The following is a 144179-nucleotide window of genomic DNA, read 5'->3' on the forward strand; positions in this document are numbered from 1 at the left end:
TTTCTGATTCTGAGATTTGTTTCTTTAGAATTTCCATTCAGAGTTATCTCACATGCTGCATCTAATAATTTGAATATCTGATTTAGGGAGTGGTAGGGGACCTAAATCTGTTCTTTGTTGTTTTTGCTCATCCTAGCTTATTTCTTTCTATATTTGCCAGTCCTTTTTCTGAGCTCACATTTGTTGAATTTAATCTGGGGGAATCCTGAGAGTCAAAATTGGGGATAATTTGCTTCAGAGAGGATTTGTATTTTCATAGACTCCTTCAATTGTTGTTTTAAAGGCCCTAGGCTTCATGCAGGAGGCTTGCTATAAGCTTTCCAACCTTGCCAGAGGTCCAAAAGCTTTGTCTCCAGATGGTGGTTCTGATCCTAGTATTAGCCTTGGGACATACTTATATTTTGAATTTGTTTATTTCTCCCTGATCTGGTTTCAGTTCACCTATTTTCTGTTTCTTCCTCCCTCCCTCCCTCCCTCCCTCTCTTCCTTCCTTTTTCATATCCTCTCTTACTTACTTCCTGTCCTGCTTAGGTTGTGCTAATAAAAGCACAGAATCAAATGTATGGGACACAGTAGCTCCACTGTACTCAGCACTGGTGAGAGTAAAATATTGTGCTCTATTCTGAGAACACTTTTTTAAGGAGATCATGATCAAAGTGATGTACATCCAGAGGTTCAGCCATAATAAAGATGAAGAACCAGGTAAGTTTGTTTACTTTGTTTAGCTGGGAAAAGAGAAGCCATGTTATAACTCTTCAAATCTCTGAAAGGATCATGTGCTTGAGAGAAATAAGGCTTATCTTTTATTTTTAAGAAGCAGAACCAACAGGTGCATCAAACAAGGAGGTTCACATTAGCTCAGCATAAGATGGAACCTATGATTATACTTGTACAGTATTGGAATGGGCCGCCTTTGTGAAGTGTGTGCTCTAGACTCTGAGCTTATGTGGAGGTAAGATAACTATTCTCAGCAGTAGTTTAGAGGCCAGGAGTACATTTCTACTTTGATTAAGATGCTGTACCAAATAACCTTTACTCTCCCTTCCTATGAGCCCAGATTCTAGGCTTGTTTATTCCATGACTCTTATACATTTAGATAAAAAATAAGAAATGATACTCATCTGGAAGAAACATTTATCCCACATTCTGACTATAATGAAAGGAAATTTTGTGTCACAGTATTGAAGAAAACTTTCAAATTGGTAAATAAGAGTAATCGTTAATATATTTTACTTCCAAAATAGTCCTCATAATGTGTCAAGAAAAAAAGGCAGTTAATTTTTACACAAAATATTCTCCTCATGCATATCAACAGTGGGAGAAAATATGACACATTTTTCAAGAATAATGATAAGGTTCACTCAGAAATAGAAATTTAGTTCATCTTAAACTAAATAGAACAGACACTGGTAAATGAGAAGAGATGACACAGCATGAGCTATATGATTACATTTAAAATACTCTGCAGGCCAGAAGGGAGTGGCATGCTTATTTAAAGTGATGAAAGGGAAAAACCTACAACCAACATTACTACCCAGCAAGGCTCTCATTCAGATTTGACAGAGAAATCAAAAGCTTTACAGACAAGCAAACGCTAAGAGAATTCAGCACCACCAGAGCACCTTTGCAAAAAATGCTAAAGGAACTTCTCTAGGCAGGAAACACAAGGGAAGAAAAAGACCCACAAAAACAAAGCTAAAATAATTAAGAAAATGGTAATAGGAACATACATATCAATAATTACCTTAAACGTAAATGGATTAAATGCCCCAACCAAAAGACACAGACTGGCTGAATGGATACAAAAATAAGACCCATATATATGCTGTCTACAAGAGACCCACCTCAGACCGAGGGACGCATACGGACTGAAAGTGAGGGGATGGAAAAAGATATTCCATGCAAATGGAAATCAAAAGAAAGCTGGAATAGCAATATTCATATCAGATAAAATAGACTTTAAAATAAAGACTGTTGCAAGAGATAAGGAAGGACACTACATAATGATCAAGGGATCAGTCCAAGAAGAAGATATAACAATTATAAATATTTATGCACCCAACATAGGAACACCTCAATACATAAGGCAAATGCTAACAACCATAAAAGGGGAAATCAACAGTAATGCAATAATAGTGGGGGACTTTAACACCCACTTACACCAATGGACAGATCATCCAAACAGAAAATAAATAAGGAAACACAAGCTTTACATGACACAATAGACCAGATAGATTCAATTGGTATTTATAGGACATTCCACCCGAAAGTGACAGAATACACTTTCTTCTCAAGTGCACCTGGAACATTCTCCAGGATAGAGCACATCTTGGGTCACAAATCAAGGCTCAGTAAATTTAAGAAAATTGAAATTGTATCAAGCACCTTTTCTGACCACAACACTATGAGATTAGAAATCAACTACAGGAAAAAAAAAAACTGTAAAAAAACCCAGAAATACATGGAGGCTAAACAGTGCACTACTAGATAACCAAGAGATCACTGAAGAAATCAAAGAGGAAATTAAAAAAATACATAGAAACAAATGACAACGAAAACACAACAACCCAAAACCTATGGGATGCAGCAAAAGCAGTTCTAAGAGGGAAGTTTATAGCAATTCAATCTCACCTCAAGAAACAAGAAAAATCACAAATAAACTATCTAACCTTACACCTAAAGCAACTAGAGAAAGAAGAACAAAGAAAACGCAAAGTCAGTAGAAAGAAAGAAAGCATAAAGATCAGAGCAGAAATAAATGAAATAGAAATGAAGAAAACAATATCAAATATCAATAAAATTAAAAGTTGGTTCTTTGAGAAGATAAACAAAATTGATAAACCTTTAGCCAGATACATCAAGAAAAGGAGAGGACTCAAATCAATAAAATTAAAATGAAAAGGAGAAAAAAAAAAAATGAAAAGGAGAAATTACACCTGACACCACAGAAATACAAAGGATTATAAGAGACTACTACAAGCAACTACATGCCAATAAAATAGACAACCTCGAAGAAATGGACAAGTTATTGGAAAGGTACAATTTTCCAAGACTGAACCAGGAAGAATTAGAAAATATAAACAGACCTATCACAAGTAATGAAATTGAAACTGTAATTTAAAATCTTCCAACAAACAAAAGTCCAGGACCAGATGGCTTCACAGGTGAATTCTATCAAACATTTAGAGAAGAGCTAACACCTGTCCTCTCAAACTCTTTCGAAAAATTGCAGAGGGAGGAACAATCCCAAATTTGTCCTACGAGGCCACCATCACCCTGATACCAAAACCAGACAAAGATATCACAAAAAAAGAAAATTACAGGCCAATATCACTGATGAATATAGGTACAAAAATCCTCAACAAAATACTAGCAAACGGAATCCGACAACACATTATAAGGATTATACACCATGATCAAATGGGATTTATCTCATGGATGCAAGGATTCTTCAATATATGCAAATCAATCAATGTGATACGCCACATCAACAAATTAAGGAATAAAAACCATATGTTCATCTCAATAGATGCAGAAAAAGCTTTTGACAAAATTCAACACCCATTTATGACAAAGACTCTCCAGAAAATGGGCATAGAGGGAACGTACCTCAACATAATAAAGGCCATATATGAAAAACCCACAGCCAACATCATTCTCAATGGTGAAAAACTGAAAGCATTTCCACTAAGATCAGGAACAAGACAAGGACGTCCACTCTCACCACTCTTATTCAACATAGTTGAATAAGGAAGTCCTAGCCACGGCAATCAGAGAAGAAAAAGAAATAAAAGGAATCCAAATTGGAAAAGAAGAAGTAAAACTGTCACTGTTTGCAGATGACATGATACTATACATAGAAAATCCTAAAGATGCCACCAGAAAACTACTTTAGCTAGTCAATGAATTTGGTAAAGTAGCAGGATACAAAATTAATGCACAGAAATCTCTTGCATTCCTATACACTAACAACAAAAGATCAGAAAGAGAAATTAAGGAAACAATCACATTTAACATCACAACAAAAAGAATAAAATACCTAGGAATAAAGCTACCTAAGGAGGCAAAAACCTATACTCAGAAAACTATAAGACACTGATGAAAGAAATCAAAGATGACATAAACAGATGGAGAAATATACCATGTTCTTGGATTGGAAGAATCAATATTGTGAAAATGACTATACTACCCAAAGCAATCTACAGATTCAATGCAATCTCTATCAAATTACCAATGGCATTCTTCACAGAATTAGAACAAAAAATTTTACAATTTGTATGGAAACACAAAGGATCCCAAATAGCCAAAGCAATCTTCAGAAAGAAAAATGGAGCTGGAGGAATCAGGCTCCCCAACTTCAAACTATACTACAAATCTACAGTAATCAAGACAGTATGGTACTAGCACAAAAACAGAAATATAGATAAATGGTACAGGATAGAAAGCCCAGAGATAAACCCACACACATATGGTCACCTAATTTATGACAAAGGAGGCAGGAACATACAATGGAGAAAAGACAACCTCTTCAGTAAATGGTGCTGGGAAAACTGGACAGCTACATGTAAAAGAATGAAATTAGAACACTACCTAACACCATACACAAAAACAAACTCAAAATGGATTAAAGACCTAAATGTGAGACCAGACACTATAAAACCCTTAGAGGAAAACGTAGGAAAAACACTCTTTGACATAAACGGCAGCAAGATCTTTTTTGACCAACCTCCTAGAGTAATGAAAATAAAAACAAAAATAAACAAATGGGACCTAATGAAACGTAAAAGCTTTTGCACAGCAAAGGAAACTATAAAAAAGACGAAAAGACAACCCTCAGAATGGCAGAAAATACTTGCAAACGAAGCAACTGACAAAGGATTAATCTCCAAAATATACAAGCAGCTCATGCAGCTCAATATCAAAAAAACAAACAGCCCAATCCAAAAATGGTCAGAAGACCTAAATAGACATTTCTCCAAAGAAGATATACAGATGGCCAACAAACACGTGAAAGGATGCTCAACATCACTAATCATTAGAGAAATGCAAATCAAAACTACAGTGAGGTATCACCTCACACCAGTCAGAATGGTCATCATCAAAAAATCCCTAAAGAATAGATGCTGGAGAGGGTGTGGAGAAAAGGGAATGCTCTTGTACTGTTGGTGGGAACGTAAATTGATACAGCCACTATGGAGAACAGTATGGAGGTTCCTTAGAAAACTAAAAATAGAACTAACATATGACCCAGCAATCCCACTACTGGGCATAGACCCTGAGAAAAGCATAATTCAAAAAGAGACATGTACCACAATGTTCACTGCAGCACTATTTACAATAGCCAGGACATGGAAGCAACCTAAGTGTCCATCAACAGATGAATGGATAAAGAAGATGTGCACATATATACAATGGAATATTACTCAACCATAAAAAGAAACGAAATTGAGTTATTTGTAGGGAGGTAGATGGACCTAGAGTCTATCATACAGAGTGAAGTAAGTCAGAAAGAAAAAAGCAAATACCGTATGCTAACACCTATATATGGAATCTAAAAAAAAAAAAATCGTTCCGATGAACCTAGGAGCAGGACAGGAATAAAGACGCAGACATAGAGAATGGACTTGAGGACACGGGGAGGGGGAAGGGTAAGGTGGGACGAAGTGAGAGAGTGGCATGGACATATATCCACTACCAAATGTAAAATAGATAGCTAGTGGGAAGCAGTTGCATAGCACAGGGAGATCAGCTTGGTGCTTTGTGACCACCTAGAGGGGTGGGATAGGGAGGGTAGGAGGGAGACGCAAGAGGGAGGGGATATGGGGATATATGTATACATATAGCTGATTCACTTTGTTATACAGCAGAAACTAACACAACATTGTAAAGCAATTATACTTCAATAAAGACATTAAAAAAATAAGGGAAATGCTGAGTTATATAATACTATACATTGAGTATTTAATAAATTAATCCCCATGCTGAAAGTTGCAGTTCCAGAAGCAATGCCTGTTGCATAACAGGACTTAATCAATACTAGTTAATAATGGTTTGAGGGCAGGTCAATGCCTAATATGTTTGCAATACAAATTAGAAGCACAGAGGAATCATACTCAAGGTTAAATTCTTCTAGAAAAGACTGTTGGTAGTTACGAATAGTTAAAGGAAAGGAAAGAAGATTGAAGCTTTCATTGGTGTTGATTCCTTTGAGAGTTCCTGGGTCGTTAAACATAAGCTTATTCATATAAACTTTGGCCCTGATTTCTAGGTTTTACTATTTTTCTTTCATATTTTTCATATAACTGAATTGTACCAGATTGTCTTGGGTGCTCAGCAGTAGATTCTGATTCTAAAATCCATACCGCTTCTCACAGAAGGAAGAAGAGGAACAGGAAACAGGGAGAGGGAAGGCAGAAAGAGAGGAGAGGAAAGAAGGAAAGAAGATGAGTAGAGATGGAAGAGGAAGGGATAAGTGGAGGAAAAGTGGGGCAAAGGAAAAGAAGAAGGGAGAGGTGGGAGAGAGGTCAGGAGATAGGGGGACAGAGGGAGCGGGGAGGACCAGACACCTCTCATTCATTTTGACAAACTGGTGGACTCTAACTTTTTTATACAAAATATTTGAAAGTGTGCCCCGAGATGTATGTATGGAGGTCCTTATTTGTGGGGAACTAAAAAATTACTATGCAACCCTTGATTAGGACATAAATACTCAGTTTTAAGCTTCTAAGTTTTATACAATTTAAATACAAGTTTTCAATAGACTTAAACTAGATTCAACATGTAGATAGTACAAATTAATTTTCTTACATAATTAAAATTTTTCTCTCAGATAATTGCATGACATTTGGTAGAAGAATTTTAATGCTGGGAGAGGATACAATGGTGGTGACTTTGGAAGGTCCTGAGCAGGGGCTTTTCCAAGAACTGAGCAGACTATTAAGACAGGAAGGAAAGGAGATGGTAAAGAGGTTAACCTCTGTAGGCATTTACATCTGGCTGGGTTACATCTGTTTTAGGTTTGCTGTTCTCGTCAGGTCTTCTTGGCAACCTCTTTAAGGATCTGATAAAGCTAATAAAGAAACGTACTAGAGTAGGCTCAGATGAAGGGATTCCCACTTCCCGAGTTGGTCTGCCTGCAATTATCTTACAGAGAAGTCCTGTTTCAGCCACCTGAGCTGTGATTTTCTAACCCCAAGGATGTTATGGTGAAAAGAGATGAATATAATAGAAGGCATTGCATTAAGCCCTACACTACATTGGTTTGATGAAGCTTGAGGAAAACAGGAATAACTCAAGTATGTTGAGGATCAGTGATTTTATAAAGAATAAAGCTTATTAATGGTCTTGAAAAGATTCCATATGAATACAAAACCATTATTATCACTGGTAACATATCAAAATATCTTGCCAACATTTTTCTGATTCAGACTATTAAATTTCATATTAAAATATGATAAAAAGATATTCATTAAATAGACCTTGTAGACAGACAAAGCTTGAAGAACAGTGAAGTATAGTTAGGAAACTCTACACAAACAACAAGCACATTTTAGAATACTTTTCCAAAATGGTAAGGACAAAGTTGGGATGTAGTAATAGCATTTGTAATTGAAATTTAATTGAGGGCTGAGCATGTATTAGGAACTGTTCCTTCTGCTTTCAATATATTTATCATCTTATGTAATTCTCACAAAACCCCTCTGCAATAAATACTGTTCTATTACTGGTAAGGATGGAATCAGGAACGAAAAATTCCACAGAATGTACTGGTGTATAGAAAGAGAATAGAATACGTCTGAACTTGAGGGTATCAGAGAGTTAATTTCCTACGTCTCAACTCGAGGATGTTGAAAAGTATTTAGTAGACACAGAAGACAATAAAGTTTATAAAGCTGATATAAAGAGGAAAGAGTAAAGAGGAAAGAGCTGATATAAAGAGGAAAAAAGCATTTTCTTAGACTTCAAAAGGCTGTCAGCTTGGCTTAAGGAACTCTAAAATAACAAATTGTGTTTGTTTTGTTTGTTTTCATACTATATTGCTACTTGGTGTGCTAAAGAGCTTTTAAATCTCAGCAGCACCAGAGAAAGGGCTTGGCTCTGAGTCAGATTGGCTACAGAGACCTGACATCTTGGTTGTACATATATTATGTTGCTATCACTTAAGGCATAAGTAAAATAAATACACTTTAAGCTTAAATAAAATAAAATAAACCGAAAGATAGTATGATGGTAATAATTTTGGAGTGACAGCAATGTGCTATGCTTTGATTGGACAGAATTGAGCTTAACTTGGATCTTGTTTACCCTTTTAATTTCTATTTTTCTTTTCATTCTTTCAAGAAGAAAAGGGCTAAAATAGCTGTCAGCGCTCTACTAGCCCTAAGCTGGTGACAGTGGACTATTTATTTGGTTCTAAAAAACATGGCTTAACTGTAGCTGTCAGTAAAATAGGGGCCTAAGCATACCACAGGTGCCCACACTGGGTACCACAGGTGCCCACACTGGGTACCACAGGCCACAAAAAAGCACTTAGTAGTTCTGTGTAATCAAATTTGTGAAATCTGATCCAGAAGAGCACTTCACTATTTATAGGAGTGCCATAATAAATCTTTTGTGAACTAGAAAATCTATTTGTAATGTGAAATATCTCTTAATTTGTGTTTTTAAGTTTGAATTTTTTGTGTAATGTGGCCTTCTTAAAGTAAGAAACTTCTGTAATTTATGGAAGCCCGGATAAATCTAAGGTAATCAAACATAATATTCATTCATTAGTTCACTGATGGTATGTATATATGGTATGTATATACTAAGCGCTATGCCAGGTCTGAGGGATGGCCATGATTAAGTTCATTAATGCCCTTAAGGTGCTCAGCTGAGGTTGGGGAGGAGAATTCTGATGTGCTAAATATTATTTTCTTGGAATCTCAAAAGTGGAATAAGCACAAGATTTCCTGACGGCAATGCTGTAGATAATCTTTTTGAAATCTCCTTCTTGCATATAACTTACAAAACAATAATGTGATGAGTTTGTATTGTCACAACATATTAAATGTTAAATGTTAAGACGAGAAGAATTTGGCAAATCTTGGGGAGCTGAATGCCCCAGAGCCCTAAACTGTACCTAGAGGTTGAGTCTTTCAGCCATTACAGCCTGAAGGGACCTCTGATTCTTGTGTCCTTCTCAGCCCCCTCCACGATCCCATTCCCGCTCTCGTTTTTCAGAGGAAGAAATTCGTGCTCAGAAAGGTTGAGAGAACAGCTGAAACCGGAACCAGCCAAGCCTTTTTCATCCTCAAACTTTTTAGCTGATTTGCTAAACGATTCTGCTCCTCTTTCTCATTTAGAAAAGCTGTATAGAAAAGACATTTTATGGTTTGAGGGGTGTTCTCTTGCTCCCTTTTAGTCAAATTTACATAACTTGTAAGCAGAAGGTGTGGTGGCAACAGATGATGAATGGTAAAAAGAAACTTCCTCAAGGACAGCCCGAATAGACCAGCTCCGGGCTCAGGTCCACTTAGTCCTCCTTAACTGACCCAGCGCTCCCCCTTAACTCCGCCCACTCTGAGGAGTAGACTGTTAGGAGAGCGAAACTACAGATCCCAGGATGCAGTTGTCCCTCTCAACCTCTATGTAGCCTGCTAGCTCCCCTCATTGCATTCTGGGAAGTGTAGTTTCTAAGCAGTATCTGCGCACACTGTCTAGGAAACCAGGGCTTTTAGGCTTGAGAGAACCGTCTCTCTACTGGCCCCGCCCTTTACATTGACCCCGCCCCAGGTTGCTTAGGAGATGAGAGACGCCGAATCTTGGGCTGTGTGGGCACAGGCAGCAGGATAGGTGCAGAGAGAAATCCTCTGAGATCTGTAACAGGAGGGCAGCCATGGGGAGCTGTGACAGCTCCTGCCAGGGTTGGTGTAGTGGTAGGCAACACTGGTTTGAACTCGGACCCACGGACTTGATGGAGCGCAAGGGCTCCCTAACCCTCCGCTCCCATCACAAGAAATACTCGAAGCCAGTGCTGGTGTATTCCTGGTGAGCGAGCTCTCTTGCAGTTCCTAGGTGCTGGGAGAGGGAGAAGAAGGGAAGGAATGGGGGAGGAGAGGAAAGGAGAGTAAGAGAGAGAGGACAAGGGTGGAGAGGATAAAATAGAAAAGAATGAGAAAAGAGGAAAAGAAAAGCAGAGAAAGAAAGAAAAAGATCATACAAGAGAGAGAACTGGGAGAGAAGAGAGAGAACTGGGAGTGAAGAGAGAGAAAGGAAAGGGAAACATCTTCAAAGGAGAGATGGAGAGGGTCAGAGTGAGAGTAGGGGCAGGGAGGACGAGATAGGAAAGCCCTTCAAGAGCAGCTCCTTAGCACACACGGAGACCTGCTGCATTCAGACCCTGTCTGCCAGAGGTCATAGATCGCCCACACAGAGAGTGTAGGTGGAGGGTGTCTGCAGAGGCCTGGAAATCATGTTCTGAGACAAGTGCTTACTTACAAAAGGCAGGGTCTGTTAGGAGACCAAGGGCACAGGAGGAGGAGATGTCTGTTCAGAGGATGGTCTCTAGGACTGCCGTTTCTTGGGGGCAGTGAGGCACAATGAATGATTTGAAAGAGGTCCTTAAAATATTCCCTAGGCTACTAGGACTATTCTGGCCAGAGACGGCAGACCGGCATCCCTCACTGGGTAAACCAACAGACATAGTTTATTTGACATGCACTGTGTTTACATTTTTCTTTTAAATTAATTGCCTACATTTAAAACCAGGAGATTTCACATGGAAATCTAGGATTGTGTCTTCTCTTGAAAATCTGAAAGGCTTGGCAACAGAGGATTTTATTCTTTCTGACAACTATGAATGTACTGGAGCTGAACACTGGCTGCTCCTTAAGATGAATCTACTCCTTCTTTCTGTGGTAATTTCAGGTTCTTTCCTGGCTTCAGGAAACATTTTATTTACTTCCTCTGCATTAGGCTTTGGGTTTGGAATTCACTTAGAGATTCTCCTGTTTATTAAATATTACAGTGACTGATAGTGAAACCATGAAATTTAATTGGCAGAACAGTGGGGCCTTTTAGGGTATTTAGAATTCTATCCTTTGGGTCAATTTTCCTGGCTGTACTGTTGACAGTAATTGTTTTTGGACTATTTGGAATATTCTGGGGAAGAGGAAGATTTGAAATGAAATCTCAAATCTTGTCTTCTTTATACTTTCACCTTTGAAAGAAGATGAATGATTTTGACTCAAGCCCTAAGGCTAAGTCCTCCTTGATCCCATTCATTCATGTAATGTATAATATGTGAATCCTGTTGTTTCTGTCTTGCAAACTTTCTACAGCCTACTCACTTTCCCATGGGCTCTCTCCCTTTTACTTCTCATCCCTAAAACCAAATCTCTGCCTATATTGAGCTCACTGTGAGAGGTTATATTAATTTAGAATAAAAATATACATTGGGAAGCAGAAAATCCTCCTTTAACCTCATACAGGGCTTACCTCACAGCCCTCAAGCAAAACACTTAGCTCTTTCATGATTTTGTTACTCCATAAGGATTTAGGTCATAATATAAATCACTGCCAGAAATTACTGTTAAAGAGAAAGACCTTTTTCAAGTGGACAGTGCTTCTTCTCCCTTCTGTACTACCTTTGCTTTGAAAAGTTGCCTTGTGGACATCATAGACATCAGTAGCAAAACCACAGAAGAGTATAGATGAGAAGGAGATGAGGAACTTGGTAGGAGAGAAGGGTGCTGTAACACTGAAAGTCGTTCTGGCCACTGCTGGAAATGTAGAGAGTTCTCATGCTGTTGGTTTTAGAAAGGTTTGGGGGCAGGAAGAAATAAATTCAACCCAACAAACATTTTTGTGTCATGCACTTTGCTGTGTGTTGGAGACACAGAGATGGATAAAGTGGATTCAGTGAGATAATTTGTATAAAGCATTTAATACCATGCCTTGCACATAGTAAGCAGGCAATAATACATGATAACTAATATTTATTTAGGATAACATAATGGTTAAAAGCTTGAGCTTTAGGTTTGAATACCATCTCTGCAGCTTGTGATATAACAAGTGACATGACTGTTCTAGGCCTCTGTTTCTGCAACTGTAAAAAGGGGGTGATAGGATTCTTGTAAGACTAAACAAGGTATTGTATGTGAAGTATCTTCTGACATATAGCCTGGCACATAGTAAGCACAGTAAAGGTTATTATATACATGTATTAGGACATGGTCACTGACCTCAACTAATTTCATAGGCCAGTAAAGAAAAATGTCAGTAAATTCAGTATGATCTGATTTGTGCAAAATAGAGATAAGAGGCAAAAGTAACAGGAGGGGGAGGTTAATGTGTATATGGTTTTATGAGCAAGGTTTAGAAGGAAGAATAGGAGTTCCATAAGTATACAAAAGAGAATAGGCAAGTACAACATAATAGTAAGAAGCAGCATCATAGGGAAATAGAAAGAGTTCTCTGTAGTTGGTAAATACAGTTGATCTCATTATCTGTAAATTCTGTATTTGCAAATTCATCTACTTGCAAAAATTTATATGGAACCCCACATCAATACTTGCAGCACTTTCATAGTCATTTATGGACATGTGCAGAGAGGCAAAAAATTTGAATCATCCCACACATATATTCTCATTTGATGTCAGACACTCTGCCTTCTTGTTTCAGCTCCTCTTACTGTAAACAAGTATTCTTTTCATGGTCTATTTAGTGCCATGTTTTTTGCATTTTTGTGCTTTTTGTTGGTGATATCATTGTTCAGATAGCCCCCAAACATAGTGCTGAAGTGCTGTCTAGTGTTCCTAAGTGCAAGATGGCTGTGATGTGCCTTATGGAGAAAATATGTGCATTACATAAGCTTCATTCAGACATGAGTTACAGTGCTGTTGGCTGTGAATTTCATGTTAGTGAGTCAACAAGATATATTAAACAAGATGTCTTTAAACAGAAGCACACATAAAACCGGGTCATGTATTAATTGGTTGTTGAAAGTGTGACCAGAGGCTCACAGGAACCTAATCTTGTATTTCCCCTAGGAGCAATGATTCAGTATTTGCTAATTGTTTGTGACTTTATAGAACATAACAACCTTGAATAATGAGAATCAACTGTAAAATTTGAGAAGCACTTGCATTTCTCTGAGCTGGCTCTGCTACTGGCATCCTTGTTTTCCTTCTGTATTCAACCAGTCACCAAGGTCTGTCCTAGAAAACTGCGTAAAGTTCAAATTGTATAAACTTCCAAATGAATAAATGTCATTGACCATTTTATTTTTATGCATTCTGGTCATAATTGTTTGCTTTCTATTGACTTATTTTATTATATATTAAAAATTTATTGAATTTTAACCTTTTATTAGTGGTTATTTAATCGATGAATGCCTACTACCTAAAATACACCATTTGGGTGGCCTCTCAACTGAGTATTTGATCAACTAAGGGACTGTGCCTATAGGTTTGCAAAATAGAATTTAACTGGGAGAAATTCTGAGGTACCTCTGCTTATACAGTAAACATTTGGATGATTCCTGTGTTACTCTTTATGTGGAATGTAATACCAGTCTGTTTGACTTCACTATACATATTAAAAATAGTTGTGTATGATAGACATGATAAAGTGAAATACCCAGAATGGTTGTTAGAGGTATTTCTGGTCCATTATTGGGTAAGAGGTTGCCTAGGAACCATGTCTTCCTTGTAGCTGGAGTGGTGGATAGAGAGCCATATTACCTGCATCACACCTTGATGCTTCCGAGTGAGGAAGGCCTTTTCTAGAAATTATCTTTCTCTATTCATTCCTACAGCATTTATGGAGCTATATCATCAGATGTTTCCATCGGAAATTATGAGTCGAGGGGAAATTTTCTCTTGGGATATTTTCCCACTCACTGGAATAATGGAATACTAAGAACCAGAAAAACTAGATTTGCCCTTAATAAATTCTCTGGTGTAAGGCTAGTTCTTATTTATTTATTTATTTATTTATTCTCATCTCTTCTTCCTTGGCCAAATTGACGTCTGTTAATAAGTGATGAGCCGAAAAATTCGTTCGAGTTTCCATGAAACAGTTCATGCTCTGGTCTCCATGGTAACACTTAAGAGTTTTAAGGACTCAGCTTAATTTTATATATTTGTAATTTCAATTACTTCTCTCTCCTGCGTAAGCCCAAAATTAAAGAGCCTGGGCATTTTACTGTCCTCCCCCTGCCCCACCCGCATTATAGGAAGAAAACAGAAAGAGAAAGGGAAAAAAGGAAGTAAAATTAAAATCTGGTGATAATTGTGGGGTAGGAAACTTGATAGTTTCAAAGATTTTTACAGAAAATCATTTGGGCTGGAGAAAGAAATTAAAGAGCTTTCGATGATGCTCTTCAGACTTATACCCTATTGTGCTCTTTGAACAGGGAATTCATATGTATTCAAGGTACTCCACATTCAGAGGACAATCCAGTTTCAAGGCACTAGGATATCATTAGTATACTTATTAGAAAACAGAGATGAATTTTCTAATTTGCTGTATGTTCTTCCTATATTTAATCAGCAGTTTTCTCGGGGACTAACCTGGAAGTATTTAGAGTCCTTCACACCACTAAGGCCCAAGCTAGAGTTACATAGATCTTCTGTAGCCAGCAATCCCATCTTCTCACATCTCCAACGCACACTCAGGATAAAAAGGCAAAGAAAATAAGAAAGCCCTTTAGTAACCACATGTTGCAGCCTGCCTCTGTTGAAACCCATAAAAGCTTCCCCTTCCAGCAAGCCTCCATCCTTCTACTTTAACAACTTAAGCCCTCAATCGAAAGCTTTTAACTCTTATTTTGTGCATTTTAAATGTTTGGTTATGTGGAAAGGAGAGAGAAGAGACTTTAAAGAAGCTTTTTTGGTCAGTAATGAGAAGTGAGAAGAGCAAGCCTTGGGGCAAGGGGTAAGAACACCGTGGGTGCTCAAATCATGTTTATCAAAGAAATTAACAAATGAATGGAGAGAAAGGACACACACACAAACACAAAAGGCACTGCAGGCTGGGGGCCTCTATTTTATACTTTAAGAAGACCCTGAGGTAAGGACTACAGGATAACGCAAATCTGTAATAAAGCCAGAGCTGATTTTCACAGCCCTGATCCTTTTTTAAAAAAATTTTGTTGAAGTATAGTTGATTTACAATGTTGTGTTAATTTCTGCTGTACAGCAAAATGACTCAGTTATACATATATATTCTTTTTCAAATTCTTTTCCATTATGATTTATTACAGGATATTGAATATAGTTCCCTGTGCTACACAGTAGGACCTTGTTGTTTATCCATCCTATATATAATAGTTTGCATCTGCTAATCCTGAACTCCCAATCCTTCCTTCTCCCAGTGTCCTCTCCCTTGGCAACCACAAGTCTGTACTCTGTGAGTCCGTTTCTGTTTCGTAGAAATGTTCATTTGCGTCATATTTTAGATTCCACGTATAAGAGATATCATATGGTATTTGTCTTTCTCTTTCTGACTTACTTGGCTTGGTATGATAATCTCTAGGTCCATCCATGTTTCTGCAAATGCACAGCCCTGATCTTGATACAACAGGATGACATTGAAGCATGTTTGGTCACCTCTGTATAGGTGAATTTAGAGGGGTATAAATCATTAGGCTTCCAATTAGAATGGTAAAGAATTTAAAAATGGGAGCTAAACTCATTTTCTTCCTAGATGCAGTACATGACTTACTAGAGACTGATGGGTACTTAGGAAATTTTGAGTTAAATAGGGACAAATGGTATTCACACTTTAAAGAGACATCTTAATTTCTTAACTCATACTTTAAAAAACATTGTAAATTATAATACTGTGTGACCATTTAAGATGATGTAATAGTAGACCAAAGACATGGAAATATATTTACTATATGGTCGGTAGCAGAATTAGAAATTTGCATTCAAGTCAGATGCATATATAAAATTTGTTTTCTAAAACTGATCCTCATGGTTTTTCAACTGTTGGTTACCAGAGAAAAATTCAAACATGCCAATTGAAGGGTTTCTCTGTCTTTTTGAGTTTAAACAGTTTGTTTTGAGTTAAAATAGTCTCTTTCAGAGCTGTGCCCACTCTTCTGAGTCCTACCTCATCCACCCTCTCCTTTTCCTAGTGGTGTGTGTGTGCATAAGGGACTGAAGTTATATGACATTTGGGGGATGGGGGAGTGAGGCTCCCAGATCTGCATGTGGGTCCTTGTTCTTGTTCACCTTATCCTTTATCCAACTTCTGTGCCTGCTGCTGGTGAATTTTTGACTAATCCACTTGGTTTGTTAAAGACCTGAGGTCCTGCTTTCCGACTCATTTCCATTTTGGCTCTCCTTAGGACTATAGGTCCTTAAGTCATGCTCATCCTCTCCCGGCCCCTGACTTAGGCTGGTGGTAGCCACTGTGGTAGGGGCACCTCATCCCTGAACATGGTGGCCCCGTAGCTGGCCCACTGACGCTCAGTTCAGCTTTCATCAAATGCCCTGCAGAGAGGGTGTGTGTATGCTGTGGTTTGCCCAGTAGAGTTTACTACCATTGGCCTGAGATTTATTAAAAGTCCTTCTCTCATTTTTTAAAGTGATCTCCTTTACAAAATAAATGATAGGGTCACCCTACTTATGCCGTGTTTGGGAGCTTCTGGATCTTGTTGTTAATAGAAGTTTGAGAAATTTAGACATTTTACTTCTTAGCAGGTCCTGACTTTCAAGAAAAACATCTCACTCAGGACTAAAAAAATTTTATTGTTAGTCAGAAGTTAATCACCAACACTTTATTTTTCTTCATATTCCTGGCAAAACAGTCCTATATCTTCCCAAGGCAAATGTGGATGCCTCTGATTTATTAGAACAAAGGTTATTTTAAAGAGTTAAGCAAAGAAAAGTGCAAAGATTAATATTTGAAAATATAATCTCACTTTAAGTAAGTAAAAAAAGAAGCAGCATGTTATGAATTCTTTTGATAAAAATATATGTCTGTATGTATTGAAAAGAGACTGAAAGGATATTTACCATGAAACACAAAATATTTATTACTGGATGGTGGATTTATGGACTATTTGTCCTTTTCTTTTTTCCTCTTTGCCACTTTTACATTTTCCATAATGAATGTGTATTATTTTCATAGTAAGACTAAAGTAAAATTACTTGAAAAATTTGATATCACTTTCTACAGCTTTTCCCCTGAAGCAAACATTCTCTAAATGATCAGGATTTAAACAGAATACTTCATCTCTTTCAGAGTCTGAGTCATTCTTCATGGTTTATTATGAGTCTTTTTTAAATATCTTTTTAATTGCTAGTTTATGTTGGGTAAAAACGATGATGCTGTTCACATTCATTTGGTTTAACCACGCTTTCATTCTTGTCTATGTTCTATAATGGTAGATCCTGTGCCATGGTTACTTTTAATCTAGTGCTACGTTATTATTCCTCAACATACACACATATCCACAAATGCTTTTGAATGTAGTAGTTTTGCGGGGGGGAGCACCTTATTTTCTATTTTTCAGGATGATGCAGGACGTTCTACATCCTTTTGTCATGACTATATTTTTCTTTCAATGCTATTCTCTTTAATTAAATCCCAACTAAATTCGTTTTCTGAAAACCAGTGGTTATAAAATTGTGCCTTGACCTTTTCGTGAGGTTTTGCTCAATTTAACTGGTGGCCAAAATAAAACAGCTTTACTTGCAAGATAACCCTTGCTCTGCAAGGCAGAGTATTGTAGGACAGGCATTTCCTCATGTGGGTGCACTTGGATTAGGAAAGATCATTGCTGTATACAAGTACCTCTGCCTGAGCCAACTCCCTACGTGTCCTTGAGACCATCTCTCTCCTGGGCAACAGGAGTCACCAGAGGCTTGTCATAATGCTGCAGTAGTCTTCCTCACAGATAGTCACAAGTGCTTTTTCATCAGCTTTCTTTCTCTTACTGCTGATCCTTTTCTAGGTGAGGATGTAGGGAGTGAAGGAGGAGGTAAGAAGAATGTGGGGCTTAGTGACATTTTGATAGGAGAGTTTCAGTCTATGGACACAGGATACCCAGGCTCAGGGCTCAAGGTTTTCAATAGCACTAGAATTAGCACTGTTAGATAAACTTCTCTTAGTTGACCTTGGAAGCCATCCCATCGGTACTATTTTCTGTGTGTACTGATCAGGCTTCTTTTGATTGCAATTGACAGATACGTGGCTTGCACTAGCCTAAGGAAGCAAGAAAATGAATTAGTTCATGATATTCATGGAATGGTTGATCACTAGATAAGAAGGAGGGCACGGGTGCAGCTCGACCTCAGGAACAACAGGCATAAGGGATGCTAGTGCATCTGGGTCTTGCTTCATTTCTTCTCTCTCTTCCTCATTGTGTTTGCCTCATCTTATCATTGAAGACTATAGGAAACATGGCTGCTGTGGTTCTGGAATTTATAACTTACATCTTCATCCAACAAAAAAAGTTGTTTTTAAGGTATTTTCAGTTCTGAATTTAAAAATTCCAGGTCAGATGTCCATTTCTAGGCCAAGTATTTGTTTGGGGTCATCTGACTGGGCAAGGTTTGGTGGAAAATGACAGCTTTCCAATAGCCATGGGGCAAAATGGACATACCCAGGAGAAAGAAGGAGAGCTAGGCTGATAATCCTATAGATATCTACTATATCCCATCCTATCCTATAGATATCTGCTATATCCTATAAAGAGCTACTACAGTGTAGAATGAATTCCAATTTCCAAACACCCAATTTTATAGCAAAAGTTTAAAATATAACCCTTTAATATATTGATGATTTCCTACATTAGTTGTTATTTTGACTTTAAACTCCCCCACGCACCCACCCAACCAGCACCCACCCATGCAGTTTTAAAAAATTGACCTTAGATGTAACAGGCAGAAAACAGAAATATTGTGTAGAGATTTGGTGAACATATTTTTGTGATGCTTTGAAAAAGTTCTGAATAAATTTGAATATTGTATTACTGTTTTTGATAGACACATCTTTTATTATTGTTTCTAATGTTTAATTTTGAAATACAATTACATTTTAATTGTTATTAGTCACACAGTGTGTTTTCTTTATTTTGACCAAACTAAGTTTTGATGCATTAACAAAGGTAATTAATTGGCAGAAAAATTATAATATGTTTCTTTGTTGAGATGTTAGATCCCCAATCGGATTGTTCCAGGTTCAATCAAATGGAAGAATTAATATAATGTCATTTATTTGTTGCAAAGAATTTAGCCTCCTTTTATAGAAAGTGGTAGGAAGAATATTTTGAAATTAAAATGTATGAATGACTTGTCACAATTTTTTAAACACTTGGGAAAATACTGAGATGCTCAGCCAGGAGCCAGAAGCATTAAATGAGCTTTTGAAAACAAACAAACAAACAAAAACAAACAAAAAAAACCCCAAAAAACAAAAAATGTTCTTCTTTCTAAATAAAGAGTTCTCTTATGAATGGCATCTACTGGGTTTGGGATTTGACAGTGAACAAGACATCTTCCCTGTCCTTAGGAGGTCAAGATTACTGTGAGACGGGAGTTGGGGAGGCTTGCTGGGCAATTACTATGCACTGTGATATGTGCTAGGATTGGGGTAAGCAGAGGGCTCTGGGGACATCCAAGAGGAGCACTTAGACTATTAGAGCAGGAAAAGTTTTCTAGAGGAGGTTGTCCTAGCTCCTAGGATTCACATGGAGAACTAAAGATGGCACATTAGTTAGTTTTCAACTGAGGGCATTACTGTTCCTTCGCCCAGAGTGTTTGAAAATATGTGTGCATTTTTGATTGCACAATGACTGGTAACTAGTGATGTCAAGTGTGTGATTGCAAGAATTGTGACTCCAATCCTCGGGTGGCCACAGCATCTTAATACCATTTATCCATCTATCTATATGATGCCCAAGTTACATATCCATAAACCTACAGTCATATGGGTAGGGACAACAGATATATATTAGCTAGTTTGCATATGGCCATTCATAGCAAGGGTGTGATCAGCAACGTCTCTGAAAGATCTTCACAGAAAAGGAATTCCCTACTTGTATAAGAATCCTGAGCTTTCAGGGCTCATTGGCACCTGCTCTCATTGTAGGGGTGCATGCCAACAAAGCAACCAAATTTTCATTGCAGGCAATCTCCTAGAGGTTAAGATATTGTGGGCTTCTACCTAGACCTTAAAATAATAAGTATGTGTGTTGTATGAATTAGAAGAATTTCATCTAGATAAATTACATTTTACTTACGGGAATTTTTTGGTATTTTAAAACAATCCAGTAATAAATATAAATAGTTGGGAAAGACCACTTCAGGTTGGTTTACACGTATGTCAAAGTGAGTATAGTGAATATAATGTGATTTATTATAGGTGTTATTCACGCCACCAATGCCTGTGTACCTCTGACAAGTGAGCAGCTCAAGGCAGTTCAAATGTCCTGCTAGACATTCAGGCACAGTTAAGAAATTTCCTCCCACAATAAAACCATCTGGGCCTAGTACTGTTTCAGATGGTAGCTCTTTTTTCCTTTGACAGCTTCTCTGTTTCTTCTTTGGAAATTGTGTGTTTAGACTTTTTGTCTCTACTGAGAACAATTGTAAATTGTTTTTTTTAGAAAGTTATGTGTGCCGTCTAGTTTTCCAAATATATTTGCATCGAGTTATGGAAAGTAGTCTTTAATGATTTAAAATGTTTTCTTCTTTTGATGGTTATATCCTATTTTTATTAAGATATAGTTTACATTCTATACTATCACCCTTTTAAAGGGTATAATTCAAAGGCTTTTAGTATATTCATGGAGTTGTACATCCATCAACACAATTGATTTTAGAACAGTTTTATTAACCTTAAAAGAAATCCTCCTCCCTTTGCCCTCGAGCCCTAGACAACCACAAATCTACTTCCTGTCTCTACAGATTGGCCTATTCTGGACATTTCATATGAATGGAGTCATATAATATATGTTCCTATGTATGGAATATTATTCTGTTTGTATCTCCCCCTGCCCTTTTCCTTGATTTTTTAGATAGGAGTTTGTCTATTTTGCTTACTTATTCATTTATTCTGTTTTCTAACTTATTTAATTTTGCTTTTATTTTGAATTATTCTATCATTCTGATTTCTTTTGGCTTACTTGTGCTTTTTAATGTTTTTGAATTAGATGTTTCACTTATTTATTTTCATTGTTTCTTTTCTATTGATATAAGTACTTAAAACTTGAATTTTTCTCTGGGTTCTACTTTAGCTATATCCTATGGATTCTTATAAGTGGTATTTCTATTTATTGGTATTTTTGAGAAATTCAACAATTTGTTTGTATTGATCTTTGATTAAAGAGTTGTTTGATGAAGTGCTTACATATTTCCAGATTGAAGAAGAATCTCTTTTTAAATGTGTTATGAATTTCTAGTTTTATTGTATTGCCATTTATATCTTTCAAACATATTGAAATATTTTTTCTTAATTTTTATGAAAGTTCCATGTGCAATTGAAGTTGTGTTCTTTAGGCAGGTCACCAAATAGTGGTTTTACTCTTTCCACATGCAGACCAATTATGTTTACCCATTTACCCAAGGAAAATGACCCAAATTCTATCTAGTCATAGGTCAGAAGTCCAAGATCTCCATATGTTATGCTATTGTTTTTCTACCAAGTCTAGTGTGGCTCTACTTGGTTCAAAAATCTATAAAGCAGAAAATTTTTCTGCTTGGTCTCCATATAACCAATATAAAGTGGCGGGACAGAGACAAGATAACGTAATAAGCACTCCGATTCAGAAAGAGGAAGGATGGAAAGGGCAGTCATTTGTCTATGGTCCTTCTTAAGTCCTGTCAGACAGACATTGTTAGGGAGTACTACATTGGTGTCAGAAATGTTCTTTGCTTAGACCCTGACTCTGTTTTCTGGCAGCATACTTTTCCCATTGTTCTTTATGGCCCTTGGCTCTGCCCTGTGTATCATCTTTTCTTTTCCAATATTCTCTTTGACCACACCTGCAATGAATGTTGTAGAATATGCCCTTCTATGGGTTGTTTTGCTTTTTCAGTTCACCTTTTCTTCCCAGAAGTTTGGGGGCCAAAAGTTATTTTAAGTATTGAACAGTTAAAGGATTTTTAAATGCACACCCCTGGCTTACTTGGAAGTACAATTCTTAAAAGCTTAGTAAGTTTCTTACATGTTTGAATCCAGTTAGTTCCAGCTGCTGGTAACCTCATTCTCCATTCTTTCTAGACAAAGTCCTCAGACTTGCTATATTTCTTTACTTTTTATCCTTGTAATACCTTGACTGTCACTTTGATACTATTGTAGTTATAGAAATCAGAAACCCTGGGAATTTTTTTTTGGCTCTCTCCTTAAGCATATGCTTGCTCCAGTGCAACTTAACTCACTGGGAGGGTCTAACAATAGGATGAACTTTGCTGCCAGGCTGAGCTTTAATGGAACTTTGTCTTGAAAAAGTCTTTTTCAGTTTTCTCTTACTGTTTGAGATCTAAAAGTTGTTGGCCCTTTTAACATTTCAAGGCTCAAAATTTCTGGAATCTCTCATTTCCTTCTATCTTCTTGTAAACTAGACAATTTCCTGAATTTATCTCTCTCTCTTTTTAAAATACTTTGGCAAAACCAATTATCAATAGCTATTTGCATGTAGAACTAACAACTGTCTTCCAGTCTCTTTCCCAATCTCACTAGGTACCTGGTTTGACTCTTAACCTACTGAGGCTATCAAATGTTTGACCTCTCCAGCCTCTGATACCAGCTTCCTATTGTCTTTGCCTGGTCTTTAGCCAGTGCCATGTATTTTAGATTTTTGCTATGATAGCACCCACCCCACATCTGGTACTTATTTTTGTGTTAGAGTAGGCTAGGCTTAATCTATGATAACAAACAGCTCCAAAAATCTCAGTGGCCTAACACATAAAGATTTACTTCCTGCTCACACAGAGTCTGCTTTAGGTTTTTGGTGGAGGGTAGGCTCTCCTCCACATAGATACTCTGGGACTCAGGTTGATTGAGGCTCCAACATCTAGAAAGTCATCAATTGCTCTGGCAGGGGAAAAAAAGAGTTGAGAATTACATAAGAGCTTTCACTGTCTTAGCCCAGAAATGACATATATCATTTCTGCTCATTTTAATTTTATTGGCCAGAGCTAGTCACATGGCCTCACTAAATGCAAGGGAGCTGGGAATTTAACCTCTTATATTCCCAGTAAAAAGGAGAAATTGTATTGGCGAGCATAATATCTATCACATATGGAAGACTTCCTTGTAAAACTCCCCTCCTAGGTTAGCTCCAGGGCTAGACTTTAGTTCCTCTAGCCCCTGAAGCCATTGCCCCTGTGCAATATTAGCAAATATCCCAAGGGCATCAGCAGATTTGGTGTTTTAAAGTTCTATTTACCCCTTTGGTTACAGGCTTTCATCCAAAAATTGGCCTGGAAATTCCCCACTGGATTTTCAGCTCTTAAATACTTTTAATGTGTCAAAATGTAAATATATATATATTCTAGCATTTTCCATTGTTTTCAGTGAAAGAGTTTATCTGCATAACTATGGGAATGTAGTTTGGCTGATGCTCTGAGAGCTCCTACTTCTGGGCAGTCTCACTACTGAGATTTCTTGCTATAGCCTCTTTCTTGTCTCTGCTTCTTCCACTTGTCTTCAGCTGGATCTTGGCTGCTCAAAGTGGCCCTTGCACATGATGTAATCTAGGGATTATACGATAACTTCGCTAAAAATTAGTTTTCTTTTAATTTTTCCATTTCCTTTGCTGCTTTTGAATGATTTCTAGGAAGAAATGGAAAAAGTGCTCATTTGTGTAGCTATATGCATAATGGAAGACTGTTTTAACTATTGATACTATTTATGAAGAAAGGCTTTTTCATTTGTTTCTAATGTGAATAAAATGAATTGCTTTGAAACCACAGAACCTTGTATTATCTACTCAGTACGCATTGCTCATGGATTCATGGAAGTGTGCATTAAAATGGTCCTTAAGCTCACATAATATAATCATTTGATGTTATTCTAGAGTAATTAATTCAAATTATCTAAGCTGGTAATATTAAGACTATAGGGATAGGAGTTTATGCAGGTAATCAGGCATTTGTTTCTTGTTTTGCAGGGGCCAAATTGGTCTCCATGCCATTCATGCCAATATACTGTCAAGGTGTTCTTTGGATAACAGTAATTACTGTTATATAATACACTTTAAAAACTCGGTCTCTTTTTAGTCCTACTGTTCCACCACCCAGAGTGTCTATGGCCAGCCGATGTAAGCTGTTTCTGGAGGGGAGATCAAAGGAACCATAAGAAGTTTCCTAGGATCTTAAGATAATTGAGATCCAGTAGTCAAAACATAGGGTAACAGAATGTCCCAGTCCTGATTTGACCAGGACAATCCTGGTTTCACCACTCCCAGTGTACCTAGTACCTAATTCCCCACTCACAGTGTCCCAGGTGGGATAATCAATTATAGTGTCACCCCATTTAATACATGTTCCTCCAGCTGTTTTCAAAGTCATGTGTTTGGCAGTTAATCATACTGACAACATTTATTTAACATTTCAACTGTTAAGATAGGCTCCCATGCTGTATTCCTTTTGTTTACTCCCAATATTCTCCATAGGGCTTCCTGTTTTTGAAGAGTTTCTTATGAAAAAAAATTCATAATAATGATGGGTCTTATTTACATGCCACTCAATATATGTTGAGTGAAGAAAATAACTTCACTTACCTGTCTCCGTCAAATATTTTTCTTTTGAGTGCAGTTTAGGTTTCAAATTGTGTGGTTTCATAGTTATAGATGCACAGATTGCATACAGCATGAGACACATTGAAAAACAGTGTCCCTCTTCATAAGTCTGAAATGTCACCATTTTTCCCAAGGACGTAAGATTTTCTTTATGACTCTTGCAAATACATCCAAAAGTCTTCATTTGTCAGTTTGATAAATGTGCTGCCAAATAGCATTATCTTGGCATATAAATCATTTGCCTGTGAAATCTTTAAAGAGGATTGTCAAATATTTCTTTGTAGTCTTTGATTCTATTGGTTTTAATGCTTCTAATGTGTCAGGAGATATAGCTGACTCTCTGGGGTAATTTTCTCTTAAAGTCCTAGATAGCAGACGATTATAAAACCTAATGAAAAAGGTATCTTTCTCTTCTCATTTGGCTTAGATTTACCTCAGAAAATAACAATAGCTGACAGAGTAGTTGTGAACTATATTAATAATTCTAAAACTTAAAATTAATATATTCTGCTATCTGGAGTCTTAACTAAACATAATTTTAACATCTTTGAAATTCACAAAGAAAATGTGTCTCTTGTCAAGTAACCAGAAACCAGAATTCGGCTCGATTTTCATTGTTCACATGTCAGATATTGCTCGGATCCACACCCCCTTTGCAATCAGTGTCATGCATATGTATGCTGAGAGTTTTCCCATTCAGCAAGCAGATTTATAATTCCTCTAGAGACAAGTTTTTGTTGCAAAGAACTAGCATCTCTATATGCATAATCACTCCTTTTTTATGTGTGCTTTTGTAGAGAGAGCTGGGATGCTCTTTATTTTTATGGACACATTTGAAAGCCTTTGCTTTCAGCATTTATATTAAGGTGACAGTAACAAAATGTAAGAAATTCAATCACTCAATCATTTAAGATTTAACGAGCATTTACAACGTGTTAGTCTTTGTTAGGCACTGAGATCACAAAGATGAGTAAAAAATGATCCCTGTGTCTAAACGTTCTTAGTCTAATGAAAAGGAAGATTCATTAATGGACAATTATTTTAAAATGTGAAAGGTGGAGAAGTGATAAAGATAATGGTTTCTTTGCAAACCCCCACTTTGCTTCCCCCACTTAGTCATGGGACCACAGAAACCGTAGAGAGTAACTTGGTCTCCTCTCCTGCAAGGAGAATCCTGTGGTCTAACCCCACCTGTCCTCCTCTGGGAACTGGACCACGATGGCTTGGGGCAGCCTGAGGGGAGCTGCAGATCCCTACCTGAGTATGCTCTGGAGTTGTTTGTTTAGTCCTGCAACTCACTTAAGGACTTATATGTGTTCAATCAAGGGGAACTTACAGATTTGATTTGATGTGAAATCATCCAACCCTTATGGTAGGAAACTCAAGCTCCCAAAGGACCCCAGATACAGATCCAGAAAGTGCTTTTCACAAGGCTTTACTTGGGACTATGTTAGGCTGGAGGAGACAGGAAATACAGGAGCTAGAGTGTTCAGGTGATTGTAGGATTGGTGGTGGGGAGTTGTCTAGAATGGGACCTGCTCGTGCTATCTTTGCCCTACTAGATTCTGTTGACCTTAATCCTCTCTGAATCAGTCCAAGTGGCATTTTTGACAGCAGGGTCATGGTTCCAAGCTCCTTTTTATACAGTTGACAGCTCTGATCCTGTCCTGTCAGCCTTTGCCCTGTTTGTAATTCTATTCATATTCATACTATTTCTCCCACAGTACGGTAGAGAAAGCAAATTTCCTTTCTTGTAATTAAGGATGTCTTATGTAAAGATTTCTCTTATAAAGAAATAGCCACAGTGTTTAGCTTTGGGCTTGATAGAGCAAAGTCCTCATCAGAAGCAAGGCTGATTGTCAAGGAAGATTCTGGCCCTGCTGGCAGGAGGCCCTGGAGGCTCTCCTCCCAGCAAGAATGTCAGCCTGTGTCTGCACACCTGACATCAAAAACACAGCTCTTCCTTCAGTTAGTAGCACAGAATACCTATATTCAAGCTGCTTTAGCCTTGAACTGACTGCTGCTATCAAATTCATATCTGGGGAAAATTAATATCTGCAGATCCAGTCTGTAGACTAGACCAGTGTTGGTCAATAATGACCTTTTTTACTAATCCAAGGTGATGTACAAACTGTAAAGACAACGTAGCAATGTAGCAAGGTTTTCATATAGCTAAATTTATTCAGCTTAAAAGACTCTAAGATCGTTTTTACTTTGGTGTTAAAAGTCTCTGTATTAAAGATGATAGATGGTTATTTTATTTTTAATGTTCCTGTCAAGACAAAATGTTGGCAATTTTAGGTTGGTTTTACAAATTTACAAGTGTAAAGTTTTGCTACTCCATGAAATGCTAAGGTTTGGGGACCACTAATCTAAGAATCTGGTACACAGTCATTCTCTAGAGCTTTCTCAACCTTGGTACTTTTGACATTTCGGATCAGATATTTCTTTGTTGTGGTGGCCGTCCTGTGCACTGTAGGATGTTCAGCAGCATTGCTGGCCTCCACCCACTAGATGCCAGTAACAACCCACCCCACCCAGATGCAACAGCTAAAAATGTCTCCAGACACTGGCAAACGTCTCAGGGTGGATTGTAAGGGTATATAGGTGGGGACTGTGATCAAAAAGTTTGAAAGTTACTGTTCTAGAGACATTGTAAATTTTATATCATTATATTCATTATTTTCCCATAAAGAATTTTTATTGCAGTAAATGAGAAGTCATGGCAACCATAAATAAAGGCAGGTAGCAAGGCAAACAAGGCTATATAAAGTGCATATATATATATATAAATAACACCTTGATTATTTTTATTTTTATGTATATATATATATTTGTCTTACAAAGATGCTATAAAACTTAATGGGTATTGACAAAGTAAGAATACCCAACAAAGCATATTGTAGATAGACACAACATTATTATTATTATTTTAATTAATTAATTAATTTATTTATTTATTTTTGGCTGCGTAGGGTCTTCGTTTCTATGCGAGGGCTTTCTCTAGTTGCGGCAAGCGGGGGCCACTCTTCATCACGGTGCGCGGGCCTCTCACTGTCGTGGCCTCTCTTGTTGCGGAGCACAGGCTCCAGACGCGCAGCCTCAGTAGTTGTGGCTCACGGGCCTAGTTGCTCCGCGGCATGTGGGATCTTCCCAGACCAGGGCTCGAACCCGTGTCCCCTGCATTAGCAGGCAGATTCTCAACCACTGCGCCACCAGGGAAGCCCCTAGACACAACATTGTTACACATAATAATATTTGCATTTTTATGTCACTTTTCATTTGAGACTCTCAATCAATTGATTTGTCCTCAGTGTATGATTCTCAGTTCATCTCCGGGAAGCTGAGGCACAAGCCAATGTTCAACTGACATAATAAAGTCAGGGAATAATTAGGCCTCCCATTTCCTTTATAATACACTAATCATTTTTACTGTTATTATATGTAGCAAATACATATTTAGTATATAGTAAATATATATTTTATATTTAATTTTATATTTTACCATTTTTTATATATTTTATAATTTTTTAAACATGTATATTTATTTTTGCTAGGCTGGCAGCCTCTGGGAAGTAGGGGCAGGTCTTCAGCTGTGTATCTCTTAGAGCCTGCAGACTGTGGGCACATCATTTGTGGGCAGCTAGCAGGCATTAGGGAATGCCAACTGCATTAGCTCAGTCCTCCAAAGTTTATTATAGATTCATGTTTTAGTGCTGGGCTTTTGGCTGTTATCTGAGATTGTGGTAAGAAAAGGAACATGTCTGCATGTTTTGTCATCATCTAGTTATAATACAACTTAAAATACATGATGGGATAATCAGGCTGCATTCTGACTTTCATGGACACTAATTATCTTTGCCTCCATGGGCCTCTTCCTCCATTAAAAAAAAGTTTAAAATGATAGTTTATGACTGCTTTGGTATAAAGATGGATATAATTCAAACTGGATTATATTCTTTTTTTTTCTGATTTGAAAATGATTAAAACACTCTCCTGGGCCCCTAAAAGTATCACAAGCCCTGGGCACTGTGCCTACAGTGCCTAAAAAAGAGGTGGGGGAGTAGCATCGACATATATACACTACCAAACGTAAAATAGATAGCTAGTGGGAAGCAACCGCATAGCACAGGGAGATCAGCTCGGTGCTTTGTGACCACCTAGAGGGGTGGGATAGGGAGGGTGGGAGGGAGACGCAAGAGGGAGGGGATATGGGGATATATGTATATGTACAGCTGATTCACTTTGTTATAAAGCAGAAACTAACACAACATTGTAAAGCAATTATACTCCAATAAAGATGTTCAAAAAAAAAAAGAGGTGGGCCCTGGAGATAATACATTGAAATGTTAACTGGTGCTTTCCCCTTCACTCCAATGCTCCTAGCGAGATATTCTGGATGTATTGCCTCAGGGAAGAATGACCCAGCAGGCAGCAAAAGAGCCAAATTCTTGGCTTTGAGTTCAAAAGCTTAGGTTTTAGGATTACACCATAGATTTGGAAGAACAGATGAAGAGCTGGGCTGCCCTCTCCCACAGTAGATGAAGAGTCCATGGACTGAAGATGGAGGAGGCCAGAGAAGTTGAGAACATGTGGATTTGTCTGGGATCCCCAGTTTGAATTAAGACTTTGGAAATCCTAGAGCAGATGGGACCTATCACTGCCTAACCCTTCATTCCCAGGGTAGTGTTTTCAGGGCTGTTGAAATGTGGGGCTCTTGTGTCCCCCAAGCCTAGTGTGGTGGGGACATGAAACAAGTGCCTTCTTGGTGGTCCAGGCAAACAGCTCAGGGACAGGATCTGCGTTTCCAGGAACCCTGGTTGGAGAGGGGCACAAAAAGGTTTTTGGTGGGGTGGATAGTGGCACCCTTATGGCAAAGTACCAGTCTGTGTAGACTGTGTGGCAGGAATAGGAGGGCATAGCAGAGATCTGCACGGATCCATAACGGAAGACCACAGGAGAATGAGGATGTTTCCACAGATGCCAGCAAGGAGATATGATGACAACAAAGATGGATTCTTGCCATTGTGGTATCACATGAACTCTTTAGAGTTGGAAGGGACCCAGAATTGACCAAGATTAACTTTTTTCCACCTGGAAATATGAGCACTTGGAAAAGAAATTAAGTACAATTATGGAAAAGTTAAGTTGCAATTCTTGTACACCAGAATTTTTTGAAGCTGGATTAGTATTCACTGTACATAAGTTTATATGGTTCTTTACAGTATTTGAAGGACCTTCCGCCTTTAATTTTTTTCCTTTTAACTCTTATAAAAATCTTAAAAGGAATTGGTATAATTTCTGTCCTCATTTTACACATGTGAAAATAAAAGCACAGAAAAATTAAGTGACTTCCCCCAAGGTCACACAGCTAGGACCTGGCTGAGCAATGACTCAAACCCATGGCCCCGTACACTCTATTACTCCTGGTTCTTAATGTTCAATATTTCCCCAAAGAACTTCAGTGAGGGCTTTCTCTCAGGCTCTCAAAAAATGGTATGGTACCAAAATACTCTTAGTGTTTAGCAATTAATGCTCAGGCGTGAGGAGGACAGAAGGCTCACATGCTGGGCTCCCTCTCTGCTGTGTTCTTTGCAGAGCTCTGCTTCCATGCTTGGAGGTGGGGAGGTAAGTGTATAATCTGAATGCAGTGTGGGGGCCCAGCTCCACTGCAGTGGGATTAGGTGGGGGGTCAGATCCTAAAGGGTTTTCTAACTTGGAGGCTGGGTGCCCCATCCAGGTTAGTGCATACTGTTCTGCTTCTATAGTCCTGTGCCCACACTTACCACACTGTAGATTCTTCTTGTTTAATTGCCTGTCTCTCTCCAGACTACGAACAACTGAAGGCAGGGATTACATCACACTTACTCCCCATTGTATCCCTTAGCAAAATGCCTGGCATGTAATAGGTACTTTAAATATTTGCTGAATGAATGAACAGATGGGTGTATGGATGGAAGAATTCTTGGGTACCTCAGTGTCCCTCACATAGTCCTAGCCCTGTATCCCTTGATAGCAAAGCATCTTTTGATGGGTGTTTGGGTTCAGCTTCCTTTATCTCACCCAAGAAAGCTTTGTGAAAATAGCTACTTCGGTTGCGGGCCACCTCACCTCCTTTTTCCTTTCCTATCCCCAAATCCCTCCTTTATTATTATCCAACCACCCTTTCAGTCAAGATGTTCAGAATATTTTTTTCCTCTTTCATCTACATGTTTTAAGAACTGTTTTTCCTTTAGACCCTCTTTAGGAGCAGGAAGCACTGTTATAAATCCATATGAGTAAATATTTTGCTCTCGTTTTGAAAAAAAATTGTAATTAAAATTCATGGTAGAAAAATTTCTGAAGTGGTAAGTTGCCTTTCTAATATACTACATGTCTTATTTTAGAATTTATTTCAGTAACTAATCTACATTATTAAATAAGATTCACTTCATTGGAGTCACTGAATAATTACTGTGTTGGATAAGTATTGTTTTCGTGATACTATTAGTTTTATCACATGTGCTAAATTGTTTTTAGGAAGTAGCCTCAGCATTACTTGAAAAGAGATGGGAAATACATGTCCCAAATCCAGTAAATTTATTATTAGAACAAGGTCACAAATATAGTAAATTTTCATTGCATCATTTTTACAACATTCAAATGCAATACATGATAAATAAGGTTTATCCCTTAACAGATTCTAATTTTTTTCTTAAGGCACCGTGACAGAGAAACTTATCCCAAAGATTATGATATAGAGGGTCCTGAAGAAGTAAAAAAACTGTGTAATTCAACATATTGGCGACTTGGAACCAACGAACCCCCAGTAAGTAGTAGCTACTAATTTAAGTCCGGAATCTTCCTCCTAGTAAAACATGAAAAAGTAGAGGGAGGAGCACTTTGTCAGTACTCCTCTTAGCTGTGTTAGTAATTTAGGCAGGTGACCTAGCCACTGTGTGCTTCAGTGACCTTACCTGTAAAATGGGCGCACTTCATAAGTTTATTGGAAAATTAAATAAAATAAAGCAAATAAAGTGCTTAACTCAATGCCTGGCACATAGAAAGTGCTCAAGAAGTTATCATTATTGTTATGATGCTGTTGCTGCAGCTGCAACATCTTGCTAGATGTCTCCACTAAGCTTCACCATCACCCTGTGAAGTAGGTGTTATTATCTCTATTTTACAAATGGGGAGAATCTCCTAGAGGTTAAGTGATTTACTCAAAGTCACCCAGCCAGGGAGTGGAAGAGTGAGAGTCTGAACCCAGTTCTTTGGGTTTCAGATCTTTTGTACTTGTCTTAAGGGGATAGAATTGTGAGTAATTTAAACATGCTGTTATTATTCTCATAACATTTGTACAACTAAGTTACAAAAGGAGTATCCATTGCATAAGTACTTCCTATTTGAATTGCTGTGGGTGGGTTACTCCTTGGCTATTTAGGTGTCTGCTCAATCAGTGTGCAGGAACTCAACTCCCTAAAGACTCCCAAATTGTGTCCTACAATGTCAAGAGTTTTGGGACTAGTTGAAGACTCAGTTCAACCTCATAGGATGGCCTTGGGGCCTGAAGAGCTGGTAATTTGACAGGGATGGATGTGAATGTGTTGAGAAGACTGGGTTTGTATATCATATTTTGCCCCCAAAAGGCTGGGCTACTTTGAAAAAGGGTGAGCCTAGGAAGATCCATAATTCTACTTTGGGAATGGTTCTAGAAAATTCTCTGTTCTCCAGGGTGATGGGAATGAATGAGCTTAGCAGAGTCCATGCTGTTTCCTCCCTTCCTGTTATAGTTTACCATAGACAGAGAACAATAAGGATAGCCTGAAAAATGGGGATTTATTGTAAAGATACGGCTGCCTGGATATGGAACGAGGACACTTGTAGGAACCAAGATGGCTCTAAAGCAAGACATTCTCTCTCTCTCTCTCTTCTCTCTATCTGACACACACACACAATCTCTCTTGGCATCTCTGTTTCTCTCTGCTCTGTTCTCCTTTTGTCCCACAGCTTAAATCTCAGGGGCATTCTGATGGTTTCCTCAGTTTCCACCCTGCCTTCTTGCCTTTGCACCAGGCTGCCTAATTGGTCATTAGCCAGCACATGGATGGAGCTCTAGAGGCCAATGCCCAACTCAGAAAATAACCACGCTGCCCTGCTCTCCCAAACCCAGCTTACCCTTGCTTTCTTGAGCATGGTGAGGACAAGAACAAGTTGGGCAAGGCAGGCGTTGCCTGGCATGCACTTAGCATCTTTGACCCTTAAAAACATTTATTTTTGATAAGTGAAAATCTTCTTGGTCTCTGGATTGTGGGAGGAAGTGAGATGAAGTGAAATATGAGGTGTAGGAACCTCAAATATTCATTCCTTGTATTCCATGCATTGTAGCAGTTAAGCCTTAGTTTAATAGAGGATGTATAAATAATATTTACCTTCTTTATGACTTTCATTCATAGTCATTGAAACCTTGTCCTTCCTCTACCAGGTTTACGGTGTGTATTAGATAGGAATGTTAATGAACCAAACTTGGATCCGCTTCCCAACATGCAGCAAAGTCAAAATTCAGTTTGAAAATAGAGACAGGATTTTGAAAAAGGTGTGCTGTAAGTCTCATCTGCAAACCCCCTTGGGTTCCTGGTGAAGTTATAGATATGAGGCTCTGGTGATCTGTCTGAAGCAGCAGAGCAGAAAGAGAGGAACTAGCTACATATACATCAGTGGTGGGGCAAGGATAAGTGAGTACTCAGGCCCAGATGTGGCACTGGGGGATCAGATATGGGCCATGTAAAAGAGAAAGATGACAGGGAGCCATTTTAGAGCCTGCCCAAGAGCACCTCATGTAGGGATGGAACAGGGATCGACTGTATTCCTATGGGCTAAGACAGGACATTTAAGTGCAGAAATTGGCATCCTGTACCACAGAACATAGCATTGAATATTCCCAGAAAGACTCTCAGCTTCTATTAGAACACCCTAGGAATGTCAGCTTTGAACGTCCTTCAGTGCCAGACAGGGTCAGACACAGACACGCCCAGAGGAAACCAAAACAAGATTACATATCCACTTTTCCTGCATTTGCTTCTCTCCTTCCTCATGTCCCCTCACCCTCATCTTAAACGCTCAAGGAGCCAGAAGGAGTTGGTGTATAAGGAAGAAGTCCAAGGGGGACAATTGGGAGGAAGCCAACTGAAGCAGGCCAGACTAAAACATGCCCAAGGTGGAGGAATGAGAATCTTTCATTTTAAATGAAGTTTTGGCTAGTACATGGGACTGGGCATTTTACTTACCTCAAAAAGGCTCTTCTTGAGACAGAAGTAACAAGAAGGTTTTTATCAATATATTATCTGAGAGTGACCAGAAAAGTCCTGGAGCCTGTCCTATATTTCATCAAAGAACATAAAAAAGAATAAGACCCTCCAAGTAACTATGAATGGGCAGCGATGGAAGAAGAATAGATTTGTTTTCTAATTGTACCTACTTACAAGTCCCACTTGTTCAATGAGCCAGTTGCCCATTTGTGTGTAAAACAGAAGTCTGTTCACATCTCTCTATCCCTTTCCTTTACTTTAGTTTTCTTCATGGCACTTCAATGACTGGACATACTTAAGACTTTTTAGTTGTTAATTGTCTGTCTCCCCCTACTAGAATACAGGCTTCATGAGAGAAGGGACTTTGGTCTGTTTTGTTCTCTGCTGTATCTCCAGTTCCCAGAATGGTGTCTGACACATAGTTGGCGCTCAGTAAATATTTGTGGAAGGAAGAAAGGAAAGAAGACTGTATTTAACAAACATGTATTAAGGTCCTGTTATTTTGTTAAGTGCTGGGATAAGAAATGTGTGCCAAGTTACCACGCTGAGTGCTGGGGTAAGAAACATAATTCAAAGCAAGGTCACTGTACATCAGGAATTCACAGACTTATGGGGTTAATGGGTGCCTACAACCACAGTGGCAGTGTGCATGATGGATGATATGACACGGAGAAGATCAGGATGCTGTGAGGGGCACTTGAACTGAAATGGATTGATGGGAGGGTCAAGGATGACTTCCTAGGGAATTCCCTGGCGGTCCAGTGGTTAGGACTCTGTGCTTTCACTGCCAAGGACCTGGGTTTACTCCCTGGTTGGGGAACTAAGATCCCACAAGCTGAGTGGTGGTGCAGCCAAAAAAAAAAAAAAGATGGCTTCCTAGTGGAGGTGACCACCGTGAAGCTCCTGAGGTGAATGTTTAAAGGAACCATCTGTTGGTGGAATCTGGAAACATACTACCTAAATTTCAGTAGTGGCATAATCGAATTCCTACCCCAGTGGCCCCTCAGGCTTCAGGAGGCTGAGTGGGACCATGGATTCACAGCAGAGCAGTAATTTAATTCAAGCCACTGGAGTTTCTCTGATTGTCTTATTAGTCCACGTGATTATGGGAAATAGTGTTTTAAATTCCAATATTTTGTTTTGGTATTTTATTTGGACTTTATTGATGTACTACTTAGCTATAACAGAGTGAGTCCCATGCAAAATAAATGATCAAGAGTACTTTTATCATTGTTTCTTCATTTGTAAAGTTCCTCACCCATGGACCCTCACGGCACTACCAAAGGCCCTGTCACAATGGCTTACGTAAGGGCACTTCTGAGGAAGTGCTGCATATTGAATCCCATAAACTCAGAAGGATTAAATACAGAGCAGATTTGATGCTGTGTCATAGAAGGTGAGAAATTTTAGATATAAAGGAACAAAGAGGAACTTGAGAAATTTCATTAAACAGATTTTTCTTATACAGCTTATGGATCAATGCCAAGGCATTTTTGGAACTAACAGGACAACACTGATGAGCAAATTAGGCTAATATAAGTTTTAACAGCATCACAGTCACTTTGGACTTAAAAATGACAAATAAATGAAAAAAGTGTGCTAAAAGTGTACAAATGTGTGCTAACATTCATTTTATGAATAGATGAATACCTAAGTAGGTCTCAAATATGAGCTGTTTTAGTGGATGAAAATACAACATTTAAAAATTAGTGACCCTAGCAGGACAGGAATATAGACACAGACGTAGAAAATGGATGTGAGGACACGGGGAGGGGGAAGGGTAAGCTGGGACGAAGTGAGAGAGTGGCATGGACATACATACACTACCAAATGTAAAACCGATAGCTAGTGGGAAGCAGCTGCATAGCACAGGGAGATCAGCTCGGTGCTTTGTGACCACCTAGAGGGGTGGGATAGGGAGGGTGGGAGGGAGACACAAGAGGGAGGGGATATGGGGATATATGTATATGTATAGCTGATTCACTTTGTTATAAAGCAGAAACTAACACACTATTGTAAAGCAATTATACTCCAATAAAGATGTTAAAAAAATAATAAGAAAAATTTAAAAAAATAAAAATTAGTGACCCTAGAAGGCATATAATTATAATGGACCAGAGAAATTCAATTATCATTTACCTAATTGGTTCAGGTATGTTTTTCTTTGATTAACATAGTAGAATAGTATTTTGAGCACTACAGTCTTACAGATGCTTCTAGCATTCAGATCTAAGTACCTGAAAGAGGCATATGGATCAAATTGTTGTAAATGGAGTAATTTAAAATGTCAGTGGAGGAGAACCACTTACACCAGGGAAAAGGAAGATATTTAGGGAGAGTGGGCTGTTGAGTCAGGGCTCCCTCTTGCTTCCTATCTCCATAATCTCTGAGTTTGGAGTTGATGCCACTGGTTCTAGCATCCTCTCCTGGATCTACTTTGGATTGTCTATTCCAATATCAGCACAATTGCATCTGCCTTTCCTGTTTCGGGAATTCTGTATAAATTTTGGCCAACTTGAGTGTACTTTCTTTGTCTTATGCTGTAACTATGGGCTTATTAATTGTATCAAGTATCTGCCATTTCTAGGGATTTGGAACATGAATGAAATGAGGCATCTGCCATTTTGATCCCATTACCCTCCTTTGCAACTCTTCTTCTATATCAATAATCATGCCCTCATTTAACTTTTAGAGAAACTAGATTTTAATATTTCATATATATCAGTTTGCTTAAGCAGGTATAACTGTTAGGTTGAACAAATGGCACTCAAAAGGTGCAATCACACACACACACACACACCACACACACACACACACACACACTTTCTTTGCCTCTGTTGTCTTTTCACCCTACTTTGTGGAATTAGTTCTTTCTCTACCCCTGGATAAGATCTTGTGCAATTTCCATAATTTTTATGGTCACTCTCAGATAATTAAAAGTCTATTGGTCACATTTCAATAATTAAAATATCTCATCAAAATGATGAATTTTATTTAAGGTTAAAGATTTTCTTCTCCTCCAGCTAGAGTCTGCTCCAGGCCAGGGAAGTCTGCAGCGGAATGTGTGTGTAGAAGGAGGGTTGGCTGATTTTCTATTTCTTTGCTTAGTCTGCTCCGTCCTTCCCTCAGACAACTAGACAAATAAAAGGCCCTCTTGTGATTATTCTACTAATATTAATTACTTAACTGAGACTGCTTTTGTGACAAGCAGTGGTTTTGTTACCTGAAAGTGACCAGAAGAAAATATGGCACTTGTCCATAATTTATCTCTTCTAGGTGCAGGGAAAGAACAATCCCATAAAGGCTAACTTGAACCGGCAGTGAAGAAAAATAATGAAATTATTTTTTGCACCCCGTACGTCTCAGTTGTTCAAAATAATGATGGGAAGGGGGCCTCTCTGCTTCTCTGGGATCCTTTAAATAATCTGTATGTGGTACTACTGTGTTCACTTAGACATGAAAGTCGAGCCACAAAAACAGAAAACAGGACAAAACTACTGCTGAGAAATAAGAATAGCCTTTTGGATGATTTTTAAAGGTAAAGACTTTTAACAAAGTATCTATTACTTTTTTTTTTTTGTAAACAACAGCTGTTTATTTCTTAATTAATTAATTAATTAATTTTTTATTTTATTCATTTATTTATTTAATTTATGGCTGTGTTGGGTCTTCGTTTCTGTGCGAGGGCTTTCTCTAGTTGTGGCAAGTCGGGGCCACTCTTCATCGCGGTGCGCGGGCCTCTCACTATCGCGGCCTCTCTTGTAGCGGAGCACAGGCTCCAGACGCGCAGGCTCAGTAATTGTGGCTCACGGGCCTAGTCGCTCCGCGGCATGTGGGATCTTCCCAGACCAGGGCTCGAACCCGTGTCCCCTGCATCGGCAGGCAGATTCTCAACCACTGCGCCACCAGGGAAGCCCTGTATTACTTTTTGATGATGACTTTTTGGCAGTGGTAGGGGGAGTGCTGTTTAACAGGATAAAATAAGACTCTTCCTCAATTATGACTGAAGATCTAAGATAAAAGATGCCAACTTCTCCATTTCATAATGAGAACATGCAGAACATTTGGGTAGTAACTGGTTTTGAACCTCTTGATCTCTCATCCACGTTGAAGGTTAAAAAAAAAGGAAAAAAGAAAGAAAATGTTGAAACTGAAGAGACCTGGATGAGAGTATTTGGAATTTGGGGGAGTCATTTGGAAGGGTGTACATGCTGAGTCCCATCCCTCTTGTCCCCACTGGGTGGGGAAGCACCCACCAGTGCTGGGTGGAAGCATGTCCTGCTCATCAAGCTGTAGTGTGGGGCCTGAACATTATCAGACCGGCAATTTGATAAATGTTGCCCTGAAGTCGGGGAACTAGGTGGATTGGGATCTGACTCGTTCCTGAAGCAGCCTGTGGCATCAGAGGGGAGACTTGACTTGAGAATTACCTGCACTTCCGTCAGTATGGGTCAGAGGAGCATGCTTTCAGGGAACTCTATAAGGAAGCCAGAAAAGAAATGTCAATTGGGCATCATTTAAAATGAATCTTGCCAAGAGAGATTCTGCCAGGGGGTAAGTCATCCTCAGCACACAGAGGCTGGTTACACTCAAATGTGGAACTTGAGGGGAAGCCCTAAGTGACTTGCTCTTTTCCTGTACCTGTTACCCAGGTTATATGTCTACTGGGTTTTCTTTTTTTTTAAATAAATTTATTTATTTATTTATTTTTGGTTGCGTTGGGTGTTCGTTGCTGCGCGCGGGCTTTCTCTAGTTGCGTTGAGCGGGGGCTACTCTTTGTTGTGGTGCGCGGGCTTCTCATTGTAGTGGCTTCTCTTGTTGTGGAGCACGAGCTCTAGGTGCACGGGCTTCAGTAGTTGTGGTGCACGGGCTCAATAGTTGTGGCTCGCAGGCTCTAGAGCGCAGGCTCAGTAGTTGTGGCGCATGGGCTTAGTTGCTCCGCGGCATGTGGAATCTTCCCAGACCAGGGCTCGCACCCATGTACCCTGCATTGGCAGACGAATTCCTAACCACTGTGTAACCAGGGAAGTCCCTGGGTTTTCTTAAATGTAGCACATATGGGAAGAGTTCATCTTGGAAGATTAGAAATTGGGACTTAAAAAAATTGATACTCAGGAAAACGGGGAATAAGAATGATATCATGAAGTGCACGTCCTGTACACACATTAGATATTTTTTATATTACCATTTGACTCAAGCTAGATTTTATTATGCAAATTAAATGGAAATTTTAGTGATTATCCTGTGAGTTGGTGCTGTGTTAATTTAGCTATCTCACATATCAAATTGCCAATCTCCAGTTTGTGATATATATATAAAGCCCCAAAGACTTTTAAACATATGGAAGTGCTTTTATAAATTATCCACCCTATGTCAGGTTATGAACATTTCTAGACCAAAGTGATTTTTCACATTAAGATGGTGTAGGACTAGGTTTGCCTACGTGCAACAGAAACCAAAAATCAACAGTGGCTGTTCACATAAGGTTTTATTCTTTTATGTAAAAAGTCTAGAGGATAGCAAGCCAGGACTGGTATGGAAGTTCCATAAATTGTCAGAGACCTACTGCTTCTAGCTTCTTGCTCTGCCATCCCTTGTGTAGGGCTCAATATGGCTGCTGGAAACCTGTCATTATGTCCACATTCCATGCAGCAAGAAGAGAAACAGAAGCAGGACCTTTCCTGGAGGTTGTATATATTTATTCCACTTATGCCCTGTTGTCCAGAACCAGTCACTGGTCATATCTATGTATAAGGGAGACTAGAAAATGTAGTCTGAAACCTCATGGGCCCAGCTAAAATTTGGGGGTTCTATTATTGATGAAGATAGGAAGTCTAATATTGGGGGATAACATTTACCTCTGATACAAGGAACACAGAGGTTAAGAGTGGGCTCTGGAGTCAGATGGCTTCTTACTGATTCTTGGCTCCACCACTTACTAGGTTGTAACTTTGGTCAAGAGTTTACAGTTTTCCATGTCTTTATTTCCTTGGGTGTAAAGTGGGAATAGAGTTTTCATGAGCATTTAATGTGAAGACATTTAGAATGGTGTCTGGCCATGTGCTCTTGTTATTACCATTATCCCCATGATTTATTGCAACTCACCTAAGCTACAGCCAGGATAGCCTCTGGGTTTTATTTAATACTCTAGCTCTAGAACTTAGTAGGATGCCTGGCACTTCACAGATATGGATGGATGAATGAATGAATGAGTCAGACTGCATGTTTTGAATTGTGGAACTTCTACTTTTCTCTCTGGTTTAGCTGGGCATTACTTTATCCCTTTCAGCCTCAGTTTTCCCTTCCTTAAAATGAAGATGAACTATGCCAAAGGTCCTTCCTTTCTCCCTCCAGATCCACTCTCCACCCTTCTCAACCCTGCTCTGTGCCAAGCAGGCTGACCTTTATGGATTGCATCAGTGAGCTCTTTTGCCCTCTGGCTTCCTGTGAATTGCCAGGAATTGGCCTTTGGAAGGCACTGACAGGTGATCAGCAGTGGGAGGAGAGTTGGCTTGGACATTTATTCCTGTGCTTTCCTCCCTGCAGGGCCATGGATTGGCAGTGGCTATATGCTATGGGTTGAACGTTTGTATCCCTCCCAAATTCAAATGTTGAAATTCTAACTCCTAGTGTGATAGACTTAGGAGATGGGGCATTTGGGAGGTGATTAATTCATGAGGGTGGAGTCCTTATGAATGAGATTAATGCCCTTATAAAAGAGACACCAGAGAGCTCCTTCCCCACTTCTGCCATTGCGAGGACACTGTGAAAAGATGGCTGTCTATCAGCTAGGAAGTAGGCACTCACCAGTCACTGCTAGTGCCTTGGTCTTGGCTTTCCCAGCCTTCAGAACTGTGAGAAATAAATTTCTGTTGTTTATAAGCCACTCAGTCTGTAATATTTGTAACATAGCCTGAACAGACTAAAACACTGTGTCTGTTCTGAAAGCCACAACTACCAAGTGACCCTCTCTTTACAGCAGTAGATCATTCTGGGTTCCATAACTGCCCTACCCTATGCCTCCCCAATATTGCTGTCTTCAGGGTGCTTCATCATTGTTTGTTTATTTTCTGAATTCTGGCCACACTTTTATAAATAGATTCTTTATTAAACTCTCTTCATTCCCCATTTGATTTTTCTTTTCCTTCCACCACGATGATTGATATACAACACTCAGGGTTGCTTTAAGTATTTAGGGGAATAATGTATATAAAGTGCTTAATATGGTGTCTGATACAGAATAAGCAGTCAATAAACTTAAGAACCAGTAGTGCTATTAATTTCCATTCAATACTCATTATTTCAGTTTGGCAATATCTTTGTTTCATATAATTTTCAATGGTGTTGATTGATTTATTGAAATATTTTACTGTCAAAAATGATGAGATTCACAGAAAGAGAGACAAAATGAAAAGGCAGAGGACTATGTACCAGATGAAGGAACAAGATAAAACCCCAGAAACTCAACTAAATGAAGTGGAGATAGGCAACCTTCCAGAAAAAAGAATTCAGAATAATTATAGTGAAGATGATCCAGGACCTCAGAAAAAGAATGGAGGCAAAGATCGAGAAGATGCAAGAAATGTTTAACAAAGACCTAGAAGAATTAAAGAACAAACGGAGATGAACAATACAATAACTGAAATGAAAAATACACTAGAAACAATCAATAGCAGAATAACTGAGGCAGAAGAACGGATAAGTGACCTGGAAGACAGAATGGTGGAAATCACTGCCAAGGAACAGAATAAAGAAAAAAGAATGGAAAGAAATGAAGACAGCCTAAGAGAACTCTGGGACAACATTAAACACCGCAACATTCACATTATAGGGGTCCCAGAAGGAGAAGAGAGAGAGAAAGGACCCAAAAAAATATTTGAAGAGATTATAGTCAAAAACTTCCCTAACATAGGAAAGGAAAGAGCCACCCAAGTCCAGTAATCACAGAGAGTCCCAAGCAGGATAAACCCAAGGAGAAACATGCCAAGACACGTAGTAATCAAACTGAAAAAAATTAAAGGCAAAGAAAAATTATTAAAAGCAACAAGGGAAAAATGAAAAATAATATACAAGGGAACTCCCATAAGGTTTACAGCTGTTTTCTCAGCAGAAACCCTATAGGCCAGAAGGGAGCAGCATGATATATTTAAAGTGATGAAAGGGAAGAACCTACAACCAAGATTACTCTACCCAGCAAGGATCTCATTCAGATTTGATAGAGAAATCAAAAGCTTTACAGACAAGCAAAAGCTAAGAGAATTCAGCACCACCAAACCAGCTGTACAGCAGATGCTAAAGGAACTACTTTAAGTGGGAAACACAAGAGAAGAAGAGAACCTACAAAAACAAACCCAAAACAATTAAGAAAATAGTAATAGGAACATACATATTGATAATTACCTTAAAAGTGAATGGATTAAATGCTCCTACCAGAAGACACAGGCTGGCTGAAACAAGACCCTTATATATGCTGTCTATAGGAGACCCACTTCAGACAGAGGGACACATACAGACAGAGTGTGAGGAGATGGAAAAAGATATTCCATGCAAATGGAAATCAAAAGAAAGCTGGAGTAGCAATACTCATATCAGATAAAACAGACTTTAAAATAAAGAATGTTACAAGAGACAAGGAAGGACACTACATAATGATCAAGGGATCAATCCAAGAAGAAGATGTAACAATTGTAAATATATATACACCCAACATAGGAGGACCTCAATGCATAAGGCAAATGCTAACAGCTATAAAAGAGGAAATCAACAGTAACACAATAATAGTGGGGGACTTTAACACCTCACTTACACAAATGGACAGATCATCCAGACAGAAAATAAGGAAACAGAAGCTTTAAATGACACAATAGACCAGATAGATTTAATTGATATTTATAGGACATTCCATCCAAAAACAGCAGATTAGTTTCTTCTCAAGTGCACACAGAACATTCTCCAAGATTGATCACATCTTGGGTCACAAATCAAGCCTTGGTAAATATAAGAAAATTGAAATCATATCAAGCATCTTTTCCGACCACAACACTATGAGATTAGAAATCAATTACAGGGAAATAAAACATAAAAAACAGAAACACATGGAGGCTAAACAATACTTTACTAAATAACCAAGAGATCACTGAAGAAATCAAAGAGGAAATCAAAAAATACCTAGAGACAAATGACAATGAAAACATGACAATCCAAAACCTATGGGATGCAGCAAAAGCAGTTCTAAGAGGGAAGTTTATAACAATACAATCTTACCTCAAGAAATAAGAAAAATGTCAAATAAACAATCTAACCTTACACCTAAAGGAAATAGAGAAAGAAGAACAAACAAAACCCAAAGTTAGTAGAAGGAAAGAAATCATAGTGACAGGAGCAGAAATAAATGAAATAGAAAACAATAACAAAGATCAATAAAACTAAAAGCTGGTTCCTTGAGAAGATAAACGAAATTGATAAACCTTTAGCCAGACTCATCAAGAAAAAGAGGGAGAGGACTCAAATCAATAAAATTAGAAATGAAAAAGGAGAAGTTACAATAGACACCACAGAAACACAAAGCATTGTAAGAGACTACTGCAAGAAACTCTATGCCAATAAACTGGACAACCTGGAAGAAATGGACAAATTCTTAGAAAGGTATAACCTTCCAAGACTGAACCAGGAAGAAATAGAAAATATGAGCAGACCAATCACAAGTAATGAAATTGAAACTGTGATTTAAAATCTTTCAACAAACAAAAGTCCAGGACCAGATGGCTTCACAAGTGAATTCTATCAAACATTTAGAGAAGAACTAACACCCATCCTTCTCAATCTCTTCCAAAAAATTGCAGAGGAAGGAAAACTCCCAAACTCATTCTACAAGGCTACCATCACCCTGATACCAAAACCAGACAAAGATACTACAAAAAGAGAAAATTACAGACCAATATCATTAATGAGTATAGATGCAAAAATCCTCAACAAAATACTAGCAAACAGAATCCAACAACACATTAAAAGGATCATACACCATGATCAAGAGGGATTTATCCCAGGGATGCAAGAATTCTTCAATATACACAAATCAATCAATGTGATACAACCACATTAACAAATTGAAGAATAAAAACCATATGATCATCTCAATAGATGCAGAAAAAGCTTTTGACAAAATTCAACACCCATTTATGACAAAAACTCTCCAGAAAATGGGCATAGAGGGAACCTACCTCAACATAATAAAGGCCATATATGACAAACCCACGGCTCACATCATTCTCAATGGTGAAAAACTGAAATCATTTCCTGTAAGATCAGGAACAAGACAAGGATGTCCACTCTCGCCACTCTTATTCAACATAGTTTTGGAAGTCCTAGCCATGGCAATCAGAGAAGAAAAAGAAATAAAAGGAATCCAAATTGGAAAAGAAGAAGTAAAACTGTCACTGTTTGCAGATGACATGATACTATACATAGAAAATCCTAAAGATGCTAACAGAAAACTACTAGAGCTAATCAATGAATTAGGTAAAGTTGCAGGATACAAAATTAATGCACAGAAATCTCTTGTATTCCTATACACTGACAACAAAAGATCAAAAAGAGAAATTAAGGAAACAATCCCATTCACCATTGCAGCAAAAAGAATATAATACCTAGGAATAAAGCTACCTATGGAGGTAAAAGACCTGTACTCAGAAAACTATAAGACACTGATGAAAGAAATCAAAGATGACACAAACAGATGGAGAAATATACCATGTTTTTGGATTGGAAGAATCAATATTGTGAAAATGACTATACTACCCAAAGCAATCTACAGATTCAATGCAATCCCTATCAAATTACCAATGGCATTTTTTACAGAAGTAGAACAAAAAAATCTTAAAATTTGTATGGAGACACAAAAGACCCCGAATAGCCAAAGCAATCTTGAGGGAAGAAAACAGAGCCGGAGGAATCAGGCTCCCTGACTTCAGAGTATACTACAAAGTTACAGTAATCAAGACAATATGGTACTGGCACAAAATCAGAAATGTAGATCAATGGAACAGCATAGAAAGCCCAGAGATAAACCCACACACCTGTGGTCAACTAATTTATGACAAAGGAGGCAAGGATACACAATGGAGAAAAGACAATCTCTTCAATAAGTGGTGCTGGGAAAACCAGACAGCTACATGTAAGTGAATGAAATTAGAACACTCCCTAACACCATACACAAAAATAAACTCCAAATGGATTATAGACCTGAATGTTAGACCAGACACTGTAAAACTCTTAGAGGAAAACATAGGAAGAACACTCTTTGACCTAAACCACAGCAAGATCTTTTTTGACCCACCTCCTAGAGTAATGCAAATAAAAACAAAAATAAACAAGTGGGACCTAATGAAACTTAAAAGCTTTTGCACAGCACAGGAAACTATAAACAAGATGAAAAGACAACCCTCAGAATGGGAGAAAATATTTGCAAATGACTCAATGGACAAAGAATTAATTGCCAAAATATATAAACAGTTCATGCACACCAATATTAAAGAAACAAACAATCCAATCCAAAAATGGGCCAAAGACCTAAATAGACATTTCTCCAAAGAAGACATACAGATGGCCAAGAGGCACATGCAAAGATGCTCAACATCACTAATTATTAGAGAAATGCAAATCAAAACTACAATGAGGTATCTCCTCACACTGGTTAGAATAGGCATTATCAGAAAACCTACAAACAAATGCTGGAGAGGGTGTGGAGAAAAGGGAACCTTCTTGCACTGTTGGTGAGAATGTAAATTGATACAGCCACTATGGAGAACAGTATGGAGATTCCTTAAAAAACTAAAAATAGAATTACCATATGACCCAGCAATCCCACTACTGGGCATATACCCAGAGAAAACCATAGCTCAAAAAGACACATGCTCCCCAATGTTCATTGCAGCACTATATACAATAGCCAGGTCATGGAAGCAAAGTAAATGCCCATCGACTGACGAATGGATAAAGAAGAAGTGGTACATATATACAATGGAATATTACTCAGCCATAAAAAGGAACGGAATTGGGTCATTTGTAGAGACGTGGATGGACCTAGAGACTGTCATACAGAGTGAAGTAAGTCAGAAAGAGGAAAACAAATATTGTATATTTACGCATATATGTGGAATCTAGAAAAATGGTACAGGTGAACCGGTTTGCAAGGCAGAAATAGAGACACAGATGTAGAGAACTAACGGATGGACACCATGGAGGGGAAAGCGGGGGTGGTGGTGGTGGTGGTGGGATGAATTGGGAGATTGGGATTGACATATATACACTAATATGTATAAAATAGATAACTAGTAAGAACCTGCTGTGTAAAAGTAAATAAATCAATAAAATTAAAAAAAATGATGAGAGCATATCTAAGGTTAATTTTGGGGTCAACCTTACCTTAAAACAAGATGATACCTAATAATTTTTTTCCCTAAAAGATAACGTCTTATTTTTCGTTGAAGTATAAAATATGAAGCCCAATACAGTGTCCCCTGCCACTGACTTGTGAACTTTGGAATCTATGAGGAAGAGTAGTTGAGCTAAGAATATAGGAGTCAGAGCTAGGAAATTAGGCTGGGAGGCTGCTGATTCAGAAGGTTGAGGTCTTAGGGGCCAGTGGTCATAGAAGCCTAGGAGTAGACCAGGGAGCCAGGATCAGAGACTACAGTTAAAATTGCTTTGCGTAGGATGGGTTCTTAGTTTTACAGAGCCTTTTTATACTTAACAAAAATGGACCAAAGGAATTTGACTCTAGCTATGATACTCTTGCAGCTGAAGTCTCCAAATTTCTAAACAGTATTTTCTCTTTTCTGAACAAATCTAGTGGAATTAATGTGATCTTGGGCTTCATTGGATATCTTAGGGAAGCTGGTCTTCAGATTTGGGGAAAGTAGTTGGTTTCTCGGTGGCAGTGAGTTCTGAATCTCTGCTGTGAACCTCCTCATTTGTGATCTTCTAGAGTTTTGTATGGGAAGAATATTGAATCCTCAGCATCCATTTTTGTTCTGAGATCCTCTAGATATTACCATGATGCTTCTGCAATTGACTTTAGTACACCCTGTAATTATCAGGTTTTTCTCGTAGTGATAATTGCTTGATAATTCATTGAATTATCCTCTGTGATAGAGAATGGATAATGATGATGATGATGGTATCTGAAGTCCTATGTGATTTACAAAGTGACTGGTACATTTTCTTACTTAGAGAAGTTAAAATATACTAATCTTGAGAAGGAAATAGAAAGCAAATAAGCATTAGTATGTAGTTGAATGCGGTACTTTCCATTTCATGGAAACACCAATTTGATTTTTATTTTCCAACAAAACATAGTAAAGAATTGCCACTTTCACATATTTATGATGTAATCATTGACTGCTATGGGACATTTCTTATTTTTGAATGTTAATGGAGTCAACAATTAAAATCAGAATGTACTTCAGAAATATATTTTAGTAATTGAGCATTTGTGGCAATTCATTTATTTTCCTTGTATGCGGCTTTTATTTTTCCAGATTTGGATATCAGAAACACATGAGAAAATGGCACAAGTTTGTTTAAACACAGAATTGGCTGAAATGAAGAGCAAAGCTTTATTGAATGAGGAAACGATGAGCTCTGGAATTATTGAAAGGTATGCTTCATACTGTCCTTTGCTTAGAACAGGCACATTCAGGAAAGGGTTTATATAAGTAGTGAAGAGGTATAGTGGCCCCAGGTACATATTACAGGACCACATCAAGCACAATCAACACATCCCAAGCTTCCATGCTTTCTGTTCATGCTGTTCCCTCTGTTTGGAATTCCTTTCCCTTGTTTGTTTGCCAATCAGCACTACGCATTCTAGGTCCCTCTAAAATGTCATTTCCCCTTTACACATTTTTTTCTGGTCCTGGTTCTGACGACTTAGGTTTGAACCCCATCTCCACAATTTACTTGTGAAAATTATGTGGTATCTATAATCCTCAGTTCATAAAGTGGGAATTATAAAAGTATCTACTTCATAGGGTTGTTTTAAGTTTAGATGAAAAGAAGTATGAAATGTGCATAAAAATGCTGCCTGACATGCAGTAAGAATTAGGTAAGCTGTCATTAATCAGAATTAATTGCTCTCATATTCTTGCTCTCTGAGCATTTTGTTTATGTTCTACATAGCAGTTGGACTTACATTCAAGTTATTTATATGAAAGTGTTTCCTCTGAGATTGTTCCTTGAGGGTAGGAACTGTTTCTTAGTCACATCTGTAGTTCTGCAGCCTGGCATAGTGCCTTTCCATGGAAATGTGTGACATAGACTTCATCGTGTATTGTAGTTATTGGACAAAATGCTGAAATTTCTTTCCATTTATTTGTTGGGACATTTTATTTTGCAAAGTGTATTAAAGTTGCAAACATGGAAATCCTTTAAAAAAATTATAATAAAAATTCAGCTCCCAAATTAGTTTTGTATAGCTCTGAAAGTTTATAAATATCAACTTGACATGTTTTCTAAAAATTGTTATCTTGTTTCCAGGGACACTGGATTGCCTACCACAGGTTTTGGAGCTCTCTTTCCTAGACACCCATCAGATTGGTACGAAATGTTCGTAGTCCCTAAACTGCTGCAGATTGCACAAAATGTTTCTTAATGGTTCAGGAGGTTTGTTTGCAGGGGTGAAGGAGTGAGGGGTGAACCAAGGTCAACAAAGTGCTCTTTATGTGCCATCTTACAGACTTCTTTCCTTTTTTTAAAAAAATGGTGTTTATTTTTTTCCAACTTATTAATACCAACAAACCTGTTAGAAGAAAAATAGATTATCATTTAAAAACAATTATGAACAGTGATATGTGTGTGTTTGTGTGTGTGTGTGTGTGTGTGTGTGTGTGTGTGTACAAAAAAATCAGCATTAGACTTCTTTAACAAAAGTTTTTTCCCATCAATATGCAAGCAATAATAATAATAATAATAATAATATAGTAGTCAATACTCATTATTTGTAGATTCTATATTTACAAGTTCTCTTACTTGCTAAAATTTATTTGTAACCCCCAAATCAATACTAAGGGTGCTGTTGCAGTCATTAATGGATATGCATAAAGTGGCAAAAAATTTGAGCCACCCAATGCACACATTCCCAGCTGAGGTAGAGCAAGGCAAGACTCTGCCTTCTTGGTCCAACTCTCATACTGTACGCGAGTGTCCTTTTCATGGTCATGTATTTTTTTTGCATTTTTTTGTGGTTTTTGTTGGTGATTTTGCTGTTTGAAATGGCTTCCAAGTGTAGTGTTAAAGTGCTATCTAGTGTTTCTAAGGGCAAGAAGGCTGTGATGTGCCTTATGAAGAAAATAGGTGTGTTAGATAGGCTTCCTTCAGGCATGAGTTACAGTGTGGTTGGCCATATTCAACATTAATGAGGCAACTATATATTGAATAAAATGTCTCAAACAGAAACACACATAAAACCAAGGTATGTATTGATTGGTTGATGAAAATGTTGTGACCAGAGGCTTGAAGGAACCTAGCTCTGTATTTCCTACAGAGCTAGGAAGAGGTTCAGGATTTGCTAATTCAGTGTTCACAGTGCCTTTATAGAATATTACTGTGAATAATGAGAATTGAGTGTATAGCAAGAAACTACTATTTTTTACTGATAAATAAATTTCTTTTGGGGGCAGCATGACTTGTTACTACAGAAAAGAAATTTCTACTCATCTTTCTAAAGAAGACAAACTTTCATAATTTCTGTAATGATAAATAGATAAGTGATGAAATATAGGTACTTACAAGCATGAGAAAATTCTGTGTTGGATTGTGTATTATGAAGATATGAGTATATATCATCACTGGAAATTTAGATGTTTTTGCTTCCTTTGAGAGCTGTCTGGCATTAGAGCTAACCTGTTCTGCAGAGTCTGCCTAGGGTGGGGGTGGAGAGTACCCTAAATGATAATGCCCCACCCCATTCATAGTCATCTGTTATAATTTTGGCCAGGTGTTCTTAAACTGCGGGTTCTAATCTTCATTACTCCTGCAAGGCTGGCCTGGTCTGTGTCCCCTACAGCCTGCTGTAGCATCTCTAAGTAGGCTGGAAGATCCACAGGGAGTATTCCCAGAATGATCGTTGAGGAGGTGGGCTTCTGGCTTCCATCAAGGTGATGAACTAAAAACAACCTGCTGGCTCCCTTTCTTGCACTGAAATCTAGAAATTCCAATAAAGACATGGGTAGACAGAATGAATCCAGAGGCAGACTTTGACAGCTATATCAAAACTCTGAGAAAATCTTTAGAAAATGATGGGCTAGAGCAGAAGATTGCTGAGGGATGGGATGAAGGGAGAAGAGAGAAGGCAGGGTTGAGGTCTCTACATGGAGACTTGGGCCAACCCAGGGTGAGAGCTGTAATCTCAGTGGGCCAGGCTTGGATAGGAGCTGAACAAGGCTTATCTATTGAGTTTGCAAACTTGGATTATATGCTCCAAGTTGGATTTTTCTGCATTGATTTTGACTGCTGTTTTCAGCCCAGGACAGAAAATGAGACACCCAGGGCTTTACATAATAGAAATTTTGATGCCAGCAACCTACCTCCCTGCAGCTCTGATCTCAGCATTGAGATCTATAATGCCAGTACAGATAGCCAGGAGGACCCTGGGTTGTCTCCCCCAACTCCAATTAGGGAAAGCAATCTCAGATATAGAGGAACTAGGCAGTATATCTTGAGGAGAAAGAAATGCCAGGGAAAATAAGTGCAGTTAATCCCAGAGAAGTGCAGTAGAGGCACTCAACTCATATCTCCTACACATACACTGAAGACACCAGCTAAGCCTCCCTTTTCAGTGGACCACTTATGTAGTCATCAAAAGCAGAGGCACACATTAAAAAAAAAAAAAAGAAAAAAAAGCAGAGGCAACTGATCGTCTTAGTAATAATACAGATGAATTCCCGGTCTTAAAAAAATATCATGACACATGTAAAGAACAAAAGCATCATGAAGAATGAAAAGATATAGGCAACCTATACCAGATGAAGTAGACCTGATGGAACAAATGTAACAGGAATTTAAAACCAAAGGAACCAAAATTTAAAGCTTTATTACTTAGAGAAATAAAGACAGTTACAAAATAAGGCAAAATAATAAAAATCAGGTTGACATTAACTTCCCAACAGCAACACTGGATGCAAGAGCATAATATTAAAATATTGAAGGAAAAGAATTTTGAACTCAGAATTATTTAAATTTGAGAGTCAAATAAAGATATCTTCAGGCATATGAGGACTGGTTTCAGACTTACTATCCTGCCACAAATAACTACAGGACTGAGCAAAACATATTAGGCAACTGTTGTCAAGGGTTGGATAGCAGCCAGCGTGGTTCTGTGCTCCTGAAGATGAGATGTGAGCATCACTTATGCACTGAAGTCACTTTTCCTGGCTGCAGCGCAGCGGAGTGAGCCCAAGAGTAGAGCAGTGTTATTGTTGAGCTGGGAGGCGGGAATAGGAATTTAGAGCTTCTGATGTAACTGGAATTTGTAGGATACAGTATTGGACAGAAGGAAGTTGTGTTTGGAGGTGGGAACAGTAGTCTGCATGAGATTTCCCTCAGGTTCTTAGTCAAGGGCTGGGCTCTGCATGCACTATCAAAATAGTACATACTCCTGCTTTTAAAAAATCAAATAGAACTGTCTATAGTGTATTCTAAAATTTCACAATGGTGCTCCCTCCTGCATGGTAGTATTGTGTAGTGGGCTTCAGGGCTCCATTACCTGCTTTCAAATCCTGGCCCTGCCACTTACTAGCTGTGTGAACTTGGGCTAATTGCTTAACCATTTTGTACCTCATTTTTCTTCATCTGTAAAATGGGGATGATAATTATAAAGCCACCATGTTATAGGGTTGTTGTGACAATTAAGCAAGTTAATACATGTAAAACAGTTAAAATAGTAATTTGTGCATACATGGTAAATGCTATGTAGATCAGTTGGGCAAGACACTTGGCAAACCCTTTTCGTCTAGAAACACATATCTATCAGTTCAGGAAAATATTCTTGATTTATTTCATTGATGATTTATACCCTCCATTTTCTCTGTTCTCACTTTTTGGAAATCCTTTATGTGGATGTTGGTTTGCCTGGCCTGGTTCTCTGATTTTCTCATCTTCTCTCTATTTTATATTTATCTTTATTGTCTACTTTACTCTCTGTGTCTTCAACCCTACTATTGAGTTCTCTTTTTGTTTTCTGAATCCTTCTGTTTTTATAGAATCCTTTTTTGTTGTTTGTTTCATGACTGAACTATCTTCTCTTATCTGTGTGGGGATGTTAATAATAGTTTGTTTTCCTTAATTTTTTTCTTCATGCATCGTATCTATTTCCTCCAAGATACTTTTTATTAGTTTGCCTTTTATTTGTTTGCTTGGTGTCTATCTTCCATACTAGAAGCTTTCCTCAGATGTTTGCTAATTAATTCTTGGTTCTCTGTGCATGATTAAGAGATGAAGGTCAGAACCTGTGTGTGAAGCTTGTTGATTTGGAGCTTCACTGGAGGAATCTAGGTGGGCCATTTTTTTTGTAGAAGCCCTGGTATCAGTATTTTTAGTCTTTCCTCATGGGCTGGTCACATTCCCCAGAGGAAGTTCCCCAAATTGCCCATCTAAATGGCGAAGGGCTGGTGCCTGTGTTCTTGAAGTGAGTAGGGCAGTTGGCTGGGACATCAATATTAATCCTTCATCGTGTATGGTCACCGAACTGTGTTGTTGGTCAAGAACTTTCTCTTTTACCCTTCCTAGTGAATAAATTTCTAGTTTCCTGCTGGAGTAGGGGAGGGGCAGTTATCCAGCAGTAGGGTGTAGAGGAGGAGCCTGGAGCTCATGTGCTTCTCAAACAGCTCTCCCCTAATCCTCCTTTGCTGATTTAGGATTTATTCAGCTTTCTGCTAAGTCAGAGACCACTCGTCCATCTCTTGAGTTTCCAAAATTTATTTCTCTTGTCCCTTTTCTGTTCTCCTTGTTCTTGTGGGTTTATTTTTACTTTTTTGAGTATCTTTGACTTTAGTGGAGCTTTTTGAGGAAGCAAGATTTGATGTGTACATTCAATCTTAACCCTGAAGTCATTCAGTCTCATCTGAAATGTCACCTCCTCCAGAGGACGTTCTCCTTGTTCTTGTGGGTTTATTTTTATTTTTTATTTTTTTGAGTATCTTTGATTTTAGTGGAGCTTTTTGAGGAAGCAAGATTCGATGTGTACATTCAATCTTAACCCTGAAGTCATTCAGTCTCATATGAAATGTCACCTCCTCCAGAGGACCTTCCCTTCCTACTGCCACCCCCAGCCTATCTGGTAGGTCCCTTGTGAGTGTTCATAGCACCATGTACTTCTTTTATCCTTACACTATTCATTTAGGTTGCTATTACTTACATTCTTATTTGTCTTTCTTTCTGAATTCAATGCTCTGAAGCACAAGGCTGTCGCAGCTCTCCCCCAGTCCTAACAGAGAGCCTGACCTGCAGCAGATATAATTAATTTCTTGAATGAACAAATTAGTTATTTCTGATGTTGAACAGCAAATTATAATGGAAAAGGGGTATGACTAATTCCTATTTTACTTGATTTAGGACTTTAAGTCCTGAAGAACCAAAGTTGTTCTCAATTCTATTCTGGTAAATACATTAAAAGACATGGTCTTTTAGAAAAGCAGCCCTTATTAGTTTGAATTGCTAGAATTACTTGTTTTTTTTACTTGATTCACAAGTATTAACAAGGAAATAAATACATGAGCACCATCAACCATCCTCCACTAATTCCATATGTAATTCTTTCTTTCAGTTAATGTACACTAATTATAGGATGTTCCATACAATAGAATGCTGTGGTGTTTTAGAATCTGCTGTCTTGAATATTAAATATTCTTTTGCTTCTTGCCAACTGTACAGCTGTAGGAGTTAAATGTCAACTTTAAAAGGCAATGAATAAAAATGAGTTTGCTCAATGGACCAAAATAATGTGCTTCAACTTGTAAAAGAAAAGTTGTAATCATAATGTAAATTTAAACTTCAGGTTACCTCAGTGGAAAAAATCCGAATACAGGTATAGCTTTGTTATTAAGGAGACATTAGTCAGATGCATTTATCTTAATTTTAGATAACATCCATTATGTAGTGATGGCATTTGACAGTCTGTTTCTTTTCTCACAACTCAAGCAATAGCCCACCTACTTTATTTTGAACCAATGTGAAGGAGATGCAACACCGTTCTTCCTTAAATTGGCAGCAAACATCTCAGTGGAACATATTGAAAATCAGAACAACTAGAATGTTTGACACCACTGGACTTATCACTCCTCACCTAAACTAGAGAAAAGGGCTTGGTGGATAATTCCTTCCACATGTGTCACAGATGGAGATAAATTTTAAACAATTCCAATATATGGAACAGTCAGGTTGAGACCAAAAGTGATATTGATGACTTACACTTTAAAAATGAGGTCAGTATGCTTTGAGGCTAGATTGAGCTCATCCAGAACTAGAGTTATTGCTTCTCTTGACAGTCGATCGCATCAGTGAGTTACCAAGAAATTGGCGTTGGCCAGTGATGGAAGGGGTGAAAGTCAAGGAGGCTCAAAGACCTCTCAGACATTAACAGTGCTCTTATGGTCTCAAATGGGTACAGTTGCATGCTTAGGGGTCTCTAACATACATTACTTTTACTACATGGATAGAGACATTAAAGTTGTAGAAAAGTAGTGAGGCACATTGCCTTTAAGGCACATTGTAAAAGTGGATGGGAACACAAAGATGTAAGTTAATTTAAGAGTCTTTCTTTGCCCTCCTACCTTGTTCTCAAGAATCCTCAAGGAACGTTCACTTAATTTGGAAGTACTCTTTATGAGGCATGGAAAACTCACTCACTAATTATCAGAAGGCTTCTCGATGTCTGATTATCTAATACAAAATCATATGATTCGTCTGTAGAACCAGACAGTTGTAGCTGATTTATTCTAAGAAGTAAGATTTTCCACATATAATATCTCGACTGTGTCTGTGACCATTTAACAAACAAAAAACCAGAAAGCAAAACGATAGAACAAAACAACAACAACAAAAACTATATAAAGCAAATCCAATTTTGAAAGAGATATAGTATAAATATAATTTTAAGATCTTATTTCTCAGAAGCCCTTATTTAAATATACATATATAACTGTATGTGGTCCTGGGATAATGGTTCACAGGAGAAGTTTTTTTTTTTTTTTTTACAGGAAAAAGCCAATTCTGGCATAGAATATTTGCTGGGTGAGAAGCAGGTCCATGGGCTCCTGGGTCAGTTTGAGGTCAGCCCAGAAGTACTGACCACCTACTAGAGGATAGAGACGAAGCAAGGTAGACCTCTTACAAGGCCAGCTCTAACTAATGTGTCCTGTCATTTTTGCCAAATTTCATTGCCTTCTGGTGGTAGTGATTAGTGTTTATTGTTGAAATTTTATGATAAATGTGTCTTGTTTCCAGAATCATCCAAACATTTATGTGATCCACATGACGGGAGAAGAAAGAAATTAGTAGTGTTTTAGATCACTGGGTAGCTTTTTGGTCATAATGTGGTTTTTAAGAAAGGGTGTAGGAAAATAGGAGACCTGGATTCTACTTTGGGACCTGTACTAAACCTGCTATGTGACTTTGTGCTGGCTAATAACCCTCTCTGGGCTCCAGTTGTTTCCATCTGGAAAATGAGAGGATTGAACCAATTAATCTGTAAAGTCCTTTCCTGCTCTAAAATTTTATGGTTCTACAGAAAGGCATCTGTAGTCACATAAATGGACAAGTTAAATGAGGCCAAAAAGTAGTTCAGACGGTTAAGTTTTCATTGTTGGCAGAGAGCACTTATCCATATGTGTGTGGAATGATTGCCTCACAGCAGCAGTAGCAAGCTGAGGCCACAGTTTAAACTCTCTCAATTTACTCCTCTCACTGGGGCATTTAACATTTGTAAAACCTTTGGCCCTCTTCAGAGGAAAGGGACTGAATATGAATAGCAGGAGGTTTTTTTTGTTTTTTGTTTTTTCTCAAAGTGCAAGGCATTTACTTTCTTTTCTACTCAAGCGCTTGTGTTGTGGCTTGTCTCTTGGTAAAATACCACCCAGTTGTTGGACATTTGTCCATAAGAAAAAGAGTTTAAAAATTGCCCTGTGGTGATGGTGATGAGGATAACAACAAAGAAAATGTGGAGAGGAGAATGGTGTGGTGAAAAGGCTTTGGAATGAGAATGAGACAGACCTGAATTCAATTCTTTTTTTAAAAAATTTATTTATTTTTGGCTACATTGGGTCTTTGTTGCTGAGCACGGGCTTTCTCTAGTTGGTGGCGAGTGGGGACTACTCTTCGCTGTGGTGCGTGGGCTTCTCATTGCGGTGGCTTCCCTTGTTGCAGAGCATGGGCTCTAGGTGTGCGGGCTCAGTAGTTGTGGCGTGTGAGCGCTAGAGTGCAGGCTCAGTAGTTATGGCACACGGGCTTAGTTGCTCCGTGGCATGTGGGATCTTCCTGGACCAGGGATCGAACCCGTGTCCCCTGCATTAGCAGGGGGATTCTTAACCACTGCACCACCAGGGAAGTCCCTTGAATTCAATTCTTGATACCCTTTCTTTTTAAAAAAAAATTTGTTTTATTGAAGTATAGTTGATTTACAATGTTGTGTTAATTTCTGTTGTACAGCAAAGTGATTCAGATATATATATACACATATGTATATTCTTTTGCATATTCTTTTCCATTATGGTTTATCACAGGATATTGAATATAGTTCCCTGTGCTATACAGTAGGACCTTGTTTTTTAATCCATTCTATATATAATAGTTTGCATCTGCTAATCCCAAACTCCCAATCCATCCGTCCTCCTTGGCAAACCACAAATCTGTTCTCTATGTCTGTGAGTCTGTTTCTATTTTGTAGATTAAGTTCATTTGTGTCATATTTTAGATTTCCCATATAAGTGATATCATATAGTATTTGTCTTTCTCTTTCTGATTTACTTCACTTAGTATGATAATCTCTGTGTCCATCCATGTTGCTGCAAATGGTGTTATTTCATTCATTTTTATGGCTAATATTCCACTGTATATAGGTACCACATCTTTTTTATCCATTCATCTGTTGATGGATATTTAGGTTGTCTCCATGTCTTGGCTATTATGAATAGTGCTGCTATGAACATATGGGTGCATGTATCTTTTTGTTGATTCCCCTTCTTATTTGTTGTAGGACCTTTTATTTCTGTGTGTCCAGCTTTCTTCTTTTGGATAACATTCTGTCTCCCATTCAGTGCAATCCAGTTAGTCTGTATGATAAATGGGCTGATTCTGTTCTCCACTCCCACCTCCCCACAAACCCAAGTGTTGGGCATATGACCCAGGCCAGGCCAATCAGAAAGCACTCTAGGATAGTAATCGGAGTTTTGAGCAAGGTGCCCTCTAGTGCTCCAGGTGACAAGTTACAGAGGGCGTCTTGCTGCTAGTGGAGCATCTATCTGTAAATGAAGCTAAGCAGAGGTGTGGAAAAAGAGTTCTGATTATATTCTTTTTATGTGCGCTGGTATTTTCCCTTTTTTTTCTCTTCATCAAGCTTGAATAACTTATAACTTGAGTAATACTAATAATAGCAAATACTTATATGGTGTTTATTATGTGCCAGGCACCATTATAAGGGTTTTACATGTGCTGACTTATTTACTCCCTATAAAAACTCTGTGAGTTGGTTCCATCATCATCTACATTCTATGGAGGGGGGAAAAAAGGTACAGAGAAGTCAAGTAACATGTTCAAACTCTCACAGCTGGTAAGTAATAATGAGCCAGGATTTTAACTGAGACAGTCATACATCAAAGTTCATGGTCTTAGCTACTCTACTAAACTGCTTCTCTGAATGATAGATCAACTAAGACTCTATCACTTTCCTCTGTAAACCCAGAGATGATAATTGCTACATTTAGCCTTGAGCACCAAGCTCTTGAAGGAAGTACTGGTGAAAGCGTGGTCACTTGTCTCCCGAGGTGGCCGCCAACAGTTCCTTCCCTCTCTGTACATGCATGCTACAGCTCCCATGAAGAGGCAGGGTTATTCTGAGCTGGCCTTAATACTGGCTTTGATCAATAAAATGTAGCAGAACTGACGTCCTCAGACTTCTGAGTGCAGACCTTAAAGGGACTGGTAGTTGTTGCTTTCTGATTCTTGGACTCTAGTTAACATGCTATAAGTAACCCAAGCCACATGGTGGAGAACTAAGACACTGTATTTGACAGCTCCAACTGAGCTCCCAGACAACAGACAAAACCAGCTGCCAGCCATGGGAGTGAGCTATCTTGGATATTCCAGTCTAGTCAAATGCCTGGATGACTGTAGCTCTAACTGACATCACATGGAGCAGAAAAACCACCCAGCTGAGCCCATGATCTTACATAATAATCAGAGATAATAACATCATTGTTATTTTAAGCCAGGAACATTTAAGCCACAGCAACAGGTAATTAAAACAAACTTCATGTCTCTAACTACCATGATTACATGGCTACTTCTACCGTTATTTGGCCTATTGGTATAGTTTTGTCATTGCTAATCCATCAGGCATGCAAGCAGTTCAAACTTTTGAAACTGATGAGCTAATAAAACAAATGAGTGGTAAAGATTTTCAAAATGTCAACGTCGTGTAATTTATATTTAATCCCATTTCCTTTTATCCCATGCCCATTAATGATGAGCCTCTATTACTAGTATTACTCTTTATAATATTGGAAGTTTATGTGGTTGTCATAAATTTATCATTATTTATAATTACTTAAAATAAGTCTTCAGTGGGTCCCAGTGGATAGAACTATGTTATGCATCTTTGAGCCACAGAGGTGGTTTCACAGGAATAAGAACTTTCCAGAATTACAGAAATCTTTGCTGCTATCCATATTTAATTTGGTCCCATATTTGCTACTTACATAGTTAAATTATTACCCTAACATGTAAGAATAATCTATTGTTTTCAAATGGCTTCCAAAAGTTATTAGGCCTGAAGAAATTATATTTGTGCCACATATCTGAGTTTATTCTTTCAACATAAACATTTAATGAGTGCCTGTTATGTATTAGGAATATAGAGACAAAAGACACCCCCATTCCTGAAGTAGCTCATTATCTCATATATGAAATAGAAAAATACCCAGTCAATACTCGTGTATTAGTAAGGAATATACTTGGCTGAAAGTAACAGAAAACCTAACTAGTAGCAATTTGAATAATTAAGGAATTTGGTCATCTAGCATGAAATATAAGGGAGTTCAAGACTGATGTGGCACCCAAACAATGTCATCAAGGATACAGGGTCTTTTTGTCTTTCTTCTCTACCAGCTTTGCTAGGTAGCTTTCATCCCCATACTCTCAAGATGGTTACTATGTCTCCCAACAGCAATCTGTTCTAGAAAGGAAGCCGTGGGAAAACAAAGAGATAAAGGAAACCCTCTTCAGGATCTTCATTTTACATCTATTGGATAGATTGTGACATGGCCACCCTTGGCTGGCCACCCTTGGCTACAAGAGTCTTCTAATTAGAGAAAGACAAGGGAGAAAGGAGGTCGGAATAGGAGTTGAATAAGCCAACCTATACCCTACAACATGCTAGGGTAAACATAGTGATACCTGAGTTGAATCATGGAATAGGAGTTGGAATTAGCCAGACCAACAGGAGAGAAGGGCACCCCAGGCAGAGGATATAGGCCATACAAAGGCAGGGAGGAGTGGGACCAATGATGGGCATACCTGGTTCACAGAGTACATGTTTGCACTGATGACAGCTAAAGTTGGAGAGAGATGCTGGGGACAAAGCAAGCAGGGCCTGAAAGCTATGTTAAGGAATTTGGACTTTATCTTGCAGGCAGGAGTGAAAGGTTTTCAAGCGTGGTGTAGGAATGATCAGATTTGTGTTCATAAAGCAGACAACAGATTGGTAGGCACCTGAGACTATAGTCAGAAGACTGTTGAACTAATCAAGGCAAGACATAATAAGGCCCTGAGCTTTAGTGATGGTGGTGTGGAGGGAAAAAAGGGTTCAGATTTTAGACGTATTAAAAGAGAGGAATAGACATTTACTGGATGATTGGTTAGTTATGAGGGTAAAGAAGACTCAAGGTAGAATACCAGGCTTCTGGCTTAGGCAACTGGGGGTTAATGGGGCCATTCATTGAGGCAGTGAAGATGGGAGGAAGATCAAATGTCAGATAGCAAGTGGATATTTGAGACTGGAGCATAAGAGAGGTCACTGACCCAGACCCAGTTGCTAATATAAATATCTTAACTAGTTCCTCTGCCTCCAGTCTTGTCCCTTTCAAACCGTTCTCCATCCAGCAGCTTGAATAATCCAATTAAAATGCAAAGTAAATCATGTTCTTCTACTGTTTACTTAATATCATTGCAGTATTGTTTTTTTCTTCTAGTGTTAATGAGCACATACTATGTGTCTGGCACTGAGCCAAGGGCTTTCAGTACCTTATTTCATTTAATTCTCATTCTTTGAAATGGAGGCTGCAACTATCTCCATTACAAAGAGGTTCAGAGAGGTAAAGTAACTTTCCAAAAGTTCCTTACCTAGTAAGCACCAGAGCTGGGTTTTAAATTCATGTCTGGTCTGTCTGACTGCAGAGGCTGTGTTGTTCTTAACCACTATAGTACGCTGTCTTTCATGCTTAAGCGAATAGAGTGCTCCGTATCCTTCAAAGTACTTTCACATGCATTATCCACTATCCCTTTCCTCCTAACATTCATTACAAGGTCATTTGGGTAAGTATTTTATTAATTGTATAGATGAGTAAATCAAAGCACAGAGGTAATAAAGGACTCCAACTCCTCATTAATTAATCCATCCCTTCTATAAATATATATGGATTGGATACTCATAAGGGAAATTAAGATGCAGAGAGTTTAAATTACTTGCTCAAGGCCCCATGACCACTTGGTTGTAAAGCAGAGACTAGAATCTCTGGGTTCAGAGTTCTGTGTTCTTGATGGGAGGGGAATACTGCTTCTAAACTGCTAGGGAACTAAGTCAGGGCTTGGCTTGGATCAGGAGTAAAAGCAGATTCAAATTATCCTCCACTTCATCTTTCCTCGCCACCTCTTTCCCACTGGCTTCTTCAAGGTTGGTTTCTGAAGAATAGTCCTGGCATTCAGCAGTTGTGGAAGAACTGTCAGATTTGGTCTTCGTGGCTTCCTCAGTAAATAGAAGGAGGAAATGACAGGGATATCCATTTTAGCTCAATATGAGATTTTTTTTTTTTTTTTAAATGATGGTTGCTTGTCGAGAATGAGACAGAATTTCCCAGAGTGGCTGTACGATCCCCTTTCCCTCATACCACACAGAGTCAAGTAGAATTCGTGGCCCTCTGTGGCTGTACTCATTCTAAATAATGGATGCTGCTTCTACTGCTGCCAGCGATCGGATTAATTCCAAATTAATTCTCTGCTTCCTTGAGTTACTAACTTAGATTCAGATTCTTAGGTGGGACCATCTGATTTGTTGAATACATGTCACATGCCATTATTCTGGCTGCTGGGAAGCTGGGTAAGAAAATATCTGCCCCGTCTCTTGACAAAACAGAAAAGAAGCAGTTAACCTTTAAAGTTCTTCCAGATTTAAGAAACCGTGATTCCAGGGTACATCATCTTTTCCTAGATTTTGGTACATCATCTTGTCATAGAATCACACATGTTACCACTGGTGTTACTGCAGGTGTAGGTATTTTAAATAATACTATGGCTTTAATGATAACTTCAATATCAGACTCCTTTTCCTTTCTCATCTTACAAAACACCTTTAGTTGTTCTCTACCTTACAACTGTTAAAGGTTGAAGAGGGCATATGTGGCAAACTATGGGTGGTGCTGGGTGAAAGCCAGCTGGCGAACTTCCAAGCGTCCTTTCATGGTGGCATTATCTTGGTGAATTTACCAGCATCTGGTCTTTAGTTTTACATTTCCAGAAAGACAATTTTATCTGTGCTTCAGAATTTATCTGACTCATGGAAACTGACTTGTGCTCATTAAACTCACAAGAAAAGCCAGAATTCTAATTAGTTAATTTATAATGAGAAATAAAATCTTCAAGCACACCAGTCATGTCAGCCTAATAAAAGCATTCTCTCTCAGTAAAAAAAAAAAACTGTATAGAAAGCCAAACTGTAATCAAATTGTTGCCAGTCTGCTTGGAATCAGAGTGAAGGGAGTTAGTTATTTGATTACAGTGATCAATGGCCTCAGACTTTGACTGCCTGATTGTAATAAGACTCTTTTGGTAGTAAGTGAGAGAAGGCACAATTAAAATTATCTTGGACCAAAAAGGGAGTTAATTAAAAACAGTATTGGCGTACCTCATGGAACTCTGGGAAGGTCCATTGAAGAGCTGGGCTTCAGAGACTGCTGGAATCAGGACTAGAAAACCTACAGGATTCTCTTCCTGTTGGCTTCATTTGCTCCCTCTGAGGGTAGGGACAATACATCGCATGGTTCTCATCACAGGAGAGTGACTGACCCTTTCCCATTGGTGTCTATTAAGAAATCCCGTGGGAGAGCTCTGACTGACATGGGCTGGAGGCTGACATTTGGACCTATCAGCTATGGATAGTGATGGAGTGGTAGAGGAGGGCCACATGGCATAGGCTTGCTCTTGTGGCTCCAGATGTGAATTAAAGTCATTGTTGGCTGCCATAAGTTGGATCTGAGCCCTGACATTGATATACTCCAGCTCGCTTCCTATAACCAGAGAGGTCTCTTTATGAGCCAGAACACCTCTTCCCCAGGATATGCCTAGAACCAATGCCTCTCTTATCTTTCTCCCCTTTTGCTCTCCTGAGTTTCTCTGAAGGCCATTTCTCTTCTAATGAACTTGATCTTTCCTTCCTTATATTATTTATTTGGCTACAACTTTAAGCTGATATCTAAGAGGAAGATCCATGTTGGTTTTTCATATTTTTATTCTCAAAAGACAATCAAATTTGATTAAATATATCACTTAAAGATTGTTACCCCCTTCTTCAAATTTATAAAAAAAGAAGGGGGAATCACAAAGAGTTTATAAGTAACTGTAACTGACTGAAATTCATCATTCAGTGCTGTAAAAGTTTCCATTTGGTCAAGCTACATTACCTTTTTAAAAAGATAATTGAATATTTTAATCTTCTGCCTCTATTTACTTTGAATTCTCATTGCGGTAAATCTATATCTCTTTATATTTTAATTTTATTTTTATTGCTTTATTCATTTAGTAAATATTTTTCAGTGCCTACCTTGTATCAGACTCTGTGCTGGGAGGTGAAAATACAGAGAGGGAGAAGAGCCTGAACATGGGGGATGGGTTTCTGCCTGTGAGAAACGCCCGATGAGTGAGTTGAGAGATGCCCGGTGCTGGCTTGCAAGGTCAGCCTGCCTAAAGCAAACTCTGATATTTGACTGATAATTATATCATTTGAGTCATAACTTTAGATGAGAATAGAGCAGGGAAACAAGTTCATTGTCATCTATTCACACTTAAACGTCTTAAGATGGAATATTTCCACATAAAATACTTTCAAACACCCATCTGCTCATTATCCAGTTATAATATAAGTTAATATTTTTACCATATTTACTTCATAATTTTTTGGAGAAATGATTTATCTAGCCATCCAATATATCCACCCTATTGATGGACATTAGTTTCCAAAATTTCACTAGTGCAAATAAGGCTTCATTGAGTATCTGTATACTTGTCTCCTTGAGTATATATGCAAGGGTTTCTTTATACTCAGAAATAGAATTGCTGGGTGTTAAGATATGTGCACCTTCAATTTTGCAAAATATTGCCACCAGTAGTGTATGAATATGTTTATTCTTTCATATCCTTATCAACATTGTAGAAAATTTTTCCTTTTTACCAGTCTAATGGATATGAAATGGTACATCATTGTTGTTTTACTTTGCATTTCACTAATTACTGAATTTAAGACTGAATTTTAAGCCTGAATTTATTTTCAAATAATAATTAGCCGTTCTGATTTCTTCTACTGTGAATTGGCTAGTTATTTAAAAAATCCATTTTTATGGGATTTTGTCTTTTATTGATTTATAAGAATTTTTTATTCTCGGTACTAATCTTGTTTTGGTAAATTTTGTAATATCTTCTTCTAGTCTATACCTTCTCTTGTAACTCTGTTTATACTGTCTTTTGAGCAATAGAACTTTTAAATTATAATTTAATCAAGACCTATATATAAAATGTCAGACAGTAAACCTTTTAGAAATTATATATGTATATACATATACATACACATATGTAACATACGTTGAGTCATCCATCATAAATAAAGGAGTTATTTTATGTCCTTTAAAATTTTTAATAAATTTTCTCCATAAATGTCAATCTTACACTGGTTGTATTCCTATAGGAAGCTTAGAGATTTTATTGCAATTATAAGTGGGATTTTACCACTTTAATTACACTTTCTAATTTCTTGTTGCTGGTGTATTGCTATGACATTTTTGTATATTGATCTTGTATCCAACAACCTTCCTGGAACTTGCCTACTTTTATGATTTGTAGATTCTCATGGGTATTCTAACATACAACCTTATCATCTGTTGGAAAATGAAAATATTGTTCTTCCATTCCAGTTTTCTTCTTTTTCTTATTTAATGGTATTTGCTAGAATCTCTAGTATATCATTGAATAGAAATGCTGATGGACTTCTGTAACTATTTGGGAAAATGTTTCTGGGGAGGATTTTCATCAGCTTAGTTTTGATTTTCATTTACTGTTTTCTTCTCATAGTAATGTTGCCCTTTGCTGTTTAAGTATGTTGAATTTTCTTGGACTAGCAGCAATCAGGTAATTGTACAGAGGGGGAATGAGAAGGTTGGACAGTTTCCTCAATATCTTGGTTCAAGAGTGCCCTCTTCTGTTGAATCAGTGAATTGAACTTTATTTCATTAATGACATCTTTTTTGGAAGAGTGTGGTTCTAGGACCCTTAATTTCTGGGCTTGATTTCTTATTTTTCTTTACCTTGTTAGTTCCCCAGAGCAGTGCCTTCCCAAGACAGCTGTTATGGTCTTGCATACTTTCCAAGTCTTTTTCTTGGAAAGTCAATGTTCAAATCCTCTAGTCTCAGACTTGTTCTCAGTATTTTTCCATTAGGGAAGGATACCCTCTTTTTTTTTTTTTTTCCATTTTATTTTATTTATTTATTTATTTGTTTGTTTTTTAACATCTTTATTGGAGTATAATTACTTTACAATGGTGTGTTAATTTCTGCTTTATAACAAAGTGAATCAGCTATACGTATACATATATCCCCATATATCCTCCCTCCTGTGTCTCCCACCCACCCTCCCTATCCCACCCCTCTAGGTGGTCACAAAGCACCGAGCTAATCTACCTATGCTATGCGGCTGCTTCCCACTAGCTATCTATTTTACATTTGGTAGTATATATAAGTCCATGCCACTCTCTCACTTCGTCCCAGCTTACCCATCCCCTTCCCTGTGTCCTCAAGTCCATTCTCAATGTCTGCGTCTTTTTATTTTTAAACTTTGGGTTTATTTATTTATTTATTTATTTATTTATTTATGGCTGTGTTGGGTCTTAGTTTCTGTGCGAGGGCTTTCTCTGGTTGCGGCAAGTGGGGGCCACTCTTCATCGCGGTGCGCGGGCCTCTCATTATCGCAGCCTCTCTTGTTGCAGAGCACAGGCTCAAGACGCGCAGGCTCAGTAATTGTGGCTCACAGGCCTAGTTGCTCCGCGGCATGTGGGATCCTCCCAGACCAGGGCTCGAACCCATGTCCCCTGCATTGGCAGGCAGATTCTCAACCACTGCGCCACCAGGGAAGCCCCAACGTCTGCATCTTTATTCCTGTCCTGCCCCTAGGTTCTTCAGAACTATGTGTTTTGTGTTTTTTTTTTTAGATTCCATATATATATGTTAGCATACGGTATTTGTTTTTCTCTTTCTGACTTACTTCACACTGTATGACAGGCTCTAGGTCCATCCACCTCACTACAAATAACTCAATTTCGTTTCTTTTTATAGCTGAGTAATATTCCATAGTATATATATGCCACATCTTCTTTATCCATTCATCTGTCGATGGACACTTAGGTTGCTTTCATGTCCTGGCTATTGTAAATAGAGCTGCAATGAACATTATGGTACATGACTCTTTCTTTTTGTTTGTTTGTTTTTGTTTTTTGTCTTTTATTCAAACAGAAAGTCACAAAAATTATAATCATACTCATCAGTTCACTCAGTCCCATGTAATTAATGTTTTATTCATCTTGATCTTTTGTTAGCACTTTTATGAATTTATCAGTTTTCCATTAGAGTTCTGAAAATGCTTATTCATTCAGTTCAGCAGTGTAGTCAGTTACCAGAAACGTGTGCTGGTCAGGGTCTTTTCCATGAATTCCTTGAAGATGAAACCCTTTTATAGGAACATTTTTGCCAAAGCATCAGAGTACACCCAGAACTGTCTATAAATGACAAAAGACTTAAAAATTACCACAGTTAAAGATTTGATGAAAGTTCATAATAATGCAATTGACAAGGAAATTTAGTTATTTCTGAGATATACATTTTAAAATAATAACTAGAATTATGACTTATAACATTATACCAGAACATATAAGATTTTTAGGAATTTCATGTAATGTCTGAAACATTTATATTAACATATTTCCATACAAATAACCCAAAGAAAGTTTAGTATTAGTTGTTTTTTTGTTTTTGTTTCAATTTTTTAATTTTTTAATTTAATTTTATTTATTCTTTTATACAGCAGGTTCTTATTAGTCATCAATTTTATACACATCAGTGTATACATGTCAATCCCAATCGCCTAATTCATCACACCATCATCCCCACCCCCCTGCAGCTTTCCCGCCTTGGTGTCCATACTTTTGTTCTCTACGTCTGTGTCTCAACTTCTGCCCTGCAAACTGGCTCATCTGTACCATTTTTCTAGGTTCCACATACATGCATTAATATACGATATTTGTTTTTCTCTTTCTGACTTACTTCACTCTGTATGACAGTCTCTAGATACATCCACGTCTCAACAAATTACCCAATTTCGTTCCTTTTAATGGCTGAGTAATATTCCATTGTATATATGTACCACATCTTCTTTATCCATTCGTCAGTCGATGGGCATTTAGGTTGCTTCCATGACCTGGCTATTGTAAATAGTGCTGCAGTGAACATTGTGGTACATGTCTCTTTTTGAATTATGCTTTTCTCAGGGTCTATGCCCAGTAGTGGGATTGCTGGGTTGTATGGTAGTTCCATTTTTAGTTTTTAAGGAACCTCCATACTGTTCTCCATAGTGGCTGTATCAATTTACATCCCCACCAACAGTGCAAGAGGGTTCCCTTTTCTCCACACCCTCTCCAGCATTTATTGTTTGTAGATTTTTTGATGATGGCCATTCTGACTGGTGTGAGGTGATACCTCATTGTAGTTTTGATTTGCATTTCTCTAATGATTAGTGATGTTGAGCATTCCTTCATGTGTTTGTTGGCAATCTGTGTATCTTCTTTGGAGAAATGTCTATTTAGGTCTTCAGCCCATTATTGGATTAGGTTGTTTGTTTTTTTGATATTGAGCTGCATGAGCTGCTTGTAAATCTTGGAGATTAATCCTTTGTCAGTTGCTTCGTTTGCAAATATTTTCTCCCATTCTGATGGTTGTCTTTTCGACTTGTTTATGGTTTCCTTTGCTGTGCAAAAGCTTTTAAGTTTCATTAGGTCCCATTTGTTTATTTTTGTTTTTATTTCTATTTCTCTAGGAGGTGGGTCAAAAGGATCTTGCTGTGATTTATGTCATAGAGTGTTCTGCCTATGTTTTCCTCTAAGAGTTTTGTAGTGTCTGGCCTTACATTTAGGTCTTTAATCCATTTTGAGTTTATTTTTGTGTATGGTGTTAGGGAGTGTTCTAATTTCATTCTTTTATATGTGGCTGTCCAGTTTTCTCAGCACCACTTATTGAAGAGGCTGTCTTTTCTCCATTGTATATTCTTGCCTCCTTTATCAAAGATAAGGTGACCATATGTGCATGGGTTTATCTCTGGGCTTTCTATCCTGTTCCATTGATCTATATTTCTGTTTTTGTGCCAGTACCATACTGTCTTGATTACTGTAGCTTTGTAGTATAGTCTGAAGTCCAGGAGACTGATTCCTCCAGCTCTGTTTTTCTTTCTCAAGATTGTTTTGGCTATTCAGGATCTTTTGTGTTTCCATACAAATTGAGAAATTTTTTGTTCTAGCTCTGTGAAAAATGCCACTGGTAGTTTGATAGGGATTGCATGGAACCTGTAGATTGCTTTGGGTAGTATAGTCATTTTCACAATGTTGATTCTTCCAGTCCAAGAACATGGTATATCTCTCCATATGTTTGTATTATCTTTAATTTCTTTCATCAGTGTCTTACAGTTTTCTGCATACAGGTCTTTTGTCTCCTTAGGTAGGTTTATTCCTAGGCATTTTATTCTTTTTGTTGCAATGGTAAATGAGAGTGTTTCCTTAATTTCTCTTTCACATGTTTCATCATTAGTGTATAGGAATGCAAGAGATTTCTGTGCATTAATTTTGTGTCCTGCTGCTTTACCAAATTCATTGATTAGCTCTAGTAGTTTTCTGATAGCATCTTTAGGATTCTCTATGTATAGTATCATGTCATCTGCAAACAGTGACAGCTTTAATTCTTCCGTTCCAATTTGGATTCCTTTTATTTCTTTTTCTTCTCTGATTGCTGCGGCTAAAACTTCCAAAACTATGTTGAATAATAGTGGTGAGAGTGGGCAACCTTGTCTTGTTCCTGATCTTAGTGGAAATGGTTTCAGTTTTTCACCATTGAGAACGATGTTGGCTGTGGGTTTGTCATATATGGCCTTTATTATGTTGAGGTAAGTTCCCTGTATGCCTACTTTCAGGAGAGTTTTTAACATAAATGGGTGTTGAATTTTGGCAAAAACTTTTGCTGCATCTATGGAGATGATCATATGGTTTTTCTCCTTCAATTTGTTAATATGGTGTATCACATTGATTGATTTGTGTATATTGAAGAATCCTTGCATTCCTGGGATAAACCCCACTTGATCATGGTGTATGATCCTTTTAATGTGCTGTTGGATTCTGTTTGCTAGTATTTTGTTGAGGATTTTTGCATCTATGTTCATCAGTGATATTGGTCTGTAGTTTTCTTTTTTTGTGACATCTTTGTCTGGTTTTGGTATCAGGGAAATGGTGGCCTCGTAGAATGAGTTTGGGAGTGTTCCTCCCTCTGCTATATTTTGGAAGAGTTTGAGAAGGATAGGTGTTAGCTCTTCTCTAAATGTTTGATAGAATTCGCCAGTGAATCCATCTGGTCCTGGGCTTTTGTTTTCAATCACAGTTTCAATTTCAGTTCTTCTGATTGGTCTGTTTATATTTTCTATTTCTTCCTGGTTCAGTCTCTGGAGGTTGTGCTTTTCTAAGCATTTGTCCATTTTTCCAGGTTGTGCATTTTATTGGCATAGAGTTGCTTGTAGTAATCTCTCATGATCCTTTGTATTTCTGCACTGTCAGTTGTTACTTCTCCTTTTTCATTTCTAATTCTATTGATTTGAGTCTTCTCTCTTTTTTTCTTGATGAGTCTGACTAGTGGTTTGTCAATTTTGTTTATCTTCTCAAAGTACTAGCTTTTAGTTTTATTGATCTTTGCTATTGTTTCCTTCATTTCTTTTTCATTTATTTCTGATCCGATCTTTATGATTTCTTTCCATCTGCTAACTTTGGGGGGCTTTTCTTCTTCTTTCTCTAATTGCTTTAGATGTAAGGTTAGGTTGTTTATTTGAGGTTTTTTTTGTTTCTTGAGGTAGGATTGTATTGCTATAAACTTCCCTCTTAGAACTGCTTTTGCTGCATCCCGTAGGTTTTGGGCTGTTGTGTTTTCATTGTCGTATGTTTCTAGGTATTTTTTGATTTCCCCTTTGATTTCTTCAGTGATCTCTTGGTTATTTATTAGTGTATTGTTTAGCCTCCATGTGTTTGTATTTTTTACAGTATTTTTTTCCTGTAATTGATATCTAGTCTCATAGCGTTGTGGTTGGAAAAGACACTTGATACGATTTCAATTTTCTTAAATTTACCAAGGCTTGATTTGTGACCCAAGATATGATGTATCCTGGAGAATGTACCATGAGCACTTGAGAAGAAAGTGTATTCTGTTGTTTTTGGATGGAATGTCCTATAAATATCAATTAAGTCCATCTTGTTTAATGTATCATTTAAAGCTTGTGTTTCCTTATATATTTTCATTTTGGATGATCTGTCCATTGGTGAAAGTGGGGTGTTAAAGTCCCCTACTATGATTGTGTTACTGTCGATTTCCCCTTTTATGGCTGTTAGCATTTGCCTTAAGTATTGAGGTGCTCCTATGTTGGGTACTTAAATATTTACAATTGTTATATCTTCTTCTTGGACTGACCCCTTGATCATTATGTAGTGTCCTTCTTTGTCTATTGTAATAGTCTTTATTTTAAAGTCTGTTTTGTCTCATATGAGAATTGCTACTCCACCTTTCTTTTGATTTCCATTTTCATGGAATATCTTTTTCCATCCCCTCACTTTCAGTCTGTATGTGTCCCTAGGTCTGAAGTGGGTCTTTTGTAGGCAACATATATACGGATCTTGTTTTTGTATCCATTAATCCAGTCTATGTCTTTTGATTGGAGCATTAAATCCATTTACATTTAAGGTAGTTATCGATATGTGTGTTCCTATTACCATTTTTTAAACTGTTTTGGGTTTGTTATTGTAGGTCTTTTCCTTCTCTTGTGTTTCCTGCCTAGACAAGTTCCTTTAGCATTTGTTGTAAAGCTGGTTTGGTGGTGCTGAATTCTCTTAGCTTTTGCTTGTCTCTAAAGGTTTTAATTTCTCCGTTGAATCTGAATGAGATCCTTGCTGGGTAGAGTGATCTTAGTTGTAGGTTTTTCTCTTTCATCACTTTAAATATGTCCTGCCACTGCCTTCTGGCTTGCAGAGTTTCTGCTGAATGATCAGCTGTTAACCTTCTGGGGATTCCATTGTATGTTATTTGTTGCTTTTCCCTTGCTGCTTTTAATATTTTTTGTTTGTATTTAATTTTTGATAGTTTGATTAATATGTGTCTTGGCATGTTTCTCCTTCAATTTATCCTGTATGGGACTCTCTGTGCTTCCTGGACTTGATTGACTATTTCCTGTCCCATATTAGGGAAGTTTTCAACTATATTCTCTTCAAATATTTTCTCAGACCCTTTCTTTTTCTCCTCTTCTTCTGGGACCCCTATAATTCGAATGTTGGTGTGTTTAATATTGTCCCAGAGGTCTCTGAGACTGTCCTCAATTCTTTTCATTCTTTTTTCTTTATTCTGCTCTGCAGTAGTTATTTCCACTATTTTATCTTCCAGGTCACTTACCCGTTCTTCTGCCTCAGTTATTCTGCTATTGATTCCTTCTAGAGAATTTTAAATTTCATTTATTGTGTTTTTCATCATTGTTTTTTTCCTCTTTAGTTCTTCTAGGTCGTTGTTAAACGTTTCTTGTATTTTCTCCATTCTATTTCCAAGATTTTGGATCATCTTTACTATCATTACTCTGAATTCTTTTTCAGGTGGACTGCCTATTTTCTCTTCAGTTGTTTGGTCTGGTGGGTTTTTACCTTGCTCCTTCATCTGCTGTATAGTTCTCTGTCTTCTCATTTTGCTTAACTTATTGTTTGGGGTCTCCTTTCTGCAGGCTGTAGGTTCATAGTTCCCATTGTTTTTGGTGTCTGCCCCCACTGGGTAAGGTTGCTTCAGTGGGTTTTGTAGGCTTCCTGGTGGAGGGGCCTGGTGCCTGTGTTCTGGTGGATGAGGCTGAATCTTGTCTTTCTGGTGGGCAGGACCACATCTGGTGGTGTGTTTTGGGGTGTGTGTGAACTTATGATTTTAGGCAGCTTCTCTGCTAATGGGTGGTGTTGTGTTCCTGTCTTGCTAGTTGTTTGTCATAGGGTGTCCAGCACTGTAGCTTGCTGGTCGTTGAGTGGAGCTGGGTCTCAGCATTGAGACAGAGATCTCTGAGAGAGCTTTCGCTGTTTGATATTATGTGGGGCCGGGAGGTCTCTGGTGTATCAATGTCCTGAACTCGGCTCTCCCACCTCAGAGGCTCAGGCCTGACACTCGGCTGGAGCACCAAGACTCCATCAGCCACATGGCTCAGAAGAAAAGGGAGGGAAAAAAAAGAAAAAATAAAATAAAATAAAGTTATTAAATTAAAAAATAGAAGAAATTATTAAAAATTTAAAAAAAGCAAGAAAGAGAGAGCAAACAAACCAAAAAACAGATCCACCAATGATAACAAGCGTTAAAACTATACTAAAAAACAAACAAACAAACAAAAAAAAACGGACAGACAGAACGCTAGGACAAATGGTAAAAACAAAGCTATACAGACAAAATCACACAAAGAAGCATATACATACACACTCACAAAAGGAGAAAAAGGAAAAATATATATGTATATAAAAAAAAAGGAAGAAAGCAACCAAATCAATAAACAAATCTACCAATGATAATAAGCTCTAAATACTAAACTAAGATAAACATAAAACCAGAAAAAAATTAGATGCAGAAAGCAAACCCCAAGTCTACAGTTGCTCCCAAAGTCCACCTCCTCAATTTGGGATGATTCGTTGTCTATTCAGGTATTCCACAGATGCAGGGTACATCAAGTTGATTGTGCAGATTTAATCCGCTGCTCCTGAGGCTGCTGGGAGAAATTTCCCTTTCTCTTCTTTGTTCGCAGAGCTCCCGGGGTTCAGCTTTGGATTTGGCCCAGCCTCTGCGTGTAGGTCGCCTGAGGGCGTCTGTTCCCCGCCCAGACAGGACGGAGTTAAAGGAGCAGCTGCTTCGGGGGCTCTGGCTCACTCAGGCCACGGGGAGGGAGGGGTACGGAATGTGGGGCGAGCCTGGGGCGAGCCTGCGGCGGCAGAGGCCAGCATGACATTGCAATAGCCTGAGGCATGCTGTGTGTTCTCCCAGGGTAGCTGTCTCTGGATCATGGGACACTGGCAGTGGTGGGCTGCGCAGGCTCCCAGGAGGGGAGGTGTGGATAGTGACCTGTGCTTGCGCACAGGCTTCTTGGTGGCGGCAGCAGCAGCCTTAGCGTCTCATGCCCATCTCTGGTGTCCGCGCTGATAGCTGCAGCTTGCGCTTGTCTCTGGAGCTCATTTAGGCAGTGCTCTGAATCCCCTCTCCTCGCGCACCCCAGAACAATGGTCTCTTGCCTCTTCGGCAGCTCCAGACTTTTTCCTGGACTCCCTCCCGGCTAGCTGTGGCGCACTAGCCCCCTTCAGGCTGTGTTCACGCAGCCAACCCCATTCCTCTCCCTGGGATCCGACCTCCGAGGCCCGAGCCTCGGCTCCCAGCCCCCACCCGCCCCGGTGGGTGAGCAGACAAGCCTCTCAGGCTGGTGAGTGCTAGTCAGCACCGATCCTCTGTGCGGGCATCTCTCCGCTTTGCCCTCTGCATCCCTATTGCTGCGCTCTCCTCCGTGGCTCTGCAGCTTCCCTCCCGCCACCCCCGTCTCTGCCAGTGAAGGGGCTTCCTAGTGTGTGGAAGCTTTTCCTCCTTCACAGCTCCCTCCCAGTGGTACAGGTCCCATCCCTATTCTTTTGTCTCTGTTTTTTCTTTTTTCTTTTGCCCTACCCAGGTACATGGCGAGTTTCTTGCCTTTTGGGAAGTCTGAGGTCTTCTGCCAGCATTCAGTAGGTGTTCTGTAGGAGCTGTTCCACATGTAGATGTATTTTTGATGTATTTGTGGGGAGAAAGGTGATCTCCGTGTTTTACTCCTCCACCATCTTGAAACTCTCCCCCTGTAATAACTGTTAATAAAGTATAATCTATAAAAATACTGAATCACTATGCTGTACCTGAAACTAATATATTATAAATCAACTATACTTGAAAAGCAAAAACCAAAAAAAAAAAACAAAACATAGAGTTGGGCTATATAATACAACTTGATGTTCAATTTAAGTTTGAGAAAATTCTTTCACTGATGGGTTTAGTCCCTTTACTTTCATTGTGATTGCCAAGATATTTAATTTTTTTATGATTTTAATTTGTTCTTCTGAGCAGAAAAGATTTTCCTCTTTTTTTCTCCTTTCCTGCTTTCTATTAGATTGTTTTTTAAAAATAATATCCTATTTGCTGGTTTGAAAGTTACGCTTCTAATTTTTGTTCTTTTAATTGCCAATACTCAGACTTTTAGAATCACCTAGAATGCTTGTTAAAACATTGATTGCTGGGCCCACCCCCAGAGTTTCTAATTCAGTAGATCTGGGGTAGCCTCCAAGTATTTGCGTTTCTTACAAGTCCCCAGATAATGCTAATGTTGCCCCTCTGGAAATCACACCTTGAAAGACCAGCAGCAATTGGTGGTTACCAGCAAGTAAATATTAGCACCTGTAGCCAGTAACCATTCCTAGTTGACTTCCTAATTATTTTTGAATTCTTTTACTTGTTGAATTCTCTGCTTTCCCACCAGGTCAGCCATGCGTTAAAATGTTTAAATTTCATTGTACCCTATATTTTTAGGAGTGCAATTCTCAGAGGAGTTTCTTTGACCATTTAATCCCATAATATTGCCAGGAACAGAAGCAGGACTGTAATTTCTCAAAGGAGAATAATTTTTTCCCCCATTCTGAATGCTGAACAGAGAGAAACTTTCTTGCAAGTTTCTGGTCTGATGGCTGGAGTTTCTTTGGTCTCTTTGATATGAGGTACAGCCTTTACAGACTCCTGGCTGTAAGTAGCAGTTTAGCTCTGTGCCTTCTGTGAACCCAAGGCCATGTCTCCTGACCTTGATAGGCAGTTCAAACTCCAGCTTTGAGTCTTGGGACATCAGCTTATGGCCTCCCATTCTAATGAATATCCTCTTCATTTCTAGCACTGCATGGTTTCCCTTGGCTTTGTTTGTAGACTTGGGGGAGGAGGATGTATTTCATTCACCCGTTCTGTGTGTTTCATGGGGTGGAGGTTGGGGAAGCTATGTAATCTCAGTCCACCTGGTTGTCTTCTATTATTTTTCAGTTGTCATCTAGCAGAGAACACGGGGCATAGGGTCAAAAAGGTTTGAGAAGCAGAAAGTGAGTGGAAAAGAGGACCCTTTGTCTGGAATGCACGTGAGCTTAGGGACTTGGAGTTGGTAGCGTATCATTAGTACTGAAGAATAGTAGGTGGTGCTGAATTGGAAGTAATTTAAGAAAGGCACCTTGCTGGTGTTAGTTAACACTATAAATGAGGCCTGGGAATTTTAAAATTTTTAAATTTTTACTAGGGCCAATCTTCCTTGAAATGTTTTTATTTCGTGTAAAACGTATGTTACTAAAATTTTTAAATATTTTTCTTTTGGAGTCTTTCTTAAATATTGACTTACCCTTCTTAGGTGTGCATTGACAACATATGCTGAAGAATATGCTCCACCGTATGAATATCAGCCACTTGTGAGTATAAGAGGGCTGAAAAGCCATATTCTAAATATTTATGTACTTAATATGATTCTTTACATCTAGTGTAAATAGTCATGCTTGAGAAGAAAGGACAAATTGCTGAGATTTATGATGTTTTATATTTATTTAGAGATATTAGCTATTTGTGGGAGTTAATGGAATATTTTATGGTTATGATTTATTTTGGGAATAAGTTTATAGATTTCAGGGAGAAAATATTGCAGTGTCCAAAATATATTATTTACTTTCTTCCTCATCTTATTTTGTTGTCCCCCTCCCTAAATTCAATTTATCTGGAATAAGAACCTACCTTTCTATTAATTTGTATTGTATTAGCATATGAAAATAAGTGGTTTAATTTAGCTCCAGGAAATATGTATGTTGGAAAAATATGTCCAGCTTACAACTTCAATATACTTGTACTTAAAAATTATACAACAATTATACAAAAGCAAAACAAGGCTGCTTCCTATTAGTCTTTTTTAGGAAATCTTAACTGGTGCAATAGGTAAGAGACTTAACTATTGAAAAAGAGGAGAAAAACAATCTTTATTTTCAGATAGTATGATTATCTTCTCAGGAGAACCAAGATGTTAAAATAAGTAACTAGAATGAATAAGACCATTTAGTAAGGTGATTGAATACAAAATAAATGTATCAAAGACAATATCTTTCCTTCATATTAGCAATAACTGCTTAGTAGGCTATAAAAGAAAGAACATACAAATTACTATAACAACACAAATTTTAAATACTTTTATGAAGAAAATTCTAGATCAAATAAAGATCAGTAAAGAATATGTGGGGCTTCCCTGGTGGCGCAGTGGTTGAGAATCTGCCTGCCAATGCAGGGGACACGGGTTCGAGCCCTGGTCTGGGAAGATCCCACATGCCGCGGAGCAACTGGGCCCATGAGCCACAACTACTGAGCCTGAGCATCTGGAGCCTCTGCTCTGCAACAAGAGAGGCCGCGATAGTGAGAGGCCCACGCACCGCGATGAAGAGTGGCCCCCACTCGCCGCAACTGGAGAAAGCCCTCGCACAGAAACGAAGACCCAACACAGCCAAAAATAAAAATAATAAATAAATAATAAATTTAAAAATTAAAAAAAAAAAAAGAATATGTGGTAGTTCGTCTCCAAAGATGGTGGACAGGCCACTTCCCCAGCAAGAGGTAAATGTTCCTCCACCTTTTGAATTTAGGCTGTCACGTGACAGATTTGATCAATAGAACGTGGCAAAAGTAATCCTATGCCAAATCTAGGCTATCTTTTAAATAAATTTATTTATTTATTTTTGGCTGTGCTGGGTCTTCGCCTCTGTGCGAGGGCTTTCTCCAGTTGCGGCAAGCGGGGGCCACTCTTCATCGCGGTGTGCGGGCCTCTCACTCTCGCGGCCTCTCTTGTTGCGGAGCACAGGCTCCAGACGCGCAGGCTCAGTAGTTGTGGCTCACGGGCCTAGTTGCTCCGCGGCATGTGGGATCCTCCCAGACCAGGGCTCGAACCCGTGTCCCCTGCATTGGCAGGCGGACTCTCAACCGCTGCGCCACCAGGGAAGCCCTAGGCTATCTTTAATAAGACTGCTTCCAACTCTTGGAGCCCTGAGCCACCATGTAAGAAATCTAGGCTACTCTGCTGGAGGGAGAGGCCATGAGAAGGAACACTGATGAGCTTGACTTATGAGCGACAAAGCCATCTTGGACATCCACCCTAGTAAGCTTGGACTGCAGCTCCAGCTGCCATCTGACTGCAAACCATGAGGGATTCCAAGAAGATAATCATAAATTGTTATTTGAAGGCATTAAGGTTCTTTTTTTTTTTTTTTTTTAATAAATATACACCAAAGGTAACTGAGACAGAAATCTCAAATACAAGGGAATAACTACCATTTGAGGGGACTGGAAAACTAAATTATAAGTTAAATTTATAAATTTAATATAATTACATTAAAAATTCCAATGGATTTTGTTTTCTGTCGGAACTCTAAGATTCTGAAAATTATTTGAAAGTATAAACAGATGAGAATAATCAAAAGTTTTTTGAAACAGTGGCATAACCAATTTAGGGAAGTAAACTATTCATGATACTACTTTCGTTGTATTTAATCTTATTTATTTTTTCTCATTAAAAAATAGCATTCAAACCATAAGAAAAGCAAATATGATGGCTTATGGATTAATATGCTTAATACATAAAGAACTCAGACCTATTGGCAGGAAAAATGTTAAAACCCTAGGGAAATGAGCAAAGGTCATATAAAGACAATTCACAAAGTAGGAAATTATTATTATTAACTAGCTAATAAATACAGGGAAAATCCCAACCCACAAATAATAGAATATGTGAATTAAAGCAATAAACTTTTTTGCTAATAAAATTGGCAATATTTTTTAAAATAATAATAGTTGAGTAAAGTTGGAGTGAGATGGGTACTTTTTTCTATTGCCAGGAATATTGTAAATTATTTTAATCTTTTTGGCGATATGAATTGAGATACTATTTGATCTAATAATTCTCCTAAGGATTTCCCCAAAGAAAAATAATTCATACCAGGGATAAAATTTATATCCAAAGATACTCATCACTGAATTATTTATTACAGCAAAACTTGGAAATTACCTAATGTTTTAGTATTAGGTGTAGTGCTCTAGGGATTCAGAATGAGCCTCCCCAAAATTTGTCACTCCTGCATGAGGATTTTTTTTGAGTTAAAGATATTGAGACCCTGTGTGTTCAAGATAACCTACTGTTCCTCCCTTAACTACCTAGAAGAATTTAAACTGAGAATTTTTCCCAGAAAAAAAAAAAGTTATTACAGAGATAAATTTTAGCTAAGTAACCCCATCCATATGGTAGGGCAAATGTCTAATTGCCAAACATCTGCTTTTCTTATTGTCTTGTGAACCCTCCTTTTCTTGGAAGCTCCAGGCCCCTATCCCATTCCTTAGCTCAGGATGACATATATACCTTATTTTACCTTTCTGTCTTTGAACCTCTCATGTACATAGGGACTCTGACCTTCTCATGTATGTGGGCTTCCTGTATGTATGAAAATAAATTAGACTTTCTCCTGTTAATCTGTCTCATGTCAGTTTAATTCTTAGACCAGTCAGAAGAACCTAGAAGTGTAAAGGAAAGTTTTTTTCCTCTCTGACAGTACTAATTAAATAGGTTATAATCACATGCTGAGATATTTTATAGCCTTTAGAAAGTCCATGGATAGTTCTTACTGTCTTGATAAATCTTCTTATTTAAGGTCAAGAAAAACATTAAGATACAAAATTGTATGTGTATTTTATCCAAACTATGTAAAAGTATAGAGGAAAAAAGCCTGAAGAAACTGTCAAAATGCTAGTAAAGTTGACTAGTGAATGGTGAAATTCTAAGTGATTTTCTTCATCTTTATACTTTTCAGCATTTTCCAATGTAGTAAGCATGGTGGTTTATAATCAGAAAAACCACAAGGAAACAAATATATTATGTAAAAATGCAATTCAGGCTCATTTCCTTATATACATGGAATTTGGCTCCATCTCCAAACAAAGGGAAGTTGTAAGACATGTAATTAAAAACTCACAAAATTCAAAGGACTAGTTTCCCCAAGAGCATAAATATAAAGAATGTGCGATGTATTCCCAGGGTGCATGAATCTTTAGCTATTGTGTTATATATTCGTGCTTTTAATTTTTTCAGCATTATTTCTAGTATTTCTCATGTTGCTTGTTTCCACATTAACAGCACAGCATGCAGCATGCGCTGGCAGTTGTTTGGCTTTATTTAGAGTTTTGTTCATTCACTTCTAAGTTCTTTATCAAAGGAATTGATTTTGAGGCACTGTTTTTAGCACCCCATTTAATGAATGCTTGCATTATATTGTTATAGAATACAAAAAATCTTTTAAATTGTAATGACAATGAATGGTTAAGTAACAGCAGAATAGTGACTGAACTCTGACTTAGAAGTTACTGTGCACATAAACAAATGTATGATTCATAAAATACTGACAAAATAAGGAGAATATTTTTTACTTGCTAGAGACTTCACCATGTGGCCTTAGCATAAACACAGCTCACCATTCACTCAGGCTACCACCTTTGCAATTATGCAATTCCTGAAAAAATCTTAAAATATTTTGATTTGTATTATTTTAAATTTTGTGCATGAATTGAGACTTTATAAATTTTTATATTATGGTCTCTTACATTTGCTTAATTCATAATTGCATAAAGTGGGATAGCATCATAAGAAGTCTTAAGAGAATGCAAATTATCTCCCCACAGCTCTAGACATGAATGAATAAATACAGAATATTAGGAAGCTATGAAATCATTTCCAAGGAGAGAAATGAAAGAGAATTGCAAGCTACTTCTTCAGAACTTCACCTCTTAAAGCTGGGTACAGTAAGTCACCTACATACAAACAAGTTCTGTTCCAAGAGCATGTTCATAGTCCAATTTGTTAAGTCCAACAAAGTTAGCCTAGGTACCCAACTAACATAATTAGCTATATAGTACTGTACTGTAATAGGTTTATAATACTTTTCACACAAATAATACATAAAAAACAAACAAATGCAAAAAATAAAGAAAACATTTAAAATCTTACAGTACAGTACCTTGAAAAGTACAGTAGTACAGTACAACAGCTGGCATACAGGGGCTGGTATCAAGTGAACAGGCAAGAAGAGTTACTGACTGGAGGAGGGAGAGGAGGTGGGAGATGGTAGAGCTGGAGGATAGTCAGCAATAGGTGACAGAAGGCAAGCTGCAGTTTCACTCATGCCTGACATTGAGGCACAGGTTCTGGTTCCTTGCTGGATTCAATTCTATCTACCCTCTTGAAAAAAACGATCCAGTGATGTCTGGGTAGTAGCTCTTTTTTTCTAATCATAGATGACACGGTAGCACTGGACTGCATTCTGAATGGCTGCTGCAACCTTCATGTACTGTTCTACGTTCAGGTCCTGTGCCTCAAAACCTAACAGTACCTCCTCAAATAAAGAAAATCCCCTTGCTACTTCCTGTGTCGTGAATCTCTTCAGTTCTTCAGTTACTTCTTCTTCCTCTTGTCTCTCTTCGTCCTTTCTCTGGGCCTCCAATTTCATCAGGTCTTCATTAGTAAGCTCCTCGTGTTGCACAGCAACAGTGCTGGACAGTAAAGCACACAAAGGCACAACCACTTGTAGAGGATGCACACACGTGACAATGTACACCAGGCACGTGAACTAATTTACATGAATGGACGTGCAAACACACATTCGTATCTTTGAAAGTTTGCAACTTGAAGGTTCGTATGTAGGGGACTCACTGTACTTACTATGACTCACCCAATTTCAATGAAAGATACCTTCTCTTAAAAGCTATCCTATCGTTCTCCCAAAGAACCAAAATAAACGAAAAGTTGCAGAGAAGTTACATCAGAAGATTGGTCTAAAGCTGGCTATTTGTAGGGTATGTGAGCCTTTGAGACAAAGGACAAGTGAGCTGAGGGTAATGGTGGAGAGTCAACTGAACACACTCAGGATTAGTAAGGAAAATAATTAGTTCAGGCACAGACTAGCAAACTCAGGAAGTTGAAGGGTCCAGGGAATTAAAAAAAGAACAAGCACGGCAGTAGTGAAGGAGTGAGAGAGCTAGAAGAATTAGAAGTAGTGAGCAAAGGGAATGTACGGGAATTTTTTGATACTTCAGATGTAGAACAATTCTGGGGAATGACAGATCCCAAGATGTGGTCATGGGAATGAGTTTCTATAATGGAATCCAAGCCATTGACTTGAGAAGGTGAAAAAATGGTAAGCCAGAGTGTCGGCTAGATTCTAAATATGGGTGTTGGAAGTCAACCTACAATATAGCAGGATAGAAAGGTAGGGCCAAAGATTGACTCAAGTGACCAGTCCCTCAGTGGGAGCACTTTGGAGGTACATGGCTCCTCCCAGCCCTGCAGCTGCCATTTGAGTACATCTGATTGATCATTTTGTGTGAAGTACCATTTTGTTTTCCTAAATATAGCTGCCTATTGAATTATCTTTCCAGGCGTATAAGTAGCTTTAAACCAAAAAGTGTTGCATATCCTAGTTGTTTCAGAGATAAAAAGCTGAGGAAGTTTTTAATAGAATTATGATTTAAAGCTGGCATGCATTCCAAATTGATTACAAGGAATCCAAGCAGTGTTTCACAGTAGGTAAAAAAAAGAGGCTGTATCTGTTTAAAATATTACCAACAGTGGTAGGATTGGCCTGTCCTATCACTGGGGTTCTATGCCCTAGTACAGATATAGCATTGTTAAAATATTGATATTTCTGTGCTATTTGGAAATTTGCTGTGGCCTTGAGTTTCTTCCATTGGAAGAAAAAAAAATTAATATATTTTACAACTGCATTGCTATAAAGACAAATATAATCCAGGTTGGATTATATTCATTTTTTTTTGGATTTAGAGGCTTATTAAACAGATATATTTCTTAGGCTGTATCTCTCATTGGCATTTTGTAAAGATTACCTATCCTTTTTCCTTTTATACTTTTATACTGTTTTGTCTTCTTGCCTATTTATGACTATTTGTGACTATATTATGGTATTTTATGGCCATGTTATGTGACCATGTTATTGTTAAGCCTCCTGAAATTATTACCAATATACTAATGAGTGTTATTACACAAAACTAAATCATACAATACTCATTTTTTTCTGAGAAGTACTTTTGGACTTTTGTTCCCTATTTTAAGCAAAATTTTCTGCTTAATAGCTGCCATAGTTTACTGCCCTAAGATGTTTATGGATATTAAATTACTGACATCATTTCCTAGCTTCAGTATGAGTTTCTATCACTTAATAGAGTTGGTTTTTCAAAATGGCATTTGCATTTTTTATTATGGTAAAATATACATAATATAAAATTTACCATTTTAACCCTTTTTTAGTGTACAATTTAGTGGCACCAAGTATATTCACATTATTGTTATATTCATTTGGAAAATTCTGATTTATAAAAAATGAAAACATTTTTGTGGGCCCTTTAAAATACTATGGGCCATAGACACTGGACTTTCTGTGCCTCATGGCTGAGTGGGCCCAGCCTGGACCTTACGGTAGTTTAACGCCTGCCTGACCAGGGGCATCTAGAACTTGCCTAATCTGACTGCCTGGTGTGTGCTAATTTATAAATACTTTGAGTATCATCCCAGACCAAGTTACACCTTGGACAGGAGTCAGGTGAGCATCATCTAAAGCCTTTTATTGTTCTGTTAGGCTCAGTCACATGAAAGAAACTCCCCAAAGGCTAGAATTGTCTTTAGTTTCCTGCTTCCTAGGAAGGGATGTCTAACAGTGGCTTTAAAAAGAAGATAAGGGAAAGAGTGACTTTCTGGAAACTACCAACAGCTGGGTCAGAAAGTGAATCTAGAACAGGTTGGTGGTTCTATAGGAAGTATCACCTGTCAACTAAATTAGCTTTCATTCCCACTTCTTTTTAAGGCCCTCTCTTTGTATCTTTGCTCCATTCTGTGTCCCCATGATCTTCCATAATTTCATTCCAGTATAGGCAGTCTTTTTCTTTTTTTCTTGTTCTTTTGTTGTTTTTGCTGTTCTGTTTTAAAAACATAATAGCACGAAAAGTTGTGCGATGTAATTCTGGCCACAGGGAATAATCATGTGTAAGCCTTGTAGTCTAGATTAAAGTGTGGTTTTGACAAACTTTTATTCAGAAAATTAAGGCTGAACTTTAATTAGGTAATGTTTCAGAGTTAATGATGTGTCTTCATGAGTTTTATTTTAGTACTACTTTGCTTTGTACTGCATCTTAATATATCTACTATTTAATTTTGTCTTTTTTGTCCTGTTAAGGTTCTGAATCACTATCTATTAACAAAAGAATCATGGCCACTTGCTGATTATGCTTGTTTATCTTATTATGTGCTATTGACTGAGATGAAATTAGAGTTTTAGATTCTTCTGCAAAAGAGGTGCTGGTGGGGGAGTGGAACTGGAGAAGAGAGAAGGGGGTCACATGATTGTACCTAGTATTTTTTGATGAATGTCAAGGTGTTCCAAAATGCTGCTGCTAGTTAACCAGAGAAACAGCCCTCTATTACTTGGGTTCAGAAGGAGATGGTGGCCTTCCTCCACCTAAATTCATGCCTCCACCTAAATTCCTCCACCTAAATTCAATGTGTGTTGCACATATGTGTGCTGACCTTATATGTATACATATAGGCATGATTTTGTAGTTTATAGGAAAACAATTCTGAATCCGAGTCTCATGGCATTCTGCCAGCACTAAGGGACCGCATTTCCTAGGCCCCAGCTTCAACCTTAGGATCTGCTGGCAGCTACTCATATAGCTCCACAGGGCTTCCCCAGAGATAGATAGATACATAGATAAGATAGAGAGATAGATAAGATAGGTAGATAGTCTATCATATCTCTCTATGCTCTCTTTCTCTCTTTCTATCTGTCTCCTGTTGGTTCTGATTCTCTGGAGAACTCTCACTGATACAGACAGAAAGATCTGTATGAGTTCTCTGGCTCTCAAATTCTATGATTTGATTTCATTTGATTCTCATTGATCCTTTCTCATCCTAATAGTTATTTATGACCAAGTAATCTTTTTGAATAAGTACCTTGGCAGACATTTAATTCAAGTCTACTTGAAAGTTAAAAAATAAATATTTTAACTCCTGCTCACCTCATGTATCACCAACAGCTGAGAAATTTTGGGTTTTGATTCTCAGGAAACTCAGATCCCCAAGTATTTTTTAGCATTGTGTCCTTTTAGTGGAAAGAACCCTGTTTCCTCTGATAGTATACCTTCATCTTATATTGCTTTCTGAAGTTAAGTAACCATGACCTCCTTTTGTTTCTGGGTCAAGTCATAAAAGCTCAGTTCTACTTCAGGGAACTTGGGATTCTGGGAGATTTTATTTTCCTCCTTTTGATTATCTTTAAATTTCTGCAGTGAGCATATTTGACTTCTGTAAAGAAGAAAAAAAAAGAATTGAAAATCAAGAACCCTGGGCCTCAAATTTATATCTAACCACACCACTATAAATATAAAACAGTGGCAAGTGTCCTCATAGAATGTAGACTGAGGAATAAGAAAGATGATGTTTATTTTTTATATTAAAATGATAGGAACAATCAAAATTTGTGCATAAGAAAGAAAAACTTGTCAATAACTAATGTTTAATAGTGTATTGCTTAGTTTTTGATGCTGGCCATTACTAAAGTTTGAATGATATTTGTCTTTAAAAGTCAGCTTAGGGGCTTCCCTGGTGGCGCAGTGGTTAAGAATCCGCCTGCCAATGCAGGGGACACGGGTTCGAGCCCTGGCCTGGGCAGATCCCACATGCCATGGAGCAACTAAGCCCGTGCGCCACAACTACTCAGTCTGCGCTCTAGAGCCCACGTGCCACGACTGAGCCCGCACACCACAACTACTGAAGCCTACACACCGTGCTCTGCAATAAGAGAAGCCACTGCAATGAGAAGCCTGTGCACCGCTATGAAGACCCAATGCAACCAAAAATAAATAAATAAATAAAATAAATAAATTTATATATTAAAAAAAGAACCAGGGTTCCTCAGAGAACCACTAAACCACTTCTTTGGGTTTTCATTTACATACATGTAAAAATATGTATGTTTAAAAAAAAAAAAGTCAGCTTATTTTGTGATGTGATTGTTCATGTAGATCTCCATATTCTTCTTTGTGATGACCAGACTCATTAATGATATAGATGATTATACTTATATTCACAGCCTACACTTCCTTGCATTTCCCATAACTATTTTTCTTTAGTTGAATACCTGTGTTTCTTACAAACGCTTCTTCTTTGCAAAATTTTATCAAATAAAAAGAGATAGTAAAGGTTTCTTAAGTAGGTAACAGTAATATATCCAACTAATTACATGTTCTTTATAGCTGCATTTGCCAATTACTCTTATCTGTAATTCAATCACTGGGAGAAAAAATATCCCATAGGAATGAAATCATTTTAAAAGTAGTGAAGGGAAATGAACGAAGGGATCTGTCTAAGATGCCTATCCCAAGTGATCCCCAGGGTTAGTAAAGTAATTTTGGCTGTAGGGGAATTGTTCTTTTCTTCCCACATCACTCTGCATGTGTGCTTAGAAGACAACCTTACTAGGGGAAGGTGGGTCTTCAGTCAAGTGCACGTAAGTGGGGAAGAATTTTATACATAATATATACTGAAAATAATCAAACAAAACATCACAGCAATCTACTTTAATATCTATTTTCATTCCATCCAATGTGACATTCAAATAAATAAGCTTGTTGCCTCAATACCTTTTTAAGAGTAAATGGAGTATACCAAATGAGGATACTTATAGGCATGCTAGGGAAGAATGATCTTTGCTGTATGAATGCCAGGTGGCTAATAGCTATCTGTAATGGTGGACACAAGGTTAGTTTGCAGTGACTGATTTGGCCAGGAAACGTAACCCATTATGTAGTTTTATGGATGAGCTATCTAGATGAAGGAATTGAGACTGTGCTTTCAAATTATCTTGTAATATTAAATTAGGCAGAGTTACTGATGTTCCAGAAGGCAGGCCTAAAACTGAAAATGACCTTGAAAAATAAAACTATGAAAAATAAAAGGTCCTAAAGAAAAAGGATGAAATCAAATAAGAATAAGTGTAACCATAGAACAACCCCTTGGAAGACTGGGAAAAAATGGGTAAGGACTGGGTATATGGTTATCTAAGAAACAGCAATGTCATCTTATTCCAAAAAAAAAAGGTTTGGGAGATATTGATGCTTAGAGGCTATGGGAATGAGGGTGGGAAGGGGATAGGAATCTAAGAATTGGATACCCATCACTTAAAGATACACTGATACATTTTACTGATATAAGTGGTAAAACTGTGTTCTATTTGTCTTTCACAATGAGGGAAGGTCGACTGGGGACTCAAGAGGACCCTTCTGTAATATCCTAACCTGTCTTTCTATGATCTGTTAAAAAGAAGAAGGAAGAGAAAGAGAAGAAAAGGAAGAAGAAAGCTTTATTAACCTTAACGCAGATTTTCCCTGCAGTGATTGTCTTGCTGGGTCTTTAGAGGTTCCTGTTTCTACAGGGCCTGTTTGCCCTCAGCATTCTTTTCTCTGACAGTTTCTTCCGTCTTCTATCCGGATGTTTCATTCAACATCCTCAGCCCTTCTCTGAAACAGCACACTCAAAGATGAAAAGAGATTGCTTCTTGTGTTGTGTTTTGTCAGGTCTTGACCTCTGTGATGCTTCTTTGGAAGTGAGCAGTTGTTGGCTACCACAACATTCTTTGCCCTCCCTTTCCTCAGAATTTATGACATTGCAACACTCTGTCCATACCTTTTCTTCTCTGTCTTTCATGGCTTCTTTATGAACCCAGCCATGAATGTCCCAAAGATTTGGGTCCTAGAACCCTGCTCCTCTCATTTTACATAATCTCAGAGAATTCATCCACTCCCATGGCTCTATAACCATCACTTTTGGGGGTAACTTATTTTTATATAATTTCAAACTTACAGGAAAGTTACAAGACTAGCAAGAGGAGCTCCCATATAATCTTTACCTAGAGTCAGCAATTGTTTACCATTTGAGAATAGGCCGGACACTTTGTGCCCCTTTACCTCTGAACAGTTCAATGTGTATTTCTTAATAACAAAGACACATAGCTATGATAAAGTTTTCAACCTAGGGGAAAATTGATACAGTATAATTATTTAAGCCACAGTCCATATTCAAATACAATCCATGATCCCAGTAATGTTCTTTATAGCTATTTCCCCAGCCAGTGATCACTGCTGTGCACAGGGCACTGACTTCTCTCCAGGCCATCTGTCCCACAACACTGCCTTTACATTTTGTACTGATGTCATCTCTAATTAAAAATGTCTGAGAAGTGACTCATCATTTCCCTCCTTAAACAAGTCCTCTCCATCTCCATGTCTTTTTTACTCTTTTTAGCGGTGTTAGAACTCTCTCAGACATCTGGGTTTGAAGCTATGGAACATCTTTGGTTCTTTATCCACAGTTAGGCTGGTAAGTCCTCTAAATTCTTTCTGTGAAATGTCTCCTCTAGTCCAGCTCCTCTTAAGCTGTTGTGCTCTGATACCCACCCATTCCACACTTCAGACAAATGCTTTCAGTTACCCTCATCTATCTGGAGGACTCAGAAAAAGCTTGCAGTGATTGTCCTATCTTAAGTGAACTTTGTCAGAACTCAGGGTCTGTGTGGCCCCAGAATAGTGGATCAGCCAATAATGTGTGACAATTCACAAATCTCTTTCTATACACAGTTTCTAAATACTTCTTCCCACCCCCACTAAATAAATGTTGAATAAACATTTAAATATTATGTTAGGGTGTTGAAACTATAACGACTATCTGCAACTCACATATGCAGAGGAAGTATGTCTAACTGATAACTGGCCCTCTTCCCGAGCCCATAACCAGTGGGAAAACACTAACTCTTCAATACTCTTAAAGCTTAGTCTGATTCCATAATTTAAATAGTTCCTATAGGAGATATTTAACCTTCCTTGAAAAAACTCTCACTTTCTCAGAGATCCTCTCCATCCCCTATGTGTAGAAAAGCAGATCTGAGACTGTTATCTGTTAAAAGTCCTGCTTACAAGGTTGGCCTTTTGTTGGCATCTAGAGATAAGAATTCCTGAGTAAGAGTAGCTCACTGTGTCTAAACTGTTTGCACAAACAATGTGGTTTATGTTGAACACCTGTTTTCCTTCTGCGAGTCTGGAATTTTGGTATGTGTTAGGCAGAGGGTGCCTATGTGACCAGCCCCCAAGAAAAATCTTGGGCTTGGAGTCTCTGATGAGCTTCCCCAGTAGATAGCATTTCACAACACATGGCTGGGGGAATTAAGTGCATCTTGTGTGACTCACTGAGGTGGGGCTCTTGGTCTCAGAATTTCGCACCTGGTTTTTTCTGGACTTTAGCCCATGTGCCTTTTCCCTTTGCTGACTTTGCTTTGAATCAACTTGCTGTAATCAATCATAGCCACAAGTACAATTATATATTGAGTTTTATGAGCCCTCCTGGCAAGTCACTGAATCTAGGGGTGGTCTTAGGAATCCCAACACACCCTACTTTTCTCCCTGTGGCAGATTGTTATTTTCCCAGAATGGTTGCAACATGTGCTGGCATCGCACATGCTCTTACAGTGTGATTTTGACACTCTTCACATGGAGAGGCAAGTCCATGTTACCTCCCCTAGAATTTGGGTGAACTGTGACTATGATGGAAGTGATGCTATGTGATTTCCGGAGTAGCTGATTAAAAGCAACGCAACTTCCCTCTGGTTCTCTTTCTGCCATCCTTATTCTCAGAACCCAGTCACCATGCTGTGAGGAACCCCATGCAGGCACAAGGAGTTGTTGTACAGCTGTTCCATCAACAGTCCTAGCTAAAGTCCCAGCAGATAGCCAGCATCAACTACCAGTTGGAATGAGAGATGTTTCCAACCCCAGCACTTAAGTCACTCTCAGCTTTCAGGTCTTTCCAGCTGAGGCCTCAGACATTGTGAAGCAATAAGATGGCTTTGCTGTACCTTTCGAAATTCCTGACCCAAAGAATCTGGAAATGACTACTCTTTTACACTGCTATGTATGGGTTGGCCAGTTATGCAGCAATAGCAACTGTACCTTTCCCTGAGATGGCATCCGGGTATATGGAAAGAGGGATGCAACTTAGCATCCTGATGCCAGAGGGGAAGAGCAGCATTTTCTGTGCGGTGGTCTCTGCCTGTTCTGGTCTCTGGGATGATATCTCAAGTCCAGCTTGTTGCTCTTTCCCTTGCCAGCATAAGTGGCTATAGTCTGTGGCTGTTGTTAACTGTCAGTCTTTTTCTATTTCTCACTCTTTTTCTCTGGGCTTGGTTGGAGCCCTCATGGCATGTTTGAGATGACTCAGCCTCATTTCCGCTTCCATAGATACTGTGGACCCCACAGAAGCCTTCTGTGACTCCCATTCAGTACCTAGCTCCAATGCTCAGCTCTGCAGCTAACAGTTGAACTCCCTCTGCAGACTTACAACTACTTCAGGGTCTTGTTTATGCCACAGGATACAAACGTGGCTCAGAATTGATGATTCTCAGGGCCTCCCTCTGCCTGACCATGCTGTTCCGCCAGTTTGGGTTTGGCTGTGCCCCAGGCAAATGAAAGAACAGCATGAGTGGTGGTCTGTTCCGAGTTCTCATGTGAGATGGGGGCCCAGGAGACCCCTTATACCTTTGTGCCATTATTCTCATTTATCCAGTGCACTTCCCTCTGTCCGCGTCAATGAGACTCTGTCTGATTTAAGTCTACGGATGGGAAAATTGGGAAATGCATCGACTATTTCTGCTGTCCTGCTTTACTTTTCCCTTATTTTCGTCTTCGTACAATGCCCCAGACTTCTTCCCTATCTTCCTACTCTCCATTCCAACTCTAGTTTAAGCCTTCATGGCAAAGGATGTTTTCTCTACATGCTTGGAGAAATCTATGATCTGAGTCTTCCAGGTATGGTCATTGATATTCTAAAATCCTCAAGACTGTGAACTGGATCGCAAGGCTGTTGTCTCTCAGAAAAACCCTATTTTGCATTAGAAGGTGATATTACTTTGCTCTTTGGTTGCCATTTTTTTTTCTAAAACAAATTTTGATCTCCCCTTGGGAAAATGGGTGGTTACACACACAGAAAAGGGAAAACTACTAATAATTTTGAAATGATTACACCCTCCCTGTATACTTGGTTTGAGAGGTACACCAAATTACTCACTTGTCCAAAACTCCCACCATCTCACTTTAGCCTTGGGTATGAACTGCAGTCAATATAAAGGTCCTTTGAGGTAGGACCTTCTTGGTGAAGCTGCTTTTTTCTATGCAGTTTTGTGCCTTTTGTATTAAACTTTGGAAAACGTACTTTGTTCTGCTTTCTTATAATAATTATACCCTCCTGGTTCCTGATAGTTTGTTCTTATTTTTGAAAACCTTCTTTATTCACCTGTTCCATGTTTGCATCCTTCTAATTCCTGAGTATATGCTTAGGCACAAATTTACTGCTTGCCTTGACTCCTACTTTTTTATATATGCCCAGCTGCTCCCTTGTTTTTGCTCCATTTCCTTGCTCTAACTCTCAGAACCTCAGTGTTTCAATATTGCAGATTATTCCGTATATATTAGGATGCTTTTAGTAGGTTGTGCAAAAACCAACTGAAACCAGATCAGACAGTAAAAGTAATTTATTTGCTCATATTTTTTTGAAAAGTCTGGCTTCAGGAAAGGATTGATACGGCAATGTCATCATACTTTTTACTGACTCTCAAACCTGCCTTTTATGGTGTTGGTTTCATGCTATACTGATTGTAGGCAGGCTGCCAACAGCAACCTGGGCTAGATGCTTCCTTACTTATGTCCAATAGTGGAAAAAAGAATGTTTTTCCCCCAAACCCTTGAACAAAACCTTAGGCTTTAAGCTGTTTGGACAAACTCAAGTCACATGCCTAACACTGAACCAATCACTGTCATTGAGAGTGGAGTGAGATTATCCTTATTGTCTTAGGCCAATTAGATTCTGCCCCTAGACCTGGAGGGGGGTTAACCTACTCACACTGCATGGCTACTACACAATGCGAAATGGGAGAGGTGGATTCAGGGTGAGCTGGTGTCACCTCTTAAAGTTTGCATGAGATGAGCATGCTCACGTCTTCCCAACTCAGTGTTCACTACTGACTTCACTTGGTAGCTTGAAGTCAACCATGGCAGGAGTATTTATACCACAGAAATTGTCAAATATTACAAATCAGTTGTGTGGGTTTTTTTTTTTTGGTGGGGGGAGCTGGTTTACCAATACATCTCTGATAATGGGAGGCACTCAGTTTTATGTGTTAACAGGCAACAAACATTCTCTTAATTAGTTTTCCTAACTTCAGAATTGCACACCCCTACTTACCACTTTTTAAAAATATTGGCTTTCCTGAGATTTAATTCACCTGCCATAAAATTCACCCTTTTAAAACATACAATTCAGTGATTTTTAGTGTATCTCCAGTGTCATATCATCATCACCACAGTCAATTTCAGTATATTTTCATCACCCCCAAAAGAAACCCCATACCCACTGTAGTAGTTAGGTTTCTCTACAGAAACAAAACCAAAGCTGAAAACCCCGAAAAGCCAGTGACGTAATTCACTTTGAGTTTGAAGGCTTGAGAACCAGGAGTACCAAGGAGCAGGATAAGATTAATGTCTCAGCTTGAGCAATCAAGCAGGAAGGGGCCAATTCTTACTTTCTCTGCCTTTCTCTTCTATTCAGGCCCTCAACAGATTGGATGATGCCCACCCACATTGGGGAAGGCAAACTACTGAGTCCATCAGTTTAAATGCTAATTTCATCTGGAAACACTTTCACAGACACAACCCACAAATAATGTTTAGCCACGTATCTTGGTGCCTCGTGATCCAATCACACCCATTAATAGTCACTCCTCATTCCTTCCCCTCCCACTATCCCCTGGCAAAGCTACTTTCTGTCTCTGTGGGCTTGCCTATTTTGGACATTTCATATAAGGAATCATACAATCTGTCTTTTGGCTTAGTTTCTTTCACCTCGCATAATGTTTTCAAGGTTCATCTATGCTATACAACTATCAGTATTTTATTCCTTTTATTGCCAAATAATATTTCATTGTGCGAATAGACCACATTTTGTTTATACATCCATCAGTTAATGACACGTGAGTTGTTGAGATCCAGTTCTAATCATAGTTCTGGAATCCGGTCCTTTTCACCTTCAGTCTTTAGTACCTTCTGCGGCTGGAATACTTTTCCTAAAACATCACATTTATTCTTGTCACTCATCACATCAAAATATATTGTCCACTCTGTCTGGGAGATGCTAAAGGAAGGCGTTGACCTTGCATGTGAAGCTGTCCTCAGTTCCACTGCAACTGGGGTAGAAATCAGCAGATCCTGCCGCCTACTTAGAGGGCAGTTTGGCAAGCGATGCTCTAATCTCATTTAAAGGGCCTCTAGCTGACCAAAAACAAACAAACAAACCCCAAAGAAATAGACCCCCAACAACACAAAGCAAAAGCCCAAACCTATATAGAAAGTGACATGGATATTATGTAGCTTTTGGATTTTATTGTTTATATATTTTATCTCTTAAATATTAAGAATTTCATGAGGGTGCTGGTGGGATAATGTGTCTTACAGGCAGATAGCTTGAAGCCCTGGCTGAATCAGTAGCATTCTTTAGATTCTCTCCTGAGATTTTAAGCAAATGGTCTTGTATGTGAAATGGGAGTAATAATTCTTACTTCAGAGCCTGTTGTGGATTAAAAGTTATAAATACTCAACTACCGTGTTCAACCCATAATAGGCACTCAGTAAATAAATAGACACTATAATGATTATTATATGGTTAGAATTTTCACTTATTTTCAATAAAGCCAATCTAAGATTAGAACTATTTTGGTGTTCTTTCATTGTTTTATAGTTTTGGTGATTTAATTTCAATATTGTCCTAGTGCTTTAAAATTAGTACCAATTTGAAGCAGAAATTAGATAATCAGTGCAAGGGCTTTATGTTTCTTGTCTACCATTACCCTTGATGTAATCTGAGAGAATCAATATTTCCTTTGGGAAATGGTCAATGATAGTGTCTTATTTTATTACTATAGAAACTTTCAGGAAGTGCTCTAAGGATAAATACCTTAAATATTATACTGGGTTATACTGATGTAAATTTCTCATAGGAATGAATCTTCCAGCTTGGCATTTACTGGCAAGTATGACTTGATAGCAACTATTAAAAATATAACCCACGATATTATTCTTTGGAATGATTATAACATATTAGTAAAAAAGATATTGAATGGTAGTTAAATTGTAATTGTTTTTATCTTTCTGCAGATGGTCATACAATTTAAATGGTTCTTTATGCTGTATATTTATGGTTTAGAAAAATTTACGTATATGATAATTTATAATTTTAATTTTATAAATAAAACAGCCATGAACTAGATTCTTCTTTCAGAATTAGAAGTACTTATAAATGCAATAGCCAAATACAAGAGGTATTAGTAATTTGAGAGAATAAATTAATCAATTGTTTGAAAATTAACTTTTCATCATAATACAACTAACACAGTAAAGATCAACTTTTGGAAATCACTCCTTTTTACATATTTCAGTCATTTAATATTATCTTTCTCCCTCCTCCCATAGGGTTATCCTTGTCAAGATGATGATTATTCAGTTGTCCACAGAAAATGCCATTCTCAGTTCACAGATCTAAATGGTTCCAAAAGATTTGGCATCAACACCTGGCATGATGAGAGTGGGACTTATGCCAATTCATATGTAAAACGAGAACTCTACCCATTAACCAGTGGCCCTGTTGTTCCCTTTTTAAAATAATGTATGGAATCAGATTCTATAACTAATGAAAGGTAATGGATGTAGCAGTTGATGATTTTCTATCCTAATAAATGCAGTGGAAATATTATGATAATAGATTCCTTTAACACAAAATCTTATATTCTAGAACAGTGTGTATATCTTTCTTTTCATAAGCTACTCTGGTATTTTCCAAAGTTTAGTATGTTTTTCACTGAAGGTATATAACCCAATTCTAGATGGTACTCGGAGGAATTTTATTTTATGTTAATTTATTTTGTTTTATTTTATTGACTGTGGATTTATTTTAAATTTTATTAGGAAAAAATGCATAAAGCTAACACAATCAAGCTCATGATTGCTTAGGGTGTGTCTGATTTAAAAAAAAAGAGATAACTTAAATTCCACTTTTGAGTGAATAAAAATTTAGGTGGTACTCAAATTCTACATGAAACTCAAATGGCTGAAGTTTGAGCAACAGGGCCCTATAATAATGTTGAGTGCGTGTGTGTGTGTGTGTGTGTGTGTGTGTGTGTGTGTGTGTGTGTTTATTGGGGAGGAGTGTGTCTGTTTATAGACTTTAACATATCTATGGTGGCTAGCTGCTCTGTGGATTATCATTCAGCATGGTGTTTTTCCTTATACAATATAACACTTTTTATTGTATGAAGTAGCTGAGATGCAGACAGAATCTTAGTGAAACTTTAGGGGTTTAATGGAAAATCCAGTCATCTAGTGTTAAGTGTAGAATAAATCTTAGCAGTTGTTTTGACTCGCACTCCCGTTTTCCAGATGAGCAGAGACTCACAGAGGTTCAAGTAGCTTGCCCAGGGTTACATAAATAGATTCTAGTTGATCTTTGAGGTACATTTGAACTTTTGTTTTTTTCTGAGGATGGGTTTATTTATTTGGTTGGCCTAGGTTAAATTTACTCTCATTGTTTTTCTTTAAAAAAGAAATTCATGAAATAGTATTTCATGATAAATGCTAATTTGATTAGCAAAATATGGGGAAAACTATAAGCCTTGTGAGTAGAGAAATGATAGTAAATAAAGAAAATGTGGATATGCCAAGGAAGCATTCACCAGCAGAGTTTTACTATAATTTCTAGCTGCTTTAAAGTGTGTCTGTACATATACACAAATATATATGTATAAATATGTATATTATATATAAATACGTAATGTTAGTTCTTTTTTTAATTAATTAATTTTTTTAACATCTTTATTAGAGTATAATTGCTTCACAATGGTGCGTTAGTTTGTTCATTCTTTATATATTACCTATTCTAGGGTATACCTACCTAGGATTACCTTTCTTTCCACAGACTACAAATTCAAGTTTAATCACTCCGAACATTCATTAACATATCTAGGGTGGACAGATGTTTGAAGTATGCAAATCTGTATGTCAAGCTACTCATCATTTGATTTTTTTTTTCCTTTTGGAAGGAGGAAAAGTCTTAATGGCCATATCATTACCTTTGAACAATGCCTTTACTTAGAAAAAAATTCACCTACTTTATCAGGAATTCTATATTGTCACAATGATTAACATTACATTTTACATAAATGACCTGGGCCTGCCATGAGGGATCAGTTTAGAAATCAGTTTTTGTTTGGTTAGAAGGAGAATGAAATAAGAGGGATTTTATTTAAACTAGTAGAATAAAATGATGCACTGAAAAAAATAGAGATTACCTAGATCTTTCAGGTAAAATTATTTTGTGTTGATTTGGATTTCTTTAGATAACTTCTTTAATGGTTCACCTCACCAGTATCAAAGACCATTTCAAACAATAAAAAGTGGAACTCAGATATGATCATTGGAGAATGTCTTCCTTAGGAAATGACCACACTGACTTCTGATGGTTCCACATGTATACTTCATAGGATTCCACCTGAGACACCAAAATAACACTGTATCTTGTGTGTTTATACAGTTAGCATTCATATTTGGTCAGTATTTTTCTTTTGGCCTTTATGTGTTATTATGTCAGAACTGTTGGTGTGAGCTCACTATGGCAGAATGCAGACTGCTGCTGGGAGAATGGGTAATTGGTTGGGCAAATCCCAAGTAGATGTATGGCAATGGTGGTCCTTGATTAAATTTGGCCTACAGATAAGTTTTATTTAGTCTTCAGAGTGTTTTTTTCATTTATCTTAAAAAATTGAGCCAAATTTTATAGACTAGGACATTTTACTTTAAAGTTTGAATTTTTATGTCCTTGGCACATTTGCAGATCTGGCAGCACTGGTCTGATTTTGATACAGCAACAATCAGCAGGGATATGATAGGAGACCCTCTTTGGATGGGGGTGAGTTCATCATTTTGCTGTAATTCTCACCTGGTGTACTTATTTATGGAGGCATTGTTACCCTTTACCTAAGGAGAGGTCAGACAAATATGAAATAACAAGCTGTAGAGGGAAGGGGGTGGTAGAAAAATGGCAAAATTGGCAGCTTCTTGGTGACTAAGATTAGGATGATAAAGGCAGAAGCCACATCCTAATAGTAGAGACAGCAAATCTGGTTAAGTTCAAGTAGGCATCAAGATCCCGGAGTATATGACGTAGAAAATAGAGATGGAGAGTGGGTCAAGCACTTCACCTTAGAAATATAATCTCAGATCCACTGGTTTATACTGGGAGTACATTTGTGCTGAGGCAGGAAGTGAGGGTACCAGACCCAACCCCTAGAATATGGAGCTGGCAGATGAAGACAAGAAGCAGGGCCCAGCCAGCTCACTGGTTTATTTACAGAGGAAAATCACCCCCTGGATTCCCCCTGGGCTCCTTTTTCTAGAGGTACAGAAAAACTCCAGATTCACCAAGACTCTAGGCAGAAATAGTAATGTCCTTCCTATGGTACATAGAGTAGAGGTGGCAGGCTGGTAGAGACCACAGAAGTGCCTGGCACTGCCACCATCAAGAATAGAGCAGCAGATTCTTTCTCAAAGCTATGTTGACCAAAAGCTAACTTTAGAGTCAGCAGCAGTGCAGTTTGCCAGTAGCTGAAAGCCCACTCCAAATAGCTATGGTAGGGCAAGCATGAGGCAAATATTGTAAATCAAAGTGGAAAACCCAAATAAAATCTCACACAGTAAATCAGTGTCCCAAATATTAAGATCATAAGCTTTATAAAAATATTTAACAGCTTTATTGAGATATGATTCACAAACCATAACGTTCACCCTTTTAAAGTATGTAATTGAATGATTTTTGGTAGATTCACAGAGGTGTGCTACCATCACCATAATCAATTTAGAACGTTCTCACCACCCCCACAATGAACCCCATATCCATTAACTGTCATTCCCCATTCCCTCCCAATCTCTCAGTTCTAAGCAACCACTAATCCACTTTCTGTTTCTATAGATTTGCCTATTCTGGATATTTTCTATAGGTGGAATCATACGGTGCGTGGTCTTTTGTGACTAGTTTCTTTCACTTAACATAATGTTTTCAAGGTTTCGTGTTGAATGAAGTATCAGTGCTTCATTCTTTTTTGGCTGAATAATATTCCATTTTACAGCTATACCACAGTTTATCCATTCATCAGTTGATGGACGTTGGGTTATTTCTGCCTTTTGGCTATTTTAAATAATGCTGCTACGAGTATTTATGTATGAGTTTTTGTGTGGACATATGTTTTCATTTCTCTTGGGCATATATGTAGAAATGCAACTGCTGGGTCATATGGTAACTCTATGTTTAACCTTTTGATGAACTGCCAAACTATTTTCTAGAGTATTTTACATTCCCACCAGCAATGCATGAGGGTTCCAGTTTCTTAATATACTTGCCAACATCTGTTATTTTCCATTGTTTTGATTATAGCCATCCTAGTGCGTGTGAAGTGGTGCCTAGTTGTGGTTTCGATTTGTATTTTCCTGATGGCTAGTGATGTTGAGCATCTTTCTATGTGCTTATTGGCCATTTGTGTATTTTCCGTGGAGAAATCTTTATTCAGATCCATTTTCCATTTTTAAATTGGGTTATTTAGCTTTTATGATCATAACCTTTTGTAACAATTTTCAAAAAAATTGGAACACATGATCTGAAAAAAAAGATTTTCGTTTGGGCTTGAGAAGTAGCTTAGAAGCTTTCATTTAGAATCAAATACTGGAATTTCTGTTCCAATGCCACAGAATATTTGAAAATGAATAGAACCTGGAAGATCTTGTAGGCAGGCACTGTCAAGCGAAAATTTATAATACATGTATGTGGTTTAATCAATATTTTTGATAATGGTAGTGATAATGATGATACAGTAAGTCAATAAAGTAATATTGAAATTATTCAAAAAATTCTGGGGAAATGTGTTCTTTAATTTTTCATCACATAGTTCTACTTTTCATTTGTCAGGGTAATAACTAGGGCTTGTTCTCCAGGAATCAAATTCATCTCATTCTCTAACACTCTTCCCTAGTACTAGAATTTCCCCTTTAAGCATGGATCTCAACCTGCTGTGCTTATAAACTCCTTTGATGATCTAATGAAATCCAGACCTTTTGTCCTGAGAAAGTTACAAATATTCCTGTTAAGAGAAGAACATTGGGAAACATTCTAACATCACTAAGTAATGAAGTTTTCCTTTCCTTTGGAAGTAGATTAACTAAATTGTGAATATTTAACAAGTTCATATTAGGTTTGTGTGTCCACTTCCAGAAGGCAAAGTATACATGCGTATATGTATATATGTACACACACACACACACACACACACACACACACACACATAATGTATTTATATTTGGCAACCATGAAAGAGAATGTGTAATTTTATCAATTAGCTTTTGCTAACCACCTGAAAACATACTGACTTAACAAATGTTATTTCTTATTGTTCTGTGGTCCACTGGGTGGTTTCTGTGTTCTGGGGCTGGACAGTTCTAGGATGGCCTCTCCTGGTTGGCCCTTGGTTCAAAGACAACTGGGATGTCAGGGACGCCCTGGCCATGAGTTGTTCATCATGTGGCATAACAGACTGGGTTTGTTCATTTGGTAGTAGTGGCAGGGATCCCAAGAGCAGCAAATGGCGATGCTTCTGTGCACAAGGACTTGTCAGACATCTGCCTGTGTCCTGTTTACTAAAGCCTGTCTAGAGCAAGTCAAGAGGCCAGCCTGGAGTCTGTGTGGGTGGGCTCTACCAAAGAGTGTGGGTAGAAGGAGGGGGTAATTTGTGTCCATTTTTATAGTCTACCACAGTCTTTACTGTTGCATGCTTCTTATGAAAAGTCCTTTGTACAGAAGTTATGCCTCCTCCTGTTCAGTACTTCTACTAGAGCATAGAGAGGGAGTTTTCCCCATTTGTGTTAAATTGATAACATAATTTGGTGCTTTTTTGTCACTTGAGGCCCTTTGCTCATGTAGTTGTTGGTCTTCATGGAGCCTAGTTATGGGCTAGGATAACCTCTCTGGATCCATTCCTAAGACAAATTGAACCCCTCCACTCAGGGGTCCTGGATAGCTGAGAATTGTGAAGAGTTCCTCCTTTGTCAGAGATCTGGAAATAGTGCAAATAGAGAATAAAGGAATAAGAAAAAAAATAATATGTTGACTTCTCTCTATCTCTTGGTATCCTAGAACTGTCTCGTTGCAGTTAAAGGATCAAAGCAGTTTCTAGCTCAGGGAGGCAGCCAGCCCTTAAATTTGGCACACTGTAGGACAGTACCATCCATCCAATGCTACATACCATTTCGGGAGGTTTGCTGATACCCTGAAGCCAAGTCATCCAGGCTTAGAATTTGGAGGAGGCAACAGTTACATAGGTGAGGAGACTAAACTGAGTTTCTTAAAAGTGGTTAGGGGCTAGAGGACAGAATGTACAGATTTAGAGTCAGGTACCAGAGCTGAGAACCAACATGTGCCAGCACTTTTAGTATACTTACAACATTTCATCTTCACAACAACTTCAACGGATATTGGATGTGTATATGTGCATGTGTATATGTACGTGTGTGTGTGTGTGTGTGTGTGTGTGTGTGTGTGTGTGTGTGTGTGTGTGTGAGTGTGTGTGATTATTATTAGTACTTCACTTTGGCCCTTAAGCCTCCAATTGGTGAAGGGACTTGTTGGAATGCAAACCAAGATCGCCTGAAAGTGAGCTCAGAACTCCATATCCTCACTGTTGAGGCAAGTATGATTCAACTCTTGGAGATTAAGGAGATACTGTTCATTTAGCCTGTGACTTTCCAGTGTCCTGTGTTGTGGCCAGTTTGTCAAATGGCCACACAATCCATGGCCCACCTGATCCTCCTAATAGAAAGCTAGCTCTTTACTTCTTTAGCCCGACCACCTTCTGCCTGATGTTATGTGTATGTGAAATCCTTGTTTTTCCATGTAATTTATCAGCTGTTGTTTTTATGAACCAGAAGATAAAGGATGCTATGGACTTAGAGGCTCAAAACATGGATTTGTGACCATTTCTGACTGTTTGAGAAACATTCCCCCCTCTAAAATATTCCCTAATTCTCCTTAAGTCTGGGATTGGTTGCTCACCAGTCATTTGTGCTTTTTGTGTGTCTCTCTATTATGGCACTCACCTGCTTTTCTTACTACCATTTAACAGCTTTTGGAGAGCACTGTCTAAAACACAGTGGGCACTCAGAAATGCTGAGGGAATTGGCATAAAGACATCTGTCATAATCATATGCTGGTATAGTGAGTGCATGGGTTATTGATAATAATTGCAATCCATATGGTCAGAATGGTTTTAGCTAAAAAGACTCAGATAATTAACAGGTTTATATTACCAAGAGCTTCAGTGGTAATCTTGGGAAATGGGAGGAATGGCAAAATTGGCCTAAGAAAATTTTATGTCCTGTATGGCAAGACAGTTTGCCAGAGCATCCATTAATCTGACTGAAATCCTCCTTAAAGTAAAAAAAAAAAAAATTTGCTCACAAACCAGAGCACCAATTTGAACAAATACTGCTCATGTCCCAAAGATGGTGAAAGTTGAATGATGTAGCGCAATAGGTGTGATAAAGGCAGCTAGTGAGACTGAGAGCTGAAAAGCTGGCGTGGAAGAGGAGCTGAGAGGAAAGCTGTTTTGAAGAAATGCTGCACGGAAAGTAAATCAGTATGCACACTACCTTTCTCAGGTCCACAGTCATTGTACAGACTTGGTTATCTAAAGTGTAACAGACCATGGCAGCTAAAAACTTGGAGAATGATGGTCATGAATTGGACGTTTGAGGATAAATATTTAATGTGGTATAGTTTGCCTTTTTGTGTTTGTCTCAGCCCTCCTCACTCAAATTTCTTATTGTAGAAAATGAAATTGTTTCATAAGTACTCTGAAGGTCACTTGTGATGGCTCATTTTATCTCTACTCATGCCTTCTGTTTGTGTTATGGGCTTGAGGAATATTTAATGAGTAAGTGACAGAATTTTGTCTTCTTTTTTTTTGTTGTCTGAACACAAACTACCTTACTCTTATGTCACCTTCCTATCATATACTAGGAGTGGATGGCAGCTGTCCCAGTGAAGTAAAACACGTAAACAAACCAAAAGGCTGAAATAAGTAACAAAAATATCAAAATGAATGACATTCAAATTTGACTTCTCCATGGTATACCTATTTACAGCACCATAGATGACCAAGAATTAACCATGGAAGTAGGTATGCTACAGAGCTGCAATTAAAAGAAAGAAAAAAAAAACAACATTGATGGTGGGTACCAATTCCCATCTTCCAGATAAAAATATTTTTTTAAAATTTATATTCTCTTTATGAAAGCTCAATTTATATTAACAGTACCTGGGTCTTAAAAATATAGAGGTTGACCAAATAGTAAAATTTGTAACAAGAGAAGGCGGCAATCTGCAGTCTTGGTATACAGCAATGTAAGGAAGAGACGTACTTGAAGGAAAAAATTATAATAATTCAACTCTGAGGAGTCTTGAGAAAAAGTAGGTTATTCTATTCTCCTGAGTTTGTTAATACTAATGAGCAATCTGGTTAAAAGTTAAATATGAAATCTTAAAAGTATTGCCTATCCACTAATTTCATTTTCTAGATCTTTATCCTTCAAGAATGTTTTCTAGAGAGCATCCAGTGCACCAACTAGAGAAACATAGGTGACTTCCTTTGGAGGAGAAGCATTAAAGCAGTCCCACAAATTGTAAGGAAAAGGGCCCTGGCCTCTCCAATCGGGCTTTTGAGAGGTTGTCCCTTCTGCACCTTGTTACATCAGTTATGCACCCCACCCCTTAATCCTGCTACTCTTTCAAACCACTGTGTCATTCTCAAAAAATGGACAATACTTAGTTGTCGGCACCTTCTGCCCACCCACTCCTTCCTGTCTGGATTCTGTGTTCATCTGTGCTGCATATCAACTATTGCCCTTCGGATCCACTTCCCACACTTCTTCTTCCTATTCTGGACCCTGAGAGGTTGTACTTTAGAGATGCTTCAGTAGACTCCATTGCCCTTGTCTTCGGGTTGACCGGTTTAGCAAATGAAAACACAGGACACCTGGTTAAATTAGAATTTCCAGTAAATTGATAATTTTTTAGTGTATGCCCCATGCCATATGAATATAAACACTTAGATTTACCAGAAATTCAAATTTAACTGTGTGTCTTGTATTTTATCTGACAACTCTACTCTGGCTTCCCATTGGTTTAGTCAATGGGAGTAGTAACAGGTAACCGAGGAAATGAGAGTGAGGTCATAGTATTTCTCTGCCCTGTTCCCTCTTGGCTGGGTTGATACAGGCTGATTTTATCCCTTGACAGATGGTCACAGCTCCTGTCAGGCAGTCATTGTGTTCCAGGAACCTCTCCTTTCCCAAGTGCCTTCTGACCTAGGGAAGGTAAATACTTCTCCAATGTTCACATTCTTTGTTCCTCCTTAATAGTACCTGGGTACTTCGTTAACCCTTGTCATTTCCCTACTTCCTTCTCACACTTCCCATACCTTTTAAAAAATATTTATTTATTTATTTATTTGGCTGTGTCGGTCTTAGTTGCAGCATGCGGGATCTTTTAGTTGCAGCATGCGGGATATTTAGCTGCAGCATGCGAACTCTTAGTTGCTGCATGTGGGATCTAGTTCCCTGACCAGGGATCGAACCCAGGCCCCCTGCATTGGGAGCGCGGAGTCTTAGCCACTGGACCACCAGGGAAGTCCCCCATACCTTTTTAATACTATCTTTATTAAATGCTTCTTAAATAGCCCAGATTGAGCATGTTACCTATTTCCTGCCTGGATCCCTAAACAGATGAGCTCTTACAGATCTAGTCCCAACATTGTCTTTTGGACTCTGGCACCCTCTGTTTCTCACAGCAGTGGCAATGCTGACCCTAGACTCCTTTTGTGAACTGTGGATGCACTGCCCCTCCCTTCTTCAACTCCTCCTTTGCTGGATGTCTTCCTTTTCCTACATCTAATATCCAGGTATTTCCCTGGGTTGACTTTTACCCTGTTTTCAGTATACAATATCTTGGATTCAACTATTACCTTTATGTAGAACTGATTTTATTCTTTTATTTATCATGATGCCAATGACAGAAAATAATCACGTGTATGACATAATGCCTTGAATTCGCCCAAAGTGTGATGAGGTCCGAAGAAATTGGTTTGGAACTAAAAAAATAGTTGTGATGGTTAATTTTATGTGTCAACTTGGCTGAGCCATGGTGCCCAGATATTTCATCAAATATTATTCTGGATGTGTTCTGTGAGGGTGTTTTTGGATGAGATTTACAATTAAATTGGTGGACTTTGAGTAAAGCAGATTGCCCTTTATAATGTGGTGAGCCTCATCCAGTCATTTGATGGATAGAACAAAAAAGCTGACCTCCCCTAAGGAAGAAGGAATATTGCAGTAGACTTCAACAGCAATATCAGCTCTTCCTGGGTCTCCAGCCTGACAGTCCACCATGCAGATTTTGGATTTGCCAGCCTCCATAATCACAAGAGACAATTCCTTAAAATCTATCTCCTATCTATCTATCTATCTATCTATCTATCTATCTATCTATCTATATCTATCTATCTATCTATCTATCTATCTATCTATCTATCTATCTATCTATCCATCTATCTATCTATCTATCTACACACACACACACACACACACACACACACACACAGACACCCTATTGGTTTTGTTTCTCTGGAGAACCCTGACTAATGTAATAGTGCATAGAATGCTTTCAGGTGGGGGAAGAGGGTGGGCATGACAGTCACTAAAGCAGTTTACAAAGGTATGATATGGATTAGATTGACTGCAGATAATAGAATATTTAGGTCGGGCTGGGTTTAACAGTGCTGCTTTCTCTCCCACCTGGGAAAGCTTTTCAGAATGCAGGTCAGTGAGAGTGAATTTATTATTGGCACACGTAGTTCATATACTTTTGCCTACAAGAAACAAAATTCTTATACTGGCTTAAACAATAAGCACATTTATGATCTCATGGAACAGGAAGTTCAAAGGTAAGACAGGCCCTTGGTCTGCTGTGTCTAGGCTCTTGAGTTCTCTTGCCTCTGCCCTCCTCAGACTGGCTACATAATGGGTGAAGCTCTTCCAGGCCTCATGTCCAGGCATGAAAATGTTCAGAGGAAAGAGAATGATTGTCTCTTTTTCGATGCATTTCTCAGAAGCTAGGAAAACTTTCCTGAAAGTCTCCTTCATGTAATCTCAGTGGCCAGAACTGGTTCATATGTACATTCCTAAAACCATCCCTGGCAAGGGGGATACCATGATTGGCTTAGACAAACCGGAATCTCCTCCTGAGCTGCAAATGGGGTTGGCTTCCACTGGATCCTGTTACATGGTTACCTGAAGCAAAGCAGGGTGTCAAGAAGAAAGAAGGGGGAAGCAGATGTTGGGCAGGTAGCCAACAAAGTCCATCAAGTGAGTCACCTGGATCTTGGCTGTCCCTTTTTTTCATGCAACTGGGTGTTGTCTTGGTACTCTGCTAAACAAAAGATTGCTTTCTTTAAAAAAAGAATCAAACCACACTCATTATATGGTTTTTTGAAAACTTACTTCAGTTACTGGGACGTGAGGATGTTAAATCATATAGCACGTGACAGTTTAATAGAAAACCCCCCATTAAGTGTCTCTGCTCTCACGGCTCTTCCTCCTCCCCCTTCTCTTGCATCCCTCCATTCATCAAATCCTCATATAGTTTCTCTCCCCTTTTCTATTTCAGGAATTGAACTCACACCCTTTTCCTTGTCTCATGCAGGGAATCTCTGCTTACTACTATTGATTTGTGGCCCTGGAAGCCCAGCTGCAACCCTCAGATTTATCGAAGTACCCATTTACTCAGCAGTTGCTGAGAAAAGAAATTTTCTTCGTATCATTATGTAGAGAAAAGTCTATAATACTCTATTTTCTTTGAAAGTGTAAAGCTTTTGCAAACTTGGTATTTTAAGCAATATTAGTAAAAGTTTACTTGTGACCTATCTCACAAGCAATTGCAATGGATCAGAGTGCTGAGACTGTGTAGTAGAGGACTTCTAATCAATAATAACCGATAACCTGACCTCTCTCCTGAGCTTGAGTCTCATATATGCTGCTCATCTCCACCAGACAGGAAAGGAACCTCATTATGTTCAAGATGAAATAATCTTCCACTGCAAACTTCTCTCTCCTATTTCCTATTGCTATTAAGAGCATCACTGTCATCCCAGCAGTCATTTTAATTTCTTTCTCCATTGCTCTTTCTATTAATCTAGCACTTCCCAAAATTTGGTCTGGGGATTTAATAGGTGTTCCTTGAAGAAAGTGTTCTGTTGGCCAAATGCCATTGGGGAATACTATATACCATATCCCTGTCTTGAAGCATTACAATGCACATTCAAATATTAAAGACCCTGAGAAATTCTGTAGAACAGAAGGCAGTTAACCCCTATTTAATCTATCATTTCCTGGGTTTATTTCATCACAAAATCATTTTTGCTGGGAATATGTTTTCATATATCCTGGGATATTAGTATTTCATGGAAAACAGGGAAAACATCGCTCTAAGCATTTTCTAAATAAGGATGGGGAGCAAAATTAATATTTATTGAGTGTCTAGTAAGAACCATATTCATAGGTGAAGTAGATTTTTTTAAAAATTCCAATACTGGGGCCTGCCAGCCACAAGTGCCACGCTGCAGGCCTTCTGTGGGTGGCCTGCCTTTGAGACAGAGGGCTGCCTCTGAGACAGAGGCCTGCCTCAGTGTGCCACAGATGTGTGTGGGCTGAGCCTCCCTCACAGGGCTCACAGGTTTCTGGGACTCAGCCTGGGCTTTAAGTGTGCCGGAAAAGCCTCGGGCTGCTTAAGACAGCCCTGGTTCTACCTGCTGTATTCTCTGTCCCTCCTTCCTGCCCTGTGTCAGCTATCATGGAGCCCTGTCTAATTTAGGGTGAGGGGGGGGGGAATTCTGTAAAGAAGGTGGAAAGTCATTTTTCTATAATTTGTGAAGTTGTGAAAAAGCCATTATCATGGCTTTTACACTGAATATTGGGACATTTCAGAAATAATAAAGGTATTTTCCTAATTTCAAAAAAAAAATTCCAATACCACTAATAAGGAAAAAAAGCCCAAGTACTTCTTTTAGTAAACAGACTTAGACAGAAATCCAACTTCATGATGACAAAGTATAGATTTACCTTAAATGTTATGGTAATTGGCATGTACATGTTCTACTCTTTCTCCCTTATCTTTCTAAATGAAGGGTAATGGCTAACTCTGCTTTACCTTCTGAAAACTGCTTGTGTCACATTTCACTCTGAGATTTTCATTAAAAGCCACTAAAATTTGTGGCCTAGGGTTTCAATTATCATTTTATTATAGGCAGAATCAAGTATTCATAGGTCATAAATATTTTATTCTATACTGTACTACCAGACCAAGAACTTAACAAGAGTCTCTTTTTACCTTAAAACTCTTTTTTTAAATATTTTGGTTGGTATTTAAAAAAAATTTTTATTCATTTATTTATTTTTAGGCTGCATTGGGTCTTTGTTGCTGTGCACAGGCTTTCTTTAGTTGCGGCGAGTGGGGGCTACTCTTCATTGCGGTGCGCAGGCTTCTCATTGCGGTGGCTTCTCTTGTTGTGGAGCACAGGGTCTAGGTGCATTGGCTTCGGTAGTTGTGGTGCGCAGGCTTTAGAGTGCAGGCTCAGTAGTTGTGGTGCATGGGCTTAGTTGCTTTGCAGCATGTGGGATCTTCCCGGACCAGGGATTGAACCTGTGTCCCTGCATTGGCAGGCGGATTCTTAACCACTGCACCACCAGGGAAGTCCTACCTTAAAACAATGTGTTGAATTCATATAGATGCCTAATAAATGTCCATTTATTTATTGAACATGAGAATGTAAGATTCTATAGGTTCTTAGCCTAACCTTAAGAACTATCAGAAAAAAATTGCATTTAATTAAACTTAAGTCTATACACATAGATAGAGTTGCCAGGTAAGAAAACAGACTGAAAGGGATAATCTGGAGCAAATTTGGAAATATTTGGGAGAGGAGAAATTCAAGTTGTAATTGGAAAGTGAGGAGAGAAAAAATGGATTAAAAGTAGCATATTTTTCAATATTGTACACTTTTGATGATTTAATTCACATTTTTATTAAAAAATTATACAAACTCTGAGTAGACTTATTTCAGATAGTATATTGATAAGATAATTGATATAACACTGGCAATTAAAGAGTTGATTGGGCTTTTTTTTTTTAATGAGACCCAAGAATTGACCACAGGAAAGCCCTTAGTCAATGCTTAAAAAACAAATTGCATAGTGTAAATAATGTCTTTTTAAAAACTGAAGTACATCAAACAAATATTTCTAAAAGGCTCAAGCAAATGTAGGAATCTGAAAACACTTTTCTGTTCAAGCCAGCTTAAGAAAAGAAAAGAACGTAGGGAAATCATAAAGCAAAGAGCATTTCTTTTCAGAATGCCTCTTTCTCATAAGCAGTTTAAAGTCCAGTGGAGTATGCAAAAAGCTCTTTCATAAAGCAGGAAAATAGAGAAAAAAGCTGTTGGAATTTCTGATTTTATTGAATAACTGCAAAACAGTAGCTATGAAAGACAAGAAAAAACTCAAGGAAATGGGTAATTGAGAGGCACGATAAGACAGTTTAAAAAAAAGTAGATGAAGTAAGTGTGGAGGCAAATTTAATGCCTCTCACTTCAGAGAAATCAGGCAGAGAAAAGTATCTCCAGAGATTGCCAGACAGATGGCATGCTAAAGAACCTTCGATTTCTCTGAAGATGAGCTTGCCTCAGTTAAAGTTCTGGAGTAGGGGAAGGAGTTTTTCTGAGTAGAGGATAAGTGGATCACCTCACCTTTCAATTGCTGCTGATGTGGAGTGAAGGTGATGATTATTCATGGGAAAATATCAGTGATGAAATTTTTAAATATTTCTAGACTTTTAGAACTAAACAGTAGAAAATATTTCTAGAATTTTAGTTCTAAACAGAAGAACTAAACAGTAGAACAGTAGGGCATGTGAGCATAACGTCCAATTTATTCAGTGTATGTGGCACATAGTGGCTTTCTTACAAATTGTACCATATGTAAGTGCGGAAATAAGAGTAACTTTGTAGTGGAGACTCCTGATAAACACTACCTCAGCCAGGTGATCAAGGTCAACATCAGCAGTGATAAGTAATGTTGACAGTGTATACCCTTGATACTATATGAAGAAAATGGCACTTGACCTCTGTGGCCTTCCTCTAAAATCCCCTAACTCCAGTTGAATCATGGGAAAAAATCAGATAAATCCCAGTTAAGTGACACTGTATGAAATATCTGATGAGTATTCATCAAAATTGTCAAGGTCATCAAAAACAAGGAAAGTCTGAGAAACTGTAATGGCCAGGAGGAGCCTAAGGACACATGATTACTAAATGTAATGTGACATCGTGCATGGGATCGTACAACAGAAGAACATTACATAAAAACTAAGGAGAGCTGAATGAAGTTGGGACTTAATCATAATGCACCAACATTAGTTCTTTTTTTTTTTTTTTTCACACACACACACTGTATTTTATTTTTACAAGAGATAGATAGACTGACACCAAGCATTGTACAGGGATGACCACAACAAAAGCAACAATGATTGCAATTACCAAACATGAAACACACTCATACTATGTCATAATATTGACATTCAGTCCAGTAATCCTCCACTGTAACAGCTCCTTTACTTTGCAGTGAAAATTGATTTGTATATTCTATGCCTCTGAGTCCTTGTGGGATTTTTTTTTTTTAATTCAGACAGAAAGTCACAAAAATTATACTCATCCTCATCAGTTCACTCAGTCCCATGTAATTGATTTTTTTTTCATCTTGATCTTGTGTTAGCACTTTTATGAGTTCATCAGTTTTTCATTAGAGTTCTGAAAATGCTTATTCATTCAGTTCAGCAGTACAGTCAGTTACCAGAAACCTGTACTTGTCAGAGTCTTTTCCATGAATTTCTTGAAGATGAAAGCCTTTTATAGGAATATATTTGCAAAAGCATCAGAGTACAGCCAGAACTGTCTGTAAATGACAAAAGACTTAAAAATGACCACTGTTAAAGATTTGATGAAAGTTCATAATAATGCAGTTGACAAGAAAATTAGTTATTTCTGAGATATACATTTTAAAGTAATAACTAGGATTATTACTTATAACATTATACCAGAACATATAAGATTTTTAGAAATTTCATGTAATGTCTGAAACATTTATATTAACATATTTCCATACATATTTCCATACAAATACAAATATAAGATTTTTAGAAATTTCATATAATGTCTGAAACATTTATATTAACATATTTCCATACAAATAACCCAATGAAAGTATAGTATTAGTTGTTTTGTTTGTTTGTTTTTTTATACTGCAGGTTCTTATTAGGCATCAATTTTATACACATCAGTGTATACATGTCAATCCCAATCGCCCAATTCAGCACACCACCATCCCCACCCCACCGCAGTTTTCCCCCCTTGGTGTCCATATATCCATTCTCTACATCTGTGTCTCAACTTCTGCCCTGCAAACTGGCTCATCTGTACCATTTTTCTAGGTTCCACATACATGCATTAATATACGATATTTGTTTTTCTCTTTCTGACTTATTTCACTCTGTATGACAGTCTCTAGATCCATCCACGTCTCAACAAATGACTCAATTTCGTTCCTTTTTATGGCTGAGCAATATTCCATTGTATATATGTACCACAACTTCTTTATCCATTCATCTGTTGATGGGCATTTAGGTTGCTTCCATGACCTGGCTATTGTAAATAGTGCTGCAATGAACATTCGGGTGCATGTGTCTTTTTGAATTATGGTTTTCTCTGGGTATATGCCGAGCAGTGGGATTGCTGGGTCATATGGTAATTCTATTTTTAGTTTTTTAAGGAACCTCCATATTGTTCTCCACAGTGGCTGTATCAATTTACATTCCCACCAACAGTGCAAGAGGGTTCCCTTTTCTCCACACCCTCTCCAGCATTTGTTGTTTGTAGATTTTCTGATGATGCCCATTCTAACAGGAGTGAGGTGATACCTCATTGTAGTTTTGAGTTGCATTTCTCTAATAATTAGTGATGTTGAGCATCTTTTCATGTGCTTCGTGGCCGTCTGTATGTCTTCTTTGGAGAAATGTCTATTTAGGTCTTCTGCCCATTTTTGGATTGGGGTGTTTGTTTCTTTAATATTGAGCTGAATGAGCTGTTTATATATTTTGGAGATTAATCCTTTGTCCGTTGATTCGTTTGCAAATATTTTCTCCCATTCTGAGGGTTGTCTTTTCGTCTTGTTTATGGTTTCCTTTGCTGTGCAAAAGCTTTGAAGTTTCATTAGGTCCCATTTGTTTATTTTTGTTTTTATTTCCATTACACTAGGAGGTGGATCAAAAAAGATCTTGCTGTGATTTATGTCAAAGAGTGTTCTTCCTATGTTTTCCTCTAAGAGTTTTATAGTGTCCAGTCTTATATTTAGGTCTCTAATCCATTTTGAGTTTATTTTTGTGTATGGTGTTAGGGAGTATTCTAATTTCATTCTTTTACATGTAGCTGTCCAGTTTTCCCAGCACCACTTATTGAAGAGATGTCTTTTCTCCATTGTATATCTTTGCCTCCTTTGTCATAGATTAGTTGACCATAGGTGCGTGGGTTAATCTCTGGGCTTTCTATCTTGTTCCATTGATCTATGTTTCTGTTTTTGTGCCAGTACCATATTGTCTTGATTACTGTAGCTTTGTAGTAGAGTCTGAAGTCAGGGAGTCTGATTCCTCCAGCTCCATTTTTTTCCCTCAAGACTGCTTTGGCTATTCGGGGTCTTTTGTGTCTCCATACAAATTTTAAGATGATTTGTTCTAGCTCTGTAAAAAATGCCATTGGTAATTTGATAGGGATTGCATTGAATCTGTAGATTGCTTTGGGTAGTATACTCATTTTCACAATGTTGATTCTTCCAATCCAAGAACATGGTATATCTCTCCATCTGTTGGTATCATCTTTAATTTCTTTCATCAGTGTCTTATAGTTTTCTGCATACAGGTCTTTTGTCTCCCTAGGTAGGTTTATTCCTAGGTATTTTATTCTTTTTGTTGCAATGGTAAATGGGAGTGTTTCCATAATTTCTCTTTCAGATTTTTCATCATTAGTGTATAGGAATGCAAGAGATTTCTGTGCATTAATTTTGTATCCTGCAACTTTACCATATTCATTAATTAGCTCTAGCAGTTTTCTGGTGGCAGTTTTAGGATTCTCTATGTATAGTATCATGTCATCCGCAAACAGTGACAGTTTTACTTCTTCTTTTCCAATTTGTATTCCTTTTATTTCTTTTCCTTCTCTGATTGCTGTGGCTAGGACTTCCAGAACTATGTTGAATAATAGTGGTGAGAGTGGATATCCTTGTCTCGTTCCTGATCTTAGAGGAAATGCTTTCAGTTTTTCACCATTGAGAACGATGTTTGCTGTGGGTTTGTCATATATGGCCTTTATTATGTTGAGGTAGGTTCCCTCTACGCCCACTTTCTGGAGAGTTTTTATCATAAATGGGTGTTGAATTTTGTCGAAAGCTTTTTCTGCATCTGTTGAGATGATCATATGGTTTTTATTCTTCAATTTGTTAATATGGTGTATCACATTGATTGATTTGCGTATATTGAAGAATCCTTGCATCCCTGGGATAAATCCCACTTGATCGTGGTGTATGATCCTTTTAATGTGTTGTTGGATTCTGTTTGCTAGTATTTTGTTGAGGATTTTTGCATCTATATTCATCAGTGATATTGGTCTGTAAGTTTCTTTTTTTGTAGTGTCTTTGTCTGGTTTTGGTATCAGGGTGATGGTGGCCTCGTAGAATGAGTTTGGGAGTGTTCCTTCCTCTGCAATTTTTTGGAAGAGTTTGAGAAGGATAGGTGTTAGCTCTTCTCTAAATGTTTGATAGAATTCACCTGTGAAGCCATCTGGTCCTGGACTTTTGTTTGTTGGAAGATTTTTAATCACAGTTTCAATTTCATTACTTGTGATTGGTCTGTTCATATTTTCTGTTTCTTCCTGGTTCAGTCTTGGAAGGTTATACCTTTCTAAAAATTTGTCCATTTCTTCCAGGTTGTCCATTTTATTGGCATAAAGTTGCTTGTAGTAGTCTCTTAGGATGCTTTGTATTTCTGCGGTGTCTGTTGTAACTTCTCCTTTTTCATTTCTGATTTTATTGATTTGAGTCCTCTCCCTCTTTTTCTTGATGAGTCTGGCTAATGGCTTATCAATTTTGTTTATCTTCTCAAAGAACCAACTTTTAGTTTTATTGATCTTTGCTATTGTTTTCTTTGTTTCTATTTCATTTATTTCTGCTCTGATCTTTATGATTTCTTTCCTTCTGCTAACTTTGGGTTTTGTTTGTTCTTCTTTCTCTAGTTTCTTTAGGTGTAAGGTTAGATTGTTTACTTGAGATTTTTCTTGTTTCTTTAGGTAGACTTGTATAGCTATAAACTTCCCTCTTAGAACTGCTTTCGCTGCATCCCATAGGTTTTGGGTCGTCGTGTTTTCATTGTCATTTGTCTCTAGGTATTTTTTTAATTTCCTCTTTGATTTCTTCAGTGATCTCTTGGTTATTTAGTAACGTATTGTTTAGCCTCCATGTGTTTGTCTTTTTTACGTTTTTTTCCCTGAAATTCATTTCTAATCTCATAGCGTTGTGGTCAGAAAAGATGCTTGATATGATTTCAATTTTCTTAAGTTTACTGAGGCTTGATTTGTGACCCAAGATGTGATCTATCCTGTAGAATGTTCCGTGCGCACTTGAGAAGAACGTGTAATCTGCTGTTTTTGGATGGAATGTCCTATAAATATCAATTAAATCTATCTGGTCTATTGTGTCATTTAAAGCTTCTGTTTCCTTATTTATTTTCATTTTGGATGATCTGTCTATTGGTGTAAGTGAGGTGTTAAAGTCCCCCACTATGATTGTGTTACTGTCAATTTCCTCTTTTAGAGCTGTTAGCAGTTGCCTTATGTATTGAGGTGCTCCTATGTTGGGTGCATATATATTTATAATTGTTATATCTTCTTCTTGGATTGATTCCTTGATCATTATGTAGTGTCCTTCCTTGTCTCTTGTAACATTCTTTATTTTAAAGTCTATTTTATCTGATATGAGTATAGCTACTCCAGCTTTCTTTTGATTTCCATTTGCATGGAATATCTTTTTCCATCCCCTCACTTTCAGTCTGTATGTGTCCCTAGGTCTAAAGTGGGCCTCTTGTAGACAGCATATATATGGGTCTTGTTTTTGTATCCATTCAGCCAGTCTATGTCTTTTGGTTGGGGCATTTAATCCATTCACGTTTAAGGTAATTATCGATATGTATGTTCCTATGACCATTTTCTTCATTGTTTTGGGTTTGTTTTTGTAGGTCCTTTTCTTCTCTTGTGTTTCCCACTTAGAGAAGTTCCTTTAGCATTTGTTTTAGAGCTGGTTTGGTGGTGCTGAATTCTCTTAGCTTTTGCTTGTCTGTAAAGCTTTTGATTTCTCTATCAAATCTAAATGAGATCCTTGCTGGGTAGAGTAATCTTGGCTGTAGGTTCTTCCCTTTCATCACTTTAAGTATATCATGCCACTCCCTTCTGGCTTGCAGAGTTTCTGCTGAGAAATCAGCTGTTAACCTTATGGGAGTTCCCTTGTATGTTATTTGTCGTTTTTCCCTTGCTGCTTTCAATCATTTTTCTTTGTCTTTAATTTTTGCCACTTTGATTACTATGTGTCTCGGCGTGTTTCTCCTTGGGTTTATCCTGTATGGGACTCTCTGCGCTTCCTGGACTTGGGTGGCTATTTCCTTTCCCATGTTAGGGAAGTTTTCGACTATAATCTCTTCAAATATTTTCTCTGGTCCTTTCTCTCTCTCTTCCCCTTCTGGGACCCCTATAATGCGAATGTTGTTGCGTTTAATGTTGTCCCAGAGGTCTCTTAGGCTGTCTTCATTTCTTTTCATTCTTTTTTCTTTAGTCTGTTCCGCAGCAGTGAATTCCACCATTCTGTCTTCCAGGTCACTTATCCGTTCTTCTGCCTCAGTTATTCTGCTATTGATTCCTTCTAGTGTAGTTTTCATTTCAGTTATTGTATTGGTCATCTCTGTTTGTTTGTTCTTTAATTCTTCTAGGTCTTTGTTAATCATTTCTTGCATCTTCTCAATCTTTGCCTCCATTCTTATTCCGAGGTCCTGGATCATCTTCACTATCATTATTCTGAATTCTTTCTCTGGAAGGTTGCCTATCTCCACTTCATTTAGTTGTTTTTCTGGGGTTTTTTCTTGTTCCTTCATCTGGTACATAGCCCTCTGCCTTTTCATCTTGTCTATCTTTCTGTAACTGTGGTTTTTGGTCCACAGGCTGCAGGATTGTAGTTTTTCTTACTTCTGCTGTCTGCCCTCTGGTGGTTGAGGCTATCTAAGAGGCTTGATGGGAGGCTCTGGTGGTGGGTAGAGCTGACTGTTGCTGTGGCAGTCAGAGCTCAGTAAAACTTTAATCCACTTGACTGTTGATGGGTGGGGCTGGGTTCCCTCCCTGTTGGTTGTTTTGCCTGAGGCAACCCAACACTAGAGCCTACCTGGGCTCTTTGGTGGGGTTAATGGCAGACTCTGGGAGGGCTCACGCCAAGGAGCACTTCCCAGAACCTCCGCTGCCAGAGTCCTTGTCCCCACAGTGAAACAGAGCCACCCCCCGCCTCTGCAGGAGACCCCCCAACACCAGCAGGTAGGTCTGGTTCAGTCTCCCCCAGGGTCACTGCTCCTTCCCCTGGGTCCCGATGCGCACACTACTTTGTGTGTGCCCTCCAAGAGTGGGGTCTCTGTTTCCCCCAGTCCTGTTGGAGTCCTGCAATCAATTCCCACTAGGCTTCAAAGTCGGATTCTCTAGGAATTCCTCCTCCCGTTGCCGGACCCCCAGGTTGGGAAGCCTGACGTGGGGCTCAGAAGCTTCACTCCAGTGGGTGGACTTCTGTGGTATAAGTGCTCGCCAGTCTGTGAGTCACCCACCCAGCAGTTATGGGATTAGATTTTACTCTGATTGCGCCCCTCCTACCGTCTCACTGTGGCTTCTCCTCTGTCCTTGGACATGGGGTATCCTCCTTGGTGAAGTCCAGGGTCTTCCTGTCAATGATTGTCCAGCAGCCAGTTGTGATTCTGGTGCTCTCGCAAGAGGGAGTGAGAGCACGTCCTTCTACTCCGCCATCTTGGTTAATCCCCTCAACATTAGTTCTTTAATTGTGACAAATGTACCATTCTAATGCTAATAATAGGGAAAATTGAGTGAGAGGTATATGAGAACTCTGTACTATCTTCACAACTTTTGTGTAAATCTAAAACTATTCTAAAATGAAAATTTTATTTAAACATTTTTTAAAAAGCGTTTATGATGAATGCTGGCACCTGAAGATGTTGGCTGAGAAATTGTCACAAAGATGTGATATTTAATATTTGATAGCCAAGCCTTGTGATGTGAAACTTGTTTTTTCCATAAGCTGATTTGCTTGGATGAAATACCTTATTTTTTAAATGGCTAAAATACTTCTACATGCATTCAGCAAAACTAGTTCCAAAAAAGAAATCTGGTAGGCAAAAAAAAAAAAAAAGTGAAAAGTACAGAAAAGGGTCCACAGATGCAAAAAAAGCACTCTGTAATTTTATTTATAAAAAGTTCAACATATAATTAAGGGAAAATTAATCTAGAATGTTAGAAGTTGAAATGGTGATTATTTTGGGGGATATGACTAGGAGGGGCATTAGGGCTGCTTCAGGGAGCATAATGCTCCTTTTCTTGATCTGTATGGTAGTTACCACACTATATTTACTTTGCGAAAATTCACTGGGCTGTAAGCCTTTGTATGCTTATTTTTGATATGTATATTATACTTCAATTTAAAAGTTTATTGAAGAAAACAGCTGAACTTGAGAAGTTTGCCAAATTGCTTTTCAACATTTAAAAAAATGTGGACTATAAATGGTTTCTGAATAGTAAACACATTTCAAAGCAGAAGACCTAGTAGTGTTGTGTTGTTAGAAATGTATGTTGTCCATACACTTACTCACTCATTTCACAAATATTTATTAAACACCTAGGACTGGCTTGTATCTAAAACCATAGATTATATGGGAACTAAATCTATAAATAGACAGTAATATGATAATTGCTATAATGGATATGTGTGCAAATGTAATGGAATTCTAGAGATGTTCTTTGGTCTGTTAGGGGAAAGTCAGAGAAAGCTACTCAATAAGGAGGGACACATGAGTTGAAACATGATGAAAGAGCACACAGTTGCCTAAAAGGGAGTGAGTATTGTTACCATTGAACAAGGTGAGATGAGGAGAGAATTCTAGACAGAGGTAACAGCTAGAGAAAAGTCACAGAGGCAGGATGAATTTTGAAAAATTCTTTGATTGGGAGAGTGGCAGGAAGTGATGGAAGCTAAGTGTTATTGACTAAATGTTTATGTCCTCCCTGAAATTCGTAAGTTGAAGCTCTGACCTCCAGTGTGATGGTATTATGAGGTGGGGTGTTTGGGACGTAATTAGGTTTAGATGAGGTCATGAGGGTGGGGTCCTTATTTTGGGATTAGTGCCCTTATAAGAAGAGACCAGAGCTTGCCCCCCATCACCCGCTTCTCTCCCCACCTTGTGAGGACACAGTTAGAAGATGGCTGTCTGCAAGCCAGGAGGAGAGACTTCATCAGACACTGAATTTGCCTGCATCTTAATCTTCGACTTCCAGCCTCCAGAACTGTGAGAAATAAATGTTCATTGTTTAAGCCACCCGGTCTATGGTATTTTGTTATGGTAGCCAAAACTGACTAAGACACTGAGGCAAAAGAGGAAGACAGGAGCCAGATCATAAAAAGCCATATATATCATGGAGAAGAAAAGACTTTATCCAGGAGATTATGAGCTTTAAGCAGTGAGTAATATGATAAGAAATATGATTAGAAAGATAACTCAAAGGCAATGTGGAGGAATGCTTGGAAGGAGCATGACTAGAAGCAGAATGACCAGTGAAGAAGCTACCGTAAGAGTGAGGAGAGAGATGATGTCAGTGTGGACAGAGAGCAGCAGACAGAGAAGTTTAAGATTTAGAGTTGGCAGGTCTTAGTGATTGATTAGTTAGGGAGGGCGACAGGGAGGAGTCCAAGATGACATGAGTGGTACCACTGATAAGGATAGAGAACACCAAAGGAAAAGTGGGAATGTGGAGGAAGATGAGTTCTGTCTGGGACATGTTGAATTTGGGACATCCAGGTGGGGATGTCTAGCAGGTAGTTGGATATAATGGGAATGGGGCCCAGAAGAATGATCTGGAGCTATGAGAGTTTTCTGTGGTGGATACATAGTTAGTAATTAAAACTGAGTTTACTTGTGAAGAGTAAGAAGATCATCATGGATGAGGGTGTGTAGATAAAAGGGTTAAACAGTTGAAACTGTTAAGAGTGTTGCTGAAGTGCTGTACTATATGCATGGGTCCAAACTCTTTAAGAAGGAAAGCGTGGTCAAGTGTGGATATATGGAGTGGCGAAGAGACTGGAGGACCTTGTGAGATGGAATTATGGGATTTGGAAGAGTGAGGGGATAAGAAAATGAACAGGGTGTGAGCTTGTGATAAGAGAATACATTACCAGAGATTAAGATAGTCAGGCTGGGCTAGTTCTGAGTATAAATAGAATGTGAGTTCCATGAGAACAGGAGTATTTCAATTCTGTATGCCTAGTATGTAGGACAGAGTATGGCACATAATTAGTGCTCAATAAATATTTGTTGAATAGATGAATGGGGCATCACTAAAGTAGACTGAGGGGGAAGTTAATGGATTGGATGAGATCGAAGAAGTCTGTTGAAATTCTTAGAAAACTTGTATATGACTCTCTGTTTTTCTCTTGCTGCTTTTAGAATCCTCTCTTTAACTTTTGCCATTTTAATTATATGTCTTGCTGTGGGTCTGTTTGGGTTCATCTTGTTTGGGATCCTCTTTGCTTCCTGTACCCGGATATCCGTTTCCTTCTTCAGGTTTGGGAAGTTTTCAGCTATAATTTCTTCAAATACATTTTCGATCCCCTTCTCTCTTTCTTCTCCTTCTGGAACCACTATTATGCATAAGTTGGCACACTTTATATTATCCCCCATAGAACTTTTATGTTCCTTTCATTTTTTAAAAATTTGTCTTTCTATCTGCTGTTCTGATTGGGTGATTTCCCTTATTCTATATTCCACGACACTTATTTGTTCTTCTGTGTCATTTAGTCGGCTATTCATTGCTTCTAGATTGCTTTTTATCTTGGAAGTTGAATTATCTATTTTTTATTGGTTCATCTTTATAGTTTCTAGTTCCTTGTTACAGTGATCTGCATTTCTATTGATGATCTTTCTTAATCGAGTTGGCATTTTTATTACCACCTTTTTGAACTCAGGGTCTGGTAGAGTAGTGAGTTCTGTTTCATTATTTGTTCTTTCAGGGGATTTCTTTTGCTCTTTTAATCGTGAGTAGTTCCTCTGCTTTTTCATTTTACCTAACTTTCTCAGACTCTATGAATTTAAGAGAAACAGTTATCTATTGTGGTCTTGAAGGAGTGCTTTTATGCGGGAGCATCCCTCTGTAGACTGTGTGTGTCCAATGTCTTTGATGTGAAGGCTCTTTTTGATATGGACACCAGCCACGTCTTTCCACAGGGTTTGCTGGACGTTATCACCTTGATAGGACTTGTGGTTGGTGTTGAGGGATCTAAAGCCTGTGCAAGGTGTGAGGTGGGACTTCTCCTCTGTTCTGTGGCTGTCACCACCTTGTCAGGAGTGTGGTCTGCTCCCCAGTTGTTGGAGTAGAAGCCCTGAGGGCCAATCTCAGTCAGTCTCCATTCCCCTTGAGTGCATGCCCTGCCCCAAAGGAGGCGATTGCTAAAGCAAGTGGGGCTCGTGCGCTCACAGAGGACTGATGTGCCACCTGTGTGGGTGTCCGTGGCTCTGCTTAGGCACAGCCCAAGATAGCATCCCTTCCCTTGTTGCGGTCATCCCAGATCTAGTGCAAGGCTGTGGTGTGGAGTGGATGAAGCCAGAACATTCTCTAGGTTGGGACTGGGAGTCAGGGTGTTGTGGCTGCAGGAATTGAGGTGGCTGTGCTGCTGCCAGAGATGTGGGCTGCCTCTGTGGCAGTCTTCTCCCAGGACCTGTCTGCCCCAGATGTAGCGCTAAGCTGCGGTATGGAGTGGGCAGGGCCAGAGTGCTCTGGGAGATGACCTGCTGCACACTCCTGCAGCACTACCGCCCCATGCCTGCACTGCCAATGACCACCTCTGCCCCACCCAGATCACACCCCAGGCCCCCCAGTCTGTCTCTGCATAGCTAGACTGAATCTTTTCCCATGGCTCAGTTGGCCCAGATCTCACACCAAGCTGTGGTGTAGAATGAACAGGGCTGGTGTCCTTGCCCCATCAGATTGAGGAGTGTGGCAAGGCGGCAGCCATCAGTGCAAGGCTTTCTCCGCCCTGACTGTTGGCAAGCCAGCATCATACACTCCTCACAAGTAGCGTCCAGGCTTCTCCAGCCCTTCTGTCTGTCCCAGCAGTTCTCCCAACAGCCATGGGGGGGTTGTCTCCTCTGCACAGGACCCCAGGACTGGGATGCCCAGACTGTGGCTCAACCTGCTCGCTCCCCAGGGCAAGGGTCCACCCATGTGGACCTTCTCTTCCTTTCAGAACCCTTCTGGGGCGCAGGTCCCAAGCTGATGCCTTTTTTTCCAACCTACTCGGTTACATGGAGATCTTTCTTATAGCTTTGATTGTGCAGTTCTTCTGCCAGTTCCTGTTAGTTTTTCATGAGAATTGTTCCACATGTAGATGTATTTTTGATGTGTTTGTGGAGGGAGGTGAACTCCACATCCTCCTACTCTGCCATCTTGACCTCTTCACCCAAAATACTGTAAGGAAGACTTTTCAGCTAAGAATTTACAATGGGGAGGTGATAGTCTCTTCAATAAATGGTGTTGGGAAAACTGGACAGTCACATGCAAAAGAATGAAACTGAACCCGTATCTTACACCATACACAAAAATCAACTGAAAATGGATTAAAGAGCTGAATGTAAGACCCCAAACCATGAAACCATAAAAATCCTAGAAGAAAGCAGTTCATTTTTTTAAAAAATTTATTCATTTTATTTTTGGCTGCATTGGGTCTTCGTTGTTGTGTGCGGGCTTTTCTCTAGTTGAGGCGAGCGGGGGCTACTCTTTGTTGCGGTGCGCGAGCTTCTCATTGCGGTGGCTTCTCTTGTTGCAGAGCACGGGCTCTAGGCGCGCAGGCTTCAGTAGTTGTAGCATGCGGGCTCAGTAGTTGTGGTGCGCAGGCTCAGTAGTTGTGGCACACGGGCTTAGTTGCTCCACGGCATGTGGGATCTTCCCCGACCAGGGCTTGAACCCATGTCCCCTGCATTGGCAGGTGGATTCTTAACCAGTGTGCCACCAGGGAAACCCAAAAGCAGCTCCTTGACATTGGTCTTGGCAACGACCTTTTGGATATGATACCAAAAGCAAAGGCAACAAAAGCAAAAATAAACAAGTGGGACTACATCAAACTAAAAGACTTTAGTTTTTTTTTTTTTTAACATCTTTATTGGAGTATAATTGCTTTACAATGGTGTGTTAGTTTCTGCTTTATAACAGAGTGAATCAGCTATACATATACATATATCCCCATATCTCCTCCCTCATGCGTCTGCCTCCCACCCTCCCTATCCCACCCCTCTAGTTGGTCACAAAGCACCAAGCTGATCTCCCTGTGCTATGTGGCTGCTTCCCACTAGCTATCTATTTTACATTTGGTAGTATATATAAGTCCATGCCACTCTCTCACTTCGTCCCAGCTTACCCTTCCCGCTCCCCATGTCCTCAAGTCCATTCTCTATGTCTGCGTCTTTATTCCTGTCCTGCCCCTAGGTTCTTCAGAACCTTTTTTTTTTTTTAGATTCCATATATATGTGTTAAAATCTTTAGTTTTTGACAGCAAAGGAAATCGTCAATAAAATTAAAAAGCAATTTACAGATGGGAGAAAATATATGCAAATCATATATCTGATAAAGGGTTAATATCCAAAATATATAAAGAACTCATACAACTCAGTAGAAAAAGAAAACAATCCGATTAAAAAATGAGCAGGAGAAGGGAATGGATATTATTCCAAAGAAAACATACAGATGGCCAACAGGTACATGAAACGATGCTCAACATAACTAATCAGGAAAATGCAAATCAGAACCACAATGAGATATTACATCACACCTGTTAGAACGGCTATTATCAAAAACAATAGATAACAAGTGTTGAAGAGGATGTGAAGAAAAGAGAACACTTGTAACGCTGTTGTTGGGAATTTAAATTGGTGCAGCAAATTTGGGAAGCAGTATGGAGTTTCCTCAGAAAATTAAGAATAGAACTACCATATGATCCAGCAATTCAACTTCTAAGTATTTATCCAAGGGAAATGAAATCACTATCTCGAAAAGATATCTGTACCATTACAGCATTATTTACAATAACCAAGACATGGAAACAACCTAACTGTCCATTGATGAATGAATGGATAAAATATATTTCATATATATATATATAAAATGAACTATTTTTTAGCCATAAAAAAAGAAAGAAATCCTGCCATTTGTAACAACATGGATGGATCTTGAGGGCATTATGCTAAGTGAAATAAATCAGTTAGAGAAAGACAAGTACAAATATGATATGACAAATATGATCTCACTGATATGTGGAATCTAAAACAAACAAACAAACGAACAAAAAACACCAAACTCATAGATACAGAGAACAGATTGGTGGTTGCCAGAGGCAGGGATGGGGAGTGGAGGAAATGGTGGTCAAAATGTACAAACTTCCAGTTATAAGATAAGTCCTGAGGATGTAATGTACAACATTAGAAGTATAGTTAATAATACTGTATTGTATATTTGAAAGTTGCTAAGAAAGTAAATCTTAATTTACTTGAAGAAAAATCTTAATTTTTCTTTTCTTTTTTTCTTAAAAATTAAGAAAAATCTTAATTTTTTCTTGGGTTCTCATCACAAGAAAAAATTGTAACAATGTGTAGTGATGGATGTTAACCAACTTTATTGTGGTAATCATTTCACAATATATACATGTATCAAATCATTATGTTGTATGCCTAAAACGAATACAATGTTATATGTCAATTATATCTCAATAAAAAACAAAGACTTTTCTCTTTACCTGTAAACGAAAAAGTTCCCACTTAAAAAAAATGACCAAACTGTAGTGACACCTTTATATATCTAAGTTTTACTTGAACTTGAACTCAGATACCCACAAGCTGAGTAAATGTTTGTAAAACTCCTACCACTTCTGATGAAATTGATAGAGAATGGTTAAAACAGAAGAAATAATTACCATTTATTGCTAGGTAAAAATCTTGTCTTTAGTGTTGGTCTCTATGATACCATTTTTACTGTGTTATTTAAGACCCAGAAATGAAGATTATGTATCAAAATGCTTATTTTCTCTTTCTAGATCTGGCACACAGTGCTATGGAATAAATTGTGATCTGGTTAACGCTTAAAATCTGGCTCCCTCTACTGGAGGATATGATACTTTCCCTCCCTTCCGTTTAACTGAGGTCCAAAAAGCATATGCAGGACAGGGGTTCATAGCTCAGGTTTTTCCAATCTTCATGCATATGGAAATTGCCTGATTGACCAACTGGGCATGTATAACAAATTATGTATGATGCATGTCTCTAATATTTTATAGCAATCACTGCATCAAAATAAGTTAATAAATATTTCTTGATGGCCTAATACATGTCAGAAAAAGAGAGATATACAAAAATGTGTGAGACATGATCTTTGCTCCTCAAAGAGCTTGTAGTTCATTAAGTTGTATGAATGATGATTCCAGGTTAAACACAGCTACCTGGTCTGCAACTCCAAATGGCCAAATTAAGTGACCTTTTTCACATTAAGAAACACTAATTCTTGACAGACGATTGATAATTTCTTTGCATAGCCACTTAATCTCCTTGATTGGGTGTTGGTTCCCATATAGCTAGCTGTGAGGATTGACTGGCTTTCTGAACTGGAAATTAGTGATTTTGATGAGAGGGTGATATTTGTGTTGGGATGGGTTACAAAATTTTGGTTTCATTATTACTGTAGAAGATGATTTTGGATTATCTCAGTGAATAATCTAAAGTTGTTTTTTAATGGAAATGTTAGACTCTTCATAAGTTGATTCCTTAGAAAGCACATCTGCATATCTGGTTCTATTTATTGGTCCAGCAGTCTCAGCCTTAAGCTCATCTTGCAATGCTAAAATGCCTATGTAAACCTTTTGTAATCAGTTCAGTATGTTACTTTTATCTGCCCATTGGAACTTCCACATCCATTATAGTAACACCATTCCTACATACCTGTATGTGTGTGTGCAGACCCTCACCTAATAGTGAACTAGTGAGCAGAGAGAATAGAGCCCTAAAGCCATTCTGACTTTGTTTGGACCACTCTACTGCTCACTTATTCTGCTGCCTCAGGAAGCAATGTTAAGTTATTATTCATGTGGAGGCAGTCCATTGTAGTGATTGCCAGAGCTTCAAGCCCCAGCTCTGCCTTTTGCCAGCTGTTTCACCTTGGGAAATTTACTTAACCTCTTTATGCCTCACATCCCTCCTGAGGTTATGGTGGTGAATAGTAAACTAATATACATGAAGCCATTAGAACAGATTCTGGTATATAGTAAGCACATATATGTATCCACTTACATTATTATCACTCAGTTTGTAAGTGCAAGGAAAACTAATATGTTATATATAAATTCTAAGAAAGGATTAAAAAGACAACTTACAAAATGAGACCCAACTAAATAAATACCACCTCATGCTGGTTCTGGACACACAGATGTGGGGGAGAGGTTATTCTCTGGGGAGAGTGTGCCTTTTCAGTACCCAGAGGCAACAGTGTGACAAACCTCAATTCCAACCTAATGAAGTAAATGTCAGTCCCCTGCTGTTCCCATATTTTCTGCTTAGAAGATATAACATCATTATGGGAATGATTTTTTTTTAAGTCCACTGGGGAGCAGGAACCCCTAGAGTCAAAAGTCAAATAATTATATCTGAGCACAACACATCTCTCTTCCTCCTGAAACATCTTTAGAAAACATAGACTCTTCTTTTTCAAACTCATTGGTAGTTCTTGGATGCTAGGTTTTAGCATCAAAGGAAAGGCGCAACTGCAAACAAAAGGACTCTGTGTTCTTAATATTCACAATGTAAAATCAGGTGCTTCCTCAACACCTCTCTGAAGACTTTGGACAGCATGAAATGCCTTCCAGAGCTGAGAATGATTCTGAGGTTTAGCAGTACCTCATTTTCATCAAGGTAGATGTAAACGTGATTATTGCAAATGACTAGAGCTTTTCCAAGCATTTAGCTTTTACAATTCAGATGAGATTTAATCAACTGTTCCCTGTTTTATATCACCGACATCTTATTTTCAGCCCAGAAATCAAGCTGAGCTAGAATTAAGATCCTGTTTTCCAGGCTGTTTCTGAAAGATAAAAAGACTAATTGGTTCACAGCTTCTTCAAAGCCCATACAACAAGTTGAGTTTTAGAAGTTTAATCATTTGTGTTAGTGTATGGTGTCTATCTGATTACTGACAAACCGACAACTTCTATGAGCTGTTTTCTCTTAGTGCCTGTGATCTCACCAGCGCAAAGCATGGTTTCACCATAAGCATCTTGCCGCTGTTAATTGGGGACCTCACATCATGTTACTAGTTGATACAAATCCATTTGGCATTAATGAATGGACAGCATGTACTTCATAGCCATTCTGCTATAAGTTAGCAATGAATAAACCCATTAAAATGAAGGTTTGCTGGACCTCTTGCATTACAGTGTGAGGAGATCTGATGACTTGCTTCACAGAGAAACTGCTGAAAACTACTTTAAAAAATATTAAAGCCTCTGGAAATGGTCCTAATAACAAACAGCAAATGAAGGAACATCTATTCAAGAAAATCTACAAAAATTTGGTAAGAAAGGTGAACAAGGAGCGCTCTCTCCTTCTCCTCTCTCAGCTCAGTGAGACAGAGACTTCATGCCAGACTGCTGCAGCCAACAAGACGGGGATCTCTCTCCTCCCATTTCCCAGCTGGAGGGCTTTCTTCCCAGGAGAAACAGGACTTCAGCATTTCTTTCTTTTTTAAAAAATTTCCTTTTTTCAAGTATAGTTGATTAACAATGTTGTATTAATTTCTGCTGTGCAGCAAAGTGATTCAGTTATACATATATATACATTATTTTTCATAGTCTTTTCCATTATTGTTTATCACAGGATATTGAATATAGTTCCCTGTGCTATACAGTAGGACCTTGTTGTTTATCCATTCTATATATAATAGTTTGCATCTACTAATCCCAAACTCCCAGTCCATCCCTTCCCCCCCCTTGGTAACCACAAGTCTGTTCTCTATGTCTGCGAGTCTGTTTCTGTTTTGTAGATAGGTTCATTTGTGTCATATTTTAGATTCCACATATAAGTGATATCATATAGTATTTGTCTTTCTCTTTCTGACTTACTTCACTTAGTATGATAATCTCTAGGTCCATCCATGTTGCTACAAATGGCATTATTTTATCCTTTTTCATGGCTGAGTAGTATTCCATTGTATATATGTACCACATCTTCTTTATTCATTCATCTGTTGATGGACATTTAGGTCGCTTCCATATATTGGCTATTGTAAGTAGTGCTGCAATGAACATTAGGGTGCATGTATCTTTTCGAATTATGGTTTTCTCCATATATATGCCCAGGAGTGGAATTGCTGGATCATATGGTAGTTCTATTTTTGGCTTTTTGAGGAACCTCCATACTGTTTCCACAGTGGCCATACCAACTTACATTCCTACCAACAGTGTAGGAGGGTTCCCTTTTCTCCACACCCTCTCCAGCATTTGTTATTTGTAGACTTTGTAATGATGGCCATTCTGACTGGTGTGAGGTGGTACCTCACTGTAGTTTTGATTTGCATTTCTTAATAATTAGCGATGTTGACCACCTTTTCCTGTGCCTGTTGGCCATCTGTATGTCTTCCTTGGAGAAATGTCTATTTAGGTCTTCTGTTCATTTTTTGATTGTGGTTTCTTTCTTTCTTTCTTTCTTTCTTTCTTTCTTTCTTTCTTTCTTTCTTTCTTTCTTTCTTTCTTCCTTCCTTCCTTCCTTCCTTCCTTCCTTCCTTTCTTTCTTTCTTTCTTTCTTTCTTTCTTTCTTTCTTTCTTTCTCTCTCTCTCTCTCTCTCCCTCCCTCCCTCCCTCCCTCTCTCTCTCTCTCTCTCTTCTTTCTTTCTTTCTTTCTTTCTTTCTTTCTTTCTTTCTTTCTTTCTTTCTTTCTTTCTGTTACTGAGTTGTATGAGCTGTTTGTATATTTTGGAAATTAAGTCCTTGTTGGTTGCATCATTTGCAAATATTTTCTCCCAGTCCATAGGTTGTCTTTTCATTTTGTTTATCGTTTCCATTACTGTACAAAAGCTTGTAAGCTTGATTAGGTCCCATTTGTTTGTTTTTGCTTTTATTTCTATTGCCTTGGGAGACTGACTTAAGAAAACATTGGTACGATTTATGTCAGAGAATGTTTTGTCTATGTTCTCTTCTAGGAGTTTTATGGTGTCATGTCTTATATTTAAGTATTTAAGCCATTTTGAGTTTATTTTTGTGTATGGTATGAGGGTGGGTTCTAACTTTATTGATTTACATGTGGCTGTCCAACTTTCCCAACACCACTTTCTGAAGAGACTATCTTTTCTCCATTGTATATTCTTGCCTCCTTTGTCAAAGATTAATTGACCGTAGGTGTGTGGGTTTATTTCTGGGCTCTCTCTTCTGTTCCATTGATCCATATGTCTGCTTTTATGCCAATACCATGCTGTTTTGATTACTGAAGCTTTGTAGTATTGTCTGGTCTGGGAGGGTTATGCCTCTTGCTTTGTTCTTTTTCCTCAGAATTGCTTTGGCAATTCTGGGTCTTTTATGGTTCCATACGACTTCAGCATTTCTCATCCTGCTCTCCAGCTCTCTGTTGCTGAGGTTAAGGCCTGGGTCAGTACAATCAATAAATGAGGGTGCCCTTCCCATCAGGCCCCACTCACGGAATGGTGACTTACCTTGCGCATGACATGCTGAGAGTACTGGGGCTCCATCACCCTTACCCCAGCTTATGACATAGTGGCTTCATGCCAGGATAAGCAAACTCAGGCTCCTGCCTCCCCCATCCACCAAGTTCGCAGCTCCTAGAGCACAGCTGTCACTCAGAGAGAAATTTGCCTTTGTTCCCACCCCCAGCTCCAGAGCCCTGGCTCAGAGATTTTCACCTGGGCAAAGAAGCAGGCCATAAAACAGACAGCAGTCAATCTCTTCTCCTCAAAACTGACTTCATTCACAATAAACCATGGAGAAATACAAGCCAAAGGGCACTCTTAAGAACAGTGGAAATAGTGGTGAAATGCAGTTTTCAGGCAAATTTGTGGATTTAATAAAATAGAGCTTAGATGGAGGTTGGCTACATCTTGGCTACTTTGCAAGAGAACACCAGGATAAGACAGTTGGAAGGAACCCTCCTGGGGTGAGAACAAATATCAAATGCTGACATCAGAAACCATTCCTTCAAAGGAGCCACAATTTGATAGGATTAATTTATGGAGCTGTTTATGGGTATTATGCAAAACAATAGCACAACTAGCTAGCAATTAGTGGATTTTAACAGCTGGGTGTGGTCAGAGAAAGAAAAAAAATAGAGAGCCCTACCAATATCACTGTCATCCCAGGGTTACTGAGGGCATACCCAAAGTTTGAAGGATACAAATCAATTGTAATTTTATACACTTTGCAACATGTAAACCAAAAACGAAATTAAGAAAACTCCATTTATGGTAGCATCAAAAAGAATGAAATCTTAGTAACAAATTTAACAGAAGAAGTTCGGCATTATACTCTGAAAACTACAAAACAATTTTGAAAGAAATTAAGATCTAAGTAAATGGAAAACCTTCCTATGTCTATGGATTGGAAAAATTACACTGTTAAGATGGCAATACTCCCCAGGTTGATATGCAGATTCAACACAATTTCTACCTGAATCTGAGCTGATTTCTTTGTAGAAATTGCCAACTGTGGAAATCGACTTATGTTAAAATTCATATGGAATTGAAGGGGCCAAAAATAGCCAAAAAATCCTGCAAACAAAGAATAAATAAGAGGACTCATACTTCCTGACTTCAAAGTTTACTACAAAGCAATGGTAATGAAGACAGTATGGTACTGGCACAATAATAGACACATACAGTGGTCTCCCCTTATCCCCGTTTTCACTTTTTGTAGTTTTAGTTACCTGCAGTCAACCATAGTCTGAAAATATTAAATGGAAAATTCCATAAATAAACAATTCATAAGTTTAAAATTGTGAGCCATTCTGAATTGTGAGCATGATCAAATCTCACAATATTTCATTCCATCCCACCTGGGATGTGAACCATCCCCTTGTCCAGTTTATCCCACCTGTTAGTCACTTAGTAACGGTCTTGGTTATCAGATTGACTGTTGTGGTATCACAGTGCTTATGTTCAGGTAACCCTTACTTTACTTAATAATGGCCTCAAAGAGCAAGAGTAGTGATGCTGGCTGTTTGGATATGCCAAAGATATGCTTCCTTTAAGTGGAAAGGTGAAAGTTCTCAACTTAATAAGGAAAGAAAAGAAATTGTATGCTGAAGTTGCTAAGATCTACAGTAAAAACAAATCTTCTGTCCATGAAATTGTGAGGAAGAAAAAAGAAATTCATGCTAGTTTTGCTGTTGTACCTCAAACTACAAAAGTTATGGCCATAGTGCATGATACATACTTAGTTAAGATGAAAAGGGCATTAAATTTGTACAATAAAATATTTTGAGAGACCACATTCACATAAATTTATTTATGTATATTGTTATATTCTCTTGTTCTATTTTATTATTATTGTTGTTAATCTCTTACTGTGCCTAATTTATAACTTAAACTTTACCATAGGTATTATGTATAGGAAAAAACATAGTATATAGAGGATTTGGTACTATCCACGGTTTCAGTCATCCACTGGGGGTCTTGGAACAAATGTACCCCCTTTAAGGAGAGCTACCACAGATCAATGGAGTAGAATTGAGAGTCCAGAAATAAATAAATACCTCTATGGTTAACTGATTTATAACACAGATGCCAATGATTACTCAATGGGGAAAGAATAGTCTTTTCAACAAATGGTGCTAAGACAGTGGGATAACCACATACAAAGGAATGAAGTTGGAACCTTACCTCACACCATATATAACAGTCAGCTCAAAATGGACCAAAGGTCTAAGTGTAAGAGCTAAAACTGTGAAACTTTTGGAATAAAATATAGGGCAAATCTTCATGACCTTGAATTTGGCAAAGGATTCTTATTTATGACACCAAAACCAGAAGCAAAAATAGAAAAAACAGAAATTGAATTTCATAAAAATTTAAAACTTTTGTGCTTCACAGGACACAATCAAGAAAATAAAAAGACAAGCTACAGAATAGGAGAAAATATTTGCAAATCACACATCTGATAAAGGACTTGTACCTAGAATATATAGAGAATTCTTATGACTCAATAAGAAAAAGTCAAATGAGCCAACTAGAAAATGGGTAAATGGTCTGAATAGACATTTCTCCAAGAAAGATACACAAATCATGAAAAGATGATTGACATCATTAGTCATTAGGGACATGCAAATCAAAACCACAATGAGGTACCACTACACTAACTAAGATGGCTAGAATTAAAAAGTCAGATAATAACAAGTGTTGCTGAAGTTGTGGAGACATTGGAACCCTCATACACTGCCAGTGGGAACGTAAAATGTGGCTGCTTTGGAAACAGTTCCTCAAATGATTAAACATAGTTACCACATGCCCCAGCAATTCTACTCCTAGGTATATATCCAAGAGAAAAGAAAACATACGTTCACACAAAAACTTGCCTATAAATGTGTATAGCAACATTATTCATAATAGCCCAAAGGTGGGAACAACCCAAATATCCATGAACAGATGAATGGATAAACAAAAGGTGGTATATCCATACAATGAAATATTATTTGGCCAAAAAGTAAAAATAAAGCACTGAAACATGCTGTAATTTGAATGAACCTTGATAACATCCTAAGTGAAAGGAGCCAGTCACAAAAGACCACATATTTATGCTTCTACTCAAAAGTAAAATCCAGAATAGGGAAATCTATGGAGACAAAAAGTAGATTAATGTTTGCTTAAGGCTGGGGAGGGAATTTTGTTTGTTTATTTGGCTGTGCTGCAGGGCTTGTGGGATGTTACTTCCCCAACCAGGGTTCTAACCCATGCCCCCTGCATTGGAAGGGCGGAGTCCTAACCACTGGACCACCAGGGAATTCCCAAAAATGTTTAAAAGATAAAGGGTTGCTGAAAGAAGGAAGACAAATATAGGGATAAAATACGTAAAATAGTGCGGATGTTGGTCAGTGTGGGGTTTTGAGCATCTGTGAGGGCAGGATCCCTGGTCATTGCATTACCTGTATCATTTATTGATATGCTGGAGTAACACTGAAAATAATAAATACACATTCAGATTTATCTCCCTAATACTTTAAAATAGAAGGCATTTAGAAACGGAGACTATAAAGCTTTCTTGTATTATAGGGACCACAGTCTTCCCAGGGTTCCAAAGTGTTTGCACATACAGCTTAAAACTTACAATGTCCTTCCAAATCCAATAGTAATTAAGAGTTATCTCTGCTGTATTTTAGAGAAATGAGGCACAGGAAGTTTATGATCTTACCCGGCACATATTCCTAAGTATTATTTCATTCTAAAAACCTACGTTATCTCCCACTAGAAAGTAAACTCCATGATTCATTCATTCAACAAATGTTTCTTACAGTGTTCCAAGCACTGTTCTAAGGACAGTTTTTCTCAGGGAGCAAAACACAAAATTTTATGTCTTCATGGAATGTACATTCTGTTAAGAGGAGACAATAAGCTTAATAAATAAGTAAATCATAGGTGTGTTTGAAGGTAGCCAATCCTATGGAGAAAAGAGACCATGAGAGCAATGGTTTAAAGTGTTTATACATGAAAACCAGTGCTCAGAAGAATGCCTGGCTCAGGGAGGCACAATGAATATTTGTTCAATAAATGAATGAATGAATAGATGTAATTAAAACTGTATGTTTGGCTTCTAAAGGTTTGCAGTTTGCACTTTTGGACTAGTTTTATTTTATTTTATTTTTTAATTACTGCAGCTGTAGAAAGAATTTAACATCTGTCCTCCTTTTCTGTTCTACTTTGCTCTAAAAGGTGGCATAGTACAATGGTTAAGCACAGAAATCTCTGGAGGGACTTCCCTGGCGGTCCAGTGGTTAAGACTCCAAACTTCCACTGCAGGGGGCACGGGTTCAATCCCTGGTTGGGGAAGATCCCACATGCTGCACGGCCAAAAAAAAAAAAAAAAAAGAAATCTCTGGAGCCAGGCTGCACAGATTCAAATCCCAGCTTTATCATGAATTTCTGAAAACCTTAATTTTATTTATCTTTATTTATAACAATTTTTAAACTGCATTCCTTTCATTAACTAAAACTTGAGGTTTTGTGTTTTGAAGACCTCCCTCTTACAGATAATTTCAGTGTTGTTTGTTAGCTTCATCCTGATCATACCCTTGAGTTCTTATATTCAGTCAACATTTATTTTGTGTCAGTTGTTTGCAAAAAACTGTCCTGGGTACTAAGGATATTATATAATGATGTGCCCATCATAGATGGATGTTAATGAGTCTCTCCTGCTCTTAGTAGAAAATTTGATATATCTAGGTTCCACGCAAGATGTGAGCCTCTTGTCAGCTGGGACTGCCTTGTTCACATCTAACATCCTTAGCACCTTACACAGTGACTGGTACATATAGACATACAGCAAATGTTTAATTAATGAAAAAAGTTATTCTGTAACAACAATCAATTATATATGCAAAAGGCACACCTCTGTCAGTGGTTGGACATTCTATTTAAAATATCTTTGGTCTGTCTGAGGTTGGCCTGCCTGGGTCTGGACTCCCTTTCAAACCAAGCGAGTCTGCATGGTCGGAGGACCAGGTGACCCGTAGCTTGGCAGGAGCCCAGAATATGCTTCTCTGCCTTGGACTTCAGCCAGCATGGGGCCAAGTTCAGAGAGTAACTCCTTCCCTCCTTAGATGTGCTGTTGCAACTCTCCCTTGTGAGCTGATTTTTCATTCCTGTGTTTTGGTTACATTTTCTTATTTCTTCTCCTTTTTTGGGGAGGGGGTCCTGTTTTTAAAGTAAAACAACAGTAGGGTTTGTTAAAATGTCTCAGTCAAATAGTGATTTATTAGCTATGATATAATGACATCAGGAAATAGCAAGCTCTTTGGCTATTTATTTCCCTTGTTATGGATAGAAAAAGTAAGTATAGAGATGTCTCAGTTGCTATGGATACCAAGTCTTTGAGATAATAGAACTCTTTTAACATAATCCAGTTCAGTTAGGTTGGCTTTTTTCTTAACTATTATGTCTACCCAACATACTCTTTTTATTTATTTATTAATTTATTTTTTTAACATCTTTATTGGAGTATAATTGCTTTACAATGGTGTGTTAGTTTCTGCTGCATAACAAAGTGAATCAGCTATACATATACATATATCCCCATACCCCTCCCTCTTGCGTCTCCCTCCCACCCCCTATCCCACCCCTCTAGGTGGGCACAAAGCACCGAGCTGATCTCCCTGTGCTATGTGGCTGCTTCCCACTAGCTATCGGTTTTACATTTGGTAGTGCATATATGTCCATGCCACTCTCTCACTTTGACCCAGCTTACCCTTCCCCCTCCCCGTGTCCTCAAGTCCATTCTCTAGTAGGTCTACGTCTTTATTCCCGTCCTGCCCCTAGGTTCTTTGTGACCATTTTTTTTTTTTTTTTAAGATACCATATATATGTGTTAGTATACGGTATTTGTTTTTCTCTTTCTGACTTACTTCACTCTGTATGACCGTCTCTAGGTCCATCCACCTCACTACAAATAACTCAGTTTTGTTTCTCTTTATGGCTGAGTAATATTCCATTGTATGTATGTGCCACATCTTCTTTACCCATTCATCTGTCGATGGACACTTAGGTTGCTTCCATGTCCTGGCTATTGTAAATAGAGCTGCAATGAGCATTGTGATACATGACTCTTTTTGAATTATGGTTTTCTCAGGGCAACATACTCTTTTTAAATACAAAAAATTACACCCTTTTCTCCCAACATCGGAAAGTGTATTTTAATTTTTTCTCCAATTTTGCCCTGAAATTTTTCATTTTCTTATAGCTTCTCTTTTTTTTTCACTAGAAAAGTTGATTTGGAGAAATAAATATCTCTGACTTTAATTATATCTAAGCAGGAAAACTTATTTCATTGGTTCCACATAATTACACACAAATATCACAACATGATTGACTCAGTTGTAATGTTCAGATTTTTTTAACTCAATCTTTGAAAACCAGGTTGATTATAAACAGGTATATAATCATTTTATTGGTTTATTGAGTCAGAATTCTTTAAAATAGAATCTCTTTAGGATGAATACTTTTGAACACAGCATTAATTCATTGCTGCAGAGGAAAAAAAAATCACCAAATCTACAAAATAAAACTCAAAAAATGACAATTCATAGTTCAGGAGTGTGAGAAAAGTCTATTCCCATATGTAAAAGTAGTCAGACACCTCGCTAAGAACATACATTTTAAAAAATTTAAAATGCCAGTTAAATCATCATTCACCTATTTTTCAAAAGAAATTGTTAGAGTGAATTTATCAAAATCCAGTATGTTTTTGCACTCCTACTTTGGTGCCTCGTTCTTCATTTTTTTAATTTTTATTTATTTATTTATTTATGGCTGTGTTGGGTCTTCGTTTCTGTGCGAGGGCTTTCTCTAGTTGCGGCGAGCGGGGGCCACTCTTCATCGCGGTGCGCGGGCCTCTCACTCTCGCGGCCTCTCTTGTTGCGGAGCACAGGCTCCAGACGCGCAGGCTCAGTAGTTGTGGCTCACGGGCCCAGCTGCTCCGTGGCATGTGGGATCTTCCCAGACCAGGGCTCGATCCCGTGTCCCCTGCATTGGCAGGCAGACTCTCAACCATTGCACCACCAGGGAAGCCCTTCATTTTAACTTATATATATATATTTTAGAGTAGCGTTGGGTTCATCATATAAATTTAAAATTTGTGCAATAAACATTTTTCTGAACTTTTTTTTTTTTTAAACAATAGAATTTTTTTTTCTCACAGTTTTGGAGGCTGGGAATTCCAAGATCAAGGACTGACAGGGTTCTGTTTTCAGTGATAGCTCTCTTCCCGGCTTGTAGATGGGTGCCTTCTTTCTGGACTGTTTTGCTGGAGGCTGCCATGTTAGAGATGAAAGGACCAGTTCATGAGTCACAAGGCCTGGATTTTAGTCCCAACTCTGCCTCTAGTTGTGTGACCTCAGATGAGTCATTTAACCTCTCAGATCTTAATTTCCTCATCCAAGAATTAGACGTCAGACTACATAATTTTCCAAAGCCCCCTTGACATCCTAGAATATCTACATTGCTGTGAAATTTATCCAAATCTCCAATGGATATCCAGCATCAAGGTTAGTAACTGTTTTAAATAGGCATACTGAGTTCAAAATGAAATAGAAAAGAGGAAGCTTTAGAAGTACAAGCCTGCTAGCAACTTTTTTTTTTCCAGTCCTGCAGTACATTTAAAATAGTTTTAAATTTGCAGTGGAAAATAGGAATTATTTCCTATTTCCTATTTCCTAAATCCAACGTTCAGGTGGATCATTTCAAAACCTTTATTTTTGGTGATACTTTCCCCAGATGGAAATTAAGTGTGTAAGAGTAATACTGGCTAACACTAGCACTTATTGCCCTTAGTAAATGTCAAGCACTTTGCTAAGTGCTTTATATGGCTCTTCTCATTCATCCTCACAGCAACTCTATGACACAGATATTGTGATGTTTATTTTACAGATAAAAATGGACATAATAAGGTCCTAGGTGCCTCAAATAATAAGATGGCAGGGCCAGAATTTGAATCCATGCTGACTTTATATGTCCAGAGCATGTAAACTCTGTCATGCACAGACACTCAAGGTTTTTTTTTGTGGGCTATACATTCTTCATATGTCGTAGCATATGTCATTATCTCCTGTGCAGTGGTTCTTCTATGCATGCCTGATCTCAGTGAAAGGTACCACACCCATCAATAAACAGCAAGACAGAAACTTGGGAATTATACCTGATATTTCCCATTCTCTTATTTCCACTCCCTACCCATGCAGCCCATCACCAAGTCCATCCCATTTTATTTATTAAACAGCTCTCAAAATGGATTTATGAGTCAGGGTCCTAGAGCAACACTGGCACACTTGAAGGGTTTCACCAAAGAGACTTTAATGAAGGGACCATTTATAGTGGTGTGGAAAAGCCCAAGCTAACCTACAAGAAATGGTGGAGCACCATGGTGGAGCATCAAGGGACTGGCAACAGTGGAATGCTGTTAGCATGTGTTATGAGTTGAATTGTGTCCCCCCCCAAAAGATATGTTGGAGTCCTAACCCCCAATGCCTCACCCTCTTGCTTAAGACTTTAACTGGGTCCTCATTGCTCTTAAGTAAAACACAAATTTAAAACTGGGCTATAAGGGCATGTGGGGTCTAGCTCCTCACCTAGGACTTCTTTCTCACTCTTGCTGTGTGTGTGTATGTGTCTAGCCTCACTGGCTTTCTCTCATTACCTCGAATGCATTGTGCTCGCTCCCACCAGGGAAACTTGGTATGTGGATGCTTTTCCTTCTGCCTGGGTACAGTCCCCAACGTTGTTCCTATTGTGTTAGCCGAGGTTTCTTTCAGGAAATAGAGCAGTCCAGTCAACAGTCCTAATTTTTGAGTCCTCTGAGGCTCCAGAATGTGAGTGATCAAATCTTCAGTTGGTTTCAGTCTCCAGCATCAAGTGAGAGAGTCTTCCTGAATAATCAGCTGAACCCAAAACAATGTGAAGTGGGACAAGTCATCCTCATTATTCCCTATCTAAAGTCCCAACCTATAGAATCCCTGTGCTGAAAGAAAAAAAGATTTTTTTCAGCCACAGAATTTTGAGATAACTTTAAAAAATCAGTGATGCATATATACACAGAAAATGTTTTGTATATATATTTTTTAAAATATTAATGGGTTTGTTTGGGGGGTATGATTGGGAGAAGATACATAGTAGGAAAAGGGAGGAAATGTTTACATGTTAAAGGGAGTATGTTCTTTTACAGTAACATGAAATAGTAGAAGCTTTGTGTATTTGAATGAACCAAGAGTTCTAGAGAGAAATTGACATGGTGGAGGGAACAGTGTTGGAGTTGGAGTGGGAGTGGTCCATGCAGCCTCAGAGCAGGTTTTTGCAGAAGAAATCTCAGCCCTCCCTTCCTTTCCCACTACCACCTTTGATATTTTGGTTTGTGTCAACCAAATGTCACTCCAGAGAGTCAAGGGGAGGAAGCAAGCTAGCAGAGTCTTCTATTTGGGGGCTCTCCACAAGAAGACCCTCTTTATTACCATCAATTTCTACAATAGCTGCTGCAACTACAAACCAAAAATCTTTACATGTGGCTGTTGAAAAGCTATGAATAGATTTAATGAGTGAGATCTCATCCCTGCTCTGTAAAAATTCACAGTGAAAGAATGAGTCCTAGTTGCTACTCCACTGGCTTTTGTTTTTAGTTACACTACTGGTTCCCAGAGACTAAAAAGGACCCTGAGGTGGGAATAAGCCTGATATGTTCAAGTGACTGGGAGAAGGTTAAAGCATCATAAATAAGAGGAAGAGAGAAATGAAATCTGAGGGTTAAGTAGAGGGCAGAATATATAGGGCCTTTTAGGCTAAGATAAGTTTGGATTTTATTCTTAACACAACAGACAACCATTGGAGGGTTGTAAACTGGAAGGTGATATGATCTGATTTACACATTGTACAGAACTCTCTGGGGTGCCATTTGCAGAATGTGAGCAAAGGGACACCACTCAGGAGATTGTTGCAGCTGTCCAGGTGAAGGTTTATGGTGCAGAAACCCAGACTCGAGTTTGGGCAGGGAAAATGGAGAGAAGTGGTTGGATAAAGGGTGTCCTTTTGGGGTAGTGCTGTTAAGACTTCCTGATGGATCAAATGTTGGGGTAGGAGTAGGAGAGAAGTCCAATGTGACGTCTAGTTTCTGATTGGAGGGACTAGATCGATGGTGGTACCATTTATTGAGATGGGGCAGATTAAGGGAGGAGTATATTTGGTGGGAAAAAAATGAAGAGTTCTGTCTTGGCGATCTTAGGTTTGAGATGCCTGGGACCATCGAAGTGGAAATGTTGTAATGGCTCTAATGGGGCCCCCTGATTCCAATCCTGGCTCCATTTCCCTGCCCTCCCCTGACTCCTCTATTCTGTTCTGCAAGCCACTGCTCTGTTAATCTTCCTAAAGCCTGGCTCGAATCAAGCAAGGTCCATGCTTAAAAATATTCAGCATGCCCTTATTGCCCTCAGAATCATGTACAGATACCTCAGTCTGGTTTTCAACCCTTGATTTATTTTCTGAGTGTCTTCTTTCAGCCTTATCTCTTGCTCTGCTTTATTATCTACTGTATGACTTAGCCAAACTGGACAGTTTTCTATTCCTCAAATGTACCTTGCATATTCCTGTTTCCAAATCCTGGCTCAAGTTTTCCTCTTTACCTGGACTCTTTTCAAACTCAATAGTCATAATCAATTAGGACTCAATTGAAATTATAAACATATGACTCTAGACCTTTATGGATGTTGGTATAACACTGACACTGAATTATTGCTTTAGTTATTCTTCTTATGTGTGCCTACCATCTTTCTGGCATTTAAAATGCATTAATATCAAGTAATAGTTTCAAGTGCATATTATTAAACAGTGAAGGGGTCATGTGGTTCCAAATGAATAGAATGAGAGGTACACATATTTGAAGTCTCATTAGTCGTTACTGAGGAGCCATGAGAGCAAAACTCACCACTCAGAAGTTCAAAATAATTTTTGAAAGGTTAAAAGCCTAGGGGATGATTTATGGAAAAATCCAGCGGAAACCCCCTCTCATAAAATAAAATAAGGGCATCAATATTATTAAAGGAAAGCAGGGCCAGAGTAGGATTTTAATAGTAATAATACCCTTGAATAGCAACTTAAATGCTAGCACCAACATTCTTACTGTTGTTGGTGTGTTACTATTCCTACTTTAGTGAGAGGCCCTGTGTTGCCTTTTGAAAAAGTTTACAAAGCCCTGGTACCTTTAACAGAGTTTTGCGCTCTGTGGGCTCACATCATTACATCCATCAGAAAACACATCTACTAATGAGAAAGAAGAAGTAACGTGGTGGTTAGGTGCCATCCAGAATATAAAAAAAGCCACTTCATGCTCATTGGAATTTGCATATTTATATTCTGTTGGAAAAAAAATGTCACAAGTATAATAACTGTAGGTTAGTAAATTTTGCCATCAATTACAAAATATTTTTAAATTCAGTGTTATGGAGAGTACTTACCTAGTCTCTACAAATTTTTTTTTAAATGAAGTGTTTTTATCAGTTGCATCATACGTGACTAAAATAGTGGTTATTATTTTTGAGTCTGTGGCTAAGGTGACATAGAATAAATTGTATCTATTGATCATCAAATTGAATCCCATTAAGATTCATAGTTCAACACAGATTGAGCTATATAGTGAACACCGGATCAGATCTTCTTTTAGCCTGAGGTTCATAATTCCAACCCCAGGCATTTAAAAATTGCCCTTTGAATAGCTCTCCTGTCCACTGGTGCTATTTGAGGCCTTAAAATTTCATTACTCCCTTGAACATGTTAATTTAGTTTAGAACAGATGTGTGTGACATCTGTGCACATATGTTTCCTGCAGAATTCTTGGGAGTGGAGGATCAGTCCTCCAAATTTGAAGCAGATCCCTTATGATGAACACACTTGAAATCACTATTTCTGGATCTGAGAAATTACACTACCTCCCTATCTCTAAAACTATCAGTGTTTTATGTGGCAGGGAGGCATGCAATTTAATGAGTTGCCTTTTTCTTCCTCCCAGATTTTTCCCCTAGCACATTACAGTTTTCCAGCTGGGATTGGGCTTGGGACTCACTCATTTCTGGGCCTGGAAGTCAGTCTGGCAGACCCAGTCCCAGAGCTATGGCCTCCTTACAAAGCCAGCTTTCTAAGGGAGCTCCTTGACTACAGAGAAACCCATCAGAGCATGAAGTTTCTTTCATCAACTTTTGGGAGCTCTGACAAATGTTCTGCACATTTTCACCAGGTGTTCTGACTTCCCAATGAGGTTTCTATGGCTCCACAGTCAACATTTTCCAGTGCTGACTGTGGAGCTTAGGAGAGAGCTCCAAGATATAATGTCTGTTTTACATTTTTAAAAAAAGTCATTTCAAAGATGATAGGAATGTCAGTTATATTTGAGAATGGCACTGAAACGTCTTCTGCCAAGGCAAGCATACACTCCTAGAGAGGAGCCCCCCACAGTCAAGTGTTATACTTCATCATGCAGATGGTCTGGGGGTGAGTGATGCTCACCACACCAGAGTCCACAGTCAGAGTGCTCCTGCCATCTGTCAGATGACCATGGAAAGGTAGGTATAGGAAACCAGAATATGCTGCCCCAAAATGTAACTTTGGGAGACCAGAATATGCCATTTTAAATAGGCCTCTTTGGCATAAGGATTATTTTGAGAAACAGCAGACAAGGGAAAAGCTCTGAAGACAGAGTAGAAGTTACCCTTTGGGAAGGGAAATTTACATTTATAAAGGAAACTACCATTTGTAAGGGTGTCTCTTTCTCTTCCTCAGGAGAAGAAAGATGACTCTAAATCCTAAAAGACTCTTATTAATGGAGAAGACACTTACATCTGCATAACAAATCTTAACCCTTCTTTACTGTACTTTTCTGGTCATTTTCCCATAACTGGCCTCCCCTGTACCCATCTTCCTTTTTTTTAGCTGAAGATGGTTTCTAAGCTCAAGTTCTAGCCACCTCTTTGAATTTACTCATCCCTGAGTTTCTCCCATGTATATGAGAGATACACATGTTAATAAACTTCTGTTTGTTTTTCTCTTGTTAATCTGTCTTTCATAACATTGGTCCCAGCCAAAAAACTAGAAGAGCAGAAGGAAAAATGTTTTCTTCCTCTTCATAGGGATGTAACAAACTCGAGCCCATTGTCACCCACAAACTGGCCTTTTTTGGGTGCAGATTTTATAACACATAGATATTTTTCTACTGCTCCCATCTGGGGAATCAATCAGCTTTAAAAAAAAGTCTCCCAAAGTGATTCTGTCAAAATTCCAGTCCATAATCCTCAGCATCTGTCCTAAATCTCTCCTGCTATGTCTACTATGACCTAGTGTGATTTATTGCAGGGCCAGGTAATCTTGGAAACACGTTAAATCATTGGGTTACAGTTCAACAACCATTAGTTTCTAGAGGTAGTTCAGCACTCATTTAAAGATAATTCAGCTTTTTATAATAACATCTAGAAGTTATTATAAATACTAAGATTATACATTGTGAATAATTAAGAATTATGGAGCTCGGCCCATGTAGGAGGCATGGACTAAGTGCTTTGACTGCATTATCTTACCCTCGTGAAATCTCGCTATCATAGGTGCTAGTTATGGCAATTTTACAGATGAAAATAGAGATTCAGAGAAGGGTAACTTGCCTAGCTAGTAAGTGGTAAAACTAGATCTGGAACCTAAGGGTATCTAAGACCAAAATACGTCATTTTAGCTACCATGCTATGTTTTTCCTCACAGTCCTTATCTGGTCTGTTTTCACTTTCCAGTCAAAATTTGAGCTAATGTTTACCATTTCCCTGGCCTTTGGGAAAGCACTTGGACCCCAAATATCATCCCTTTCTTTGGGTGTCAAGCAGTTGTTGGGAAAACATAATTAAAAGCCAAATCTCTCAATCCAGAAAATCTTGCCACAAAGATGGAAGAGAAAGAGACAATTTTAATGTTGAAGAAGCGTTAAACCAGAATGTGATGAGCATCACAGGCAACCCACTGAAGGGACTGCAAGACAGAGGGAAATCTCGCTCTTTTATGTAGCTGAGTGGCGATTACATTAGATAGGTTTTGCAATTTGCAGTCAGGTGACAAGTTAGACCCATCTCCTCCCAGGATGCTGGGGGATGGGCCTTACTTTTCTTAATGATTACATTCCAAAGAGATGGCTGCTGGGTCCTTGAGGAAATTTTCCCGAGTTGTGCGACTGGCAATTAAAGTCATTAAGAAGATTTACATACCTCTGAGAAGGATAGAGAAAGAAATTCTGAAGGAAAATAGAGGGGAGGGAGGAAAATCTTCTCCCTGATTTTCAACAGGGAGAATTAAGCCTCTTATTTCTAATTTGCACTTGCCTCTTACACTATCTAAATCTTAATTCTTCAGGATTACATTAAGCTTGACCCACCCTTCTCCATACACCCGACTTCTGGGGTCAGTAACTCTTTACTGCCCCTTCTCCAAAAATTTCCTGAAGAGTTCTCACCACACCACTCCACCTAGGATTTCCCTTCTCTGGTCTCTCAGCTGTCTCTAAAGCAGCTACCATTCTGAGACACAAGTTTCCTTAGGAATAGCATTAGAGTGATCATTAGCTTCTCTTCAAATGAATTTACATTTCACTCACTCTGGGGGCTGGACTGGGAAAACTCCCAAATACACATCCTGTGGAGGACCCTGCCTGCCCCCAGCATTTAGTGGCTCAGATTATACTTTCTGGAAGAGGTCAGCCTCCAGGAAGAATCTCTCCAGAAGAAAGATCAAAGTGGCCTGTCAGACAGAGATCCAGTTTCCAGTTAAGTGACCAGAAAAAACAATTTACTGCCTGAGCTTTATATAAATCAAGCCTCAGTGGAATCCCAGGATTATGTAGGGGAGGAAAAAGTTTTCCTCCAGCCGCTTAAGGTTCCTGGCTGGGTCTGAAAGTTAAATTGACAAAGACAGATTAACAGGGGGAAAGCATACAGGTTTATTTAATACACGTTTGACATGACATAGGAGCCTTCATTAAGGAAATGAAGACCTGCAGAAACCATTAAACCTGAGTATTTTCATGCTAGGTTTGATGACGGGTGCACATTCGAGAAGGAACATGATAGGTTAAGGACTATGAGGTAAGTGTAGTAAACTGAGGGAAACTTAGCAAGGCCTGTTTCAGTCAGATTCCTCTGTGTGTCCCTTTGTCTTGGAGATCAGGATGCTCCTTTCCTCTGGGAGTAGGGAGGGCACCTCTCACGTGAGGGTCTTATGACCTGCTTGAGGGGAGAGGGGTGGGAGGTCAGAGAGACCAACTTGTTTCTACTGTTTTCTCAACCTCCTTCAGTCAAGGTGCCATATTTTAGGGTAGTGTGTTCTGAACGCCATCACTTACCATGAATTGCATCGTCCAACACAGGAGTGCAGCTCCTGAGGGTGCCTCCCCTCCAATTCTCCTTTTGACAATTCTTGTCCCCCTAGCATCTCTTTTACATACAGAGCTGTTTTTTAAAAACAGCTAATTTCATCTATGGATGAAGTGATATGATGCTGAAGGGGATCAGGATATGCCATCTCAAAATATGTCACTTTAGCTTAAGAATTATTTTCAGCTGGAGGCATTTGAGTTGCTGAAATCCCTTATCTGCCTCAAAGCAGTGCCTCAAATTTCACCACTCCTTTGGGTATCCACTTCCTTCTGTGATGTCTCTGTGCAAGTAAATTTAAAAATTAATAAACTTATATGCCTTCTCTCCTGTTAATCTGTCTTTTGTCTTTTAAGTTTAATTTACAGGCCTCCCCAGCCACTGAACCTAAGATGGCAGAAGAAAAGTTTTTCTTCTTCTACGTCTAGGATTTGCTTTAAAATAATGTGGAAGGGGAGAATGGGTGGGAAAGAACTGACAATGGGTGGATGGTTGTTGAGGCTGGTGATACCTCATTTTGCATATATTTAACATTCTCCATACTGAAAAGGTTAAAAAAAATAGTTGAGTTCTTTTGTTGCCAAGAATTTGCTGATTTGGTTTCCTATCTTTGGTTATGATTTTGATTATTAGGATAACAACAAGGAAGAATTTATGGTTGAAAATTCACCACCATATTTTTGCAGGAGATAGTTGGTTGTCTCTATGGGTAGAGTAAGTGATCACCTGCATGTACACTAATACCTATTATGTATTGAAGGCCTACGATATACTAGACACCATGTGCAGTACTTCATAAACACTATTTTGAATCTTCACCAAAACCTGCCAGGTAGGTATTATTATCTCCATCTTCCAAGCATGGGAACTGAGACTCTGATATTAAGTTAGCCAGGGTCACCCAGCCAGTAAATGACAGAGCTGGTATTCAAACCCAAGGGTGTCCCCCTCAACTCTCTGCTCCTTCATTTATATATTTGAGAAATGTTTATTGAATGCGTGTCATGTACCAGGCATTATTCAGAGCCATGAACTTGGAAAATGCCATCTTTGCCCAAATCAGCAGAACCTGCAATCT

General features: G+C 38.4%; 1 protein-coding gene across 1 annotated transcript; it reads left to right on the forward strand.

Moving 5' to 3' along the window:
• The first annotated feature begins 743 nt into the window (after positions 1–743).
• On the forward strand, positions 744–94087 carry CFAP95 (cilia and flagella associated protein 95). The gene is made up of 6 exons (XM_082403709.1): positions 744–10029; positions 31442–31550; positions 47568–47686; positions 48565–48624; positions 75518–75575; positions 93808–94087. Exons 1-6 carry the CDS (start codon positions 9878–9880, stop codon positions 93997–93999), a joined length of 690 nt encoding a protein of 229 aa, XP_082259835.1. The 5' UTR covers positions 744–9877; the 3' UTR covers positions 94000–94087.
• Positions 94088–144179: the final 50092 nt, after the last annotated feature.

The sequence above is a fragment of the Balaenoptera borealis genome (assembly GCF_965194805.1).
Source record: "Balaenoptera borealis genome assembly, chromosome: 8".
In the NCBI taxonomy this organism is placed as follows: Eukaryota; Metazoa; Chordata; class Mammalia; order Artiodactyla; family Balaenopteridae; genus Balaenoptera; species Balaenoptera borealis.

What these genes read in the sequence shown, in the direction of transcription:
- CFAP95 (XM_082403709.1), top strand. Translation starts at nt 9,878, where the DNA reads ATGGGGAGCTGTGACAGCTCCTGCCAGGGTTGGTGTAGTGGTAGGCAA. An exon ending in AGCTCTGGAATTATTGAAAG is followed by an intron (nt 47,687 to 48,564) that starts GTATGCTTCATA and finishes TCTTGTTTCCAG; the next exon opens with GGACACTGGATTGCCTACCA. An exon ending in CCTAGACACCCATCAGATTG is followed by an intron (nt 48,625 to 75,517) that starts GTACGAAATGTT and finishes TACCCTTCTTAG; the next exon opens with GTGTGCATTGACAACATATG.